At 46.1% G+C, this 144179-nt stretch overlaps 1 protein-coding gene and 2 non-coding genes across 3 annotated transcripts; all 3 read right to left on the bottom strand.

The window, feature by feature from the left end:
• Positions 1-41808: 41808 nt before the first annotated feature.
• Positions 41809-41880, bottom strand: trnaw-cca (transfer RNA tryptophan (anticodon CCA)). The gene has a single exon. It is a non-coding gene; the product is annotated as a tRNA-Trp (tRNA).
• A 2804-nt stretch (positions 41881-44684) lies between these two features.
• Positions 44685-44774, bottom strand: trnap-ugg (transfer RNA proline (anticodon UGG)). The gene is given in 2 exon segments: positions 44685-44720; positions 44739-44774. It is a non-coding gene; the product is annotated as a tRNA-Pro (tRNA).
• A 26273-nt stretch (positions 44775-71047) lies between these two features.
• LOC148144663 (uncharacterized) lies at positions 71048-101247 on the bottom strand (the record flags this gene model as incomplete). Its single annotated transcript, XM_087975433.1, has 4 exons — positions 71048-71053; positions 73804-74047; positions 100217-100692; positions 100777-101247. Coding segments are annotated over 4 exons (1197 nt in total), but the record flags the coding sequence as incomplete, so codon positions are not given.
• Positions 101248-144179: the final 42932 nt, after the last annotated feature.

The raw sequence follows: 144179 nt of genomic DNA, 5'->3' as shown, positions 1-144179 counted from the left end.
AGACCCGGAAGCAGTTAGTGTAAGCTTACCTGGGTAGGTTTTTTCCCCCTTTAAAAGCGCGAAGGAGAGGCAGTGCAATGTTCCTCCTGCAACATGTATGAGGTGAGGGATGCCATCGACGTCCCTGCCGATTACACTTGCAGGAAGTGCACCCATCTCCAGCTCCTCCAAGACCGTGTTAGGGAACTGGAGCTGGAGTTGGATGAACTTCGGATTATTCGGGAGGCAGAGGGGGTCATAGATCAGAGTTATAGGGAGGTAGTAACTCCAAAGATGGCAGATAGATGGGTGACAGTGAGGGGGACTGGGAGGAAGCAGCCAGTGCAGGGACCCCCTGCGGCCGTTCCCCTCAAGAACAAGTATACCGTTTTGGATACTTGTGGGGGGGATGACTTACCAGGGGTAAGTAACGGGGCTCAGGTCTCTGGCACGGAGCCTGTCCCCGTTACTCAGAAGGGAAGGGTGGAGAAGAGCAGAGCAGTAGTAATTGGGGACTCGATAGTTAGGGGCACAGATAGGCGGTTTTGTGGGAACGAGAGAGACTCACGTTTGGTATGTTGCCTCCCAGGTGCAAGGGTACGTGATGTCTCTGATCGTGTTTTCCGGGTCCTGGAGGGGGAGGGGGAGCAGCCCGAAGTCGTGGTCCATATTGGCACCAACGACATAGGTAGGAGGAGTGCCGAGGATGTTAGACAGGCTTTCAGGGAGCTAGGTTGGAAGCTCAGAGTTAGAACGAACAGAGTTGTTGTCTCTGGTTTGTTACCCGTGCCACGTGATAGAGATTCGAGGAATAGGGAAAGAGAACACTTAAATGCGTGGCTACAGGGATGGTGCAGGAGGGAGGGATTCCGGTTTTTGGATAACTGGGGTTCTTTCTGGGGACGGTGGGACCTCTATAAACAGGATGGTCTACACCTGAACCTGAGGGGCACCAGTATCCTTGGGGGGAGGTTTGCTAGTGCTCTTGGGGGGGGTTTAAACTAACTCTGCAGGGGCATGGGAACCCAGATTGTAGCTTCAGGGTGCAGGGCCTGGAGTGTAGGGAGGTTAGGAACATGGCATCAATTTCCAAGGAGGGTGTCTGTAAACAGGAAAGTGGCTTGAAGTGTGTATACTTCAATGCAAGAAGTATACGAAATAAGGTAGGTGAACTTGCAGCGTGGGTTGGTACCTGGGACTTCGATGCTGTGGCTATTACGGAGACATGGCTAGAACAGGGACAGGATTGGCTGTTGCAGGTTCCAGGATTTAAATGTTTTAGTAGGGTCAGAGGTGGGGGTAAAAGAGGGGGAGGTGTGGCATTGCTTGTCAAAGATAGTATTACAGTGGTGGAAAGGACAATGGATGAGGACTTGCCATCTGAGGTAGTTTGGGCTGAGGTTAGGAATAGGAAAGGTGAGGTCACCCTGTTAGGAGTCTTTTACAGGCCTCCTAATAGTCCTAGAATCATTGAAGAAAGGATAGGGAAGGTGATTCAGGAGATGAGTGACAGTAATAGGGTGGTTGTTATGGGGGACTTTAACTTTCCTGATATTAATTGGGAAAGCTATAGCTCAAGTTCGTTAGATGGGTCAGTGTTTGTTCAATGTGTGCAGGAGAGTTTCCTGACACAATATGTAGACAGGCCAACAAGAGGTGAGGCCATACTGGATTTGGTTCTGGGTAACGAACCAGGCCAGGTGTTAGAATTAGAGGTAGGTGAGCACTTTGGGGATAGTGACCATAATTCGGTGATTTTTACACTCGTGATGGAGAGGGATAAGTGTGTACTACAGGGCAAGAGTTATAGCTGGGGTCAGGGAAATTATGATGCGGTGAGGCATGACTTAGGATGTGTGGCTTGGAAAAGTAGACTCCAAGGCAAGAGTGTAAATGATATGTGGAGCTTGTTCAAGGAGCAACTATTGAGTGTCCTTGATAATTATGTACCTGTCAGGCAGGGAGGAAAGGGTCGTGCGAGGGAGCCGTGGTTTAATAAGGAATTGGAATCCCTTGATAAATGGAAGAGGGCGGCCTATCTCAAGATGAGACGTGAAGGTTCAATTGGGGCGATTGAGAGTTATAGGGTAGCCAGGAAGGACCTGAAGAGAGAGCTAAGAGCAGCAAGGAGGGGACATGAAAGGTCCTTAGTCGGTAGGATTAGGGAAAACCCTAAGGCTTTCTATAGGTATGTTAGGAATAAAAGAATGACTAGGGTAGGAATAGGTCCAGTCAAGGATAGTAGTGGGAAGTTGCATGTGGAGGCGGAAGAGATTGGGGAGACACTGAATGAATACTTTTCTTCAGTATTTACTCAGGAACAGGGCATTGTCGTCGATGTGAATACTGAGTCACAAATAAGTAGAATGGATGGCTTTGAGGTATGTAGAGAAGAGGTGTTGGAAATCCTGGAAAAGGTGAAAATAGATAGGTCCCCTGGGCCTGATGGCATTTATCCTAGGATTCTCTGGGAAGCAAGGGAGGAGATTGCAGAGCCATTGGCCTTGATCTTTATGTCCTCTTTGTCTACTGGAGTAGTGCCAGAAGACTGGAGGATAGCAAATGTGGTTCCCTTGTTCAAAAAGGGGAGTAGGGATAACCCTAGTAACTATAGGCCGGTGAGTCTCCCTTCTGTTTGGGCAAAGTCTTAGAGAGAATTGTAAGGGATAGGATTTATGCACATCTGGATAGGAATAATGTGATCAAGGATAGTCAGCATGGTTTTGTGAAGGGCAGGTCGTGCCTCACAAACCTTATTGAATTCTTTGAAAAGGTGACGAAGGAGGTTGATGAGGGGAAAGCGGTAGATGTGGTATATATGGATTTTAGTAAGGCGTTTGATAAGGTTCCCCATGGCAGGCTACTGCAGAAAATACGGAGATATGGCATTGAGGGTGAGTTGGAGGTTTGGATTAGGAATTGGCTGGATGGAAGAAGACAGAGGGTAGTAGTTGATGGCAAAGTTTCTTCATGGAGTGCTGTCACTAACGGTGTTCCGCAAGGATCTGTTTTGGGACCATTGCTGTTTGTCATTTTTATAAATGACCTGGAAGAGGGGTTAGAAGGTTGGGTGAGCAAGTTTGCGGATGATACGAAAGTCGGAGGAGTTGTTGACAGTGAGGAAGGATGTGGCAGGTTACAGCAGGATATAGAGAAGCTGCAGAGCTGGGCAGAAAGGTGGCAAATGGAATTCAATGTAGCTAAGTGTGAGGTGATTCACTTTGGGAAGAATAACAAAAAGATGGGGTACTGGGCTAATGGTCGGATACTTGGTAGTGTGGATGAGCAGAGGGATCTTGGTGTCCATGTACACAGATCTCTGAAAGTTGCCACCCAGGTAAATAGTGCAGTGAGGAAGGCATATGGCGTACTGGCTTTTATTGGTAGAGGAATTGAGTTCCGGAGTCCTGAGGTCATGATGCAGTTGTATAAGACTCTGGTGCGGCCGCATCTGGAATATTGTGTGCAGTTTTGGTCGCCATACTATAGGAAGGATGTGGAGGCACTGGAACGGGTGCAGAGGAGGTTTACCAGGATGTTGCCTGGTATGGAAGGAAGATCGTATGAGGAAAGATTGAGACACTTGGGGCTGTTTTCATTAGAGAAAAGAAGGTTTAGGGGTGACTTGATTGAGGTGTACAAGATGATTAGGGGGCTAGATAGGGTTGACAGTGTGAACCTTTTCCCACGTATGGAGTCGGGTATTACAAGGGGGCATAGCTTTAAATTAAGGGGGGGTAGATATAGGACTGAAGTTAGGGGTAGGTTCTTCACTCAGCGAGTCGTAAGTTCATGGAATGCCCTGCCAGTAGCAGTGGTGGACTCTCCCTCTTTATGGGCATTTAAGCGGGCATTGGATAGGTATATGGAGGATAGTGGGTTAGTATAGGTTTGGTGGGCTTGGATCGGCGCAACATCGAGGGCCAAAGGGCCTGTACTGCGCTGTATTCTTCTATGTTCTATGTTCTATGTTCTATGAAAGACTCAACAGCAATCTAGGTTTCTTCAATATATCATTTATGTTACATGACACTATGATCTTTTATTCTATATTCTGTGTCTTATGATCCTCCTCCACAGCAACTACAGGTCCAAGGAGAACTGTCCCAACTTTCCAATCGACCTTCAGAACTGACACTCCTCAGGCACGGCACCGTTCACGTCAACCTGTTCATACCCTGAGACCAACGAGCCACATACCATGGACGCAGCCAGCTCCAGAAACAGCTGAGACTTGCTCAGTATGAAATACATTGTACATTGCTCCCAGAATTTCAAGCCGCAACGAGTTTCAAGAACAAATGCTTCTCAGTCTGTCTCCTGCTCCCAGAACACTGCTGTTTGTCCCGTCCCCAGGGACCGGGCTCGCTCCACTGGAGGATAATTGAACCATTTTGTTTCTATTTGCAAGCTGTGCTGGTGGAAGGCAGAGCCCATTCGCTCTTCTGCTCTCTCTCACTATCACTTGGGGTAGGAGACGTCATTGACACGAATACATCAAATGGCAACTTTGAACTTGTTCCAAAGGTCTGTTATCGGAGAAATGGCAAGGTGATGTGCTATCGGGACAGACAGAAATGGACACCGGTGACTCTTCCCTCAGGTAAATTGATATGAGTGCCTGCTTGTGCAGCCTGCTTGGTGTTCAGAATTTGCCTTGACACAGCAATCCTGCAGAAAGTCTTTTGTTACACGGGCGTCTGTGTCTTTACCGCAGGAAATGGACAAAAAACAGCAAGTCATGCGTTTCAACTTCACCAGTTCATCACCATCTGAGGGAAGAGGTTTCACACTTGAGATCAGAACACACCGACAGAACAGGACGAGACAACTCAGAGCTCCACAATGGTGCCAGCGCAACTGTGTAAATCTGACCCTAACCACTCTCTGCACGAAAACGTTCTTCATAATGTTATTTTTACTTCCTTTCCTCGAGACTCTGCCTAATTGTTAGCGATCCTTTCAGGCGTGGTACCATTTTCACTATATTATTTTCTCTGTCCAGACCCCTCGTGTCTTGGAAAACGTCAACTGGGCCAGGTTTCAAACTTCTGTTCTCCAAGGAGAGCTGTCCCAACTTTCCAATCTGCCTTCATTATTGACATTCCTCATACACGGCACAATTCACGACAACCTGTTCAGCGCTGTCTCCAATCACAGCAATTCCCCGCTTCCTGAAATTTCACTCTCAGATTTGAGCAATAACGCAGCTGGAGGATTCATTCAGACCCGGATTGTGTGGGCGAACAATCTGCAATACTTGTTCTAACTTTGAACAAGTGTTTCCCTTCGCTGTGTTCGCTGCAATGGTAGCTCAGCCCCATCCCCTACTTCTGGCAGTCCGATCTCGTTTAAAGAAGATGCTTTTGTGGAAAAGTGATCTAGCACTTTTGCTCTTCTGCTGTCTCCATCTCTCTGAATTCCTTGGCTGAGAGGTGTCAGTTTCACTGAGAAAGGCCCTGACCTTGCGGTTGCCTGCCACTTTAACACATCACCCTGTTCCCTGACCAACATCTCTGTCTCAGGCTTGCAGCAGTGTTCCAGCTCCAGATGAAAGAACAACACCTCATCTTCCACTTGCCGAATCGTTGTGGATCCTTTCAGGTGTGGGAGCATTTTCACAACATTATTTCCTGTTTCTAGATCCCTCATGACTTGGAAAAGTTCGGTTCTCCGAGGAGAGCTGTCCCAATTTTCCAATCTCCCTTGATTGCTGACATTCCTCAAACACAGCACCACTCACGTCAACCTGTTGAACACTATCTCCAACCATTTCACTTCCCTGTTTTCTGCCTCATTCGTACTCCAGACAGCCCAACCTCGTTTCACGAAGGCGTTTTTTGAGAAAATTAATCAGGCAGTTTTGCACAAGTCAAGTTAAAAAACGCGGGCTTGTCCGGGATTTGAACCCCGGACCTCTCGCAACTCGGCACAGTCAAGGATACTAAGCGAGAAATCATACGTCTCGACCAACGAGTCAGAGAGCCGGAGCGCTACCAGCCCCCCACATCGCTTGCGCGACCTGAGACTTGCTCAGTATGAAATACATTTGAGATTGCTCTGAGAATTGCAAACGGCAAAGAGTTTCCCGAACAGCTGCTTCTCATTCAGTCTCCCTGCTGCTGTTTGCCCCGTCCCCAGGAACCGGGCTCTCTCCACTGGCAGATAATTCAACCATTTTATTTCGAAACTTTCCTCTGACACCCGAGTGGCCAGTGACAAGCATTGCCCTCCTCAACATAGGATACAGAGAACAGGAGAAGACCACACAAACCTCCACGAGTGTATCAACTCGACTGTGCACATTGGGCCAGTATATCACTGGGAAATATTTATGTCCAAGCTATTTTCGGCAGCAGATGAGAAGGCGAGGTGCAGAACAGAGCGCTGTTATACCGGAAAGCTGCTAAAGACGACATTGAGTGAATAGGAGAGAATGCTTTCTCAGCTGGGTTATGGTCCCAACACGCACCCGTTGTGCCAGGGGTTCCACCTCGATTCCACTCTTCCTTCACTCGCAACACCCCACACCCACCTCCCATAGTGCCAAGGCACTTTCCCCTGCAACCGCCGAATGTGTAACACCTGCCCATTTACCTGCTCCCTCCTGAATATCCAAGGGCTCAAACATACTGCCAGGTGAAGCAGCACTTTTGCCACAACCTAGTCCGCTGCATTCGCTGCTCACAGTGTCGTTTCCCCAATGTAGCATGATGCATAAACTGGGTGACTGCTTCGCAGAACATCTCGGTTCTGCCCGCGGAAAAAAGGCCCTGACCTTGCGGTTGCCTGCCACTTTAACACATCACCCTGTGCCCTGGCCAACATCTCTGTCTCAGGCTTGCAGCAGTGTTCTCGCTCCAGATGAAAGAACAACACCTCATTTTCCACTTGGAGACCTTACAGCCCTCCGGTCTTCAATATCGAGTTCCATAACTTTAGGGCCTGAACTCCCCCATGTCCTTGACCCCTACCACACAAACGACTCCTTGTTATCACCTCGTCTGCTATGACACACTACGTATTGTTAGCCGCTAACAGTCTCCATTAACAGTTATTCGCCCTCTCACGCGGATCGTTATTCACTCCTACGTCCTTCCTATTGTTCTCTCTCTGAGCTGGCGGCAAACACAGCAATGTACATCGGAGACTCTGAGCCAGCTGAAACTTGCTCAGTGTGAAGTACATTCCACATTGCTCCAAGAATTGCAAGCAGCAAAGCGTTTCCAGAACATCTGCTTGTCATTCTGTCCCCGGGGCGCTGATATTTGTCTCATCCCCAGGAACTGGACTACCTCCACTGGTGGATAATTAAACCATTTTATTTCTACTGGCACGTTGTTCTGGGGGGTGGGACGGGTTGTAGGGTGGGGAGCGGGTAGAGTCCATTCGCTCTTCTGCTCTCTCTCTCTCTCTGAAACCCTTGGGGTGAGAGGTGTCAGTTACATTAATGCGGGGAACATGAACAAATTTGATTGTGAACTTTCTCCAAGGGTCTGTTATCGGAGAGATAGAAAGATGCTGTGCTGGCAGGACAGAAAGAAATGGACTCCGAGGACTCTTCGCCCAGGTAAATTCACATTGTTGTGCAGCCTTCTTGGTGTTCAGAAATCGTCTTCACGCAGCAATCTTACAGAAAGTCTATTGCAAAGTGGGCATCGCTTTCTTTGCTGCGATCGCGCAGCAGTTAACATCTGAGCCCCAAGTGTCCCAGATGAAGAGAATCCGAGTGAAACCTTCACTCACTGAGAGTCATCCCCACGGCCCTGAGCTGAGGGACTGCAGGCAGTCCAACACGGAAGGGACGGTTAAAAATGAACCAGTTTTGCTCCCTCAGCCTCTCTGTCCCAGAGACAGGCAGTGGGATGGCATAAACACGTAGCTTCATTCTCGCGCAGACAGAAGCCGTTCAGCCCATCGAGTCCACGGCGACTGTCTGTCACTTGTCTCTCTCTGAGGTTATTCACAATCGGTGGTATCCGTCCTAATAGTAGGGGACTATGTCTGAGTCGTGATGCGGTTTCTGACATGCTTGTCATTCTCGTCTGGACCAGGGTGGCGAATTACTGCAAGGAATGGACGAAACCGCAAGGCATGTGTTTCAACTTTACCAGCTGATTGGCATCGCAGAGAACTGGGTTTGCGATTCAGTTCAGAGGAAACAGACGAAGGACAGAAAACCATTGAGACCTCTAAAATCATGCCACTTGAATTGAGTGGATTTGGCGAGTGCATCGATATGCTAAATGCCATTAAGTAGATGCAAAGGCGGCTTGTAGAAGAGAGCAGCACGAGGCGACATTGAACAATAGCAGAGGATGGTTTCGATCCATCGACCTCTGGGTTATGGGCCCAGCACGCTCCCGCTGCGCCACTCTGCTGCCGCACGCAGCGTCTCTTCTACAGAACACTTCAGGTTTTCGTCTGGCACGCGGCAGGCACGTTCGAGCCTGATGTCAAAGACCTCCACTGCTGTCGTGTAATATGCTGTTTCGCGGACGTATGGAGGCTGTGTAAATATAAACTTATTTCTAAATTCCCACATTCTGTTGGTCGAACTGTGATTTCACACTGAATCACAACGTGTGTCACAGCACAGACGGAGGCCATGCGGCCCACCTTCGCTCTGCTGGTTCTCCACTGAAGTAAACGTGTGTCTCTATTCGTTTCATTCTCTCGCCTTCTCAGCGTAAATCTGCACATCTGAACGTGACCACCGAATTCCCTTTTGTGCCCATTGAAACTTCCTCTTTGTCAATGTCAGACAGGGACTTACTGACCCTAACCACTCCCTGTACGAAACGTTCTTCCTAATGTCACTTTTAATTCTTTTCCTCGTGACTTTAAAATTCTGCCGAATGGTAAACAGCCAAAGATAATCACCGTCACTGCTTCCCTTCCATCGACTCATCTTTGTGAAGCAGTATCTTTCACTGGCAAATAAAACACCTTTTTCCTCAGGTGCCTGCTTCATTTCGACCACGACTTCATGCCCCTCACTGTTCTCGTCTCATTTTCAAACACTTGGCTCATATCCTCAAAAGCAGCTCTGTGGGTATCTGCTTGTTCCACCCTGACAGGCAGTGGGTTGCAGATTCCCGGTCAGTCCCAATGTGATTGAAATATTTCAACCCCTCCCCTCCACTGATTTGCATCTTTAAAAAAGTCGTGGACAATCTCCCTTTCTTTTTAACGACAGTTCTCAACTGTAGTCGGCAGGGTTCACACCTGCGTGGGGAACCCGCAATGGATTTCATGTCCATCGCATTCACCACTCGGCCCACCAATACAGAACCACACTGACAGCTTCATTTCCCAGGTCTCTCTGCCCGTGGAGCTGAGAAAGAGTGAATCATTGCAGAGTTCTCCTCTACATTGGGGAGACTGGAGACTCCTCGCAGAGTCAAGTCACAGCGCTTGAGGGAACATCTCCAGGACACCCGCACCATTCAACCCCATCACCCTCTCAACTCCCCCTCCCTCTCTGCCGAGGACATGCAGGTCCTGGGCCTCCTCCATCGCCGCTCACTCCCCACCCGATGCCTGAAGGAAAAACGCCCCATCTTTCGCCTCGGATAAATTCAACCCCAGGACATCAATGTGGACTTCACCAGTTCCCTCATTTCCCTTCCCCCACCTTACCTCAGTTCCAACCTTCCAGCTCAGCGCTGTCCTCATGACCTGTCCTACCTGCCAGTCTCCCTTCTCAACTGTTCGCTCCACCCTCCTCTCTGACCTGTCACCTCCATCCCCACCCCCATTCACCTATTGTACTCTTTGCTACCTTCGGCCCAGCACCCCCCAATTTATCTCGCCAACCATGGAAGCGTCCTGCCTCTATTCCTGATGAAGGACTTTTGCCCGAAATGTCGATTTTCCTGCTCCTCGGAAGCTGTCTGACCTGCTGTGCTTTTCCAGCACCATTCTGATCTGAACTCTGGTTTCCAGCATCTGCAGTCCTCACTTTTGCCTACCCAATAAACCCAGTGTGACGATTTCACATCAACAAACTGACACTAGCAGACACAAGGTCTGCAGAAACCCTAGCCACATTACTTTACATTAAAGACATCTGTGAAATGATTTCCAGACAACTCAACCCTCTCAGCATTAAACAACGGCTAGTGAACCTTAAATACCCTATACAAACAACCAGCAAACGAATGTTATTTACAAAATACCATACAAGGAAATATATACATGAACTCTGCCGCACAGTTCTCTGTGGCAAGAAATGCTGGGATGAGATAAGGAAGATTTTTTCAGCCAAAACGAATCGGCACTAACTGGACAGCCATTTAAAATCAACGCTGTCAGGCCAGGATGGAAGATCGGAAGGGATAATCAGTTTTCTTATTTCCTGAAGATTTACAAAGCTGAGACTGGGTTTTGGCGTTTTTTCCCTTTCCACTCCCAGAAGCCGCAGTGGTTGGGGCGGTGAGTTGGGGAAAGTGAAATGTGCCCGTGAGCAGCGTGTGGGACTCTTTCAGCTTCCCATCCACTGACAGCGCTGTGACGTGACTCTGATGTTCTCAGGGACACTGACTGACGCGAGACAGTGAAAAGATTCTCATTCCCGCAGATCGGGAATTCAAACCGTATGCCGGCTTCAGGACAATGAGAAAGATTAATTGGGGTGTGTGAAGAAGCTGTGAGCTGCATTTCAAACAGGTAGGTGGAGTCAGATGCGTCATCCATTGCGCCCCTGGCACTGTGCGTACCTGACGCCGCCATGATGCAGAGTTCTGACGTTAAGACGGACATGCGCAGCAATGGGAACATTGACAAGGTGAACAACCAAAGATAATCACCGTCACTGGTTCCCTTCCATAGACCCAACTTTGTGAAGCTCTGGCGATATCTGCTTGTTCCACCCTGACAGGCAGTGGGTTGCAGATTCCCGACAAGTCCCAATGTGATTGAAATATTTCAAACCATCCACTGATTTGAAACTTTAAAAAAAAAGTGGAGCAATCTCCCTTTCTTTCTGACGACAGTTCTCAACTGTAGTCGGCAGGGTTCACACCTGCGTGGGGAAACCGCAATGGATTTCATGTCCATCGCATTCGCCACTCGGCCCATCAATACAGAACCACACTGACAGCTTCATTTCCCAGGTCTCTCTGCCTGTAGAGCTGAAAAAGAGTAAATCATGGCAGAGTTTGTTTGAATCCAATCACTTCACAGATTTCGAAAGGGTTAAATATCTGCAAATGGCGAGTCTGGGTGTTTCATCCCGAAAGATGAAATGGACGTTCAGGTAAAAACAAAACCAGTAATTGCAGGAGCAACTCAGCAGGTCAGGCAGCATCTGAAGAAAGAGAATCAGAGACAACATTTCAGAACTTTTTTTTTCCTCATCCAGGTACTGAGTTGCTCCAGCAGTTTCGCTTTCTGTCTCGGACTGTCAGCATCCGCAGTCCTTTACGTTAGAAATTCAATCAATTCAGAAACCCCTTTGTGCTTCCTCAGTGGAAAAGATTTCCGTTTGGGAAACATTTTCCTGACACCATTAGAAATGCGCATCTTTGCAGTCAAGAAAGCTGTATGAACGTGAACAACAAACGCACCGTCTCTGGGTGATCTCGAACCACCAACCTTCCGGTTAACAGCCGAACGCGCTGACCAATTGCGCCACAGAGACTGGCCCGGGCACCGCTTCCACAGTCTCGTTGAGGAAGCTACTATTCAATTCATAATTCAACCTGCCCCGCCCAGAATTACCATTGTCTTCTATCATTCAAACACAGCGAATACTGCAGAAAGCCAACGGGTCGAGCAGCATCTGTGGAAAGGTAAACAGAGCCGACGTTTTGAGTGTGCTACGGTTTTCGTTCAGAACTCAGTGTTTTGCCTCTTCCCGAAGTTGTTCCAGGTCTGTGTCTCAATTGGCAAACACATGGCAAGTGCAGTGCCGCAATGTGAAGTTATAGCCTTGGCTGTTTAAAAAAAAGCAGTGCATTGTTTAAATGGTGATATATTGGAATGTGGAGAAAGTTAGGACTAGAGGTGAAAGTCAAAAAATGTGGCACTGGAAAAGCAGAACAGGTCAGGCAGCAACTGAGGAGCAGGACAGTGAACGTTTCGGGCACAAGCCCTTCATCAGGAATGATGTATGGATGCCCAAAGGGGTCTCAGAGTCCCTCCACACCAGTCAATGCCAGTTGTCGGGCAGATGCAGCAGGCAATGAGCGAGGCAAGTGGTATATTACGAAGAGGAATTCAGTTCAGAAGTGGGGTCATTGAACATATTCAAGGCTAAATTCATGTGAGTTTTGAACAACAAAGAAGTGGCTGGTTATGGGGGGAGGTAAGAAAATGGTTTTAAGACCAGTACAGGTCAGTCACAGAGTCAGACAGCACTGAACAGACCCTTCATCCAACTCGTCCATGCTGAGTATGTTCTCAAACTAAACTCGTCCCAACTACCAGTGTTTGGCCCATAAACCTTCGAACCTTTCATATTCATGTACTTATCCAAATGTGTTTTAAACGTTGTAACTGTACGTGTATAAAATCATGAGGGGTATGGATAGGATAAATAGACAAAGTCTTTTCCCAGGGGTGGGGGAGTCCAGAACGAGAGGGCATGGGTTGAGCGTTAGAGGGGAAAGATACAAAAGAGATCTCAGGGGCAACGTTTTCACGCAGAGGATTGTACGTTTATTGAATGAACTGCCAGAGGAAGTGGTGAAGTCTAGTACGATTGCAACATTTAAAAGGCATTTGGTTAGGTATAAGAATAGGAAGGGTTTGGAGGGATATGGGGCCGTGCGCTGTCAGGTGGGACTAGATTGGGTTGGGATAGTTGGTCGGCATGGACAAGTTGGACCAAACAGTCTGTTTCTGTGCTGTGCATCTCTATGACTCTATGACTTCTTCTGGACATTCATTCTGCACTCAGACCACTCTCTTAAAACACGATCCCTGTCCTGTCTTTATAAAATCTTTCTCTACTCACCTCAAAATATTTGCTCCCTGATCCTGAAACCCCCAGCTGAGGGAAAGGACACCTGCTGTTCACCTCATCCGTATCCCTCATGATGTTATAATCCTCTATATGCAGTGTGTAGTGGCTCATTGAAATAATGTCCTGATGCAGCTTCGTTTGTGGGTGTTGGGATGATTGCTTCTGTGGTTAAGCACTTGGTTTGCGTGTGTTGTTTTTCTGTAGACGCTAGTTTGAAGTTCCCCATTGACTGTTCGCTCTGCTGTGACATCTAAGAATAGCACTTTGTTGTTGTTCTCCTCTTCAAACCAGTAGCCCCCCTCAGGCCATAGTCTCACTACTTGGAACATCAATATACAGACTAGTCAAAGGCCTCCACTGAAGACTAAAACACCAAGATTCACGCCATTCCATTTACTCCATCCAAGAATTCCTGAACACCAAAGACACTAAGTTAGAAGAGGATGGAATAATGCTGTCCTTTGACATAACAGCCCTGTTCACATACATTAACATCAACGTGGCCAAAGAAAACTGGAGACACTACTCGAAGAACCAAAGACACAAACACAGCACCAACTTCATCAGCAAAGATAGCACTATCCAGCTCGTGGAACTGTGCCTTACCACGCACTTCATATTCAGTAACAAGCCCTAAAAACAAATCAACGAAACACCCATGAAACCACCAGTATCAGGATCCCTAGCAGAAGCAATAATGCAGAGTCTCAAACCAACAGCCCTTCCAACGAGCCAACCCAAACTTTGTGTCCGCCACAGTGATGACACTTTTGTCATCAAAAAATGAAGCAAATTAGAGGAAACCTACAACATCACCAAAAATATCCATACGGGCATAAAATTCACAAAAGAGGAGAATAACAACAAAGTGCCATTTCTCGATGTCACAGTAGAGCGAACAGTCAATGGTAAATTCAAAACAGAGTACAGGAAAACAACACACACGACCAAAGTACTTAGCTACAGAAGCAATGATCCCTACACATACAAACAAGCCTGAATCAGGACACTATTTCAACGAGGCAATACACACTGCAGCAGCCAGTAACGACGAAGACCAATAAGTAACTGTACAGCGCATTTAAGGAGAATGGGTAGGCAAAAGATCCACTGAGAAATATTTCCCTGACCGGGAATCGAACCGGGGCGGCAGTGGTAAAAGCGCCGAAACCTAACCACTCGACCACCAGGGAAACAGCAATGCCACTTCACAGCTGTATCATAAATTGCTTCCCTGCCCGGAAATCGAACGCAGGCCACGATCGTGAGAAAGCTTCCACCAATGTCATTCCTTATATCCATTGCTCCCGATGCGGTCTCCTCTACATTGGGGAGACTGGAGACTCCTCGCAGAGTCAAGTCACAGCGCTTGAGGGAACATCTCCAGGACACCCGCACGAATCAACCCCAACTCCCTCTCAACTCCCCCTCCCACTCTGCCGAGGACATGCAGGTCCTGGGCCTCCTCCATCGCCGCTCACTCCCCACCCGATGCCTGAAGGAAGATCGCCCCATCTTTCGCCTCGGATAAATTCAACCCCAGCACATCAATGTGGACTTCACCAGTTTCCTCATTTCCCCTCCCCCCACCTTACCTCAGTTCCAACCTTTCAGCTCAGCGCTGTCCTCATGGCCTGTCCTACCTGCCAATCTCCCTTCTCAACTGTTCGCTCCACCCTCCTCTCTGACCTGTCACCTCTATCCCCACCCCCATTCACCTATTGTACTCTTTGCTACCTTCGGCCCAGCACCCCCAATTTATCTCGCCATCCCTGGAAGCGTCCTGCCTCTATTCCTGGTGAAGGGCTTTTGCCCGAAATGTCGATTTTCCTGCTCCTCGGAAGGTGTCTGACCTGCTGTGCTTTTCCAGCACCACTCTGATCTAAACTCTGGTTTCCAGCATCTGCAGTCCTCACTTTTGCCTACCCAATAAACCCAGTGTGACGATTTCACATCAACAAACTGACACTAGCAGACACAACGTCTGCAGAAACCCTGGCCACATTACTTTACATTAAAGACATCTGTGAAATGATTTCCAGATAACTCAACCCTCTCAGCATTAAACAACGGCTAGTGAACCTTAAATACCCTATACAAACAACCAGCAAACGAATGTTATTTACAAAATACCATACAAACAAATATATACATGAACTCTGCCGCACAGTTCTTTGTGGCAAGTAATGCTGGGATGAGATAAGGAAGATTTTTTCAGACAAAACGATTCGGCACTAACTGGACAGCCATTTAAAATCAACGCTGTCAGGCCAGGATGGAAGACCGGAAGGGATAATCAGTTTTCTTATTTCCTGAAGATTTACAAAGCTGAGACTGGGTTTTGGCGTTTCTTCCCTTTCCACGCCCAGAAGCCGCAGTGGTTGGGGCGGTGAGTTGGGGAAAGTGAAATGTGCCCGTGAGCAGCGTGTGGGGCTCTTTCAGCTTCCCCTCCTCTGACAGCGCTGTGACATGACTCTGATGTTCTCAGGGACACTTACTGACGCGAGACAGTGAAAAGAGTCTATTTCCTTCAGATCAGGAATTCAAACCGTATGCCGGCTTCAGGACAATGAGAAAGATTAATTGGGGTGTGTGAAGAATCTGTGAGCTGCATTTCAAACAGGTAGGTGGAGTCAGATGCGTCATCCATTGCGCCCCTGGCACTGTGCGTACCTGACGCCGCCATGATGCAGAGTTCTGACGTTAAGACGGACATGCGCAGCAATGGGAACATTGACAAGGTGAACAACGAAAGATAATCACCGTCACTGCTTCCCTTCCATCGTCCCAACTTTGTGAAGCAGTATCTTTCACTGACAAATAAAACACCTTTGTCCTCAGGTGCCTGATTCATTTCGATCACGACTTCACGCCCCTCACTGTTCTCGTCTCATTTCCAAACACTTGGCTCATATCCTCAAAAGCAGCTCTGTGGGTATCTGCTTGTTCCACCCTGACAGGCAGTGGGTTGCAGATTCCCGACAAGTCACAATGTGATTGAAATATTTCAACCCATCCACTGATTTGCATCTTTAACAAAAACGTGGAGCAATCTCCCTTTCTTTTTGACGACAGTTCATGTCCATCGCATTCACCACTCGGTCCACCAATACGGAATCACACTGACAGCTTCATTTCCCAGGTCTCTCTGCCTGTGGAGCTGAGAAAGAGTAAATCATTGCAGAGTTAGTTTGAATCCAATCACTTCACAGGTTTCGAAAGGGTTAAATATCTGCAAATGGCGAGTCTGGGTGTTTCATCCCGAAAGATGAAATGGACGTTCAGTTAAAAACAAAACAAGAAATTGCAGGAGTAACTCAGCAGGTCAGGCAGCATCTGTAGAAAGAGAATCAGAGACAACATTTGAGAACTTTTTTTTTCCTCATCCAGGTACAGCCAAACCTACTGAGTTGCTCCAGCAGTTTCGCTTTCTGTCTCGGACTGTTAGCATCCGCAGTCCTTTACGTTAGAAATTCAATAAATTCAGAAACCCCTTTGTGCTTCCTCAGTGGAAAAGATTTCCGTATGGGAAACATTTTCCAGACACCATGAAAAACGCGCATCTTGGCAGCCAAGAAAGCGGTAGGAGCGAGAACAACAAACGCTCCGTCTCTGGGTGGTCAAAAACCACCAACCATCCGGTTAATAGCCGAACGCGCTGACCAGTTGCGCCACAGAGACAGGCCCTGAGTGGCCTGCACAGTCTCGTTGAGGAAGCTACTATTCAATTCATAATTCAACCTGCCCCGCCCAGAATTACCATTGTCAAAGCACTGATAACATGGTAGTCTGGTGTCAGCTCAGATTTCAGGTCCTGATTTCTCTGTCCTCTGGTCTCCCTGTTCCCACCAACAGACCAAATGTTGTCTGTTCTCAGCTATGCTCGATTTCTGCTGAATATTTGACTCCCTTTTACACCTTCTGGAGCAATAAAATATTCTGAGCCTCCAGGAAATGACACCTTATTTTTTCCCCCTCCTGATTTAAAAAATCTCGATAAAGTTATCTGTCAACTTGCTAGGCTTCGTTGGAAAAATGTCCCAGCTTCTTCTTAACTCAAACCCTCTATTCCCAGCAGCACGCTGGTAAAGTAGGGAATATGGATTTGTATCAAATCACATAAATGTACTGTCTGAAAAAATCTGGCTGTGTTCTTGCCTGAGATATTGAGAGTCCCTGGTGTAAGTAATAACGAATGCAATGATTTTGGTCACAGAATTGAATAATCATTTTGCAACAAAGGGGTCTACTCTGATAAGGATGTAGTGGTCATTTCTAGGGTAAGTCAACAGTTTGTAGATCATGGAGATGAAGTTCCAGACACTTGGGAAAGGCAAGAAATGACTGTGCTAAATAAAACAAAGAACTGTGGATGCTGGAAATCTGAAACAAAAACTGAGAACACTGGAAAAACTCAGCAGGACTGGAAGCATATGTGGCGAAAAAGAAGAGTTAAGGCTTCCAGTCCAACAATTCCTCTTCAGGATTCTGAAATAGTTTGTGAGAACCTCTTAAGACTACTGCTCCGCTTTAAGACCATAATACAGAGGAGCAGGATGAGGCCATTTGGCCCATCGAGTCTACTCCACCAGTCGATCATGGCTGATGTATTTCTCTATCCCATTCTGCTGCCTTCTCCTCATAACCCTTGACCCCTTACTAATCAAGAACCGATCTCTGTCTTAAATGCCCTCAATGACTTGGCATCCTCAACCCTTCTCCTAGTGGAAACATCATCTCCACATCCACACTGTCCGGTCATAGAGTAGCACAGCGCTGCCTGACCCACTGTGATCTTCAGCATTTGTTGTTTTCAGGAAGGATTCCAGCATCTACAACAACACGCTTCTAAATTTGTACCCAGTTGGTTAGCTCTCCCTGGATCCCGTGAGATTTAAACCTTACTCAACAATCCACTGTGCGGTACAATTAACAAAGTTCCCAGTCCCCACCTCTTTTTGCACACATAAGTAGCACAATCAGTGGTGAGCACTGCTGCCTCACAGCACTAAAGACCCGCGTTCGATTCCAGCCTTGGGGCGACTGTCTGTGTGGAGTTTGCACATTCTCCCTGCCGTGTCTGCGTGGGTTTCCTCCGGCTGCTCTGGTTTCCTCCCAAAGTCTAACGATGTGCAGTTTCGGGAGAAGTGGCCATATTAAATGGGCCCAGAGTGTGCAGTAAGTGTAATGGGATAGGGGAAAGTGTCTGCATGGGTTACACTTTGGATGGTCTGTGTGGATGGTCTTGTTGGGCTCAATGGCGTGTTTCCACATTGTAGGAATTCTCCGTGGCGTTCCCCCAACTCCAGAGTGTCAGCACTCTTGGCTTTTTCCATGGACAGTGTTGGGGAGGGAAAAAATGTTTTACACGGGAGGAAGGTGCAGCGAGTGTGAAGCTAAAAGTACACGCAGTGCATTACTTGAGCTGTTTTCCCCGGTATACCAGAGGCTGAGGGGTGACCTTACGAGACGTTTATAGAGTCATGCGAGGCATGGATAGGTTTAATAGACAAAGTCATTTCCCAGGGATGGGAGAAGTCCGGAACAGGAAGGTAGTATGTTTGGGGTGAGAGAGGCAAGTGTAAGGATGATCTGCCGGAGGAAGTAGTGGATGTAGGTCCAATTATAACATTTAAAAGGCGTCTGGATGGGTATATGAATAGGAAGAGTTCAGAGGGATATGGGCCAAGTGCTGGTAAATGAGACGAGATTAATTTAGGCTATCTGGTCGGCACGGATGAGTTGAATCGAAGGACCTGTTTTTGTGTTGTGTATCTCTATGACTCTGGCTTGCCCATAATGTTTGCCATGCCTGTATGTTCAGTTTCTGTCTGGTGTCGGTGCCAATGCCTTGATATCTCATTTCCTCCACCTCCCCAGATGTTAACCATTCCGTGTCTGGTTGTTTCTCAAGAAGCTGCATTGAAGGTTCATCCTGAATTGATACTTTTTTTGCTTCCCAAAATCAGACTTACTCACTCCTAGATGTCGTGAAAGATACTAACTTTCAGGTCGAGGTATCCAAAATTCAGAGGTGTCTATCTTGATATTTTCACTTTTCGGTCTCTGTAAGATCCTGAGTCTGTACCGTCGGGAGAATTAGCTTGAGCGGAGTGAGAATAGAGGGGTGAGAGGGGGTGGGATGGTGCTTTCAATTTTATGGAAAAAAAAGAATGTTCAGCAGAAAGTAGAATTGCTTGTTTGGAATTTCTAACGTGGACTGACAGTGATGATATTTGTAATTTCTTTTTACAGATTATTTGAAGATCTGAAGACGGAAGTTTCAATATCAATAGCTGAAGGGCTTTGCCTGAAACATTGACTCGACTGCTCCTCAGATGCTGCCTGATCTGCTGTGATTTTCCAGCATTGCACTTTGACTCTGACTCTCCAGCATTTGCAGTCCTCAATTTCACGTCAATGTCTGACAGTCACTGAATCCATCGGGACTATAACAATTTTCGACTATGATTCTGTGAGAAGGAACCAAGCTTTTTGGTTCCTGTTTCAGTACGTTTTTAACATCAGTGAGACTGGAAAAGAGACCCTACTGTTGCAGCACTCTGATTGTGGAGCCACTAAATGTTATACAGACTGGGAAGAGGAATTCACGGCAGAGAGGTGCTGTACACGCGTTTGTGTGCAGGTGAAGCTTCGGTCATGGAGAAACCCAAGGAATACTGTCCCGTGGAGAAACCGTGGAAGTGTGACGATTGTGGGAAAGGCTTCCGTTTCCCATCTGACCTGGACCCTCATGGGCGCCGTCACACCGGGGAGAGACTGTTCTCCTGCTCTGAGTGCGGAAAGGGCTTCAGCAATTCCTCCCGCCTGCTGAGCCATCAGCGGGTCCACATTAGGGAGAGACCCTTCAGCTGCCCTGAGTGCGGGAAGACCTTCAGCAATTCCTCTGTACTGCAGAGGCACCAGCGAGTCCACACGGGCGATAGGCCTTTCCCCTGTCCCGAGTGCGGAAAGGGCTTCAGCAATCCCTCCCGCCTGCTGAGGCACCAGGGAGTCTACACCTGGGAGAGGCCCTTCAGATGTCCCAAGTGCGGGAAGACCTTCAGCAGTTCCTACTTTCTGCAGAGGCACCAGCAGGTCCACACAGGCGAGAGGCAATTCGCCTGCCCTGAATGCGGGAAGGCCTTCAGCTATTCCTCTGTCCTTCTGAACCACCGCCGGGTCCACATATTGGAGAAGCCGTACAGCTGCTCCAAGTGTGGGAAGGCCTACAACAGTACCTTTGCCCTACTGAGGCACCAGCGGGTCCTCATCGGGGAGAGGCCGTTCTCCTGCCTCAAGTGCGGGAAGGGTTTTACCCAGGCATCCCACCTTCGGGTCCATACGGGGGAGAGGCCCTTCCCCTGCCCAGCGTGCGGGAAGGCCTTCAGCAATTCCTCCCACCTGCTGAGGCACAGGCGGGGCCATACCGGGGAGAGGCCGTTCACCTGCCCCGAGTGCAGGCGGAGGTTCTCATCATTCTGCTCCTTGCAGAAGCACCAGCGGGCACACCAGTGCTCCCAACAATCTGATTCTGCTGGTGAAACTGCTGTGGGTCACTGCCAGGACTGAACCCCTGCCCATTCTGACAATGCTTATAGTGGGAGAGTCGGTCGGATTTTTTTTATTTTATGCCGTCGTACTCCCTCACCCCCCCCCCCCCCCCCCCCAAGTTTGTTTCCAGTGGGCGCTGCTGCTCATTGACAACAGGAACTGTTCTCTCTAGTTTTTCTCTGTACAGTTAAAGAATTATTGGCTCTGTCTAGGAACGAGCCCCAGTCTGTAAGAAATAGCCGAATACTTCAGGGTGTCCATTCGCATTCAGCAGTGACTTTGAAATTAAATTTAAAGTTATGTGCCTGTGAACAACTCATCATCGAAGGATTGCCCAACTGCTTGGCAATCCATTGTTGGAAACTGTTTGCTTGAATTGATAATTTTAAAAATTCTCTTCCTTAATTTACACCTTACGTTTCTGTCTATGAGATGGTGGAGGTCTTGATCATTGCTATTAACTGGATTATCTTGTTTAACTTTGCCCTTGTAAATTTGCAGTATTCATAATTGTTTGTTTTTGTTTAAATTATAATTCTGGTGTTCAAGATCTGTTCATTAAGTGTGGTTCTCTTGATGAAACTGCTGTCGGTCACTCCCTTGACTGAGCCCCTGTGCATTCTGACAGTGTGTGTGCAGTGGGAGAGTCAGTGGGCTTCTTTGTTTTATGCCCTTGCCCCGCCATGCCCCGCCGCCAACTTTGCTTCCATTGGGCGTTGCTGCTTGTTGAGCCCAGGAGCTGCCCTCTCGAGATTGTACTGTCCAGTTAAAGAATTGTTGGCTCTTTCTGGGAATGAGTCCCAGCCTGTAAGAAATGGCTGAATGCTTTGGGGTGTCCATTCACATTCAGAAGTGACTTTTAAATTAAATTTACAGATACGTGTCTGCGAAAAACTCATACTCCAAATATTGCACAAAGGCTTGGCAATCCATTGTTGGAAACTGTTTGATTGAATTGGTAAGTTTTAAAAAAAAAATTCGTTCTTCATTTGCCGCTTAATTTTTTGCCTCTGAGATAGGGGACTTGATCAAAGCGTTTAAATCATTGCTATTAATTAGATTATCTTCTTTAACTTTGCCCTAGCAAAGTTGCCGTATTTATAATTGTTGGTTTTTCTTTAAATTATAATGTTGACATGCAAGATCTGTTCTTCATCAAGTCTGGTTCAGAACAATTGAGAAATTGAGGGACATTGCATGTTTTAATTTCACTCTGTTGCAAATCTAATGACAGTGACATTCATTTGTATTGGGTTGCTTACCCTTAGTTGTAATGTCATTCACCCCAACTATTCACTATGGTAGTGAGTTCCACAGTCTTACCACACTCTGAGGGTTTTCATGAAATCCTTAGTACAGAATTGTAAGGGAAAGTTTTGACGAGGGCAGAATATCGGGTCTTAACTGCAAAAGCCAGGAAGACATTCGACAAAGTAAAACCATGACAATGTAGGGACAAATAAGGAACTTTGACAGCAATGAAGACGTCAAACGTCAGAGTTCAAGATAATAGTGGAGACAAAAAGAAAAAGTACTCTGCAGATATTGGATATTGTAATTAAGCAAGTTTCGAGATGCTGCAGTTGATTGAATACGATAACGTAAGAGAGGAAATAACCAAACCACGAATGTCATTTGATGCCAGTAAACATATATCAAGTGTATTCTATTGATTGATATCGGTCAATTGTGTGCAAGTAGGCCATTCAGCACATCGAGTCAACATTGACTGACTGTCTCACCCAGACCCAGTTCGTTACCCTATCTCTGTAACCCTGCATCTTCCATGGTCAATCCACTCTCACCTGAACATTCTTTGGACTATGCGAGGAGGCCAGAGCACCAGAGGAAACCCACGCAGACTCAAGGGGAGAATGTGCAAACTCCACACAGACAGTCGGCCCGAGGGTGGGATCAAACCCAGGTCGCTGATGCCGTGAGGCAGCAGAGCTAACCACCGTGCCACCACCACATGCTGCTCTCTAAAGACGTGAATTTCAAAGACTCGAGAACACTTGAGAGAAAAACAAAACTCTCCTATCTTAAATGAGAGGCTAGTCTCTGGCTCGAAATGAGTGGACATTACATTTACATTAAGTCGTCTGCAGATGTTATTCTGCTCCATTAGATCATTTGAGTTTCTAAACTCAAACTGATACAAGCCCAGCCTGACATACCCTTGTCCCCGATTATCAGTTGAGTGAATCAGTGACCCTCACTGGCATGACACAGGATGCCCTCAATCCAAGTTGACCTTAATTGTCTAACTTCTTGACCACCATGCCACATGTGGTCAGCCGCAACTCAGCCCTGAACGAGTGCAGAGGAACTGAATAGACCGCAGTGAGTGGATATTGCATTCCCAGAGAATATTATTCAAGTGAGAAAGTTGTTCAGCTCACATTCGGATCATTGCAGGGACTATGTCTTCTGTTATTCAAATGTCTTTGATCCCAATAACAGTCTGGTTTTGTTGTACATTGTTTGTGTTTTATCAGTGTTTCACTACATGATTTCTTGTTGCTGTCATTCTCCTTAGGATGTGTGAATTCAGTACCAGATAATAGTCTCAGTTCTGAATTTTCCTTGAGGATTGGTGTAGAACGCACTAAGTGTCAGTCATAATGGAAGAAACTCTACTGTTTATGTAACCCTTTGCTGTCATTGTCCTGGGACTGTATGAATGGGGAAGTGGAGAAGGAGTTTTACTCTGTATCTAACACAATGCTGTCTCTATCTTGGCAGTATTTGTTGGGGACACTGTTGAGGTAGCTTCACTTTCAATTTAAGAGTAGACGAAGCTTTATTCTGATTATAATCCCATGCTGTCCTTGTCCTGGGAGTTTTAGATGGCATCTGCAATTGCAAGAATGTAGACTTGGCTGTGGGAGTGGAGGATACTTCTACCTGAGCACGCCCATCTTTGAGATTGCTGTGCTGATTAAGACAATCTCAGACACCTTCAACCAACCACAGGGCGGTTTTCACTTTTCCAACCAACCACAGGGCGGTTAAGGATGCTATAAATGCTGGCATTGCCAGCGATGCCCGCACCCCATGCATGAATAAATACTTTCTGTTTAAATGTTACATTCACGTTCCAAACCCTCTAATGTATGATTACTTCCATGCAAAATTCCTGTCTGTTTGGAATATTAGTTTAAAACATTGGAATGTGTCAAAAATGTAGAAATATAACAAGAATAACAAATGGAGCAGGTAACATGGAATGAGCAGGGCCAGAATGCTGAGTCAGCCTGACCCCCATGGCTGAAAGAGTTCTCCCAGATGGTGAAGTTACACCAGTGCCTTTTACTCTTGCAGATACCCCAAATGTTTGTCCCTGATGTAAAATCATTCAATGACCCGAAGAACTAACTGTTTTTATCTCCATAGCTGCTGCCAGACTTGCTGAGTAATTCCAGCCCTTCTGTTTTACCCTTTTATGGTAATTGAGCTTCCCTTAGTCAGTGTTATGAAGAACTGAGGATGCTGGCGATCTGAAACACAAGAATGTATAAATTGCTGGAGAAACTCAAAAGGACTGGCAGCACATGTGGAGAGAGAAGCAGAGTTAGCATTTCAAGTGCTGTGACCCTTCTTCACAACTGTTCTGGACGCAGGCCAGGATATTGACTCTGTTTTATTCTCTCTCTCTTCACCGGTATTGCCAGACTGGCTGAGTTTCTGCAGCAATTTCCCCAGCACTTTCACAAGGTTGATGCTTGTTATCCATCCCTAAGTGCATGCTGACTTGCTTGTGCCAATTCAGAGGGCAGTTTAAGAGTCAACCACATTGCTGTGGGTCTGGAGTCACATGTAAGCCAGACCAGATAAAGATGGCAATTTCCCCGCTGAAAGGACATTGGTGAACATGGGTTTTTATGACAATTGACGTCAGTGCCATCGATACCATACCGAGACTAACTTTGTGTTCCCCATTTATGATTTGAATTATTCACATCTCACCTCTTGCTGTGGTGGGATTTGAACTCATGTTCCCTGGATTACTCATCCTGTGACATTATGTCTACACTGTTGCTTCCCATCCTTTGCTATTTTGTGTTTGCTCTTTACGTCTTTGTCCTCTGATGTTTGAGAAATTTAACCTGTTTAAAAGATTGCCCTAAACCTGCCCCTTTGACCAAGTCTTTGGTCACCTGTCCTAATCTGTGCTCCACTCTTGTGATTTTTAAAGGAATTCTCATTATGTTCACGTGAAGCACTTTGAGATAGTTAACTGTACCACAGGTATTATCCCTATCTTAATATCAGAAAATAGAGGGTCATATTTTAAAAGTAGAAGACAGAAATGAGAATGATTTCTTTTCTTTCTGAGGGTTGTGTGTCTTCCTCAAAAGACAGTGGATTCAAAATCTTTAAGGCAGATGTAGATAATTTCTTGATAACCAAGTGTTTGAAAGATTGTCGGGGATGTGTAGGAATGTAGAGTTGAGGATGAATTCAGATCACCCATAAGCTTATTGAATGTTGCAGCAGGCTCGATGGGCCGAGTGGCCTCCTCCCGCCCATTGTATATCTGTATCAAGCAGTCTATGTCTCCCTTCTTGTAGCTATTGCCCCTTGTAGTCAATTAATTGAACACTAGATGGCCTCCTATTGGGAGCAGGCACATTGTAGCCATTGCAGTATTTCTTGTGTTAATTTTGTTGTTTCTTACTCAGTGTTGCTGACAATCTTCTAAATGAAAACCAAAACACTTCCATTATTATCGCACCAATGGAAGTGTTGGTTAGAATGTAACATTGTTGAATTAGCCATTGCCATCTTTTTCAGAATGCTGTGTTTAAAGCCCTCGAGTCTGGTTTCTACCCCTGAAACATTTCTTATCAAGGTCAAATTTGACATCCTTTGTCACGGTGTCAGGGATAAACATTCCCTCGTCGACCTGCGGACAGCCTTGATCAGGGTTAATGACAGTACTGACCCTCTCCAATACCGCTGTATCCTCTGGGAAGGTCTGCTTTTAGCGTCTTCCGTTCTTATTTGTTTAACCGTAGCTGCTGGTGTTGGCATCTATACTGATGATCTCCAACTGTGCCTGAACACCACTTCTCTCCCGACTCCTCTGTCATTCAGAATTTACCAATAATTTCATCTGAATGCCTGCCCAATTTCCAGCATTGGATAACCATAAACATTCCCTTAGTTAAATAATGTGAAGTGTGAAGCCATTGTTTTAGTCCCCAAGTTCGACCTGACCCCCCGCCCAGCCCCCACCCCAATAACTCTGTTGACAGCCTTCATGTCACATTTAAACTAGGATCGATAGATTCGTGAACAGTCGGGGGATGAACAGTTACAGGAAAAGGGTAGGAAAGTGGATGTAGGGAATGTCAGATCAGCCACGATCCTACTGAATGGAGGAGCAGGCTCAAGGGGTTGAATGGCATTTTCCTGTTCCTATTTCTTATGGTTCCCGAGCCCTTACCTCTGAAACAGGGTCCTGGCTTCAGTATGTGCCATTACTGAGAGTGCTGATGGTCCCTTGTGTAATAACAACAACTGAGCAGCTGCTCAAACCACTTGCTCCTTTGTTACCTCTGAACACAATAATCCAATGTGTTCAGGGGAGGCGATGGCCGACTTTATTGTCACCAGATTATTCACCCAGTTAATGTTCTGGGGACCTGGGTTCAAAACCTGCCACGGCTGATGGTGGAATCTGAATTCAATATAAATCTGGAATTAAGAGTCTAATGATGAAATCGTTGTGGTTTGTTGTAAAAACGTATCTGGTTTCTGCTGTCCGAGCCTGGTCTGATCTACATGTGATTCAGATGCACTGTCAGCTGGTTGAATCTTCACTGCACTTTCAATCAAATCCTCCAGGCGGAAGTTCAGTGTAACCTCCCCACTTTTATACTCCATTTAAAGGCCAATCTCCCTTTTGCCTTCCCTATTACTCACTGACCTTGGTGAAAAGTTCATGGATGCGAGCATCCAAATCCTCCTATTCAGCAGCTTTCTCCATTTAACATTCAGCACTTTCCCTCCTGGCAAACTGCACAACTTCATTTTCCCACTTTCTATTCCATCGGCCAAGGTTTTGCTCATTTGCTTAACCTGTCGATATCCCTCTCCACGTCATCCTCACCACCTGCATTCCAATCAACTGTCTCTACTGCAGTCTTGGCAATAGTACATTCACTTTACTTATCCAAGTAATTCATATACATATTGTAAATAATTTTACCCCAGCATTGATCCCTATGGCACATTGCTAGTTACAAGTTTCGATCCTGAACATGCCCCTTATCCCGACTGTATCATTGGTTAGCCAATAATCTATCCATACGATTAGACTGTCTCCAACAGCATGTGTATATCATTGGCTCTACCAGCAAGTCTTCCCAAACTGTCCTTGAAAAAGTGGTGTTGAGCTGCCTCATAAATTGCTTCACAAATATGAGGTGGTGAAAATAAAGATGCAGGAGCGAGTTCCAGGATTTTGATCAATAACATCGAAAGAATGCGTATATGTCACAGTTGGAATGTTGTGTTCACACTTATCTCCTCTTGCTGGTTGAAGTGATGGAGTGGAAGTTGCTCTTGAAGAGCTGCCACTCATATAATCAAGCCAGACAGATCGATTGTGGCCAGAGACTCTGCCATTTTGACTTCTCATCAATCGAAATTCTTTCGAACCAAGTTTTAGTCACATCAAACTGCCTCGCAATGCTGTATGGCCACAGTAAACTATAATAACGTTAAGATCGCTGGGATGATTTTCTACATCCGACTGCAATATAAACACAGATCATTGTTTCCAGTTTTGGTGGAACAAAAGACATCATATTGGTGGATAATTACAGTTAGTGCAAACACAGCTAGCCATCGATAAATATTAATCCTGACCACTTCAATGGCCAAATTTCAATTCAGAAACCAAGCTCACTCGGCTGCTTGTAACATAGACAACATGACAAAATGGCTCATAGGAGGAGGAATGGGACATTGAGGAGGACTGAAATGTTTGCTTTTGGTCACCTCCAGAATTGTTAGAAAAACAGGTCGAAAGGATTCTTAAAAGGTGTCTGAAGTAATGGTGTGGCATAACACTTCAGACAGCGGAAAGTGGAAGACCACTTTCTCTTGGAAGAAAAAGACATTTCTTATTTCTGAAAGAACTGGGAAACAGAAGAGGGAATGAAATCTGACTTGGGAGGTATTCCCTATTTGTTGCTTCATCACAGTCTTGGTTTAGAGCATAAGCTCTTCATCAGGAATAAAGGGTGGCCCAAGGGGTCTGAGAGATAAATTGGGAGGAAGTGGGGTTTGAGGGAAGGCAGCTGGGAGTGCAATAGGTAGATGGAGGTACGGATTGATGATGATAGCTCAGAGATGTGGGTGGAGCAAATAGGTGAGAAGCAAGGTGGACAGGTATGACAGGTCAAGAGGTTGGTGTCGAATTGGAAGGTTGGAATTGGGACAAGGTGGGGGAGAGGAAATGAGGAAACTGATGAAATCTACATTGATCCCATGTGGTTGGAGGGTCCCAAGGCAGAAGATGATGTGTTTTTTCAACAAGCGTCGGGTATCAAGAGATTGGCAGTGGAGGAGGCCCAGGACGTGCATGTCCTTGGTGGAATGGGAGGGGGAGTTAAAGTATCCAGCCACATGGCCGTCGGTCGTTCAGTTTCAGTGTCCCAGAGTTGTTCCCTGAAAGGTTCCGCTAGTTGGCGTCCAGTTTCCCCAATGTGGATGAGACCATGTTGCAAGCAATGGACATAATCTTATAAATAGATTGCACAAATCTTAGCCGTTCGGAGTCATTTTTTTAAATTATGTTAAAGAAATTTTTAATGAAATTGGGTGACTGTACGAAACGTTTTGTTGGTCAGATTTGAATCATCACTCCCAAATGAGACAATGCCATGAATATCATTGAACTGCTCTTTTTGTGAAAAACCATAAGTTCTTGATGTATTTTCACAACTTACTGGTATTTACACCTGCACATTCAATGCCAAACTCTGACATCAGAAATGAAATTACAGCATTAATTTTGACTTACAATATTCGAAGAAACAAATTAATAGCACACAGTCAATACCAAGTCTGATTAATATGAAATCAAATTTGACCAAAAAATATAAAATCAAGCTGGGAGATAAGAAATGGGGGAAGGGCAGAAGGCAAGAAATGCAGCATCATAGAAGGTGCTCCCCCAGGGAGTGTATTTTGCCAACTAGCACTGCTAAATATAAACACTCTGATATGATCCTCCAGTTTTAATGTAAACCATAGCCCCAAACAGACGGTGCCATTTAAATGAATTAAAAATAGAAGCCTTGAGGAAACCCAGCCTCCAGTCTTACTCCCCGCTTCTTGGAGCTTGGACCTTCCTCAAGCTCTGGGGGGGTCATTGAACTCCTGGGCTCCAGCTGCCACTCCTCCACTGAAGAAGCTTTGGGACGCAGATGCAAAGGCAAGATACAGAACAGAGCACCATTGTATATGAAAGCAGCTTACGGAGATATTGAGCAATAGCATCTCATCGTTTTGACCCATCGACTTCTGGATTATCTGCCCAGAACACTCACGCAGCACTACTCTGCTTCTGGGATCCCAGTAGCTGGATTGTGGATCAGTTTAAAGTAGGTCCTATATCTCTGACAACATCGGTACACAAGGCAGTGAAGAAAGGTTTCAGCACGCTGGCCTTCATCAATTAGAGAATTGAAAATAGATGTTGGCAAGTTATGTTGTAAGTATACAGGACGTTGATGAGGTTGCACCTGGAATATTGTGATCAGTTTGGTCCCCTTGGTGTTCTGACTTCTGATTTCTTCAACTCTGGGTTTGTGTTGAACTTGATGGGATACTTTGTCCAACTTAGCATGTTTAAACAGTATCGCTCAGAGGGATTCATTTCAAACTTTTCAAGAGGTGAGCTCAACAAGATTGAACTATTCAAAGTTACTTGGACTCTATTTTAAAATTTCATCAGGACCAGTAGTCAGAGACACGTCCAGCATGGAAACAGACCCTTCGGTCCAACTTGTCCATGCTGACCTGATATCCTAAATTAATCTAGTTCCATTTGACAGCACCTGACCCATATACTCTGGCAGCTCATTTCATATATGTGCCACTCCCTGCATGAAGAAGTTGTCCCTTTAATATATTTCGCCTCTCACCCTAAACCTATGCCCTCTAGTTCTGGACTCCCCCACCCCAGGGAAAAGACCTTGTCTATTACCCTGTCCATGCCCCTGATAATTTTGTAACCTCTATTAAGTCACTCCTCTGCCTCCGATGCTCCAGTGAAAACAGCTCCAGTCTATTCAGCCTCTCCCTGGAGCTCAAACCCTCCAACCCCCAGCAACATTCCCATAAATCGTTTCTCATAGAGAAGTTAACGTTTCAGTCCTGAAGAAGGGTTAATACCCAAAACGCTGACTACTCCACATCCTGGTGCTGCCTGGCTTGCTCTTTTCTCACAACCGCCTGCTTGCAGCTTCGGGTTGCAATATGTCGTGTCTCAGTGGTTACCACTGCAGCCTCACAGCGCCAGGGACCCAGGTTTGATTCCAGCCTTGGATGGCTGTCTGTGAGGAGTTTGCACATTCTCCCAGTGTCTGCGTGGGTTTTCTCTGGGTGATTCTGTTTTCTGACATAAACCAAAGATGTGCAGATCATGTGGATGTCACATGCTTAATTGCCCATAGAGTTAGGTACATTAGTCAGAGGGAAATGAGTCTGGATGGGTTACTCTTCGGAAGGTCGGTGTGGACTTGTTGGGACAAATGGCCTGTTTCCACACTGTAGCTAATCTCATGTGCACTACTATCTCTCTAAGGAATGGCAGAGTAGACTCGACGGGCCCAAAGGCCTATCTTCTGCTCCGATGGTCTTGCGGTCTTAGGTTTGTTTGGATCATTTCATTGGCAATGTGCAGTCCCTGGCTCAATGAGCAGCAGTGCCCCCGCTGGTGCTTCCGAAAGTTGCAAGAAAACATGAACCTCTTCCCACACTCGGGCCAGCTGAAGGGCCTCCCTCTGCTGAAGGACACACTGGTGTTTCAGCAGGGCGGAGGAATTCCTGAAGGCATTCCCGCACTCAGGGAAGCAGAATGGCCTTGCCCCCCCCCCCCCCCCCCCGCCCCCGTGTGGATCAGCTGATGTTTCCGCAGTGTGGAGGAGCGGGTAAAGCCCTTCCCACACTCGGGGCAGGAGAACGGCTTCTTCCTGGTGTGAATGAACTCATGCCTCAGCAGGGCTGAGGAATTGCTGAAGGCCTTCCTGCACTTAGGGCAACTGAACGACCTCTCCCCCATGTGGACGCAACAATGGGCTAGCAGGTCGGAGGAAAGAGCAAAGCCCTTCCTGCACTCGGAGCAGAAGAACGGCCTCTCCTCAGTGTGGACCCATTGGTGTCTCAGCAGGTGGGAAGAACTGCTGAAGGCCATCTCGCACTTGGGGCCGGAGAACAGCCTTCCCCGGTGTGGACCAACTGGTGCGGCAGCAGGCAGAGGAATCACTGAAGGCCTTCCCACACTCAGGGCAGCAGAAGGGCCTCTTCTCTTCTGTGGATCCATTGGTGCTTCAGAACCCTTTCAAATTTCACAGTATCCTTCTGATAGGAGGGAGACCAGAATTGCACACAATATTCCAAAATTGTCCTCTACAGCCACAACATAACGTCCTAACTCCAATACTCAGTCAGAGGATTGCGAAAGCTTTCAAAACCGAAAAAACAAACAGGAAAGAATGGAGGGACAAACCGAAGTTTTGAGAGTCAGCTTGGAAGCATCAATGAGAAACCGGCGGACTGGGTTTATTGGGTACCCGTTCTCCTTAAATACACTATATACGAATTTCTCTTGTGCTCTTCGTAGTTTCTCTGTGCTGCAGTGTGTAGTGGCTCGTTGAAATAATGTCCTGATGCAGCTTCGTTTGGGATGATTGCTTCTGTGGTTAAGTATTTGGTTTGTGTGTGTTGTTTTTCTGTAGACGCTAGTTTGAAGTTCGCAATTGCCTGCTCGCTCTATTGTGACATCTAGGAATAGCACTTTGTTGTTGTTCTCCTTTTCACACCAGGCCATAGTCTCACTACTTGGAACACCAATATACAGACTAGTCAAAGGCCTCCAATGAAGACTAAAACACCAAGTCGAAGATTCACTCCACTCCATTTACTCCATCCAAGAATCCCTGAACACCAAAGACACTAAGATAGAAGAGGATGGAATAATGTTGTCCGTTGACATAACAGCTCTGTGCACGTCCATTGACATCAACGTGGCCAAAGAAAACAGAAGACACTACTCGAAGAACCAAAGACACAAACACAGCACCGACTTCATCAGCAAAGATAGCACGATCAACCTCATGGAACTGTGCCTTCCCTCCCACTTCATATTCAGTAACAAGCCCTACAAACAAATCAACGAAATACCCATGAAACCACCAGTATCAGGATTCCTAGCAGAAGCAATAACGCAGAGACTTGAATAAACAGCCCTTCCAACGACTCAACCAAAACTTTGTGTCCGCCACATTGATGACACTTTTGTCCTCACAAAATGAAACAAATTAGAGGAAACCTACAACACCATCAACAATATCTTTCCTAGCATAAAATTCACAAAAGTGGCGAACAACAACAAAGTGCCATTTCCAGATGTCGCAGTAGAGCACGTGAATGGTAAATTCCAAACAGCGTCTACAGGAAAACAACGCACGCGAACCAAGATATTAACTACAGAAGCAATCATCCCTACACATGCAAACCAATCTGAATCAGGACACTATTTCAACGAGCCACTACACACCACAGCACCCAGGAACTAAGATGATCAATAAATAATTGCACAGCGCATTTAAGAAGAATGGGCAGCCTGAACCCCTAAAAATGGCTTCCCTGACCGGGGAACGAACCCGCGCTGTGGCGGTGAGAGCGCCAAATCCTAACCACTAGACCACCAGGGAGATGCGGACGCCAGCTGTCAGCTCGACTGAAAATTACTTTCCTACTCGGAAATCGAACCTGTGCCGCGGTAGTTAGCAGGCTATCACCTGTGCATCCAACAATGTCATTTCTTGTATCCATTGCTCCCGATGGGGTCTCTTCTACATTCGGGAGACTGGAGAGTCCTCGCAGAGTCAAGTCGCAGCGCTTGAGGGAACATCTCCAGGACACCCGCACCAATCAACCCCATCGCTCTATGGCCCACCATTTCAAACCCCTTCCCAATCTGCCGAGGACATGTAGGGTCTGGGCCTCCTCCATCGCAGCTCGCTCCCCACCCGATGCCTGGAGGAAGAACGTCTCATCTTCCGCATCGGATAAATTCAACTCCAGGACATCAATGTGGACTTCACCAGTTTCCTCCTTTCCCCCACCTTACCTCAGTTCCAACCTTCCAGCTCAGCGCTGTCCTCATGACCTGTCCTACCTGCCAATCTCCCTTCCCACCTCTCCGCTCCACCCTCCTCTCTGACCTGTCACCTCCATCCCCACCCCCATTCGCCTATTGTACTCTTTACTACCTTCGGCCCAGCACACCCCCACCCCCAATTTATCTCTCCACCCTGGAGGCGAGCTGCCTCTATTCCCGATAAAGTACTTTTGCCTGAAAAGTCGATTTTCCTGCTACTTAGAAGCTGTCTGACCTGCTTTCTTTTCGAGCACCACTCTGATCTAAATTCTGGTTTCCAGCATCTGCAATCCGCACTTTTGCCGACCCAATAAACCCAGTGTGTCGATTTCACATCAACAAACTGACACCAGTAGACACAACGTCTGCAGAAACCCTAGCCACATTACTTTACATTAAAGACATCTCGGAAATTATGTCCAGACAATCAACCCTCTCAGCATCATGGTAGTCTAAAAACCTACCAACACGCTTAAACAGCGGCTAATGAACTTGAAATACCCTATACAAACAATCAGCAAACGAATGTTATTTACAAAATATCATACAAGGAAATATATACATGAACTGGGCCGCACAGGTCTCTGTGGTAAGAAATGCTTGGATGAGATAAGGAAGATTTTTTCAGCCAAAACGAATCGGCATTGAATGGACAGCCATTTAAATCAACGCTGTCAGCCCAGGATGGAAGATCCAAAGGGATGAACAGTTTTCTTATTTCTTGAAGATTTACAAAGCTGAGACTGGGTTTTGGTGTTTGTTCCCTTTCCACTCCCAAGAGCCGCAGTGGTTGTGGCGGTGAGTTGGGGAAAGTGAAATGTGAGCATGGGCAGCGTGTGGGGCTCCTTTAGCTCCACCCCCCCGCCCGACAGCCTGTGACGTGACTCTGATGTTCTCAGGGACACTCACTGATGCGAGACAGCGAAAAGAGTCTCGTTCCTGCACATCAGGAATTCAAACCGTATCCCGGCTTCAGGACAATGAGAAAGATTAATTGGGGTGTGTGAAGAAGCTGTGAGCTGCATTTCAAACAGGTAGATGGAGTCAGATGCGTCATACATTGCGCCCCTGGCCCTGGGCGGACCTGACGCCGCCATGCTGCAGAATTCTGACGTTAGCACGGACATGCGCAGCAATGGGAACATTCACAATGTGAACAGCCAAAGATAATGATCGTCACTGCTTCCCTTCCATGGTCCCAACTTTGTGAAGCAGTATCTTTCACTGGCAAATAAAACACCTTTGTCCTCAGGTGCCTGCTTCATTTCGATCACGACTTCACGCCCCTCACTGTTCTAGTCTCATTTCCAAACACTTGGCTCATATCCTCAAAAGCAGTTCTGTGGGTATCTGCTTGTTCCACCATGACAGGCAATGGGCTGCAGATTCCCGACAAGTCCCAATGTGATTGAAATATTTCAACTCCTCCACTGATTGGCATTTTTAAAAAGCCGTGGAGCAATCTCCCTTTCTTTTTAACGACAGTTCTCAACTGTAGTCGGCAGGGTTCACACCTGCGTGGGGAAACCGCAATGGATTTCATGTCCATCGCATTACCCACTCGTCCCACAAATAAAGAACCACATTAACAGCTTCATTTCCCAGGTCTCTCTGCCTGTGGAGCTGAGAAAGAGTGAATCATTGCAGAGTTTGTTTGAATCCGATCACTTCACAGGTTTCGAAAGGGTTAAATATCTGCATATGGCGAGTCTGGGTGTTTCATCCCGAAAGATGAAATGAACTTTCAGTTAAAAGTAAAAACAGAAATTGCAGGAGCAACTCAGCAGGTCAGGAACCATCGGTGGAAAGAGAGTCAGAGACAATATTTCTGAACTCTGCTTTCTCCCAAAGGTACTGCCAAACCCGCTGAGTTTCTCCAGCAGTTCCTCTTTCTGTCTCGTATTCTCAGCATCCGCAGTCCTTTACGTTAGAAATTAAATCAATTCAGCCGTACGTGCAGGAATGAGAATCCTTTCAATTTCCCCAAAAAATTGGCAGAGATTTCAAAGCATTTGGAAAAAAAGTAAAAGTGACATTAGGAAGAACATTTTCGCACAGGGTGTGATTCGGATCCGTAAATCCCTGTCTGACCGTGACAAAGAGGCAGATTCACGAACACAAAACGGAATTCGGTGGTCATGTTCAAAGTAACAATATGGAGAATGATACGAATACAGACTCTCATTTACTTGCTGTGTAGAACCAGGTGGGCCTCCAAGTGCGCTGTGACACGTGTTGTGATTCAGAGTGAACTCACAGTTCGACCAACGGAAGGTGGGAATGTAGAAAAGTTAGTATTTACACAATCTCCTCACGTCAGCGCAACAGCAAAATAGTCTAATTATCCACCAGTGGAGAGAGCCCTGTTCCTGGAGATGGCTCAGAGATACCAGTCCACTTTGCTCCCTTTGTTGCCAGTTCAGAGGAGAACATTGGAGGGCCAAAGAAGTGAATAACGATTTGTGTAGGAGGGTGACTAACTGTTAATGGAGACTGTTCCTGGCTAACAATAAGTCGTGTGTAACAGCAGACTATGTGGTAACAAGGCCTCGTGTGGTTGAGGTCGGGGTCAAGGGCATGGGGGAGTTCGGGTCCAACAATATTGAACTCGATGTTGAAAACTGGATGGCTATCGGATCTCCAAGTGGAAAATGAGGCGTTGGTGTTCCATCTGGTGCTTAGCTTTCATGGAACACTGCTACGTGCCTGAGACAGAGATGTTGGCCAGGGAACAGGGTGATGTGTTAAAGTGGCAGGCAACCGCAAGGTCAGGGCCTTTTTTCTGCGGGCAGAACCGTGATGTTCTGCGAAGCAGTCACTCAGTTTATGCTTCATGCTACTTTGGGGAAACCACACTGTGAGCAACGAATGCAGTAGACTAGGTTGTGGCAAATGTGCAGGTAAAGTGCTGCTTTGCCTGGAAGGTATATTCGAGCCCTTGGATATTCAGGAGGGAGCAGGTAAATGGGCAGGTGTTACACATTCGGCGGTTGTAGTGGGGTGTTGTGAGTGAAGGAAGAGTGAACCCGAGGAGTGAGCCCTGCCCATTTACCTCCACTCATATATACATCCGTGAAGTTGAAAGAACTTTCCATAGAATTATTCAGAACCACGTGACTCATGAACTAATTTGTATTCATGTTGCGGGGCCAGCATCATTATTGTGTCACAGCAGCCATCACCGGGGGCTCGCCCTATGACGACATGGTACGGCTGGAAGCCACCGGAACAGTTTATCAAAGAAACCTCCCTGTGGGTCAGGAGAACCCTGCATCGGAAAGCACTGGGATGGTCAACCACTATCAGTTTACATGGGGAACACATCTCCACATTACACAGCCTCGAGGCAAACTTCCCGTACTTCCAATTAAGGTTCAAGAGCAGCCAAACCGAAATTCCCCAGCTCAGTTTGGAAGAATTTCTTCAAGGTGTTCGCTAAATATATCTATGAGAACTTTGTAAAGTTTGAATGTTGCAAGTGTTGATATTTTGTGCTTTTGAGATAAATCACAGTTCGAAAAAACAGAATGTGGGAATTTAGACAGAGTTTATACTTGCACGACGGCGATATGTCTGCGAGTGCGTGATGGGAGCATCACCCAGAAGGGAAACCATCTCTCCTATTCAGACAATGTCGTCTTTACCAGCTTTCTCGTATAACGGCGCACTGTAATGCACCTCGCCTTCTCATCTCTTTCTCAAAAAACTTCGACATAAATATTTCACATTGATATACTGGCCCAATGTGCACAATTGAGATGATACACTCGTGGAGGTCTGAGTGGTCTTATGTTGTTCTCTATATCCTATGTTGAGGAGGGCAATGCTTGTCACTGGCCATTCGGGTGTCAGAGAAAAGTTTCGAAACAAAATGGATGAATTATCTGCCAGTGGAAGGAGCCCGGTTCCTGGGTCCGGGACAAACAGCAGCAGGGAGACTGAATGAGAAGCAATTGTTCTGGAAACTCTTTGCCGCTTGCAATTCTCAGAGCAATGTCAAATGTATTTCACAATGAGCAAGACTCAGTTAGATAAAGAGGTGGAGCGGCGGTGCTTGTGTGCTCTCGGTGTGGCACGTTGGTCTCGGGGTATGATTCTCGCTTTGGGTCTTCTGCTACGTAGACTTGCGCGAAATCCCAGACCAGCCCGCGTTTCCTGACTTATGCAAGAGTGCCCGGTTAACCTTCTCAAAAAGCACCTTCGCTAAAGTCGGGGCTTTTGCCCGAAACGTCGATTTTACTACTCCTCGGATGTCGTCTGAACTGCTGTGCTTTTCCAGCACCACTAATCCAGAATCTGGTTTCCAGCATCTGCAGTCATTGACTTTACCTGCTTGGAGTACGAATGGGGCAGAAAACAACGAAGTGAAATGATGGAATATGGCGTTGACATGAGTCGTGCCGTGTTTAAGGAATCTCAGCAATGAAACAAGACTGGAAAATTAGGATAGCTCTCCTCGGAGAACAGAAGTTTGAAATCTGGCCTGATTGAAGCTTTCCAAATCATGCGAAGTCGAGACAGAGAAAGTAATGTAGTCAAAATGCTCCCACGCCTGAAAGGATCGGCAACGATTCGGCAGTGTTTTAAATTCATGAGGAAAAGAACCAAAAGTGACATTAGGAAGAACGCTTTCGTACAGGGAGTGGTTGGGGTCAGTAAATCCCTAACTGACACTGACAAAGAGGAAGATTCAATCGACGCAAACGGGAATTCGGTGGTCATGTTTAAAGTAACAATGTGCAGAATTACATGGAGAAGGCAAGAGACACGCGTTTACTTACTGTGTCGAACCAACATAGCGAAGGTGGGCCGCATGGCCTCCGTCTGCGCTGTGACACATGTTGTGATTCAGAATGAAATCACAGTTCGACCAACAGAATGTGGGAGTTTAGAAAACAAGTTTATATTTACACAGCCTCCATACGTCTGCGCAACAGCATATGATACGACAGCAGTGGAGATCTTTGACATCAGTCTCGAAGGCACTTTCCACGCGCGGGAGCGAAATGGCGTAGCGGCAGTGTGCTGGGTTTATAACCCAGAAGTCGATGGATCGAAGCCATGCTCCGCTGTTGTGCAATGTCTCCTTGAGTAGCTTCTTCTGTAATGGTGCTGTGCTCTATCCTGTGTCTTGCCTTTGCACCTATTATCTGAATGCCATGTATCATACCGATGCACTCGGGAAACTCACATGGTTCAAGGAACTTGCTTTTGGAGGTCTGAGTGGTCTTCTCTGTTCTTCGTCGGTTTCCTATGAACTGATTCGCAAACCACTTCTCCGAGATGCCATTGAGCTGATAAAGTTGAAACACATGCCTTGCGATTTCATCCATTCCCTGCAGTAGTTCGCCACGCCAGTTCGGACGTGAATGACAAGACGAAAAGCATGTCAGAAACCGTATCACCATTCAGATACAGTACCTTAAAATAGGACGGATATCAATGATTGTGAATCACCTCAGAGAGAGACAAGTGGCAGAATTGCTGTGGACACGATGGGCAGGACCGTCTCGGTCGGCGGGAGAACGATGGTCCGTGTTTATGCCGTCCCGCTGCCTGTCTCTGGGACAGAGAGGCTGAGGGAGCGACAATGGTTCATTTTTAACCGTCCCTTGCGTGTTGGACTGCCTGCAGTCCCTCAGCTCAGGGCCGTGGGGATGACTCTCAGTGAGTGAAGGTTTCACTCGGATTCTCTTCATCTGGGACACTTGGGGCTCAGATGTTAACTGCTGCGCGGTCGCAGCAAAGAAAGCGATGCCCACTTTGCGAGAGACCTTCTGTAAGACTGCTCCGTGAAGACGAATTCTGAACACCAAGCAGGCTGCACAACAATGTACTCATATGAATTTACTTGAGGGAAGAGTCTTCGGTGTCCATTTCTCTCTGCCCCGCCAGCACAGCATCTTTCTATCTCTCCGATAACAGACCTTTGGAGGAAATTCACAATCAAAGTTACTCACTTCCCACGCATTAGAGTAAGTGATACCTCTCACCTCAAGGGATTGAGAGAGAGAGCAGAAGAGCGAATGGGTTCTTCCGTCCCCACAGAACAACTTGCAAGTAGAAACAAAATGGTTTAATTATCGGCCAGTGGAGAGAGTCCAGTTCCTGGGGATGAGACAAACATCAGCGCCCCGGGAACAGAATAACAAGCAGATGTTCTGGAAACGCTTTGCTGCTTGCAATTCTTGGAGCAATGTGAAATGTACTTCACACTGACCAAGTTTCAGCTGGCTCAGAGTCTCGAGTGTACATTGCTCTCTGAGTTTATATTTGCACATCGGCGACATGTCTGCACAACAGCACATGACACTACAGCAGTGAAGGTCTTTTGATGTCATTCTCAAACGTGCAAGTCACACGCCAGATGAAAAGCTGAATACTTTTCACTGAATACTCGGGAAAGCTGCCAAGCAATGCAGGAGAATGGCACAGCGGGTGCATGTTGGGATCAGAACCCAAAGGCGAAACCATTTTCTCCTATTTACTCAGTGTCGTCTTTAGCAGTTTCCTCGTATAACGTCGCTCTGCTCTCTCCCTTACCTTGTCATCTGCTTCCCAAAACTTCGTGTATCTGAGCTCAATATGTCACATCGATACAAAAGTCAAATTTACACAGTTGCTCTGGCACCCTTGTGGAGTTCAGAGTTGTCTTGTCCTGTTCTCTGTTGGTGTGTTCTGATCTCAAGTGTGAAACCTCTTCTCTCAGATGGCAATGAACCGGTGAAGTTGAAACACATACTGTTTTTGTCCAATTCCTGCAGTAAAGAAACCAACAGCCGTGTAACAAAAGACTTTCTGCAGGCTTGTTTTGTCAAGACAAATTCTGAACACCAAGCAGGCTGCACAAAATTGCACTCATACCAATTTACCTGAAGGAAGAGTCTCTGGGTGTCCATTTCTCTCTGTCCCGACAGCACAGCATCTTTCTGTCTCTCCGTTAACAGGACCTTTGGAACAATTTCAAAGTTGCCCATTTCCTACGCATTTCTGTAACTGACTTATCCTGTCTCAGGTACTAGTGAGAGAGAGAGCAGAAGAGCGAGTGGGCTCCTTCTTCCACCAGCACAGCTTGCAAGTAGAAACAAAATGGTTCAATTATCCACCAGTGGAGAGAGCCCGGTCCCTGGGGACGGGACAAACAGCAGCGTCCTGGGAGCAGGGAGACAGATTGAGAAGCAGATGTTCTTGAAACTCTTCCCTGCTTGCAATTCTGGGAGCAATGTACAATGAATTTCGTACTGAGCAAGTCTCAGCTGCTTTAGGAGGTGGCTGCACCAATAGCTGGTGGCTCGTTAGTCTGGGATATGATTCTAGCTTTGGGGATTCTAGCTTTGGGTCTTCTAGCGAATGCAGCCGTGTGAGAGATCCCGAGTTCCAATCCCAGGCGAACCATTCTTTCTTAAATTGACCTGAGTAAAAATGCCCAATGCTTCGTTAAATAAGATCGGACTGCCTGAATTCGGGACGGCGCAGAGCTGCCATTGCAGTGAACACGGTGAACGGAAACACTTGTTCAAAGTGAGAACAAGTATTGCAGATTTTCCGCCCGCGCAATCCGAGTCTGAATGAATCCTCCACCTGTATTACACTCAATTCTGAGGGTGACACTTCAGGAAGCGGGGAAGTGAAGTGATTGCAGACGGCGCTGAACAGGTTAACGTGAATATCACCGCCTTGACGATTGTCAGCAATGAAGGGAGATTTGAAAGTTTGAGGCAGCTCTCTTTGGAGAACAGAGGGCTGAAAGCTGGTCTGATTGAAGTTTTCCACGTCATGAGGGTTTTAGACAGAGGAAATAATGCAGTGAAAATGTTCCCATCCCTGAAAAGATCGAGAACGATTTGACAGAGATTTAAAGTCATCAGGAAAATAAGTAAAAGTGACATTAGGAAGACCGTTTTCGCACAGGGAGTGGGGTCAGTAAGTCACTGTCTGACAGTGGCAAAGAGGCAGATTCAATGGACACAAAAGGGAATTCGGTGGGCATGTTCAATGTGACAATGTGCAGATTTACAGGGAGAAGGCGACAGAATGAGACGCTTATTTACATATTGTGTTGAACCAGCAGAGCTAAGGTGGGCTGCGTAGCCTCAGTCTGCGCTGTCACACATTTTGTGATTCTGAGTGAAATCGGAGTTGGACCAACAGAACGTAGGAAATTTGGCAACGGATATATTCTGCCCAACAGGATACTCCATCACAGCAATGAAGGTGTTTTGACATCATTCTCGAAAGTACATGACACAATGCAGATTCAAAACCGAGTATTCCTTTGAATCACGGAGTAATTTGTTTACAGTTATTCAGTTGAGGTGAGCGGAGTTGCGCATTGGGACCGATCCAGTTGATAGGTCGAAGCCGTTTTCTTCTGTGTGATAGTCCCACCAGCACTCCAATTTGCTGTGCTTCCAGTCAGTAGATGCAGATTACTATCCCGTACTGATACACGGGCCACGATGACCCAGCTGTGGAGACAAGCTTGTGAAGGGCTGAGTGAGAGGAAACGATTTGCTGTTAGTGGGAAACATTTATATCTGAACTCGCTGTCACTCTGCTATAACAGGACGAGCTGGGACCTCCTGATAGATTGAAACACAAAGCTGGTAATCTGTAGGTTACGTTGTAAAAATGTTGGTATAATATTATTCACACCGCGCTGTCACCAACTGAACGAAGCGGCTGTGTTTAAATCGCGTGATGAACAGTTTGTGTTTTACTTCTCACATTGCGGGGAGCTGAGCATTTACCCAAACAATGGGCACACCACCTCCCTGACACAATGTTCACAAATCAAACTGACAGCAAAGCTACACGTGCGATCGAAAGATTCGGCTTAACAGATAGCCGGTGTGAACTGACTCCTGTCTTAGTTTGAAATACAAGAAGCTGCTTTTAGTGACCCTGACGTGATTTGAACACGCAACCTCCTGATTTGGAGTCAGACGCGCTTCCGTTGCGCCACAAGCTCCCGGATGACACGGGGTCTCTATTCATGCTTCAGGGAAGTGATCGCACTACAATGATTTTACGTTATGAGTCACAACGGAGATCAACAGTTCATGTCTGTTCTGTTTCTCCCCCTTCTCTTTCTGTCTCTCGAAACAATTTCCAACTCTCTCAATAAAAATCTGAAAGAATTGCGGATGCTGTATATCAGAGTTGCTGGTGACCCTTCCACAGAACTGATGGTGATTGGGAAAATGTCGGTTTATATGCAAGAGATATTGTGGGAGGAAGGCGGAGATCAGGACGGAGCCCAAAGCGAAGGAAGAACGGTTGGACAGAAAAAGGAGTTGATAACGATCTGCGTGGGAGGGTGAATAACTGTGAATAGAGACTGTTCGTGGCTTAGTAGTGTGGAATGACAGACTATGTGATAACAAGGCTTGGTGTGCGTGATGGGGACGAGGATACTATGGAGTTCAGGCCCTAGAATTATTGAATTCGATATTGGGACCGGAGGGATGTATGCTCCCCAAGTGAAATATTCGTTGCTCTTCGTTCTGCTGGTGCTGAGCTTTGCTGGGACAATACAGCAAACCTGAGACAGAGATGTTAGCCAGGGAACAGGGTGGGGTGTGGAATTGGCAAGCAACTGGAAGCTCAGGGTCTTTTTTGCGGGCAGAGCGTAGATATTCTGTGCAGCAGTCATCCAGTTTATGCTTCGTTTTCCCATTGTAGATGAGACCACATTGTGAGCAGCAAATGCAGTAGACTCGGTTGTGGGTAGTGCGGGAAAAGTGCCGCTTCACCTGGAAGGTAAGTTTGGGCCCTTGGATAATGAGGAGGGAGCAGGTAAATGGGCTGTTGTCACACATTCGGTAGTTGCAGGGGAAAGTGCCGTTGGACTATTGGGGTGGGAATGGGGTTACGGTTGATGGGAATGAAGGAAGAGTGGACCCAAGGTATAACTCCTGCCCATTTACTATCTGCCAAATAGAGGAATTTGTTAAGTGTGAACAAGGACATTTTCTAATTCAGAATGTGTATGTACATACTGGCGAGGGTGCAAAACCTAAGGGTCAGCAACCATAATTCTATTAACATTAGAATAGTGATTGAAAATAATATATCATATCTAAACGTTGAACTTCTAAATTGGAGGAAGAGTCAGGAATTAGGCAAGATCTTTCAAAAGCTGATTGGGGGCAGATGTTCGCAGGTTAAAGGACTGCTGGAAAATGGGAAGCCTTCAAATATGAGATAACAAGAGTCCAGACGCAGTATATTCCGGTTAGTCATGATTTGGAGATGCCGCTGTCGGACTGGGGTGTACAAAGTTAAAAATCACACAACACCAGGTTATAGTCCAACAGGTTTAATTGTAAGTACACTAGCTTTCGGAGCGACTCTCCTTCATCAGGCGATTGCCTCCTGATGAATCACCTGATGAAGGAGCGTCGATCCGAAAGTTAGTGCTTCCAATTAAACCTGTTGGACTATAACCTGGTGTTGCGTGATTTTTAACTATATTCCTGTTAGGGTGAAAGGAAAGGCTGGTAGGTTGGGGAATACTGGATGACTAGAAAAATTGACAGTTTGGTTAAGACAAACAAGAAAGCATATGTCAGGTATAGACAGAGAGATCGAGTGAATCCTTAGAGTATAAAGGCAGTACGAGCATACTTAAGAGAGAAATCATGAGGGCAAAAAGGGGAGATGAGATAGCTTTGGCAAATAGAGTTAAGGAGAATCCAAAGGGTTTTTATAAATACAGAAAGGACAAAAGGATAACAAGGGAGAGAATAGGGCCCCTGGAGCTGCAGTAGATGGGGAGGGGATACTGAACGGATATTGTGCATCAGTGTTTACTGTGGAGAAGGGCATAGAAGATATAGAATGTGAGAAAGTAGATGTTGACATGTTGAAAAAATGTCCATATTACAAATGAGAAATTGCTGGATATCTTGAAATGCACAGAAGTAGATAAATCCCAATGACCTGATCAGGAGTACCCTAGAACTCTGTGGGAAACTAGGGAAGTGATTGCTGGGCCTCTCACTGAGATATTTGTATCATCAATAGTCACAGGTGAGGTGCCAGAAGGCTAGAGGGTGGCTAACGTGGTGCCACTATTTAAGGAAAGTGGTAAGGAAAAGCCAGGGAACCAGAGACCGGTGGGCCTGACATCCGTGATGGGCAAGTTTTTGGAGAGTATCCTGAGAGATAGGATTTACATGTATTTGGAAAGGCAAGAATTGATTAGGCATAGTCAGCATGACACAGTAAGTAAACGTGGGTCTCTATTCGTATCATTCTCTTGCCTTCTCCATGTCATTCTGCACATTTTTACTTTAAACATGACCACCGAATTCCCGTTTGTGTCTATTGAATCTGCCTCGTTGTCAGTGTCAGTTAGGGATTTACTGACCCCAACCACTCCCTGTACGAAAGCGTTCCCCCTAATGTCACTTTTGGTTCTTTACCTTTTGACTTTAAAACTCCGCCGAATCGTTGCCGATCCTTTCAGGCGTGGGAGCATTTTGACGACATTACTTTCTCTGTCTCGACTTCGCGTAACTTGGAAAGCTTCAATGGGGCCAGATTTCAAACTTCGGTTCTCCGAAGAGAGCTGTCCCAAATTTCCAATCCACCCTCATCGCTGACATCCCTCAAACACCGCAACACTCACGTCAACCTATTCAACGCTATTTCCAATCATTTCACTTCGCTGCTTTCTGTCCCATTGGTTCTCCAGGGAGCCCAACCTCGTTTAACGAAGGTGCTTTTTGAGAAAATGGAAGCGGCACTTTTGCACAAGTCATGAAACGCGGGCTCGTCCGGGATTTGAACCCGGGATCTCTCGCAAATCTGCGTCGACGAAGACCCAAGGCGAGAATCATACCCCTAGACCAACGAGCCAGACAGCAACAGTGCCTGCGCCCCATCCCCCGCTTTACCTCTTGAACCAGCTGAGTCTTGCTCAGACTGAAGTATATTTGACATTGAACAGACTGGGCCTGTTTTCTCTGCAACGTCGGAGGCTGAAGGGTGACTTTATGGAGGTTTACAAAATTATGAGGGGCATGGATAGGATAAATAGGCAAATAGGATAAATAGTTTTTCCCTGGGGTCGGGGAGTCAAGAACTAGAGGGCATAGATTTAGAGTGAGAGGAGAAAGATATAAAAGAGACCTAAGGGGCAACATTTTCACGCAGAGGGTGGTGCGTGCATGGAATGAGCTGCCAGAGAAAGTGGCGGAGGCTGGTACAATTGCAACATTTAAGAGGCGTTTGGATGGATATATGAATAGGAAGGGTCTGGAGGGATATGGGCCGGATGCTGGCAGGTGGGACTAGATTGGGGTGGGATATCTGGTCGGCATGGACGGGTTGGACCGAAGGGTCTGTTTCCATGCTGTACATCTCTATGACTCTATGAACAGCTGCTTCTCATTCTGTCTCTCAGCTGCCGTTTGCCAGTCCCCAGGAACCGGGCCCTCTCTACTGGCAGAAAATTAAACCGTTTTCTTTCTAAACTTTTCTCTGACACCGGAGTGACCAGTGACAAGCATTGCCCTCCTCAACATGGGGTACAGAGAACAGGAGAAGACCCCGCAGACCTCCACGAGTGTGTCATCTCAACTGTGCACATTGGGCCAATATATCAATGTGAAATATTTACGTCGAAGTTTTTTGGGAAGCATATGAGAAGGCAAGGTGCAGCACCGTTTTCCACAGGTCCCTTCAGCCTTTCGTCTGACGAGACTGTTGTCAAAGATCTCCACTGCTGTCGTCTTATATGGTGTTGCGCAGACGTATGGAGGCTGTGTAAATATAAACTTTTTCTAACTTCCAACATTCTGTTGGTCGAACTGTGATTTCACTCTGAATAGACGCCATGCGGCCCACCTTCGCTCTGCTGGGTCGACACCATTTCACTTGCCTGTTTTCTGCTCCATTCGTTCTCCAGGCAGCCCAACCTCGTTTCACGACGGTGCTTTTTGAGAAAATAAATGGGGCATTTTGCACAAATCAAGTTCGGAGACTTGATTTTTTGGGAAGCGGATGAGAAGGCAAGGTGCAGAACAGAGCACCGTTATACGGGAAAGCTGCTAAAGACGACATTGAATGAATAGGGGAGAATGGTTTTTCTTTTGGGTTATGGTCCCAACACGCACGCGTTGTGCCATTCTCCTGCATTGCTCGGCAGTTTTTCCAGAGAAGTATTCAGCTTTTCATCTGGCGTGTGGCAGGCACGTTTGAGAATGACGTCAAAAGATCTTCACTGCTGCCGTGTCATATGCTGTTGTGCAGACATATCGTCGATGTGCAAAAATAAACTCTCTCTAAATTCCCACATTCTGTTTTTCGAATTGTGATTTCGCTCAGAATCACTAATTATCAAAACTCGCAATATTCAAACTTTAACAAAGTGCTCATAGAAATGATTAGTGAACACCTGGAAGAAATTCTTCCAAACTTACCTGGGGAATTTCGCTTTGAGGGGTCTTGAACTTTAAGTGGAAGGAAGGGAAGTTTGCCTCGAGGCTATTTAATGTGGAAATGTGTTCTCCATGTAAACTGGTCGTAGTTGACCATCCCAGTGCTTCCCGATGCAGGGCTGCCTGACCCCCAGGGAGGTTTACTTGTAGCAACTGGAGTGAATCCAGAGAGGGAGCAGATTCTGCAAAGGTGCTCAAATACTTTCTATCTCTCTTTTAGGTATTTTCCTTGTGTATTCCCTCAGTTTGGCACGTATGCAGTTTGCACGATGGAAAATGATTGCTTTTTTCCTCATGTTCACAATTAAAAGTGTAGTTTCTCATGGAACTGAGCCGCATTGAAAGGATTGGCATATTGATATATATGTGTACACGTATTTAGTTGAAGATTAGATTAGATTAGATTTGAATGAAGTTTTCCTCTAAACACACCTAAGCCTATCTGGCTGCATGAGGGATTTCAGGTTTCTGTGTGCTGGGTATTATGTGATCAGCAGGCATCTGGCAAACTACGGGAACTGCCACCTATGTTATGTTCGTTTAAGTGTCCCGCCAATGATCACTTATTTTGTGATTTTTTTTTGCAGGAAGACGTGCCGAAAGAAATCTGAAAACAAATGATACATCAACTTCTGACAGAGCCACTTGATTCATTGGGACTTGAATATCAGCAGCCATTCCAATCAAGAAGACATGGTTGCTTTTGTTTGCTTGAAAGATTTTGGACACTGGTGCGGCAGGAAGAATACTGAGACACCGAGTGAGGGAGATTCAGTGCGCTGACTGTGAAAAGTGCTTCACACCATTTACTCAGCTGGGGGAATCAAAGTCTCATCCCTCACGGTGGGGATAGACTATGTCCCCGTTCTGATTGTAATTTCAAACCCAGACCAACACAAGGAAAGCTCCCCCAATGGGGAAACTGTGGAAATGTGGGGGCTGAGGGAAACGATTCCCTTCCCCATCCGTGCTGGAAACCCACAGGCGTATTCACAGCGGGAAGAGGCCATTCACCTGCTCGGTGTGCAGGAAGGGGTTCAGTCGGATCAGCCATCTGGAGACGCACGAGTGGGTCCACAAGGGAGAGAAGCCATTCACGTGCCCCATGTACGGAAGGGAGTTCACTCAGTCAGCTGCACTGCTGACCCACCAGTGGGTCCACACCGGAGAGAGGTCGTTCACCTGCTGTCAGTGCCGGGAGGGCTTCACCTGCTCCTCCCACCTGGCGAGGCACCAGCACGTTCACGTGCCATCGCAGGGGGATGGAAGGAGCGATGGCCGAGCGCCGCTAACAACCCCGCTCTGGGGACTCTCAGGTTCGAATCCCGTCATGGCAGATGGCAGAATTGGGATTCGGTTAGTAATCTGAACTTCAGAATCTAAGGATGAAACCATTTTCAGAGGGCAAAAATCCACCTGATTCACTCATGTCCTTTTCAGTGATGGAAACTGCCGTTGCGGGAAAGGATTCACTCAGTCGTCCCAGCTGCATGCTTTACCCGGCTGTACGAAGGATCCAGTTACAAAGGGACAACTCAACTGACCAATAATAAAGAAAGTGTGGTGGGGGGAGTGGGGGTGAGTGTGTGCACCTTGAGCTTGAGGTGCTTTTTTTTATAAAGAAAAGCTACTTTTTGTACGCCTTGTGATGTGGAGATCTGAAGCTGTGACAAAGTTGGGTCACAGAAAAGGTTACCTGAACTTACCGTCAGGCTTAAACTCTCATTGAAAGCTGTGAGATCCAACAGCTTCTCATTTCTTTCAGCCACCAGCACCGAGTTTCCAATGTCGTGTCTCAGAAGGAGCAGTGAATGAGTAGCTAGTATTGTTCGAAATTGTAAATTTTTCAGGACTGCAGGTTTATTGTTTTATTGGCATTGCAAAGTTTACTGGCAACAGTGGGAGGTGTGGGCTGTATTCACTGGAAACAAAGTTTTAAAATGACACAAACACCAGGGTATAGTCCAACAGGTTTATTTGGAAGCACTAGGTTTTGGAGCGCTGTTCCGTCATCAGGTAGCTGTTGAGTAGGATGGTAAGACACAGAATATATAGTAAAAGATTATAGTGTCATGCAACATAAATGATATATTGAAGAAACCTGTTAAGTCTTTCATCTTCTAAAATGGGTTGCAGATTTCGGTTCATTAATCTGTAAATCCCAGAACTTCTTTTTAGTTACATTCTCCAGGTAACTTAATGTTTTATAAAGGGAGGTGACACCTCAGGTCAGATAATGCATGAGAGCTGTGAGGTTAGAGTCTTTCTGTATCCCAGTCTTGAGTCAGACTGGTTCTACTTCCAAATATATAATCCTGCAAATGCAATTCACCCCAAAGACTTCTATGTGTGAGTGCATGCATGAGACAGAGCGTCTGTGTGTGTGCTTGTGCATGCTGGGTAAAGTGTGCGTGTGATGGAGCATAATTGTGTGAGAAGGTGTGTGCATGGATGTGAGTGTGAGGGGTGTATCAATGTGTGTCTGAGAGAGAGCCTGTCTATCAGAGAGGGTCTGCACGACCGTGTGAATACTTGTGTGTGCGTGTGTGTGTGTGTGTGAGAGAGAGAGAGAGAGAGAGTTTGTGTGTGTATTGTGTAGCTGGGTCTCCTGTAGTGAGACATGAATCCAAAGTCTCAGCTGAGGTCATTCTCGTGTGTTCCAAACTTGTTATCAGCCTCTGCTCGGCCACTAGAAATGATTAAGCAGTTTCACAACACACACTGGAGAGGGCAAGGTGAAGGACTTTTGTTTGAAACGTTGATTCTCCTGCTCCTTGGATGCTGCCTGACCTGCTGTGCTTTTTCAACACCACACTCTCGACTCTGACCTCCAGCATCTGCAGTTCTCACTTTCTCCTCATGGGCGAGGTGGGACTTGCCTTTTATTCACTCATTCACTCTTTCAGCCTGTCCTTGGTTGTGGCCGAACTGTGCATAGATCAATGCAAGTTTCAGAAAGATTTCTGCAGCTTGTTTTTTTTAAAAAAGAACATTCTTCTAGACTTTAACAACGTTTCTGAATATATGATTTTAGCTATTCTCAATTTTAAATATCAGTCATTTCTCGCACACCCTGTTTCCAAGGTAGAATCATCACCACCCATTCTCTCTCTCTCCTTAAAATGGTTTGATACAGCGATCAAAGAGGGTTGATGCACCAGAAAGGACGGGGAGAGGCGCTGGTGGGGGTGGAGAAGGGAGAGAAATGGAGAGGGGGACAGAGGTTGGGAAGTAGAGAAGGACTGGGGTTCAGAGGGTTTTGGGGAGAGAATGGGGGTGCAGTGTGAGGAGAGAGAATGGGAAGGGGGCAGTGGGTGGGGAGAAAATGGACGGGGGGCAGAGTGTGTAGAGAGAGACAGCACAATCCTACCTTCCCCAGAACTGGTATCAGTGTCCCACGAACGAACCCACTCCTCCCACAGCAGACTTGGGGCAATCATTTCTCAATATACGCGTGGCTAAGGCAGTGGAATCACATCATCCCTCCAGGCCATTCACACCGACCTTCCCAGCAGCATCCCATGCAGACCCACTCGATTATGCTACAGCTGTGCAATTCCACATAGCTATTTCCTGATGAAGGATTTTGCCGGAAACGTCGATTCTCCTACTCCTCGCACGCTGCCTGACCTGCTGTGCTTTTTCAGCACACACTCTCGACCCTAATCTCCAGCATCTACAGTCGTCACTTTCGCTCTGTAGGGGGTGAATGTTCTATGCGGAGTCTTTTGAATCTCTTCAAATCTTTCCTCCTCACCCAAAACCTATACCCTCTAGTTTTGGAATACGTCTACCCTAGGGTAAAGGCAGGAACGTTGAGCAGCCAGACAAAATGCAAAAGGAATAAAACGTCGAGGCACAGGCGAAAAAAAACACATTTCGGTAAAAAAATGGTGTTGGCATTTTTCTCTCGTATTCGCATTTGGACACTTGAAATTTGTCATGATCTGGAGGTGCCCGTGTTGGGCTGGGGTGTACAAAGTTAAAAATCACACAACACCAGGTTACAGTCCAATCGGCTTGTTTAGAAACACTTAGCTTTCGGAGCGTGGCTCCTTCATCAGGCGGTTGTGGAGTATAAGATCAGAAGATCATAAATTCTGTGTTACCATGTTATACTCCACAACCGCCTGATAAAGGAGCAGCGCTCCAAAAACCCGTGCTTCCAAATAAGCCTGTTGGACTACAACCAGATGTTTTGTGATTTTTAACTCTAAAATTTGTCAGTAATACCAGCATCGTGACAGAGCATACTGAGCATGCTCCACGGTGTCAGTAAGCACTGCGCATGTCTGCCGGTGTCAGCACTGTATTGCGCATACTCCTGGGTGTCCGCAGAAAACGGGCACGAGCTCCTTTCCATGGACCAATGGAGAACCTTGGAGGATCCGAAGGAGTCTGGTCCTCCTGCCAATCAGAGTCGGCCGTTGTCGAAATGCGGAAGTTGGACCGTGAGCTCTGAAGCCGCTGATGCTGCTCTTTTGTCACTGAATGAAGATTAAACCTCACCCCAGACTATAAATTCCTTCCTCTGTCTAAAATTTGTGAGTATAATAGTGTTTTTGTCACCACGTTTTCCATTTTCTTTTCATTCTGGGGTTCAATTATTGATTTGTAGCAACTGAAAGGAAAGAGTGAATCGAGGGAGGGGACAGACTCTGGAAAAGTTGATCCAGGTATGTGTCTCACTTTGCAAACGGAGTGCCACAATGTAAAGGTATAGCCTTTGATGTATGTAAAAAAATAGCAGAAAGGAGGTGCATTGTTTATGTAGTGATATGTTGAGATCTGGCGAAAGTGAGATGCTGGAGATCAGAGTTGAAAAGTGTGGCGCTGGCAAACCACAGCAGGTAAGGCAGCAACTGAGGAGGAGAGTCGACGTTTCGGGCACGAGCTCTTCATCAGGAAAGATGTGTGGATGGACAAAGGGGCCTCAGCGTCTTTCGAAACCAGTTACTGCCAGTTGTCAGACAGGTACAGCAAGCAATGAGCAAAGCAAGTGATATATTAGCAAGAGGAATTGAGTTCAGAAGTGTGGATGTCTTTCAGCAGTTAGGCCGGTCATAGAATGTATTTAAGGCTGAGTTATTTGACTTTGATGAACAAAGAAGTGGATGGTTTTGGGGGAAGACAAGAAAATGGTTTTAAGACCAATATAGAACAGTTACAGAGTCGTACAGCACAGAAACAGACCCTTCAGTCCAACTAGTCCATGCTGACTATATTCACAAACTAAACTAGTCCCACATGTCAATGTTTGGCCCATACCCTTCTGAAACTTATTCAAATTTATTTTAAATGTTGTTACTGTACCTGCATTCACTACTTCCTCTGGGCATTCATTTGACACACACTCCACGCTCTTAAACAAAAAAATGTGCTCCTCATGTCTTCTTAAAAATTTTCTCCTCTCACCTTAAAAAGATTGCTCCCTATTCTTGAAACAACAGCTGATATTGACCTCATCTATGCCCCTCGTGATTTTATAAACCTCAATAAGGTCACCTCTCAACCTCCTAAGTTCCAGTGAAAAAGTTCCAGCCTATTCACCTAGATGTAAGTAGATCCATATTCAGTTATGATCTGTTCAATGCTTGTGCAAGCTCGAAAGACCAAATGGCCAACTCCTGGTCCCAATTCTCTCACTGTGGCCAGGACAGCAAGAGACCATAAGACATAGGAGCAGAAATTAGGCCATTCAGCCCATCAGATCTGTTCATACCATTCAATCGTGGCTGATAGGTTTCTCAACCCCATTCTCCCGCGCTCTCCCTGGAACTCTCCATCCCCATGATACTCAGGAACCTATCTACCTCAGTCTTAAATATCCTCAGTGACCTGGTCTCTACAACCTTCTGTAGAAATGAATTCCACAGATTCACCACTCTTTCACTGAAGAAGTATCTCCTTACCTGCGTTCTAAAACACCCTCCCTTTTCTCGAAGGCTGTGCCCTCTGGTCCTAGTCTCTCCTACCAATGGAAACATCCTCTGAAAGTCTACTCTGTCCAGGCCATTCAGTATTCTGTATGTTTCCATTAGATCCCCCTGAGTGTGGGCCTGTTAATCAGCATGAAACAGACCCTTCAGGATGAGGTACAGCAGGGATTAGGTTCAGCAATGAGAGAATGGAGGGAGAGTATGTGGGACAGAGATTTTCAGCTTCGAGGGAATAAGAGAGGAAAGAGAGTTTAGCATAAATTAGAATTGATCGGATGGGCCAAGGAGTAGCAGATGGGGTTTAATTCAGAGAAATGTGAGATGTTGCATTTTGGTCCAGCAATCCAGGCAGGACTGACACAGTTAAGGGGAGTGTCGCAGAACAAAGAGACCTTAGAGTGCAGGTTCATAGTTCCTTGAAGGTGGAGTCTTACAAAGACAGTATACTGAACAAGGTATTTGGTATACTTTCCTTTATTGGCCAGAGCATTCAGTATAGGAACTGGGAGATCATTTTGCGACGTACAGGACATTGGTTTTTGGAATACTGCATTCAATTCTGGTCTCTCTGATGTAGGAAAGATGTTATGAAACTTTGAGAGGGGTCAGAAAATATTTAGAAGGCTGTTGCCAGATTTGGAGGGTTTGAGCTGCAGGAAGAGGCTGAATAGGCCAGGGAGATATTTTCTTTGGAGCATCAGAGGCTGAGTGGTAACGTTTAAAGAAGTTTATAAGGGGCATGGATAGGGTGAATACCCAAGGTCTTTTCTCCATGGTAGGGGAGCCCAGAACTAAAGGGGCAGAAATTTAAGGTGAGTCTGGAAAGGGACCTGAGGGGCAACATATTTTCAGACAGAAGGTGGAACGTGCATGGAACGAACTGCCAGAGGAAGTGGGGAGGCTGGTACAATGACAACATTGAAAAGCTACTGGATGGGTACTTGAATAGGAAGGATTTAGAGGGATGAGTCAAATGCTGGCAAATGGGACTAGATTACTTTGTGATATATAGTTGGCATGGTGAGTTGGGCCAAAGGGTCTGTTTCTGTGCTGTATGACTTTAATCATCTTCAGTGAAAGCAGAAGTGTTGTTGTGAAGACTGGACTTTCAGAGCAGCTTTCAAAAATGTTTTCCCTTACTCAGAGCAGAAGAAGTTACAATGAAATCTTTCATTTGTGAGACAGCAACTGAGTGAGTGAGTGAGTACATCTGGGATTTGGTGGAAAGTGGGAATTCATTGCACTGTGGGGATGAAACCCTACCCTATCCAGTCATTTCTGCTGGTAGATGAGACTAGGCTCCAAGATGAGGGGAAGTAGATTTAGGACAGAGATGAGGAGGAACTGCTTTTCCTGGAGAGTAGTGAAACTATGGAAGTCTCTGCCCAAGGAAGCAGAGAAGGCAGCTTCGTTAAGTATATTCAAGACACACTTAGATGGGTTTATGCATAATTGGGGAATTAAGGATAGTTGGGACACTGCAGGGAGGAGGAGCTGAGATGATGGATAGATCAGCCATAATCTTAATGAATGGCAGAGCAGGCAGGACAGGCAAAATGGCTGACTCCTGCTTCTATTACTATGAACCTATAACCCTGCATTTCCCATGGCTAACCCAAATAACCTGCACATCCCTGGACACGATGAGCAATTTAGCCTGGCCAATCCAAATCAAGGCTGATGAGCAATGTCGTGATGTGGAAATCAACATCAGAGAATGATAGAAAGGGACAAGGAGAGTAAATATACCAGCAATCAAAACTGGATTCAGAAGATCACAAAAACTGAAACTTAAAACTGAATGTGAGCTGCATTGTAACAGAAGTGAATGAATTGACTGAATACATTGAAGAGAGTAATTATGATCTGAGACTCCTTACAGGGACATGGCTTCAGGATGGCAAGGACTGGATGCTGAATATTGAGGGGGTAGTCAAATGGGAAGCTCAGTAAAGGTAAAGGGTTGGTGCTGCTCATCAAAGCACTGATCACAGGGTAGTCTGGTGTCAGCTTGGATTTCAGGTCCGGATTTCTTTGTCCTCTGTTGATCTCCCTGTTCCCACAGCGTAAGATGTTGGTCTGTTCTCAGCTCTGCTGGATTTCTGCTGAAGCTTTAACGCCACCTTTTACACGTTCGGGAAAAATAAAACATTTAGTCAATCGAGACCCAATCCATAATCTCCCAGACTGTCAACCAGTCCAAGTAAATCTGAAGTAGGGGTCTCCCAGGATTCTGACAGTGCTCTACTTGAGGAATTCTCTCTCTCCCTTAGATCTAACTATTAATATCCAGCTATGATTTACAACCATACTTGCACCAACAGAAATAAAGCATCTGTTATCAAATAGACATATGGATATACAGCATGGAAACAGGGTTTCTCTATTACACACATAGAACCACACTCTCCATGGGGATGAATTTGAATTTGCAGCATTACATTTGCAGATACATTCTGTTTTGCTCAAAAATTCTAAATTGGAGGAAGGACAAATTTGACAAATTAGGCAAGAACTTTCAAAAGCTGATTGTGCGCCAATGTTTGCAGGTAAAGGGATGGCTGGAAAATGGGAAGCCTTCAGAATTGTGATAACTAGAGTCCAGAGAAAGTATATTCTTATTAGGGTGAAAGGAAAGGCTGGTAGATATAGGGAATCCTGGATGACTGGAGAAATTGAGGGTTTGGTTCAGAAAATGAAGGAAGCATTTGTCAGGTATAGACAGGACAGATCGAGTGAAGCCTTACATTATAAAGGCAGTAGGAGTATACTTAAGAGAGAAATCAGGAGGGGAAAACAGGGGACATGAGATAGCTTTGGCAACTAGAGTTAAGGAGAATCCAAAGGGTTTTTACAAATACATTAAGGACAAAAGAATAAGTAGGGAGAGAATAGGGCCCCTCAAAAATGAGCAAGGTGGCCTTTGTGTGGAACCGCTGGAGATGGGGGAGATACCAAACGGGTATTTTGCATCAGAGTTTACTGTGGAAAAGGACATGGAAGATATAGAATGTAGGGAAATAGATGGTGACATCTTGAAAAATGTCCATATTACAGAGGAGCAAGTGCTGGATGCCTTGAAATGAATAAAAGTGGATAAATCCCCAGGACCTGATCAAGTGTACCCGAGAACTCTGTGGGAATCTAGAGAAGTGATTGCTGGGCCTCTTGCTGAGATATTTGTATCATTGATAGTCACAGGTGAGGTGTCGGAAGACTGGAGGTTAATTAACGTTGTGCCACTGTTAAAGAAAGGTGGTAAAGACAAGCCACGGAACTATAGACCAGTGATCCAGACGTCGGTGTTGTTGGAGGGAATCCAACTGAGGGACAAGATGTACATATATTGGAAAGGCAAGGACCGATTCGGGATAGTCAACATGGCTTTACGTGTGGGAAATCATGTCTCACAAACTTGAATGAGTTTTTTGAAGAACTAACAAAGGGAACTGATGAGGGCAGAAAATAGATGTGATCTATATGGACTTCAGTAAGGTGTTCGACAAGGTTCCCCATGGGAGACTGGTGAGCAAGGTTAGATCTCGTGGAATACAGGGAGAATATGCCATTTGGATACAGAACTGGCTCAAAGGTAGAAGGTGGTGGTGGAGGGTTGTTTTTCAGACTGAAGGCCTATGACCAGTGGAGTGCCACAAGGATCTGTGCTGGGTCCACTACTTTTCATCATTTATATAAATGATTTGGATGTGAGCATAAGAGGTATAGCTATAAGTTTGCTGATGACACTAAAATTGGAGGTGTAGTGGACAGCGAAGAAGGTTACCTCAGATTACAACGAGATCTTGATCAGATGGGCCAATGGGCTGAGAGGTGGCAGATGGAGTTGAATTCAGATAAATGTGAGGTGCTGCATTTTGGGAAAGCAAATCTTAGCAGTACTTATACACTTTATGGTAAGGTCCTAGAGAGTGTTGCTGAACAAAGAGGTCTTGGAGTGCAGTTTCATAGCTCCTTGAAAGTGGAGTCGCAGGTAGTTAAGAAAAGGATAGTGATTGGACAGTGAAGAAGGCATTTGGTCTGCTTTCCTTGAATAGTCAGAGTATTGAGTACAGGAATTGGGAGGTCATGTTGCGGCTGCACAGGACATTGGTTAGGCCACTGTTGGAATATTACGTGCAATTCTGGTCTCCTTCCTATCGGAAAGATGTTGTGAAACTTGAAAGGGTTCAGAAAAGATTTACAAGGATGTTGCTAGGATTGGAAGATTTGAGCTATAGGGAGAGTTGAATAGGCTAGGGCTGTTTTCCCTGGACCGTCAGAGGCTAAGGGGTGATCTTACAGAGATTTATAAAATCATGAGGGGCTTGGATAGGATAAATGGACAAAGTCTTTCCCCAGGGGTGGGGGAGTCCAGAACTAGAAGGCATAGGTTTAGGGTGAAAGGGACCTAAGAGGCAACTTCTTCACTCAGGGGGTGGCATGTGTATGGAATGAGCCACCAGAGGAAGTGGTGGAAGCTAGTCTGGATGGGCATGTGAATAGGAAGGAGTTTTGAGGGATATGGGCAAGTTGCTGGCAGGTGGGACTTGATTGGGTTGGGATATCTGGTCGTCATGGATGAGTTGGACTGAAGGGTCTGTTTCCATGCTGTCCATCTATGACTGTGCATTTAGAGTTATACAATGTGCTGGCAGTCAATGCAGGCAGCCAATACATGTCATATTTTGTAAATTCCACTTTGCAAATCGAAGCGGGCTGACTCAAGATTGGGATACAGACAGACTCTGACCTCACTCCTTTCATGCATTATCTGAGCTGAGATGTCACCTTTTCTTAAAACCTTAAGTTATCTCGAGAAGGAGCCTGACAGGAAGTTCTGGGACTTGCATATTATTGATACCTGCAACCCATTCTAAAAGATGAAAGACTTAACAATCCAGGTTTGTTCAGTATATAATTTCAGTGGCAGGACACTGTAATGTTTTTCCATAAATTCTGTGTCTTATGATCTTGTACTCCACAACCAACTGAATAAGATGCAGCACTCCGAAAGCCGGTGCTTCAAAATAAACTTGTTGGACTGTAACCTGGTATTGTGTTATATGTAACTTTGTCCATGTTGGGGTGGATTCGCCATGTTAAATGACCCATAGTGTTCTGTTTTGGATGGGTTCAGGTGGATTGGCTGTGTTCAGTTACCCATATCGTCGAGGGATGTGCAGGTTAGGGTGGATTGGCTGTGCTAACTTACTCATAGTGCCCAGGGATGTGCAGGTTAGCATGGATTGGCCGTGCTAACTTAACCTACACACCCCTGGGCACTATGGGTAAGATGGATTCACTGTGCTAAATTCACTCTTTCATTAAGAGAGTGGTGCGTGTAAGGAATGAGCTGCCAGAGGAAATGGTGGATGCTTGTACAATTATGACATTTGAAAGGCATCTGGATGGAAATATAAAATGGAAGGGTTTAGAGGGATGTGGGCCAAATGCTGGTAAACGGGTCTAGATTAATTTAGAATATCTGGTTGGCATCGACGAGTTGGACTGTTTCCATGCTGTATATCTCTGACTCTGGCTTGCCACATCTGTATGTTCAGTTTCTCCCTGGTGTCGGTGTTAGTGCCTTTGATGTCACATTTTGCTCTCTCCTTTCCAGGGATGTTAACCACTTCATGTTTGGTTGTTCCTCAAGAACTTGCATTGCAGGTTCACCCTGAACTGACACTATTTTTTGTGCTTTCCAAAATCAGACCTGCTCACTCTCAGCAGTGGAGTTATCCAAAATTCAGAGAGATGTCACTCTTGAGGTTTTTGCTGTTCTGCCCCTGTAAGATCCTGAATCCACACCTTCAGGAGAATTAGTTAGAGCGGTGTGAGAACAGAGGGGGAGAGAGAGAGAGAGTGGGATGGTGCTTTCAATTTTCAGTGTGGAATAACAAAAGAAAAGAATGTTCTGCAGAAAGTCGAATTGCTTGTTCTGAATTTCTACCTTGCACTGACAGTCATGACTTTTGTAATCTCTTTTTACAAAGCATTTGATGATCTGAAGACGGAAGTTTCAAAATCAACAGATGAAGGGCTGATGCCCGAAACATCAACTTTCCTGCTCCTCGGATGCTGCCGGACCTGTTGTACTTTTCCAGCGCCGCACTGTTCAACTCTGACTCTCCAGCTTCTGCAGTCCTCACTTCGACAATGAACGACAGTCACTCAATCCATCAGGACTGCAACAATTTTTGACTGAGATTCTGTGAGAAGGAGCAAAGCCTTTTGGTTCCTGTTGGAGCACGTCTTCAGCATCAATGGGACTGGATGAGAGATCCTACTGTTGCAGCGCACTGATTGTGGAACCTGAAGCAGTTATACGGCTTGGAAAGAGGAATTCATGGCAGGGAGGGGCTGTACATGCGTTTGTGTGCAGCTGAAGCTTCGGCGATGGAGAAACCCAATGGATCCCGCCCCATGCAGAAACCGTGGAAGTGTGGCGACTGCAGAAAAGGCTTCCGTGTCCCTTCTATATTGGAGACTCCTTAGCGCAGTCATACTGGGGAGAAGCCATTCACCTGCCCCGAGTGCGGAAAGGGCTTCAGCTATGCCTCCGACCTGGTGAGGCACCAGCAGGTCCACACCAGGGAGAGGCCCTTCAGCTGCCCCGAATGCAGGAAGGCCTTCAGCAATTCCTCTGAACTGGTGTGGCACCAGCGGGTCCACACAGAGGAGAGGCCCTTCAGCTGCCCCGAGTGTGGGAAGGGCTTTACCAGGCCTCCACCCTGCTGGCGCACAGGCAGGGGCACACCGGAGAGAGGCCGTTCTTCTGCACTGAGTGTGGGAAGGCCTTCAGCAATTCCTCCATCCTGCTGACTCACCGGCAGGCGCACACTGGGGAGAGGCAGTTCACCTGCTCTCAGTGTGAGAAGGGCTTTACCCGCGCTTCCCATCTGCGGAGGCACCAGCGAGTTCATGTGCCACCGCAGGGGGATTAAAGGAGGGATAGCCAATTGCCTTATTGACTGGACTATCAACCCAGTTCCAGGTACTGCCAGGTTTGAATCCCGCCGTGGCGGATGGTGGAATTGGATTTCGGTCAGAAATCTGGAGTTCAGAACCTAATGAAGAAATGATTGTTTGGGGGACATCACCCATCTGATTCACTCTCATCCCTTTTTAGGGAAGGACACTGCTGTTGTGGGGAAGGATTCACTCAGTCGTCCCAGCTACATCCTTTACCCGGTCTGGCCTACACATAACTCTAGACCCACAACAGCATGGTTGACTCTTCATTGCCCACCACTGCCACTGGTCATTGAGTGGGGAAAGACTTACTTGTTTACAGGGTATGGGTTGAAATTGCTGAGTGAGGCAATACTCCTACAGTTAAGGCTGTACCAAGGATCCAATTACAAACTGACAACTCGGTGGTGACCATAGTAAAGAAGGTGAGGTGCTGTGGGGTGGGGGTGCACGCTTTGACCTTAAGCTATTTAAAAAGCAGCTACTTTTTCTACACCTTTATGCTGGGAGGGGGGGGGATCTGAAGCTGTAACAACGTTGGGTCACAATAAAGGTTACCTGAACTTATCGCCGGGCTCAGACTCTCATTGAAGGCTTTGAGCTCCAAGAGGTTTTTGGTTTAAAGCTGCTCATTTCATTTCAGCCTCCTGCACTAAGTTTCCAATGCCATGTATCAGATGGAGCAGTGAATGAGTAGCTAGTATCGTTAGAAGTTGTAAATTTTTCAGAAGTGCAGGTACTGCACCGTTTCATCAGCATTGTATAGTTTACTGGCAGCAGCGGGAGATGTGGGCTGCATTCACTGAAAACAGTGTGGAGGTGCCGGTGTTGGACTGGGGTAGATAAAGTTAAAAATCACACAACACCAGGTTACACTCCAACAGGTTTATTTGGAAGCACTAGCTTTCAGAGTGCTGCTCCTTCGGTAGCTGTTGGCCGAGGAATAATACACCGATTGTATAGCAAAAGATCACAGTGTCATGCGACTGATAGGATATATTGAACAAACCTAAATTGTTGTTCTGTCTTTCATCTTTTAGGATGGGTTGCAGGTTTTGGTTCATTAATATGTAAATCCCAGAACATCTTTAAAGTCACGTTCTTGAGATGACTTAACGTTTTATTAAAAAAAAGTGACATCTCAGCTCAAACAATGCATTAAAGATGTGAGGTTCGAGTCTGTCAGTATTCCAATCTTGAATCAGACTGGTTCTATTTCGAAAGTAGGAATTTATAAAATATTGCATGGATTGACTGTCTGCAGATTGCGTGCTTTTTGAGCAAAATTGAAAGTATCTGCAAATATAATTCTACCAATACAAATTCACTCCATAGAGTTTTGTGTGTGTGTATATATGTGAGTTTGTGTTTGAGTGCGTGCATAAGAGTGAAGTGTGAGTGTGATGGAGTTTAAGCCTGTGAGTGTGTTGTGGGGTGTATGTGTGTGTGTGTCTATGAGAGAGGTATGAATAAAAGTGAGAGGTTGCATTTTGCTAAACAAGGAAGGGCTGGACATAGTGAGTTTTGAGAAGATTTGTAGCTCAGGTTGAGGTTTTGGATGTAGGTTTGCTTGCTGAGCTGCAAGTTTCATTTCCAGACGTTTCGTTACCTACTGGGTAACGTCTTCAGTGGGCTTCAGGCGAAGAATGCCGGAATTTTCAGCATTGTTATGTACAGATAATGGTAGGTCCCTGGGTCGTGTTGTAGAACAGAGACACTTTGGCAGTGACGGCGGTGGGGCGGGGGGGAGTTAGGGGGTAGAGGTATATAGTTCTTTGAAAGTTGCATCACTGGATGACAGGTGGTAAAGACGTCATTTCGCACCATTGCCTTCACTGTCCACTCCATTGAGTACAGAAGTTGGGACATCATGTTGAGGTTGTACAGGATGTTGGTGAGGCCACTTTCTGGGTACTGAGTACAGTTTTGGTGGCTCTGTAATAGGAAGAATACGATTAGAGAGGGTTTCATAAAGATTTACCAGGATGTTGCCAGGACTGGAGGGTTTGAGTTATAAGGAAAGGTTGGGACTGTCTTCATTGGAGTGTAGGGGGTTGAGGGGTGACCTTACTAAGATCTATAAAATCATTGGGAGTGGAGGTAAAGTGAATAGCAAAGAGCTCTTCCTTAAAACCATAAGACACAGGAGTGGAAGTAAGGCCAGAAGTCCACTCCACCATTTAATCATGGCTGACGGGCATTTCAACTCCACTTACCATACTCTCCCCATTGAGATACCAAGGATTTATCAATCTCTGCCTTGAAGACACTTAATGTCTCGGTCTCCACTGCGCTCCATGGCAATGAATTCCACAGGCCCACCACTCTCTGGCTGAAGAAATGTCTCCTCATTTCCATTCTAAATTGACCCCCTCTAATTATCAGGCTGTGCCCATGGGTCCTAGTCTCCCTGCCTAATGGAAAAAAACTTACCAGCATCCACGCTTTTTAAGCCATGCACTATCTTGGAAGTTTCTATTAGATCTCCCCTCAACCTTCTAAATTCTAATGAATATAATTCCAGGATCCTCAGCTGTTCATCGTCTGTTAGGCCTATGATACCAGCGATCATTGTGTGATTCTCCACTGGACATGCTCCAGTGCCACTATGTCCTTACTGAGGTGTGCGGCCCAAAATTGGACACAGTATTCTAAATGGAGCCTAACCAGAGCTTTATAAAGTTTCAGTAGCACATCGCTGCTTTTACATTCCAACTCTCTTGAGATAAATGACAACATTATATTTGCTTTCTAAAGCACAGACTCAACCCGCAAGTCAACCTTTAGAGAATCCTGGACTAGCAGTCCCAGATCCCTTTGTACTTTGGCTTTATGAATTTTCTCACTGTTTAGAAAATAGTCCATGCTGTATTCTTTTTTCCGAAGTGTAAGACCTCTCATTTGCTTACATTGAATTTCATCAGCCATTTCCTGGACCACACTCCTAAATTGTCCAAATCTTTCTGCAGCCTCTCCACCTCCTCAGAACTACCTGCCTGTCTGCTTAACTTTGTATCATCAGCGAACTTCGTGGGAGTGCCCCCAGTCCCTTTATCCAGATCATTAATATATAAAGTGAACAGCTGCAGCCCCAACTGAGCCCTGCGGGACACCACTTGTCACCAGCTGCCATTCCGAAAAAGAACCTTTTATCCCAACTCTCAGCCTTCTCTCAGGCAGCCTATCCTCAATCCATGCCAGTAGCTCAACTCGAATACCATGGACCCTCACTTTACTCAACAGCCTCCTAGGAGGCACCTTATCAAATGCCTTTTGGAAATCGAGGTAGATAATATCCTCTGGGTTTCCCAAGTCTAACCGACTTGTGAACACTTCAAGTTTGTCAGGCACGACCTCCCCTTACCACATCCATACTGATTTATTTTAATCCAACCATGCACTTCCAAGAATTTAGAAATCTAATCCTTAACGATAGATTTTAGAATTTTATCTACAATTGAGGTTAGGCTAATCGGTGTATAATTTTCCATCTTTTGTTTTGATCTTTTCTTGAACAAAGGACTTACAACAGTGATTTTCCAATCATCTGGGACTTTCCCTGACTGCAGTGATTTTTGAAAGATTACAACCAACATCTCTGCTAATTCTTCAACCACCTCCATCAGAACGCTAGGCTGTAGCCATCAGGGCCAGAAGATTTCTCAATTTTTAGACCTATTATCTTTTCTAGCACTTTCTTTTTTGTAATGGCTACCATACTCAACTCTGTCCCTTAACTCTCCTTAATTGTTAGGATATTACTCATGTCTTCCACTGTGAAAACTGACACAAAGTATTTATTAAGTTCTTCAGTTATTTTCTTATCTCCCATCACTAACCTTCCTGCATCAATTTGGAGCAGCCCAATTTCTACTTTTGCCTCTTGTTTGTTTCTTATGTATTGCAAAAAACTTTTACTATAATTTCTAACATTACTGGTCCGCTTACCTTCATATTTGATCCTCTCCTTCCTTATTTCTCTCTTTGTTATCTTCTGTTTGTTTTTGTAGTCTTCCCAAGCTTCTGATTTCCCAGTGGTCTTGGCCACTTTATAGGCTCTCTTTTTCATTCATACATTTCCTGACTTCCTTTGTCAGCCATGGCAGTCTTCTTCCCCCCACCCTGCCCGATAATCTTTCTTTTTTGGGGGATGAACCTCTGTACTGTGTCCTCAATTACACCCAGAAATTCCTGCCATTGTTGCTCTACTATCTTCCCCACTAGGCTCTGCTTCCAGTCAATTTTTGACAGTTCCACTCTTATTGCCCTTTATTTAACTGTAACAACATTATATCTAATTTTTGCCTTCTCTCTTTCAAACTGCACACTGATCTCTACCATATTATAATCGCTGCCTCCTAAGGGTTCATTTGCTTTAAGATTTTTAATAAAGTCTGGCTCATTACATAGCACTAAGAATTGAAATATGCTCAGTTAGGCCACAGTTGAGGACAGTGTGTAAGGGGCGAATGGCCTATTCCTAGCCTTTTGAAATTGCTTCTGGCTGTGTGGAAATAGAACCATTGAGTTGTAGAGCACAAAAAACAATCCTTCGGTATGTGCCTACCAGATTGCCTAAATTAATCTCATCCCATTTGCCAGCACTTTGTCCATATCCCTCTAAAACTCCCTATTCATGTGCCTATCCAAATGCCTTTTAAATGTTGTATTTGTACCAGCCTCCACCATTTTTCCTGGCAGCTCATTCAGTTCACACACCAACCGATATGTGAAAACGTTGCCCCTTGGGGCCGTTTTAAATCTTTCCCCTTTCACCCAAAAACTAATGCCCTCTTGTACTGGACTCCCCCGCCCCAGGGAAAACCTTATCTTTTTCTCATATCCATACCTGTCAAGATCTTATAAACCTCCATAAGGTCACCTCTTTTAAGTTTCACAACATCCTTCTTGTTTAGTGAGTAATAGGCTGTGAACAAACTATTTTATTCAGGTCGTAAGAGGAGGCTTTTCTTGAGGCGAATTAACTTTCACACTTTTTTAATCCTCGGGTTCCTTTTAAATTTTTCCCCTCTCACCCTAAACCTGTGCCCTCTAATTTGGGATTCCCCCTCCCCTGCGGAAGAGACAGGCAAAAGGAATGAGATGTGCAGTCACAGGGGAAAAAATTGTGACTCCCGCCTTTTTTGTCCCAAATTGGCAATTGGACACAAACTCTGTCAGTAACAACCGGCGCCGGTCGCCATTGGTCAGGTGGAGTAAGGTGCGCTCTGATTGGGCGGAGCGTGGATGACGCGCGTCACAGAAGGAGGAGACGGAAAGAAGAAAAACAAAGATGGCGGCGCGAGGCTGCGGTTTTCTCATCGACTCAGCGGGCGGTTTCTGACGGAGGGAGGGGGGCAGACAGGCATCGTTTACCTCAGAAAATACCTTTAAAATACATTTCACATTAAAGCCGAAACTTTTCAAACAAAAGTTGTGAAGAAAAGGAGACAGTCCCCGGTGGGGTTTATTGTTTATTTGTGTATAATTCCCGGGGCCCGGGAAGGGGGAGGTGACGGTTACCGGGTGAACGAGGAAACAAATTAAAAATGTCGGCGGTGGAGGAGAGAGAGCCGGCGCCCGCGGCTTCTTCGGCGGCGGGAGGTGGAGGAGCGGCGGCGGGAGGTGGAGGAGCGGCGGCGGGGGGTAAAGTCCGGCGGAACACAAGCTGGAGGAGAGGCTGCACTCGGTGCTGTGCTGGACCGTGAGCCTGGAGCTACCCGCGGCTTCACTCAACCAGGTACCGGGCTGGGCTGAGTGGGAACCCGGGGGATAAGGCGGATCGCCATTAGCCTGGAGCCACAATCACTCCCATTCCTAAAACAAACATAATTTCTATTAGAATCACCATCTAATCCTCCATACACCTTCTATAATCCATGTAGGAGGGCAGGCTGTACCATCTGACTGAACTGTTCCGATGTTAAATTGTGTATAATGTATAGATACCTTTTTTTTTATAAAATATACAATGTTATTTAACACATTAGATATGAAATACTGTCATCATGGGATTTGCAGCACTTTACAGCGCTGTAGAAGGTCACAGGCAATATTGTGTACGAGAGCCTGTGTAAACCTTTATGGTTATGTTTTATAAATGTGATTTGAGGTAATTGTACGTAAAATGGGTAGGATTGTGTGTGTGTGTGTGGATGTAGGTATGTTATTTAGATCCTGGGGTTTTGTCTTACCCAGTGATGTGATGGAGGGAGGGGAGTGGGGGTACTAATTAATCATTCTACCAAATCCAGCATTTTGTTGAAGAGCTTCATTTCTTTGCGATTGTCATCTTCCAAAGAATCAACCTACCCAGTATTTAAATGGACATGTGCACATGTATAGTTGTGTATGAATGCTGGAAATCTCTTTTTTTTTTAAAAAATCTTTATTTCCTGTTCATGCATGGCGAATTGGACGTGTTTGATTTCTTTTTCTTGCAAATGTTGTGAAAAGTAGTCTGATCATGTAAAAGTCGACCCTAGTTCTTCATAGACAACAGACCCATGTTTGTGAGACAGTGTGATGGCCGTCATGTTCCACTCCAGCTCTGCAGTCTGTCGGTTGTTCGGCTCTGTTCCTGTCTTCCAGTCCGTTGTCTGTATGCTCCACTCAGTTTTCAGAATTACCATAAATTGTTTTGCTTTATTCATCAGTTGAGCTTCTGCTTATGATACGGTATGAATCTTGACAGGCATGAATTTCAGCCACTCAAGTAGTATCCAAGTAACAGTCGACCCCCTAAATTTAACCTTAAAAAGTAGTCAAAAATTTGACTATTACTTGAGTATATACGATATAAATGAATTAATGTTCATTGCTTCTTCGCTTTACGCTATTTTGCCTTATGAAAGGTTTCATAGGAACGCTCCACTTTTGGATCATGGGGAAAACCTGTATCAGTACAACACAGTCACAAGCCATTCTTATTTGGTTTAGGCACCCCTGTCAAGCCTGTGCCAATTCTTAATTCTCACTTGGACCTGCTATTTATTGCCCATGTGCGGTTTCTATCCTTCTGTTCATCTCGCGTTCATGTGTCTATCAAGATACACCTGAAACGTTGCTAAGATGCCTCCTTCCACCACCCATCACCCCTCTGTGTGAAAAACCTTCCCCTCCACTTCTCCTGTAGACTGCCCTCCTCTTGCCTTGAACCTGTGCCCTTTTGTTGTTGTTCTTTTCACTCTGGGGAATAAAAAAACCTCTGAGTAACATAGAATCCCTCGTGTGAAAAAGACCATTCGGCGCAACATGTGCACACTGACCCTCTGAAGAGTAACTGACACAGACGTATTCACCTACTCCTATTACGCAACATTAGCCCTTGACTAAAGCACCCTCTCCCAGAGCATCCATGTCCTTCTGATAGCGTGGTGACCAGAACTGCATACAATATTCCGAATGTGGTTGAAATAAATAGTTGTTATGTAACTTGCCAACTCTCACACCCAGGAAAGGCAAGCGTCCTAGGTGCCTTCTTGACCACCATACCCACCTCTGTTTCCACTTCCAGATCCCTCTGCATGCCAGGGCTCCTAAGAGTTCTGTCATTTATTGTACAGTTCTTGTATTTCTTTCTTCCTTGTGTCTGTATCCAGCTTCCCCCTAATTCTACTCCCTCTTCATCTCTTTGCCCACTCATCACCCCTCCACACATCAGCATATCATAAGACCATAGGAGCTGAAATTAGGCCATTCATCCCATTGAGTCAACTCCACCATTCAATCGTGGCTGTTAACTTTCTCAAGCCCATTCGTCCTGGAACCCTTGACCCCCTTGATACTCAAGAACATTTATGTCTCCATCTTAAATCTGCTCAATGACCTGGCCTCCACAGCCTTCTGTGGCTGTGAATTCCATAGATACACCACTCTCTGGCTGAAGAAGGCTTTCCTTATCTCCCAACTAAAGGGTCTTCCTTTTCTTCTTAAGGCTGTACTCTCAGGTCCTACTTTGTCCTAACAATGGAAACATCTTCCCAACATCCACTCTGTCCAGGCCGTTCAATATCCTGTAGGTTTCAATTGTAACCCCCCTCATCTTTCTAAACTCCATATAGTCCCAGAGTCCTCAAAAGTTCCTCATATGTTAAACGTTTCATTCCTGGGACCATTCTCGTGAACCTCCTCTGAACACCCTCCTGGGCCAATACATCCTTGCTAATAGGAGGTCAAAACTGCTCACAATGCTGCAAATGTTGCCTGACCAGAGCCTTATAGAGTCTCAGAAGTACATCCCTGCTTTTGTATTCATGTCCTGTCAAAATAAATGCCATTATTGCATTTGCCTTCCTAACTACTGACTCAACCTGCAAGTTTACTTTGAGAAAATCCTGGACTTGAACTCCCAACTCTCTTTGCACTTCGGATTTCTGTATTTTCTTCCCATAATCCTTCTGTTCCAACAGTGACTGTCTGGTGTCAGGGCAGCACTAGTGATTTCCTGACATGTGGATTGTACTTGGGGATACCAAGGAATGTCAGGAACTGCGAGTATCTCAGGAGCAGTCGTTATTCCTGGAAGAGGCAGACAGGAATGTGGTGTGGTCCTGTAAACTCCAGAACTTTGATAACTTCATGAGTCAGCAATAACGCTTTCTGGACCAAGAAACGAAAGGGCCAATGAGAAACTGCTACAAGGGAGTTAACAAATAACATACATTAACTATCGCTGGGAAGAAGGAGGCAAAACAATGAGCTGTTTCTTTGGACAGATGAGATAATGGTGTTTAATAACTGTGTGACAAAAGAACAATTAATTCTGCTTATAGAAGGAAGGCCTTGGTGTAGAGGGCATACAAGGAGCAGGAAAATCAACATTTCGGGCAAAAGCCATTCATCAGGAATCCTGTATTCCTGATGAATGGCTTTTGCTCGAAACGTCAATTTTTCCTGCTCCTTGAATGCTGTCTGAACTGCTGTGCTTTTCCAGCAACACTCTAATCTCGACTCTGGTTTCCAGCATCTGCAGTCATTGTTTTTACCTTGGCGTAAAGGGGTTAATTGCAGGACAGGCTGTTTCAAACAGGTGGAAAACCCTCAAGGATAAGAAGGTAAGCTACAGACCTGAGGTCTCCAGAAGTGTGGGGAGATGGTGTTAGAATCTAAAGAAACGTTACACCACAAATCTGAAAGTGACGGAACTCCACCAGAATTCAACTCCAGAACGTTTCAGCTGCAGTTCTTGGAAGAACAACCCTGCATCAAACCTCTGTAAACTTCCAGAGATGGGCACTGTTGGTAGAAACAATGTTAAATTCCGCCATCATTTGGGTGATAGCCAAGATTTGGGGGGTGAGGGTGAACTTGCTTACTTGAGGGGTTTTATATTTTGGTTCCTACCTACAATAAAGTGTAAATTATGATTCAACAGTTGGTTGTCTGTACAGTTTCTGAGTCAGTATTCAAATTAAAGCGATTCACCCACAATCAGAGTGAGAGGCTAGGATTAATAATGACTCCTTTGCATTCAGCAGGACGGCACGTCAATACTGTTATAAAGCGAATGCTGAATCCCCTCCCCTCTGAGATCTCAAACCGAAACACCAAAAGAGGAGCGCATTGCCCTATAATCAGAAAATTAGTGTGAAAAGTGGTGTCATCTGCTCTAGTCTTAAAAACAAAAATAAATCTCTGACTCTTTAAAAATCAACAAAAAGCAATTTACATATCCAACTTGAATGGTGAACATGGATTCTGGATCAGTGGTGCTGGAAGAGCACAGCAATTAAGGCAGCATCCGAGGACAGGCAAAATCGACGTTTCGGGCAAAAGCCCTTCATCAGGAATAAAGGCAGAGAGCCTGAAGCATGGAGAGATAAGCTAGAGGAGGGTGGGGGTGGGAGAGAGTGGCATAGAGTACAATAGGTCAGTGGGGAAGGAGATGAAGGTGATAGGTCAGGGAGGAGAGGGTGGAGTGGATAGGTGGAAAAGGAGCTGGGCAGGTCGGACAAGTCCGGACAGGTCAGGGGATCGAGTTTCTGGAGGTTAGCTAGGATGAGGTGGGGGAAGGGGAAATGAGGAAACTGTTAAAATCCACATTGATGCCCTGGGGTTGAAGTGTTCCAAGGCGGAAGATGAGGCGTTCTTCCTCCAGGCGTCTGGTGGTGAGGGAGCGGCGGTGGAGGAGGCCCAGCACCTCCATATCCTCGGCAGAGTGGGAGGGGGAGTTGAAATGTTGAGCCACTGGGCGATGTGGTTGATTGGTGCGGGTGTCTCGGAGATGTTCCCTAAAGCGCTCTGCTAGGAGGCGTCCAGTCTCCCCAATGTAGAGGAGACCGCATCGGGAGCAACGGATACAATAGATGATATTAGTGGATGTGCAGGTAAAACTTTGATGGATGTGGAAAGCTCCTTTGGGGCCTTGGATGGAGGTGAGGGAGGAGGTGTGGGCGCAGGTTTTACAGTTCCTGCGGTGGCAGGGGAAAGTGCCAGGATGGGAGGGTGGGTCGTAGGGGGGCGTGGACCTGACCAGGTAGTCACGGAGGGAACGGTCTTTGCGGAAGGCGGAGAGGGGTGGGGAGGGAAATATATCCCTGGTGGTGGGGTCTGTTTGGAGGTGGCGGAAATGTCGGCGGATGATTTGGTTTATGCGAAGGTTGGTAGGGTGGAAGGTGAGCACCAGGGGCGTTCTGTCCTTGTTGCGGTTGGAGGGGTTGGGTCTGAGGGCGGAGGTGCGGGATGTGGATGAGATGCGTTGGAGGGCATCTTTAACCACGTGGGAAGGGAAATTGCGGTCTCTAAAGAAGGAGGCCATCTGGTGTGTTCTATGGTGGAACCGCTCCTCCTGGGAGCAGATACGGCGGAGGCGGAGGAATTGGGAATACGGGATGGCATTTTTGCAAGAGGTAGGGTGGGAAGAGGTGTAATCCAGGTAGCTGTGGGAATAAATCCCTTCGAACTACTGACGATTCTGGCATGAAACAGGATTTTTGTCATATGCTGTTCCAGTAAATACAAGACCCACTAAAACAAGAAGAAATAGAATTTAGTCTCTCAGATTACATCTTCCAGAATATTCTAAGCATCCTTCTATTGAATCTTTTGTCAGGAATGCCTCCTGCAATTCCTGCTCTTCTGGTTTTTTTGTAAATGATGCTGTCTCATTCACAGCTGACTGTCAGAGCTGATGTCTCTCTCTAGTGCTGAGGACTCTTAGCTCTAGCAATGGGGAGTTAGCTCTGGGGTTCTGTCCAACTGTCCCCTTCTTTTATACCCTTGATGCCATATTGAGTTTTTACAATAGGATTGGTCCTCTGTTGTCAAAACCATCAGATTTAAATTTAATAGATAGTGGTAGCCAAAGGACCGGATTTAAATTGATTGGCTAAATTGAAAAGTCATTATCTTGGCCTGTTAACTGTACAACCTTGTGATAGAAATGTTTCTGTTTGTGTGCTCTCTGTTGTGATGATGTTACTCCTTTAAGAAGATTATGTCATCTTGATTTTTTTTCCCAAGAGGGGTTGTAAAAGGCAGAGGGTCCGATTCGACTGGGCTAAGGGACTTCACTAATGGCCAACAGATGTTGGCAAAGGCAACAATCGGAAAAAGGTTTGAGATTTTTTTTTCTGAAACACTTCTACAGCGAAACAGTCTGTAAGGTCACCCCCCAGCCTCTGACCCTCCAAGGAAAATAGACTGGGGCTATTTCAGCCTCTTGCAACAGCTCAAACCCTCCAACCCTGGCAGTATCTTTGTAAATCTTTTCAGAACCCTTTCAGGTTTCACAACTTGTTACAAACATGTCGACTAATTCAGAGAAGCCTCTCAATTACAGCTGTAAATAGAGAAAGTGTGTTTAATCATGAGTCATGAATAAAGGCTGTATTAATCTTTTATTGTGAAGTTTTACTCCTACATCTCCAAACAGAGCATACAAACCTGGTCAGAAGGGAGTGATTGAAAAAATATGTGGGGCAAAAATTTTAGAGTGTGGCTTGTGTATGGAATGAGCTGCCAGTGGAAGTGGTTGAGGTAGGTACATTAACAACATTTAAAAGACATTTGGTCAAACACATGGAGAGGAAAGGCTTAGAAGGATAGTGGCCATGTGCAGGGAAATGGGGTTACTGTTGATGGACATTTTGGTCGGCATGGACCAGTTTGGGCCGATGGGCCTGTCTCCGTGGAGTAGCACTGACTCGTGTCTCTTTGTCTCTCCAACAGTTTTCAGTTTTCAGATGAGCATCTCACTTAGTCACACAGAATAAAATCCGATCTCATTAGTCAACTCTGATGTGGAAGTGCTGGTGTTGTATTGGGCTGGACAAGGTCAGAAGTCAAATGGCACCAGATTAGAGTCCAACAGGTTTATTTGAACTCAAGATTTCAGAGCACTGCTCCTTTGTCAGTGAAGTGACGAAGAAGCAGCATTGAAGAAGGAGCAATGCTCCTAAAGCTTGTAATTTCAAATAAACCGGTTGGTCTGTAACCTGGTGTTGTGTGATTTCTGATATCTTCAGCTGTGGGTTTGTGTCGACCTTAATGGGATATTTTGTCCAACTTGGCATTTTTAAACAGTATCACTTGGAGGGATTCATTTGAAACCTTTCAAGAGGTGAGTTCAACAAGACTGAACTATTTAAAGTTACTTGGACTCAATTTTAAAACTTACATCAGGACCGGTAGACAGAGGTGCACAGCACAGAAACAGACCCTTCGGTCCAACTCATCGACGCTGACAAGACATCCTAAATTAATTTGGTTCCATTTGTCAGTATTTGGCCCATTATCTTTCTGAACCCTTCCTGTTCATGTCCGAAACCAGATGCCTTCTCAGTGGTATAATTGTACCAGCCTCCACTTTCTCTGGAAACTCATTCCATACATGCACTACCCTCTGCGTGAAAACATTGCCCCTTACGTCCCTTATAAATCTCTCACCCAGCCAAATAGCCTCTCCCTGCAGCTCAAACCCTCCAACCCCCGGCAACATCCTGGTAAATTGTTTCTGATACAGAAGTCAATGTTTTGGGAAGAACCCTTCTTCAGTCCTGAAGGAGGGTTAATACCCAAAATGCTAACTTCACCTCCTAATGCTACCTGGCTTGCTGCGTTCTCCCAGCCTCCTGCTTGCCTACTTTGGATTCCAGCAACCGCAATTATTTTTTGTTTCTAACAAATGGTGGAGCAGACACAATGGGCTGAATGGCCTCATGTCTGCTCCAGTGGTCTTAGGTTTCTGCGGATTCTTAGGAACGTGCAGTCCCAGACTCCGAGTAATGTCGCCCACTGGAAGCAAAGTTTATGGAATCACAGAATCCCTACAGAATGTAAACAGGCCTTTTGGACCAACAAGGCAACACCAACCCTCCGTACAGTTACCCACCCAGACCTATTCTCTTAACCCTATTACTTTACATTTACTTGGAGAAAGTGAGGACTGCAGATGCTGGAGATCAGAGTCAAGAATGTGGTGCTGGAAAAGCACAGCTGATCAGGCAGCATCCGAAGTCCAGGAGAATCCTGATGAAGGACTTATGCCCAAAACGTCGATTCTCCTGCGCCTCAGATGCTGCCTGACCTGCTATGCTTTTCCAGCACCACACTTTTGACCAGTCTACATTTACCCCTGACTACTGCACCACACTTACACATCCCTGAACACTATGGACAATTTAGCTCGGCTAACTCACCCTAACATGTACATCTTTGTACTGTGGGAGCAAAAGCAGAACACCCAAGGAAACCCATGCAGACACGGGAGAATCAAACAGTAGATTCAAACCCGAATCCATGGCTCTATGAGGCAGCTGTGCTAACCACTGAGCCACCATGTCGCCCCGAGCCACTTTAGAGTTGCACTTGGGGGTGTGAGGCAGTGTGCAGTCCAGAAATTTTTTTAAAAGCCCACCAACTTTCCCACTGCACCCATTGTCAGAGTGGGGCACAAGGTTTAATCCACAGTAGCGTCACTGGCAGTATCCGATTGTTGGGAGTACTGGTGCCCCCGCTGGTGTCTTCACAAGTTGCTGGAAAATGTGAACATCTTGCCACACTCACGGCAGCTGAATGGCCTCTCCCCTCTATGGACTCGCTGGTGGGTCAGCAGAGCAGGAGAATTGCTGAAGCCCTTCCTGCACTCAGGACAGTAGAACGGCCACTCTCCCATGTGGACCCACTGGTGGGTCAGTAGGTGGGAGGACCGGTTAAAGCGTTTCTCGCACTCTGGGCAGGAGAACGGCTTCTCCCCGGTGTGGACCCGCTGATGCCTCAGCAGGTGGGAGGAATTGCTGAAAGCCTTCCCGCACTCGCGACAGCTGAAGGGCCTCTCCCCCGTGTGGACCCACTGGTGGGCCACGAGGTTAGAGGAGACCGCAAAGCCCTTCCCGCACACTGAGCAGGAGAATGGCTTCTCCCCGGTATGGACCCGCCGGTGGGTCAGCAGTTGGGAGGGCTGGGGAAAATTCTTCCCACACTCAGGGCAGGCAAATGGCCTCTCCCCAGTGTGGACCCGCTGGTGTGTCAGCAGGGAGGAGGAACTGCTGAAGCCCTTCCCACATTCAGGGCAGGGGAACGGCTTCTTGCCTGTGTGGACCACTGGTGCCTCAGCAGGGCAGAGGAATCGCTAAAGGCCTTCCCGCACTCGGGGCAACTGAATGGCCGCTCCCCCGTGTGGACCCGCTGGTGCTTCAGCAGGTCAGAGGATTTGCTGAAGGCCTTCCCACAATCAGAGCAGGGGAAGGGCCTCTCCCCGGTGTGGACACGCTGATGCGCCAGCAAGTGGGAGGAGTGGGTGAAGGTGTTCCCGCACTCGGGGCAGGTGAATGGTCTCTCCCCAGTGTGGACTCGGCGGTGGTCCAGCAGGTGGCAAGAGCGGATAAATCCCTTCCCACACTCTGGGCAGGAGAACGGCCTCTCCCTGGTGTGACTGCGCTGATGAATTTCCAGGGCAAATGGGACACTGAAGCCTTTCCCGCAGTCACCACACTTCCACGGTTTCTCCATGGGGCGAGATTCCTCTGGTTTCTCCATGGCCAAAGCTTCAGCTGCATGTACAAATGCATGTACAAACCCTCCCTGCCGTGAATTCCTCTTTCCAGGCTGTATAATTGTGACAGGCTGCACATTCAATGCGCTGCCACAGTAGCGTCTCTCATCCAGCTCCACTGATGCTGAAAGTGTACTGAAACAGAAACCAAAGAATTTTGCTCCTTCTCACAGAATCATAGTCAAAAATCGTTACAGTCCCAATGGATTGATTGACTGTCTGTCATTGACATGAAAATGAGGACTGCAGACGCTGGAGAGTCAGTCAAAATGTGTGGTGCTGGAAATACACAGCAGGTCAGGCACCATCCAAGGAGCAGGAGAGTTGCTGTTTCGGGCATAAGCCCTTCAACTACTGAATTTGAAACTTCAGTCTTCAAATCTTCAAATGCACTGGAAAAACAGATTATGAAAGTCATCACTGTCAGTCAGGGTAGAAATTCAGAACAAACAATTCTACTTTATGCGGAACATTCTTTTCTTTTGTAATTCCATGAAATTGAAAGCACCATTACCCTACTCTGATTGCTCTACATTTACACCTGATTAATGCATCTAACCTACACATCCTGGACACTATGGACAATTTAACATGGTGTGGTGAAAATTATGTCCCAATACATGTGTGAATCATAATGTAACACATGTATTGGGCCAAGCAGTGGAATGTGGTGAAACGGTTAAAAATTATGTCCCAATACATGTGTGAATCTAACCGGAATGGAGGTGTTGCTTAGTCCCGTGTGAATCTTATTACACACCTCCCCGTGTGAATCTTCTTATCTGTATGTAACCAGAATGGAATGTGTTTTTTAGCCTTGCTCTGCTGTTCACATGAATGTTTATATCTGGAAAAGAGTATATCAGCTGGAAAAGTCTCCAGTTCGGTGAGTCTGCTCCGGGGTTACGTTTAACCGCCGAGCGTGGGTTGTTGGCAACCGCTCTACGAGAACTGACGGCTCCCAGTTCCGGTAACATGTAGAGTGAGTATAAGCCAGACCCGGGAGTCTGCTCCGGGGTTACGTTTAACCGCCGAGCGTGGGTTGTTGGCAACCGCTCTACGAGAACTGACGGCTCCCAGTTCCGGTAACATGTAGAGTGAGTATAAGCCAGACCCGTTGTAAGATGAGACCTGGTTTTGGCGACGCTGCGGGGAATAAAATGCTCATATTCTAGCAGACCCGCCTCTTGGTCGTTTGTTCTGTGTCAGACTACTCTCCTACGAACCTGACCTTGAGAATTTTTTAAAACACATGGCTAATTCACCCAAACCTGCACATCTTTGGATAGTGGGAAGAAACAGGTGCACTGGAAGAAATCCGCCACAAACACCATTCGGAGAATGTCAATACCCACACAGACAACGGCTCTGAGGCTGGAATTGCATCTGGCTCTCTGGTGCCATGAGGCAGCATCACTAACCACAGACACTGCGTACCTTCCTTTTCCAGTCCGCCACCAAGTCACTCAGCTTGAGCTCAAGCAAAGCACTACGTTTAATTTTCGCTTCGCACACACTGAACTTTCGGCCCATCCCCACTTCCCCTACAGGAAATGCAAACAGCTGGGGGGTTGCCACATCGAATCCCTACAGTGCGGAATGAGGCCATTTGGCCCAACAACTCTCCATTTACCTCCGACTAATATACCTAACCCACACATCCCTGAACACTATGGGGCAATTTAGCATGGCCAATTCATCCTAACCTGTACATCTTTGGACTGTGGGAGGAAACCGGAGCCTCTCGATGAAACCCACACAGCCACGGGGAGGACAATGTCTGTGTGGAGTTTGCACAGTCACCTGAAGCTGGAGTCAAATCCTTGTCCCTGGTGCTGTGAGGCAGCAGTGCTAACCACTGAGCCACGTGCTGCCCGTGTGTGCTGAAAGAGATGCAATGTGGAACTTTATTGACTGTACCGCACAGTGGATTGTTGAGTAAGGTTGAGTCTCAAAGGATCTGGAAAGAGGTAGCCAGCATTTAGGAGCGCATTGCGACAGATGCTGGAATCATTCCTGAAAACAACAAATGCTGAAGATCACAGCTGGTCAGGCAGCGTCCACATAGAGAGAACAAGCTAACATTTCAGGTCTTCTTTGAGATTTATAAAATCTTGCTGGATACAGAGAAGGTGAATGTCAGGAGTCATTTCCCTGGAATGAGGGATTTCAAGACTAGCGGACATATTTTTAAGGTGAGAACAGAAAGATTTCAAAAGAAAATAAGGGGCAACATTTTTACACAGAGTGCTTCACGTGTGGAATGAATTTCCAGAGGAAGTGGTAGATGCGCTGACAGTCACAACATTTAAATGACATTTGGATAAGTACATGAATAAGAAATATTTAGAGGGATATTGGGCCAAGCACATGTAGGTGGGACTAGTTTAGTATGGGATTATGGTCAACATGGACTGGTTGGACCGAAGGATCTGTTTCCGTGCTGCGTGACTCTGACTGGATACAGTGGATGTGGGGAAGATGTTTCCACCAGTAGGAGAAACGAGGACCAGAGGACACAGGCTCAGAGTGAAGGAATGCCCTTCAGAACTGGGATGAGGAGGAATTTCTGCAGCCAGAGGATGGTGAATCTGTGGATCTCATTGCTGCAGAGCGCTGTGGAGGCCAAGTCATTGAGGGCATTTAAGACAGGGATAGATAGGTCTTTGATAAGTAAGGGGATCAAGGGTTACGAGGAGAAGGCAACAGAATGGGGTTGAGAAACATATCGGCCATGATCATACGGAGCATACTCAATGGGCCAAATGGCCTCATTCTGCTCCTGTATATTGTAGTCTTAAAACTGGGCAGATGACTGAAGTGGTTTTCATGAACAATTTCAGAGTCCTGAAGTAAAGTCGTAGAGGTGTACAGCACGGAAACAGACCCTTTAGTCCAACTCGTCCATGCCGACCAGTTATCCTAACCTAATCTCGTCCCATTTGCCAGGACTTGGCCACTATCGCTCTAAACCCTTCCTATTCATATACCCACCCAGATGCCTTTTAAATACCGTAATTGTACCATCCTCCATCACTTACTCTGACACTCGTTCCATACATGCACCACCCTCTGCATGAAACACTTATCCCTGAGGTGCCTTTTAAAATCTTTCCGCTCTCACTCTAAACCTATGCCCTCCAGTTCTGGACTCCACAACCCAGGGAAAAGACCTTGTCTGTTTATAAAATCATGAGGATTATGGATAGAATAAACGTGTGGAAGCTCACACCTCCCCCCCCCCCCCCCCACCCAACCTCAAAAGCTTCCTCACTGTTCTATCTACCTGCGACTCTACTGTCAAGAAGCTATGAACCTGCACTCCAAGGTTTCTTTGATCAGCAACACTCCCTCGGACCTTACCTGATTTGCTTTTCCAAATGTAGTACCTCACATTTATCTAAATTAAACTCCATCTGCCATTCCTTAGCCCATTGGCCCATCGGATCAAGATCCCATTGTCATCTGAGGTAACCTTACTCGCTGTCCACTACACCTCCAATTTTGGTGTCATCTGCAAACTTACTAACTTTCCCTCTTATGCTCACATCCAAATCATTCATATGAATGATGAAAAGTAGTGGGACCAGCACCAATCCTTGTGGCACAACACTGGTCACAGGCCTCCAGTCTGAAAATCAACCCTTCACCACCACCCTCTGTCTTCTACCTTCAAGCCAGATTTGTATCCAAATGGCTAGTTCTCCCTGTATTTCTCGAGATCTAACCTTGCTAACCAGTCTCTCATGAGAAACCTTGTTGAATGCCTTTCTGAAGTTCATGGAGGTCATGTCGACTGCTCTGCCCTCGTCAATCCCTTGTTGCTTCTTCACAAAATTCAATCAAGTTCGTGAGACATGATTTCTCACGCACAAAGCCATGCTGACTATCCCTAAATCAGTCCTTGCCTTTCCAAATACATGAAAATCCTGTCCCTCAGGATTCCCTCCAACAACTTGCCCTCCGGCAATGTCAGGCTCACTGGTTGATAGTTCCCTGGCTTTTCCTTGCAATCTTTCCTAAATATTGGTACCACATTAGACAACCTCCAGTCTTTCATCACCTCACTTGTGACTATCGATGGTACAAATACCTCAGCAAGGGACCCAGCAATCACTTCTCTAGCTTCCCACAGAGTTCTAGGGTACAACTGATCATGTTCTGGGGATTTATCCACTTGCATGCATTTCAAGACATCCAGCACCACCTCCTTTGTAGTATGGACATTTTTACATTTTTCAAGATATCATCATCTGTTTCCACACGTTCTATTTCTTCCATGTCCTTCCCTACAGTAAACACTGATGCAAAATACTTGTTTATTATTTCCCCCAACTCCTGCAGCTCCACACATAGACTGTCTTGCTGATCTTTGAGGGGCCCTGTTCTCTCCCTAGTTACCCTTTTCTCCTTAATGTATTTATAAAAACCCTTTGGATTTTCCTTAACTCTACTTGTCGAAGCTATCTCATGTTTCCTTTTTGCCCTCCTGAGTTTACTCTTAAGTATACTCCAACTGCTTTTATACTGTCAGGATTCACTCGATCTCTCCTGTCTTTACTTGTCATATGCTTCCCTCTTTTTCTGAACCAAAAGCTCAATTCCTCTAGTCATTCAGCATTCACTACACCTACCAGCCTCCCCTTTCACCCTAGGTTCTAGATGAGAGTGGTGCTGGAAAAACAGCAGTTCAGGCAGCATCCGAGGAGCAGGAAAATCGATGTTTTGGGCAAAAGCCCTTCATCTAATCTAGAATCTGGTTTCCAGCATCTGCAGTCCTTGTTTTTACCTAGTTTTTCCCCTTTCACCCTAACAGGAATATACTGTCTCTGGACTCTCAGTTTCTTATTTTTGAAGGCTTCCCATTTTATAGCCATCCCTTTACCTGCAAACATCTGCTCCCAGTTAGCTTTTGGAAGATCTTGCCTAATACGAAGTTAGCCATCCTCCAATTTGGATCTGGTCTATACTTTATCATCACTCTTTTATAGCTCATAGAATTATGGTCACTGTCCCCAAAGTGCTCCTCCACTGACAGCTCAGTCACCTTCCCTGCCTTATTTCCCAAGAGTAGGTCACGGTTTGCACCTTCACGAGTCAGAACATCCACTTACTGAATCAGAAAATTTTCTTGTACACATTTAAATTCCTCCTTAACTCTACTTGTCGAAGCTATCTCATGTTCCCTTTTTGCCCTCCTGAGTTTACTCTTCAGTATACTCCAACTGCCTTTGTACTGCCTTTAAACACTATGGCAGTCCCAGTCTATGTTGGGAAAGTTAAAATCCCTGACCATAACCACCCTATTATTATTACAGATAACTGAAATCTCCTTACATTTTTTTTCTCAATTTCCCTCTGACTATTAGGGAGTCTGTAATAAAATCCCAATAAGGTGATCATCCCTTTTCTTATTTCTCAGTTCCACCCAAATTAGCTTCCTGCATGTATTCCCAGGAATATCCTCCCTAAGCACAGTAATATATCCCTTATCATAAAAGCCACTCTTCCTCCTCTCCTGCCCCCTTTTCTATCCTTCCAATACCATGTGTGTTCTAGAACATTAAGCTGCCAGTGCTGTCCATCCTTGAGCCATGTTTCTGTAACTGCCATGATATCTCAGTCCCAAGTTCCTAACCATCATCTGCCTTCCCTGTTTGGCCTCTTGCAATTGAAATAAATGCAGTTTAATTTACCAGTCCTACCTTGTTCTCTGCTTTGTTACTTCCTGCTCTGATTGTTTAACTCAGTCCCTTTCCCAACTGGACCAGTCACAGACTGATCTCTTTCCTCACTATTTCTCTGGGTCCCAGCAATCCGTGCCCCCCACCCACCCCTACCTTACTAGTTTAAATCCTCCTGAGCAGCTCTCGCAAATCTCCCAGCAATATATTAGTCCCCTTCCAATTCGGGTGCGATCCATCCTTCTTGTACAGGTCTTTTCTACCCCAGAAGAGATTCCAATAGTCACATTTTTGGATCCTTTCTCCCATGCACTAGTTCCTCAGCCTCGCATTCATCTGCCCTGTCCACCTATTCTCACCCTCACTAGCAACATTCCCCATTAAATGGTTAAGTCCTGGATTGCTTTCCTAAAATGCAACACCTCACGTTCGTCTAAATTAAACTCCATCTGCCAATCCTCGGTCCATTATCCCATCCAATCGATTATAATTTATAGCAAACTCTCTTTCCTCTCTTATTCCCTAAAAGCTGAAAATTTCCATCCCACACACACTCCTTTTATTCTCATTTTACTGAACCTAATCCCTGCTCTGCCTCATCCTGAAAAGTCTGGTTCATGCTGATTAACAGGCCTACACTCAGGGGGGGGAATTTAATCGAAACATAAGAATGCTGAATGGCTTGGACAGAGTGCATGTTGGGGGAGATGTTTTCAGTGGTAGGAGAGATGGGGACTTGAGGGCACAGCCTTCGAGTAAACGGAAGATCTTTTCGAACGGAGATAAGGAGAAACTTCTTCAGCCAGACAGTGGCGAATCTATGAAATTTACTGCCACAGAAAGCTGCGGTAGCCAAGTCACTGAGTATATTTAAGACTGAAACAGATGATGGGTTCTTGAGTATCAAGGGGAGAAAGCTGGAGAATGGGGTTGAGAAATTTATCAGCCATGATTGAATGGTGGAGCAAACCCAGTGGACTGATTGGCCTAATTTCTGCTCCTGTGTCTTATAGGCTCTTGCTGTTCTGGACACAGTGAGAGAAACTTGGGAGCAGGAGTAGGCCATTTGGTCTTTCAAGCCTGCACCAGCATTCAACAGATCATGACTGGATATTAATCTACCTACATCTAGGTCGATAAACTGGGATTTTTTTTTCCCACTGGAGCATAGAGGTGACCTCACAGAGGATTATAAAATCACGAAGGATAGAGGTGTCCTTTCGCTCAGATGTGAGCTTCAAGATTAGGGAGCACATTTTTAAAACGAGAGGAGAAAGATTTTAAAAACACATCAGAAGCACCCTTTTTTAAGAGAGTAGTTTGTGTGTGGAATGAATGTCCAGAGAAAGTCCAGAGGTCAGATCAGTTTTCCTTCGTGTGAATCAAGGAAAGCGATGGGATCAGACGTAGGACCAGGCTGTGCACTCAGAGCATGTGCAGACCAACTGGCAGAGGTCTTCCCGTACACCTTCAACCTCTCCCTGCAGCAGGCCACTGTCCCTGCCTGTTTCAAGAGGGCCAACATCATCCCTGTGCCTCAGAAGACTCATGCAGCACGTCTCAATGACTACCGCCCAGTCGCCCTAACTCCGGTGGTCATGAATTGCTTTGAAAAGCTGGTCATGGCATTAATCAACTCCAGCCTTCCCACTACTCTTGCCCCACTCCAATTTGCCCATCGGCAAATTGGGATCCACGTCAGATGCCATATCATTTGCCCTTCCCTCCTCCCTGGAACATCTTGACACCAAGAACAGGTACGTAAGAATCCTACTTGACTACAGTTCAGCCTTTAACACTATTATCCCCTCGACACTGATTACTAAACTTAGTGATCTCGGACTAAGCCCCACTCTCTGCAACTGGATCCTCAGTTTCCTGACCCACAGGCCACAATCAGTGAAGACTGGGGACAATATTTGATCCTCACTAACACTCAACACTGGAGCCCTCCAGGGGTGCATACTCAACCCCCTACTGTACTCACTGTATACCCATGACTGCGTCACCAAATACAAGACTAATGCCATTTACCAGTTCACTGTCACCACTATAGTCCGTCAAATCTCAGATGGCAACAAAACAGACTGCAGACAGGAGGTGGAAGACCTGGAAAAATGATGCACTGAAAACAAACTAGATCTCAATGCTTGCAAAACCAAGAAACTCGTTATTGACTTTTGGTGGGATGTTACTCATGCACCCATACACATTAACAGCACAGAGGTGGAATGAGAGGAGAGTGTCAAGCTCCTGGGAGTGGTCATCCACAACAAGCTGTCTTGGATGTATCACTACCTGGTATGGCAACTGTACCATTCGAGATTGGAGACGGTTACAGAGAGTGGTGAACTCAGCCCGGACAATCACAAAGGCCAACCTCCCATCTATAGAATCCATCTACCAGACCTGCTGTCAAGGGAAGCCGCCAGCATTCTGAAAGATCCATCCCACTCTGGCAATGTTTGTCTACAACCTCTACCATCGGGGACAAGGTACAGAAGCCTGAACAAACGCACCAGCCAGTTTTGTAACAGTTTCTACCCTACTATTGTTAGAATACTGAATGGACTCTCAAACTCTCAGGATGTGTCTGAACCTTTGTTTTTGTTTTTGCCACTCTTTACTTATTATTTACTATGCGACTTAACTATGTGATCGCAAGACAACGCTTTTCACTGTGCCTCAGTACATGTGACAATAAATAAATTCAATTCAGTTCAAGTGGTGGATGTAGTCCAGTTAAAAGGGTTAAAAAGCACATGATCACATGGATCAGCACATGAATAGGAATGGTTCAGAGGGATATGGGCCAAGCACTGGCAGGTGCAACTAGTTTAGTTTGAGAACATAGTCAGCATGGACTAGATGGACAGAACAGTCTGTTTCTGCACTGTCTGACTGTCTAACTGTTCTATACTGGTCTTAAACCCATTTTCTTGCCTCCCCCCACAACCATCCACTTCCTTGTTGTCGAAAATTCAAATGAACTCAGCCTTGAATATATTCAATGAACCCCACCCCCAACTGCAGGAAGACATCGCCACCTCTGAACTCAATTCCTCTTGCTAACGTACCACTTGCCTTGCTCATTGCTTGCTGATATAGAAGGACGCTGAGGCGTGTTTGTACATCCACACATCATTCCTGATGAAGGCCTCGTGCCTGAAATGTCGAATCTCCTGCTTCTCAGATGCTGCCTGAACCTGCTATGCTTTTCCAGCCCTACACTTTTCGACTCTGATCTCCAGCATATGCAGTCCTCACTTTCTTCACATTCCAATATATCACTATTTAAGGAATGCGTCTCCTTTCTGCTTTTTTTTAAAACAGCAAATGCGATAACTTCACATTGTGCTACTACATTTGCCATGTGTTTGCTAACTGAGACACAATCTTGGACCAACTTTTCCAGACTCTCTCCCCTCGCCGGGATTCACTCCCTTTCCTTTCAATTACTGCAAAACAAAACTTGAACCCTAGAATGAAAACAAATGGAAAAGGGGGTGAGAAAAGAAAGTGCTGTACTCACAGATGTTGGACAGAGGAAAGAAGTTGCAGTCTGGGGTGAAGCTTAATCTTCATTCAGAGAGGAACAACAGCAGTAGCAGCTTCAGAAGCTCATGGTCAAACTTCCGTATTCAGACAATAGCAAGGCTCTGATTGACAAAGGAATCAGGCTCCTTCCGGTCATCCCGAGCTCCCCATTGGCCCATCAAAAGAAGGTCGCGGTCCATAATTGCGGCCAGCGTGGGGCATGCGCAGTTCTTGTTAAGTACTGAACAGGCGCAGTACTTACTGACACCGAGGAGTATGCGCAGTGTGGTCTGTGGCGATGCTGGTGTTGTTGACAAGATTTTGTACCCGAATGTCAAATGTCAACAGGAGTTTAAAAAAAAAGCTGAAGCCACATTTTTTTAAACCTGTAGCTCGACATTTTATTGCGTTTGCATTTTGTGTGACTCCTCAACTTTTGAATGTCTTTTCCCCAGGGGAGGGGAGTCCCCTAGAGGCATAGATTTCGGTTGAGAGGGAAAAGATTTAAAGGGACCTCAGGGTCAGAAAAAAACAGTTTGAAAGTTAATTCCCCATAACAAATGCCCCATCTTATGCCCTGAACAAGATAGATTGTTCACAGCCTATTAATCATGAGTAGCAATGATGTTGTGAAACTTAGAAGGGTTTAAAAAAGATTTACAAATATGTTGCAAAGGTTGGAGGGGTTCAGCTACAGGGAGAAGCTGAATAGGCTGGGGCTGTTTTTCATACAGCGTTGGATGCTGAGGGTTTATAAAACCTTATAGAGATTTATAAAATCATGAGGGGCTTTGATAGGTTAAATAAACAAGATCTTTTCGCTGGGGTGGGAGAGTCCAGAACTAGAGGGCATTCATTTTGGGTGAGAGGGGAAAGATATAAAAAGGACCTGAGGGGCAAATTTTTCACGCAAAGGGTGGTGCATGTATTGAATTAGCTGCCAGAAGAAGTGGTGGAGGCTGGTACAATTACAAAATTTAAAAGACATTTGGATGGGTATATGGGCCAAAATTAATTTAGGATACCTGGTCAGCATAGACCGACGGGTTTGTACAACTCTATGGTTCTATTTCTGCATAGTCAGAATCAATTTCACAAGACTAGGAATGGGCCATCCACAAATTACACCCTGTCCTCAACTGTGGACTAACTGGACATATTTGAATGCAAGTTTCAGAAAGATGTCTGCAGCTTTTCTATAAAGTTGAACATGCTTTCATAATATTTCTGAATATATCATTTTAGCTATTCTCAATTTTAAAGATCAGTAATTTTTCGTGCAGCCGTGTCTTCCAGGTAGAGTCATCAACATCCATTCTCTTTCTCTCTTCCTAGAAGGGTTTGATACAGCGATCAAAGAGGGTTTGAGGCATCCGCAAGGACAGGGAGTGGGTGGAAGAGAAGGAGAGAGAATGGACGGAGGGGCAGAGTGACAGGGGGTGAGAGAGATAATTGACAGGGGGACAGAGGGTGGGAGGATGAGAACACTGGGGGGAACAGAGGGTGATGGGAATGGAGAAGATTGTGGGGACCGATGGTGAGGGAAAGAGAAAGGCTGGTGGGCAGAGGTGGGGAGGAAGAGAATGCAGGGCAGAGGGAGGGGGTTGAGAGAGAATGGACGGGGACAGTGGGTGGGGAGAGATTGGACAGGGGGGCAGAGGGTGGGGGGGAGAGACTGCCCAAATCCCACCTTCCCCAGGACCGGTGTTGATATCTCACGAACTGGAACCCACTCCTCCCACAGCAGACTTGTGTCAATCATTTCTCAATATTTACGTGGCGAAAGCAGTAGAATCATAATTCTGACAGGCCATTCGGCCCATCAAATTCACACTGACATTCCAAATAGCATCCCATCCAGACCCATCCACTGACCCTACAGCCCTGCAGTTCCTCATGGCTAACCCACTCTAATCTGCACACTTCACATGGCCAAACCACCCTAAACTGCAGATGTTTGGACTGTGGGAGGAAACCAGAGCACTTGCAGGTAACCTACACAGACACAAGGAGGAGGACGTGCCAAAGTCCACACAGACAGTTGCCCAAGGATGGAATCAAACATGATCCCCTGGCACTGTGAGGCAGTGGTACTAACCACTGAGCCACTGTGCCGTCCAGAGTTAGCTTCTAACTTTTCACGCACCCTCAGCAGAGGCTCTCTCCTGACATTTGTGGACCACACCTGCTGTAACCTCCATTTCCCACATCTTCAGCCCTGAGCACATTGGTTCCCGAATCCTGGCACCAGATAGACACCAATGTCATCTGGCCTCCTGCTAACAACTGCGGAGACCGGAGACAATCCCTGTCACTATTCTGTCCCTTACCACCACCTCCCCAATGTTGTTCGTACTCCCAGCACCCAGCCAGTTCGCTCCTCCACTCCCTTGCAGCCTTCTCTCAGATCCCCTTTACCTGCCTCATCCACGCTCATACTTCCTGACCCTGTCCACTGACTCAATCAGAAGGGTCTGTCCGGAGAGGAATGACCAACTCCTGGAATAAAATGACTGGTTATCTTTTTCATCAAAGGTCTGCAGCCTGGCTTTCAGCTCCATCTCTCTGAGCCGAATTTCCACCAGCATGTGTTTGCCCTGGATCACAGCATCCAGAGCCTCCCACCTTCTGCAAATCAAAAGACAAGTCCCACCCTACACTCTCCAATGTGTGTTGTGTAACTGCTTAATCATTTCTGCTGGCCGAGCAGAGGCTAAGTTCTACTTGGATTCCAAACTTGGGTATCAATAGCCATGAGGATGGCTTCAAATGGACCTTGGGTTGATGTCACACGACATGTGACTCCACTACACTATACAGTCTCTCTCTCTCTCACACACACACACACACACACACACACACACACACACACACATGCATGTACGTCAATAGGGTGAATTTGCGGAATTATATTTGCAAATACATTGTATTTTGCTCAAAAAGTGCACAATCTGCAGGCAGTCAATGCATGTAATAATTTTATAAATTCCTACTTTGGAAATAGAACCAGTCTGACTCAAGATTGGGATACTGACAGACTTGAACCTCACACCTTCCATGCATTGTCTGAGCTGTCACTTCTTTTTATAAAATAGAGTCATAGAGTCTTAGAGATGTACAGCATGGAAACAGACCCTTCGGTCCAATCCGTCTACGCCAACCAGACATCCCAACCCAATCTAATCCCACTTGCCAGCACCCAGCCCATATCCCTCCAAACCCTTCCTATTCATATACCCATCCAAATGCCTCTTAAATGTTACAATTGTACCAGCCTCCACGACATCCTCTGGCAGCTCATTCCATACACGTACCACCCTCTGCGTGAAAAAGTTGCCCCTCAGGTCTCTTTTATATCTTTCCCCTCTCACCCAAATGGAATGCCCTCTAGTTCTGGACTCCCCGATCCCAGGGAAAATACTTTGTCTATTTATCGTATCCATGCCCCTCATAATTTTGTAAACCTCTATAAGGTCACCCCTCAGCCTCCGACGCTCCAGGGAAAACAGCCCCAGCCTGTTCAGCCTCTCCCTATAACTCAAATCCTCCAACCCTGGCAACATCCTTGTAAATCTTTTCTGAACCCTTTCAAGTTTCACAACATCTTATGGGTGGCACGGTGGCACAGTGGTTAGCACTGCTGCCTCACAGCGCCAGAGACCCGGGTTCAATTCCCGTCTCAGGCGACTGACTATGTGAAGTTTGCACGTTCTCCCCGTGTCTGCGTGGGTTTCCTCCGGTTGCTCTGGTTTCCTCCCACAGTCCAAAGATGTGCAGGTCAGGTGAATTGGCTATGCTAAATTGCCCGTAGTGTTAGGTAAGGGGTAAATGTAAATGTAGGGGTATGGGTGGGTTGTGCTTTGACGGGTCGGTTTGGATTTGTTGGGCCGAAGGGCCTGTTTCCACATTGCAATGTAATCTGTAATCTTTCCGATAGGAAGGAGATCAGAATTGCATGCAATATTCCAACAGTGGCCTAACCAATGTCCTGAACAGCTGCAGCATGATCTCCCAATTCCTGTACTCAATACTCTGACCAATAAAGGAAAGCATACCAAACGCCTTCTTCACTATCCTATCTACCTTAAGTTATCTCGAGTATATGACTTAAAAGAAGTTCTAGGATTTGCATATTAATGAACTGAAACCTGCAACCCATTCTAAAAGGTGAAAGACTTAACAGCAATCTTGGTTTGTTCAATATATCATTTCAGTTGCATGACACTGACCTTTTGCCATAAATTCTGTGTCTTATGATCCTGCTCCACAGCTACCTGATGAAGGAGCAGCGCTCCGAAAGCTCGTGCTCCCAAATAAACCTGTTGGACTATATCCTGGTGTTATGTGATTTTTAACATTGTTTCTCATGAACACAGCCACAACACTTCCTGCTGCTGCCAGTAAACATTACAATGCTGATGAAACTATGCAGTGCCTGCAGAGATGAAAATCTTAACAGTTTCTAACGATACTCGCTACTGATTCACTGCTCCTTCTGATACATGACTTTGGTAACGTAGTGCTGGAAGCTGAGTGAGCAGCTTTAAAACAGAAACCTGTTGGATTTTAAATCTTTCAATGTCTGAGTCCGAATTTAGGTAACCATTATTGCGACCCAACTTTGTTACAGTTTCATGATCTCCCCAGCAAAAAAATTACAAAAAGTAGCTTTCCTTTTCTTCAACAGCTGAATCTCAAAGCACACACACACACACCCCTGACCTCCCCTGACACCCCAGTTGCTTTATTATTGGTAAGCACTGAGGTGTCCCTTTGTAACTGAATCCTTGATACAGTCTTAACCCGGAGGAAGTAATGCCTCACTCAACAATTTCAACCCATATACTGTATCCAAGTAAGTTTCTCCCCACTCATTTTCCGGGGGCAGGGGTGGGGACAGGGGTTTAAAGTCGACCATATTGCTGAGAGTCTGGAGTCATGTGTAGGCCAGACTGGGTAAAGGATGCATCTGGGACGACTGAGTGAATCCTTTCCCACAACAGCAGTTTCCTTCCCTAAAAAAACATGAGTGAATCAGATGAGGATGTTTTCCCCCTGAAAATGGTTTCACCATTAGATTCTGAACTCCAGATTTCTGACCAAATTCCAATCTGCCATGGCGGGATTCAAAACCGGGAATTCCCAGAGTTGAGGTAGTAATCCAGTTGATAATACCACTCGGCCATTGCTCCTTCGATCCCAGTGATGGCACATGAACTCACTAATGCCTCTGGAAGTTGTCCACCCAACCAAATCCCTTCCTGCACTCAGGGCAGGAGAACAGCCTCTCCCAGTGTGGACCCACTGGTATGTCTGCAGGGTAGATGAACTCATGAACCTCTTCCTGCAGTGACAGTAGGTGAACGGCCTCTCCCCAGTGCGGACCCAAGGATGTTTCAGCAGGCCAGGAGAATTGACGAATGTATTCCTGTACTTGGAGCAAGTGAATGGCTTCTCCGCAGTGTGAACATGCCAGTGCATCAGCTGGTTGCACAGCCAACTGAATCCCTTCCCACACACAGAGCAGGAGAATAGCCTCTCCCCTTTGTGAATGCTTCTATGAGTCACCAGCACTGACAGGGAAGGGAACCCTTTCCCACAGTCCCCACATTTCCACAGTTTCCCCATGGGAAGAGCTTTCCTTGTGTCGCTCTGGGTTTGAAATTACCAACAGAATGGGTACACAGTCTCTCTCCACCGTGAGGGGTGAGACTTTGATTCCCCAAACTGAGTAACTGGTTTCATGCACTTTTCACAGTCAGTGCACTGAATCTCCCTCACTTGGGTGTCTCCGTATTCTTCCTGCCAAAGTGTTCAAAATCTCTCAAGCAGACAAAAGCAAACATTTCTTCTCAATTGGAAAGGTTGCTGATATTCAAGTCCCAATGATTCAAGTGGCTCTGTCAGAAGTTGATGTATCATTTGCTTTCAGATTTCTTTCTACATGTCTTCCTGCAAAAATAAATTCACAAAATACGTGATCACAGTCAATACTGTTAAATGAACATAACATAGGTGACAATTCCTGTAGTTTGCCAGATGCCTGATCACATATTATCCAGGACACAGAAACCTGAAAACCCTCATGCAGCCAGATAGCCTTAAGTGTGTATGGAGGAAATCTTCATTTCGGTGACAATAACCTGGAACAAGCTGCCGACAAAGACACTGGAAATGGAGCTGAATCAAGGACAATGAAAATGAAATGTCAAGGCTACTTGAGAAAAACAAACCAGTAAAGTTGCTGAATGACTTTCTGCTGTCCTATTCAATAAAAAAGATGACAAGAAATACAGAATATAACTTCAGTGCTAGATTAGAATGTGAAAAATAATAGCCACAAGGCTTTTATAACAGCGAATAATATCAGATATACACCATATGAAGCAACATATGTCTACATTTTATATCAACGTGCCAATCCCTTAGATTCTGCTCCATCCCATGAGTAACTACCCTTTTAATTCTAAACATGAGGAAAGAAACGATCTTTTTCCACAATGCAAATTGTATATAAATAAACGTATCAAACTGAGGGGAAAAAAATTAATATACCGTTAAGAAGGACAGAGAGCATCTGACACCTTTGCAGAGTCTGCTCCCTCCCTGGATTCACTTCAGTTGCTACAAGTGAATAGTGTTTCCTCCCTCTCTCTCTCCCTCCCAGGATGAGGAATGGAAAGGGCAAAGATATTGGCTCTCACGATTTCTCCATGATGTGGGAATCATTGTCTCTCTCCAGCTTTAACAATTGGTTGAAAGACCACTCATGTATGGAACGTGTTCCATCTATTGCTGCTGCGAATGGAGTGTTGCTATTTCAGGCTGTGTACCCGCTTAAAGCTCTTCCCACGGTCAGTTCATTGGAACACTCTCACTCAGGTATGCATACCTCAGTCTCACTGATGTTTGAAACCTTGTGAAGCAGACAGGACAGGAGAGAAATTAAAAAAATCTACTAGATTCAAAGGCCGATGATATTCCCGTGCCAATGAATTGATTGTCTCTATCAGATCTTGTTTTGAGATTTCTGGCTGTAAATCCTCCCTTTCTCGTATCCTGTAAAAGGAGATTACAGAAGACATTGCTGTCTACACAGTATAGAAATTCAAAACAGACAATTCTGGTTTCTGTGGAACATTCTTTCTTTTCTCCTTCCCTCAAAAATGTGAATCGTAATGCTACAGTCTCCCTCCATTCTTACTCTACTGTGGCTATTATCACCCTCGCTCCCGTTCTCCTAAAAATGCTGAAAAATGTTGACTGACAGATCCTGTGGAACCCTAGGTCTGAATATCATACATAAGTTGAAGCATTTTATCCATATCTCCCCTGTCAAGGTCCCACAGGATGTTTATAAGCCCTTTGGCCAAAATAATCCATTCACCCCATCGAATCTGCTCCACCATTTATTACCATAATGATTAATATAATAATCCAAAAATCCACATTCATGCCTTATTATTGATTCCCCATTGATTAAAATTCTGCCCAACATCTGCCTTGACTATACTTAGTGATAGAACTTCAATAGCCCTGTCATTCATTACCCTCTGAGAGAAGAAATCCACCTCATCTCCATCATAAATATGCAAACACTTTAGAGGCTATTCCTTCTGGTCTGAAACTCTCCCACAAATGAACACTACCTTTTTGGCAACTAACCTTTCAGGCCCACTAAAATTCTGATATTTATTCATTCAGATCTCCTCTCATTCTTCCAAACTCGAACGAATGCTCAGCTAAGCTACGCAACATTGCAAAATTAGCAAACACGTCAATTCCCGGGATTAATTTTGTGAACGCTCTCTCACCAGCTTCCAATGTTTCTGTCATCTCCTCTCCTTCGAGGGACCAGAGTGCAAACCACGCAAGTTACAGCATAATAAAAGAATGATAAATAATAGACATTTTTCTAGCAGAAATTCGAAAATGTGCAAAAATAGTCAGACGGAAAAGAGTCCAATCATGTAGTGGTAAGGAGCCTGATGGCTTGGGAGAAGAAACTGTTGCCTAGTCTGGTCATGATAGATTGAATTGGGAGGTGGGTGTGAGGATCTAAAGTTGGAATTTAGGCAACAAAATATGTACATTTTTATTTCAACAAAATGGCTTCTCGATTTAAAAGAATACAAGATGATTAGGGGGTTAGATAGGGTTGACAGTGTGAACCTTTTCCCGCGTATGGAGTCGGGTATTACAAAGGGGCATAGCTTTAAATTAAGGGGGGGTAGATATAGGACTGAAGTTAGGGGTAGGTTCTTCACTCAGCGAGTCGTAAGTTCATGGAATGCCCTGCCAGTAGCAGTGGTGGACTCTCCCTCTTTATGGGCATTTAAGCGGGCATTGGATAGGTATATGGAGGATAGTGGGTTAGTATAGGTTAGGTGGGCTTGGATCGGTGCAACATCGAGGGCCAAAGGGCCTGTACTGCGCTGTATTCTTCTATGTTCTATGTTCTAATACTACAAAATGGCCTGTGAACCATACTGCTGAACATACTGCTGATTCGCAGAATTAACTTGCAGTTCAAAGATAAGAGGACAATAGAATTTTCATAAGATGAATACTGACACATTATTTGACCATTTGAACTAATCTTGAACTAATACATGGCATGACAATTTATGTAAATTAGATATCCTTCTTAAAGAAAATATCATTGGATTAACTTGCTGTAAATCATGTCACCTTATTATATGTGATTGGTCTTTCTCGTAATTAAGACTATTATTTCTTAAAAACCTTATAAATAATGTGCAATTTTCAAATGTAATTGCGCAACTTCATCACGGAACACAGAAGCTTCAATCTCAGTGTTACTGGATAGAATTGCGTTAAGATACCTTAATTCAATAAACTACTGAACCTTGCTTTTCGAATACACCGTATTTGTCGATTCCTTTGACCGATCTCGAACCAAGAGGCCCCTCTTGAGGAGACGCAGATCATCATTTTGGTGCTCGGACACGTTTCGGCTCGGACAGATTGTGAACAGCAGTGTACGAGTTAAATGTCCTTCACTATTGAGTGTTGAGGAATTCGGCCTGCCAGACGTGATTATTTTTAGAACGTTTGGTTTTCCTGTCAGTCAAGTCGTGTCTAACGTGACCAGTCCAGCCCGAAAGGATCGGTCTTAGCAATGGTTGAGTCTGGGGGACTTGTTAAATGTTTAAAAAGGGGGGAGAGATTAATTGGAGTTGAGGGTGCTTTGGTACTTACGGACAGTGGTCTTCGAAAATTGCTGAACTCTGAGGGGAGGGTTGAAACCTGAATTCCCAAGCTTTATTAATTTTTGGTTTTTTTAAAAAAATTATTTCTCCCGAGCTTCGTTGCTTTCAGAAGTAAAACAAAATCAATCTCCAGAGATTGGTTATTTTCTGGTGTTATCTTTTTAATAGAAAAAAAATCGATCGCTTAAAATTCATTTATTTTCGGTTCGGGTTGTGTTAACTTTGTTAGTTTTCGGTTTAAAAAAACTCCGATTGCCTAAACTTTGTTTATTTTCGGGTTCGTTTCATTTGAACTTCGTTATTTTTCGGGTTGTTGCTTCGTTTATTTTGGGGTCGCGACATTTAAACGTCGTTACTTTTCGGTTTAAAGAAACTCCGATTACCTTCGTTAATTTTCGAGTTCGCGTCGTTAAACTTCGTTACTTTTCGGGTTTTAAAAAAACTCCGATTGCCTTGATTTAGAGATGCCGCTGTCGGACTGGGGTGTACAAAGTTAAAAATCACACAACACCAGGTTGTAGTCCAACAGGTTTAATTGGAAGCACACTAGCTTTCGGAGCGACGCTCCTTCATCAGGTGATAGTGGAGGGCTCGATCGTAACACAGAACTTATAGCAAAAATTTGCAGTGTGATGTAACTGAAATTATACATTGAAAAATTGATTGTCTGTTAAGCCTTTCATCTGTCAGAATACAGTGATAGTTTCACTTCTTTCATGTGTAAATCACAAAACCCTTTTTTTAAAGTTGCATTCTCGGGTTAGCTGTTAACAGTGGTGATAGCTAGACAATATTTTGAAGGAGTTAGCCCCTTGTGTTCTCTGTCTATGACCTGATGTTTAGATTGATTCTAATCTAAAAAGTGATATAACAGAGTTTTACATAAATTCATGCAGTTTTTGAGCTCAGAGTTCTACATGAATGTATGCAGTTTTTGAGTAAAGTGCAATGTATTCTGCAAGTACAAATTCACCACACAAAATATATGTGTGCATGTGGGTCGTTGTCTGTCCGTGTGTGTCTGTCTGTCTGGGTTGGGAGTTGTGAGTGTGAGAATGTTGTGTGTGTGTGCATGTAGTGAGTGCAGAGTGTCTTAAGTCTGTGAGGAGGTGCATGTGAGAGTGTGGGAGTGTGTGTGTCCATATGAGTGTGTGTGGGCATCTGTGTGCGCCTCTGTGTGTACCTGTGTCCGTGTGTGTTTGTGTAGGAATATATGTGTGTGTGTGTGTAGTGCAATGGTGATCACCTGTAATGTGACATGAACCCAAGGTCCCGGTTGAGGCCCTCCCTATGGGTACCGAACTTAGCAATCAGCCTCTGCTCGGCCACTTTCCTCTGCTGCCTTTCCCGAAGTCCACCTTGGAGGATGGTCACCCGAAGGTCCGAGGCTGAATGTCCTGGACCACTGAAGTGTTCCCCAACTGGGAGGGAACCCTCCTGTCTGTTGATTGTTGTGCGGTGCCCATTCATCCGTTGTCGTAGCCTTTGCTCGGTTTCCCCAATGTACCATGCCTCCGGGCATCCTTGCCTGCAACATATAAGATAGACAACGTTTGCTGAGTCACATGAGTACCTGCCATGTACAAGGTGGGAGGTGTTCCAACGCGTAATAGTGGTATCTATGTCCACAATCTGACACGTCTTGCAGTGTCCACCGTGACAGGGTTGCATGGAGTTGTCCTGAGAGCCGGGCAGTTTGCTACGAATAATGATCTGTTTGAGGTTTAGCAGTTGTTTAAAGGCAAGTAGTGGAGGTGTGGGGAAGGTCTTGGTGAGGTGCTCATCCTCATTGATAATGTGTTGCAGGTCATGAAGAACATGGTGTAATTTTTCAGCCCCTGGGAAGTACAGAACAACGAAGGGTACCCTGTCAGTTGCAGCATGTGTCTGTCTCCTGAGGAGGTCATTACGGTTCCTTGCTGTGCCACAGACTCTCCTACCCTGGGGAAAAGACTTTAAGTACTCACCCTATCCATGCCCAGGGTAAATATTCTCAGCCTATTCAGCCTCTCCATGTAGCTGAAACCCTCAAAATCTGGCAACAGCCTTGTCAATCTTTCGAAGTATCACACATATTTCCTACAGCAGGGAGACCAGAACTGAACACAGTATTCCACAACTTATCCTCCCAACTCCTGTACTCTCTGCTCTGACCAATAAAGGCCAGCATACCAAACGCCTTCTTCACTATCCTGCCTACCTGCGACTCCAATTTCAAGGAACTATGAACCTGCAGTCCAAGGTCTCTTTGCTCTACAACACTCGCCTTAACTGTCAGTCCTGTCTGGATTCACTTCTCCTTATCAACAGCTCAAGGCCAGGAGCCTGGAACATTTGAGGTCCTTTTCATGTATGGAGTTGTTTTTCTTATTCCTTGACTGTTGATATGGTAGTTTACTGGCCTTGTAAGTCTGCTGTTAGGTCGGTTTAACTTTACATTTTTTTCTGCCTGTCTGCAAAGTCAGGCCCTTACTTCTTTGTTTCCCTGTGCTTTTATAGATTTCACAATAAATGTTAATTTTCCATTACACCAGCTGGGTACCTTTTAAATGCTGTAATTGTACCAGCCGCCACCACTTCCTCTGGCAGCTCATTCCTTACACACACCATCCTCTGAATATAGGAGTTGCCCCTTAGGTTCATTTTAAATCTCACCCTCACCCTGAAGCTATGACCCATCCAGGGAAAAGATCTTGTCTATTTACCCTATCCATGTCCCTCCTGATTTTATAAAAGTTTGTAGGGTCACCTCTCAGCCTCTGGCGCTCGAGAGAAAACGGCCCCAGCCTGTTCAGCTCAAACCCTGACAACATCCCTGTCAATCTTTTCCGAACACTTTCAAGTTTCACAACATCCTTCCTCTAGCAGAGAGACCAGAACTGCATACAATATTCCAAAAGTGGCCTAACCAATGTCTGGTGCAGCTACAACATAAATTCAACTCCTATAATCAGAGGATTGGGAAAGTTTTCAAAACCCACAAAAGACAACTGGGAAAGAACGGAGGGGCAAACCAAAGTTTTGCGGGTCAGCTTGGCCATCAGGGCGGGGGGATGGGAATGAGGGAAGGAAGCTGAATGTGCTGGAGCCAAGGCGCAGGAAAAACAGAGGATGCAAAACCGGCGTGAAGCTGCAATGAGGAATATTGCATGTGATGTACTTGCACCTGTTGCAGTTACTTGTGGGAATCAGCTGCATTTTAAAAATAAAAACAGAAAACCTAGCTACCCCTGACACAAAACTACGTGGAAGCCATTTTGTCACGAAGCAATGTTTGCAGTAAAATGTAGCCTGTTAACATAATGCTGTCTGAGCCCTGGCTAAGGAATTCTGTTTTGATAGCCTGACCTTGCAGCTGCAGGCTGTCTCTGCCCCTCGGGCCATTAGACTGTGCTGCTTCATAGAATGATGGATTGGTTCTCTCTGTCCATTATCGGTAATTCGAGCCTAGCTGAACCTGCAGCATAAGATAACATTCAGATTTGTAGACATTAAGAAACGTAGGTCTGGACAACGTATGTGAAACTTACGACTGCCCCTCAGTTGCGTAATTAATGGAGATTGTGCTTGTGATTTACCATAAAACTTGTAACATTCTGTATTACATTAGAATACGTCAGACTTTGTTTGACTCCCCATGGCAATGAATAAAGCTAGTTAATTGCTCAAGGTCTCCTCTCCTGACTACTTTGCTTTAAACGATTTGACACACGAGTTACTTTGCCCCAACAGTACTAATACATCGAAGGGAGAGAGAATTCCTCAAGTAGGGCACTCTCAGAATCTGGGACAGCCCTATTTCTGGTTTACTTCTTAATGAACAAACATTAAGCATTTATTTATTTCTGATTTTGTTTCATTTTTCTTGTTTGATTCCCTGCTGTGACTACACTCCGTGTCTGGATGGGTGACAGGCTGAGATTGTAGGTTTGCTTTCGATTGACTGAATGTTTACTTGTTCTGGAAGCTGTAAAAGAGGCGTGAAAGCTTCAGCAGAAGTCCAGCAAAGCTGAGGACAGACCGACATCTTACTCTGTGGGAACAGCGAGTTCAGAGGACAGCGAAATCAGGCCCTGAAACCCGAGCTGACACCAGACTACCATGTGCTCAGTGCTTTGATGAGCAATGCCAACCCTCTGCCTTTACCTCGCTTCCCATCTGACTCCCCCCTCAATATTCAGGATCCAATCCTTACCATCTTGAAGCCATGTCTCTGTAAGGAGTCTCAGACCATAATTATTCACTTCCAATGTGTGCAGTTAATTCATTCCCTTTTGTTACAATGCGGCACACATTCAGACACACCATGTATCGTTTCAGTTTTTGTGACATTAGTATCCAGTTTCGATTGTTGGTCCATTGGTGACGCTGTTGCTTGGTGACGGTGAGGCTCCCCCGGCCCCGCCCATCCCCCCGTGCAGACGTCACGCGGGGGCGAAGGCGGTTGGGAGGAGAAGTCGCTCGAGCGGGGAAGCGGCGGGAGGGCGGCCGTTAGGAAAATGGCGCCGCGCGGCCCGAGGCAGACACCCGTCACTAACCTTGTACTTGTGCTTTTTACCGTCACTGATTTTTTCACCCTTGCGGACTAATCTAATTTATAGATTAAGGTGTAGGTTGTAGTGGATTGGCCATGCTAAATTACCCATAGTGCCCCGGGATGGGCAGGTTGTGGTGGATTGGCCTTACTAAATTACCCATAGTGCCCCGGGATGGGCAGGTTGTGGTGGATAATTTAGCATGACCAATCCATAGTGCCCTGGGATGTGCAGGTTAGGGTGGATGACCATGGGAAATACAGGGTAAAAACAAGGACTGCAGATGCTGGAAACCAGATTCTTGATTAGAGTGGTGCTGGAAAAGCACAGCAGTGCAGGCAGCATCCAAGGAGCAGGAAAATGGACGTTTCAGGCAAATGCCCTTCATCAGGAATAGAGGCAGAGTGCCTGCAGGGTGGAGAGACAATTGAGAGGAGGGTGGGGTGGGGAGAAAGTAGCATAGAGTACAAGGTGAATGGGGGTGGGGATGGAGGGGATAGGTCAGGGAGGATGTGGGGGGAAGGTAGCAAAGAGTATGATGGGTGAATGGGGGTGGGGATGAAGGTGATAGGTCAGAGAGAAGGGTGGAGTGCATAGGTGGAAAGGAAGATAGGCAGGTAGGACAAGTCATGGGGACAGTGCTGAGCTGGAAGTTTGGAGCTGGGGTGAGGTGGGGGAAGGGGAAATACAGAGTGAGGGGATGGATATGGGTGGGACACTCTTCAGAGGGCCAGTGTGGAATAGATAGGCTGAATGGCCTGTTTCCACATTGTTGGGATTCTATTGACTCTCCCCAAAAAGGAGCATTTTATCGGCATCTATCTTATCAAGCCCTTTTCAGAATTCTATTGGTTTCAATAAGATCACCTCCAGTTCATAGAGGTATACAGCACAGAAACAGACCCTTCGGTCCAACGCGTCCATGCCGACCAGGATTCCCAAACTAAACCAGTCCCACTTGCCTGCATTTGGCCCATATTCCTCTAAACGTTTCTATTCATGTACCCATCTGAATGTCGTAACTGTAATGTTGTAAATGTTGTAATGTCGTTTAAATGTTGTAACTGTACCTGCATCTCCCACTTCCTCAGCAAGTTCATTCCACACACAAACCACCCTCTGTCAAAACAGTGCCCCTCCGGTTCCTTTTAAATCTCTCTCCTCTCACCTTGAAAGAATATGCCCCCTAGTTTTGAGCTCCCCTGCACGAAGGGAGAGCCCTTTGCTATTCACCGAACTTCACTCCTCATGATTTTATAAATCTCGATGAGGTCACCCCTCAACCTCCTTGTGCTCAGTGAAAGATGTCCCACCCTCTCCTTATAACTCAAACCTTCCAGTTCTGGCAACGTCCTAGTAAATCTTTACCGAACCCTCTCTAATAGTCTTCTTCGTATTACAGGGCCACCCGAACTGTACCCAGTACTCTAAACCACCCTGTCTACCAGTGATACAACTTTCAAAGAACTACGTACCTAAACCCCACCTCCCCATATCTCGGGTTTGGAGAGATACGGGCCGGGTGCTGGCAGGTGGGACTAGATTGGGTTGGGATATCTGGTCGGCGTGGATAGGTTGGACCGAAGGGTCTGTTTCCATGCTGTATATCTCTATGACTCTATGTCTCTCTCTTTTACAACATGACCCATGGTCCTACAATTAACTGTACACATCCTGCCCTTTCTTGTTTTAGTAAAACGTAAAGCACACATACTCCCACACTCTCACAGACTTATACTCCAACACACTTTCACTTTACTAAGCATGCACACACTCTTACACGCACACTCACGCACAAACTCACATGCACACAATCACAGCAATCTAGGTTTGTTCAATATATCCTATCAGTTGCATGACACGGTGATCTTTTGCTATAAAATGTAATGTCTTTGATCCTGCTTCACAGCTATCCAATGAAGGAGCAGCACTCCAAAAGCTGGTGCTTTCAAATAAACCTGGTGTTGTGTGAGTTTTTAAATTTTATCCACCCCAGTCCAAAACTGGCACCTCCACATCGAGTGAACACAGCCCAAACGTCCCAGTGCTGCCAGGAAACTTTACAATGCTGATGAAATGGCGCAGTACCTGCACTCCTGAAAAATTTACAATTTCTAACGATACTAGCTACTCATTCACTGCTCGATCTGAAACACAACATTGGAAACTCAGTAAGTTCAGGTAACCTTTATTGCGATCCAGCTCTGTTACAGCTTCAGATCCCCCCAGCAAAAAAGGCAGAGAAAATGTAGCTACTTTTCAAACAGCTCAAGACCGAAGTACGCACACATCCCCCCACAACTACACTTTCCTTACTATTGGTCACCACCAAGTTGTCCCTTTGTAATTGGATCCTTGGTACAGCCTTAACCTGTGGGAAGTATTGCCTCACTCAGTAATTTCAACCCGTATCCTGTATTCCAAGTAAGTTGGATGGGCAGTGTCGAGTCAACCACACTGCTGTGGGTCTGCAGTCACATGTAGGCCAGCCTGGGTAAAGAATGCAGCTGGAACAACTGAGTGAATCCTTTCCCACAACAGCAGTTTCTTCCCCTAAAAAGGATGTGAGTGAATCAGATGGGGGTTTTCTCCACCCACCCCCACCCCAACAAAAAATGGTTTCATCGTTAGATTCTGAACTCCAGTTTCTGACCAAATTCCAATCCCGCCATCTGCCGCGGTCGGATTCGAACCCAGCAGCCCCGAAACTGGTTTGACAGTCCAGTCGATAATGACACTCGGCCGTCGCCGCTTCAGTACGTCCACAGTTGGGAGGAGCAGGTGAACGGCCTCTCCCTGGTGTGGAGACACTGGTGGGTCAGCAGCTTAAATCGAGCAGGTGAACCCCGTCCTGCACTCGGGGCCCCTGAAGGGCCTCTTCCCCCTAGTGGAGCCGCTAGTGCCTCTGCAGGTGGCTCACCTGACTGAACCCCTCCCCAACACTCTGAGCAGCTGAAAGGCTTCTCCCCCGTGTGGATCTGCCGGTGGGTTAGCAGGGTGGAGGCCTGGGTAAAGGTCTTCCCGCACTCGGGGCAGCTGAAGGGCCTCTCCCCCGTGTGGATCTGCCGGTGCCTCAGCAGGGCAGAGGCCTGGGTAAAGGCCTTCCTGCACTGGGGGCAGCTGAATGGCCTCTCCCCCGTGTGGACCCGCCGGTGCGTCAGTAGGTTGGAGGAATTGCTAAAGGCCTTCCCGCACTCTGTGCAGGGGAACGGCCTCTCCCCCAAGTGGATCCGCCGGTGCCTCAGTAGGGTGGAGGCCTGGGTAAAGGCCTTCCTGCACTGGGGGCAGCTGAACGGCCTCTCCCCCATGTGGACCTGCTGGTGGGTCAGTAGGTTGGAGGAATTGCTGAAGGCCTTCCCGCACTCGGAGCAGCTGAAGGGCCTCTCCCCCGTGTGGACCCGCTGGTGGGTCAGCAGGTTGGAGGAATTACTGAAGGCCTTCTTGCACTCTGGGCAGCTGAAGGGCCTCTCCCCGGTGTGGACTCGCCGGTGGGTCAGCAGGGCTGAGGAATCACGAAAAGCCTTCCCACACACGGGGCAGTTGAAGGGCCTCTCCCCCGTGTGGATCCGCCGGTGGGTCAGCAGGGCTGAGGAATCACGAAAAGCCTTCCCGCACAGAGGGCAGATGAAGGGCCTCTCCCCCGTGTGAATCCGCCGGTGGGTCTGAAGGTTGGAGGAATTGCTGAAGGCCTTCTCGCAGTCGGGGCAGTTGAAGGGCCTCTCCCCCGTGTGGATCCGCCGGTGCCTCAGCAGGGTGGAGGAATTACTGAAGGCCTTCCTGCACTCGGGGCAGCTGAAGGGCCTCTCCCCTGTGTGGATCCGCCGGTGGGTCAGCAGGGCAGAGGAATCACGAAAAGCCTTCCTGCAATCGGGACAGCTGAAGGGCCTCTCACCCGTGTGGACTCGCTGGTGGGTCAGCAGGTTGGAGGAATCGCTGAAGCCTTTCCCGCAGACATAGCAGAAGAACGGCTTCTCCCCGGTGTGGCTGCGCCGATGAGTCTCCAGGACAGACGGGACATGGAAACCTTTTCCACAGTCGCCACACTTCCACGGTTTCTCTACGAGGCAGGATTCCTCGGGTTTCTCCATGGCCAACGCTTCAGCCACACACAAACACGTGTGGAGCCCCTCCCCACCGTGAATTTCTTTTTCCAGGCCGTATAACTGCTTCAGGCTCCACACTCAGTGCACTGCAACAGTAGGGTCTCTCATCCAGTCCCACTGATGCTGAAAACGTACTCAAACCGGAACCAAAAAGCTTTGCTCCTTCTCACAGAATCATAGTTGGAAAATTGTTGTCGTCCCGATGGAGTCAGTGACTGTCAGACATTGATGTCAAAGTGAGGATTGCAGACAATGGAGAGCCCTTCATCTGTTGATTTTGAAACTTCTGTCTTCAGATCGTGCAATACTCTGTTAAAAAGAGATTACAAAAGTCATCATTGTCAGTGCAGGGTAGAAATTCAGAACAAGGAATTCTACTTTCTGTGGAATATTCTTTTCCTTTGTTATTCCACAAAATTGAAAGCACCATCCCACTCTCTCTCTCCCCGTCTGTTCTCACTCCGCTCTAACTAATTCCCCTGAAGATGCTGATTCAGGATCTTACAGGGGCAGAAAAGCAAAAATGTCAAGACTAACGTCAAGATAAATCCACCTGAAAGTGAATATCTTTCACAACACTGGGATACTGCTGAGAGCGAGCAGGTCTGCCCCTCAGGTCCCTATTAAATCATTCCCCTCTCAGCTCAAATTTAGATTTAGATTAGATTACAGTGTGGAAACAGGCCCTTCGGCCCAACAAGTCCACACCGACCTGCCCAAGCGAAACCCACCCATACCCCTACATTTACCCCTTACCTAACACTACAGGCAATTTAGCATGGCCAATTCACCTGACCTGCACATCTTTGGACTGTGGGAGGAAACCGGAGCACCCGGAGGAAACCCACGCAGACACGGGAAGAACGTGCAAACTCCACACAGTCAGTCGCCTGAGGCGGGAATTGAACCCGGGTCTCTGTCGCTGTGAGGCAGCAGTGCTAACCACTGTGCCACCATGCCGCCCACAAATATATGCCCTCTAGTTCTGGACTCCCAAACACAGGGGAAAAGACCTTGGATATTCACCCAATCCATGCCCCTTATGAACATCCATCAGACAATAGACAATAGGTGCAGAAGTAGGCCATTCTGCCCTTCGAGCCAGCACCATCATGGCTGATCATCCGCAATCCGTATCCTGTTCCTGCCTTATCCCCATAACCTTGGATTCCACTATCCTTAAGAGCTCTATCCAACTCTTTCTTGAAAGTATCCAGAGACTTGGCCTCCACAGCCTTCTGGGGCAGAGCATTCCATACACCCACCACTCTCTGGGTGAAGAAGTTTCTCTTCAACTCCGTTCTAAGTGGTCTACCCCTTGTTTTTAAACTGTGTCCTCTGGTTCAGGACTCACCCATCAGCGGAAACATGCTTCCTATCTCCAGAGTGTCCAATCCTTTAATAATCTTGTACATCTCAATCAGATCCCCTCTCAGCCTTCCAAACTCAAGCGTACACAAGCCCAGTCGCTACAATCTTTCAGCGTAAGATAGTCCCGCCATTCTGGGAATTGACCTCGTGAACCTATGCTGCATTCCCTCAATAGCCAAAATGTCTTTCCTCAAATTTGGAGACCAAAACTGCGCACAATATTCCAGGTGCAGTCTCACCAGGGCCCTGTACAGCTGCAGAAGGACCTCTTTGTTTCTATACTCAATTCCTCTTGTTATGAAGGCCAGCATGCTATTAGCTTACTTCACTGCCTGCTGTACCTGCATGCTTACTTTCATTGACTGATGTACAAGTACACCTAGATCTCCTTTACCTAACTTGACTCCATTTAGGTAGTAATCTGCCTTCCTGTACTTGCCACCACAGTGGATAACTACACATTTATCCACATTAAACACCATCTGCCATGCATCCGTCCACCCACCTAGCCTATCCAGGTCACCCTGTATTCTCCTAACATCCTCCTCATATTTCACCCTGACACCCAGCTTTGTGTCATCAGCAAATTTGCTAATATTACTTTTAATACCTTCATCTATATCATTAATGTACATTGTAAAAAGCTGCAGTCCCAGCACTGATCCCTGCGGCACACCACTGGTCACTGCCTGCCATTATTCTTACTTTCATTATCACTATTCTTTGTTTCCTGTCAGCCAACCAATTTTCAATCCATGTCAGTATTTTGCCCTTAATACCATGTGCCCTAATTTTGCTCACTAACCTCCTATGTGGGACTTTGTCAAAGACTTTCTGAAAGTCCAGGTATACTACATCCACTCGATCTCCCTTGTCCGTCTTCAGAGTTACATCCTCAAAAAATTCCAGAAGATTAGTCAAGCATGATTTCTCCTTCATAAATCCACACCAACTCTGACCTATCCTGTTACTGCTATCCAGATGTGTTGTAATTTCATCCTTTATAATTGACTTCAGCATTTTTCCCACCACTGAGGTCAGACTAACTGGTCTATAATTCTGTTTTCTCTCTCCCTCCCTTCTTAAAAAGTGGGACAACATTAGCCACCCTCCAATCTGCAGGAACTGATCCTGAATTTATAGAACATTGGAAAATGATCACTAATGCATCCACGATTTCTCCCAGTCTACCTGCATGTTGAAATCCCCCATAACAACTGTACTAATATCTTTGCGACAGGCCAATTTCAGCTCCTTATTCAACTTACACACTACATCCAGGCTACTGTTTGGGGGCCTGTAGATAACTCCCATTAGGGTCTTTCTCCCCTTAGAATTTCTCAGTTCTCGCCATACTGACTCTACATCCCCTGATTCTAGGTCCCCCCATGCAAGGAACTGAATATCATTCCTTACCAACAGGGCTACCCCACCCCCTCTGCCAGTTAGTCTGTCCTTATGATAGCACGTATACTCTTGAATATTCATTTCCCAGGCTCTGTCCACTTGAAGCCACATCTCAGTTATCCCCACATCATCGTAACTGCCAATTTCCAAATGAGCCTGAAGCTCATCCACTTTATTTCTAATGCTTCGTGCATTCATATTTAATATTTTTAATTTGTTACTCCCCTCACCCTTCCTATCAATCCCTATTTCACTTGACCTTACGGCATGATCCTTTTCTTTTGAGTTTTCTGCTCCATTGATTCCATTGTCTTTCTTGACTTCTCTTGTTCTAACTTTCTTCTTAAACTTCCAGTTTGTCCCCTCTACCCTCCCCCCCGCTAATTTAAACGCAGCTGTGTTGCAGTGGCAAACCTACCTGCCAGAATGCTGGTCCCCCACCTATTAAGTTGCAACCCATCCCTCTTGTATAATTTATCCTTACCACTAAACATCAGCCTCTCATGCTCCAGGGAAAATATCTCTGGCCTATTCAGCCTCCCCCTGTAGCTCAAACCCTCCAACCTGGCAACAGCCTTGTAAATCTTTTCCAACTCCTGTCAAAGTTTCACAACATCTTTCCTCTAGCAGAGAGACCAGAACTGAATGCAGTATTCCAAAAGTGGTCTCACCAATGTCCTCTACAGCTGCAACATGACCTCCCAACCCCTGTACTCAATGCCCTGATCAATAAAGAAAAGCATCCCAAACGCTTTCTTCACTATGTTCCTGAGACTCTGCTCTCAAGGAAGTATGAATCTACACTCCAAGATCTCTTCGTTCTACAACTTAACATTTGTATAAGTACGTGAATAGGAAAGGTTCGGAGGGATATGGCCCAATCTAGGTGGGACTAGCTTAGTTTCTGAATATAGTCAGCATGGACTAGTTGGACTGAAGGGTCTGTTTCTGTGCTGTCTGACTAACTATTCTGGACTGGTGTTGAAACCATTTTCTTGCCTTCCCCCACAAACATCCACTTCTTCGTTGTTCCAAAATCAGATGAGTTCAGCCTTGAATATATTCAATGACCCTCTAACTGCAGGGAGACATTCCTACTTCTGAACTCAATTCCTCTTGCTGATATACCACTTGCCTTGCTGATTGCTTGCTGCACCTGTCTGACAACTGGCAGTGACTGGTGTAGGAGGACGCTGAGGCCCCTTTGCACATCCACACATCATTCCTGATGAAGGGCTGGTACCTGAAACATCAACTCTCCTGCTCCTCGGATGCTGTCTGACCTGCGGTGCTTTTCCAGCACCACACTTTTCGACTCTGATCTACAGCATCGGAAATTCACCTCCTTTCTGCTTTTTTTTCCATAGCAAAGGCTGTAACTTTACATTGTGGCACTCCATTTGCCATGTGTTTGCCAACTGTGATCTTCTCTACATCGTGGAGACTGAGCATAAACTTGGGGAATGGTTCGCCGAGCATCACAGCTGGGTCCGCAGAAGCCGACTGAACCTCCCAGTCACCACCCATTTTAATTCCCCTTCCCAATATGATCATCTTTGGCCTCTTCCATTGCCACAACAAAGCAAACTGCAAATTGGAGGAACAACACCTCATCTTGTGCCTGGGCAGCCTGCAGCCCTGAGGATCAACATTGAGTTCTCCAATTTCAAATCACCTCCCTTCACCACTCTGGAAAAAGGGGGTGAGAAAAGTGAGTAGCGTGCTCAGAGATGTTGGACAGGGGAAGGGCATTGCAGTGTGGGGTGAAGCTCAATCTTCATTCAGAGAGAGAGAGGGGAGCAATAGCAGCTTCAGAAGCTCATGGTCCAACTTCTGCATTTAGACAATGGAGGGGGGGGGTCTGACAGGCAGGAGGACAATTCCAACTCTGGACTCCTCCCGTGGGTTAAACTTGTATGTCTGATGATCTTGCTCTATGGGTTATTGACTGTGTACATTATACAACTCACGGTGGTGCCTGTTCAGTCGCCGACTTTCTCCTGATGGCTTGGTGGCATCCCCGCCTCCAACAACGAGGTCAAAGGGTTAGCGGCCGGTGTCTTATTTGTCAGGAATAAAACCCTGGAAAAGGCTTGCCTTGCACTCCGGGTAGAACTCCCTTGGCGGAGGGTCCCTTTGAGACACTTCAACTGGACTTCATTGAGTTGCAGAAATGTCAGTGCTATAAATATGTTTAGCTTATTGTTGATGTTTTTTCTAAGTGGATTGAAGCCTACCCTTCCCCTAACACTGCTGCTGAGACTATGGTGAAGATTTTGCTGAAGGAAATTATTCCCTGCTTTGGTATACCTGCGTGCATTAGCTTGGACAATGGATCGCACTTTGTTGGTAATAGTAATGAAGAACTCTTGATGAAGTACAGATTTGAGACGGCCCAAGGAATTCCTTATGAACTCAACTTGTAAGCCTCTCTTAGTTCATCCCGGAGATCGTACCTTTTAGTTTAATTTTAATCATCCCCTTCATGTAACAGTGATGCTATTAGTACAACTTAACACTGATACCTATAAGCCAGGCTCACTGGATTCTAATAACCCAGGAGAGTAGGACATTGTTCTCCCTTCAAGAGCCCTGGCAGGCTACTCTGTTGTACTATCACAAACAGACTACCTTTATAGCTGAAAAAGTGTTGCTGGAAAAGCGCAGCAGGTTAGGCAGCATCCAAGGAGCAGGAGAATCGATGTTTCGGGCATGAGCTCCTGCTCCTTGGATGCAGCCTGACATCCTGCGCTTTTCCAGCAACACATTTTCAGCTCTGATCTCCAGTCCTCACTTTCTCCTCGAAGACTACCTTTATACACAAGTTTACAAAGGCTATACTGTCACAAACACAAAAAGTTAACAAAAGCACTGCATGTTCTGAACTAGACAGATAATAGTCAAGGACAATAATTCAAGGGAGAAGTCAATTTGTAGCGAGTTTCATTTTGAGGTCAGAATCAAACATTGTTATTAATTTCACAAAGGAACAGCCATGAATGTTATCACTTGGTGTCCTGTTTATACAGATTCACCGATGTTCAGGCAAATGTTCTTAATTGTCTTACTCTCCCTGTCTATTTTCTATTGTGCAGCAAATGTGTTATATAATTCAAAATTAAACATTTTAGTCAAAATGTTTAAGGATAGGTTTTCCTCCTGCCACCTGTTTGCTGAAGTCCTGAACTGCAGGGTCGTATGAGAATTGCTTTAATGGAACCAGCTATGGGTGTGCATGTTCCACATAACATCTCCTGCCTATTTGAGACTTGTCTCACCCACTCCTGTAAGACAAAGGGGCCATATACCTCCTGCAGGTTTGGTGGGTTAGCCATGGGAAATGCAGGGTTATAGTTTCATAGTAATAGAAGCAGGAATAGGCCATTTGGCCCTTCCAGCCTGCTCCACCATTCATTAAGATCAGGGCTGATCTATCCATTATCTGAGCTCCTCCTCCCTGCATTGTCCCAGCTACCCTTAATTCCCAGACTCAACAGAGACACTCGGCCTTGCAGCTGTACTGCTACCTGATAAACAAATTCTTTCCTTGCATGGGAATATCCTTCTCTTTGCAAGGACCTATTGTACACATCAGCTACTGACCAACACTGTCCAGACACTACGTCGCTGGGCAAAGTGACTTCGTTGCTCAATATCCTGCAATTACCAGTTTGCTAAGTGTTAAATGACTGTACCCTATATAATCACATAACTCTCTGTTTCTCATCGGAGTGACTTGTGAGTATTAGGTCGACTTGGCTCTCCCCGTGAGCTCCCGAATAAACAGTCAATAACTCAAGGTTTGTGTGTCATGATTACTTATCCAATACTTATTGGACTACTACGAGCAAGTCACCCACAGCATAATCCACTTCCATCCCCAACATGGATCAAGACACCATCCTTTTTTGCCAGACAAGTAAATGTGTCAAGCTCAGGAAACAAAGCCTGACAAACATTAATAGACACAGATCTAAACCAACCTTTTCCAGAGTCTGTCCCTTCACCTCGATTGACTTTCTTTTTCCCTCAGCTCCTACAAACCAACAGCTGAACCCAAGGATGAGAAAAGAAAGGGGACGAGAAAAGAGAGTGCGGTACTCCCAGATGTTAAACAGAGGAAAGAAGTTGCAGTCTGGACTGAAGCTCAATCTTCATTCAGAGAGAGAGGAGCAACAACAACTTCAGAAGCTCATGGTCGAACTTCCACATTCAGCCAATGGCGGGGGTTTTAATTGGCAGGAGGACCAGACTCCTTCCGGTCCTCCTGGGATTCCCAAAGGTTGGTCGCACCGTCCATCAGAACGACGAGGAGCGGGGCCCCATTCCGATCTCACACATGCGCACCATGAACATTGCCCACAGCCGTTAGAACAGTATCTGGGTCGCATGGGATTTTGGGTAGTACATCAGCCATGAAAGAGATGAAATCAAGAGTCCCACATGCCTTCTTAACCGTCCTTTTTCATGTGTTCCTGACGTACACGCCAGGAGCCAATCTTTAATCGATTTTCAATTGATCCACTGAGTGAAACACTACAGGTGTTTAACTCGAAACTCTATTTCCAATTCAGTGTCAGTGTATCGCTCTTTATCCGTCCTCAAGTAAGGACCAAATCAAAGCCCGACGTCTGTTCCACCTGAACGTCGATTTTTTTTTAGTTTGCAGATTCCAACCATTTATTAAAAGTTATTCATAGTACATGAGCATTGCTGGCTGGCCAGCATTTAGTTCCGCTTGAAAAGGTAATGCTGACCTGCCTTCTTCAACTGCTGTGGTCCACACGCTGTACGGTGACACATAATGTCCTTACGGAGGGTATTCCAGGATTTAGACCCAGAAACACTGAAGGAACAGCAATATATTTACAAGTCAAGATGATGAGTGGCTTGGAGGGGTACTTGCAAGAAGTTGTGTTCCCAAGTATCTGTTGCCTGATCCTTCTAGATGGAAGTGGTTGTTGGTTTGGAAGGTATTTTTTAAGGATCTTTGGTGAATTTCAGTGTTGTGTCTTGTAGATCATACACACTACTGCTTCTGAACAGTGGGGCAGAGGGAGTGGATGTATGTGGAGATGGTGCCAATCAAGCAGGCGACTTTGTCCTGGATGGTATCAAGCTTTTTGAATGTTGTTGAAGCTGCCCCCATCCAAGCTGGTGGGAGAGTATTCCATTACACTGCTGACTTGTGCCTTGTAGAAGATGGGCAGGGTTTGGGGAGTTTCTCGCCTCAATATTCCTGACCTGTTGCCTGCTCTTTGTTGCCATTGTGTCTGTTGTTAGTCAAGTTGAGTTTCTGGTCAATGGTAAACCCCAAAAATGTTGATAGTGGGGTGTTTAGTGACAGTAACACTGTTGAATATCACGGGCCGTGGTCAGGTTATCTCTTTTGGGGATGAGTCATTGTTTGGCATTGGCATGGCAGACATGTTACTTGCCACTCATCAGCCCATTGAATATTGTTAAGATCTTGTTGCATTTCAAACTGAACTGCTTCAGTTTGTGAGGAGTTGTGAACCGTGCTGAACATTGTGCAATTATTGGCGAATATTTCCACCTCTGACCTTATGATGGAGGAAGGTCATTGATGAAGATGGTTGAGCCTAAGACACTACCCTATGAATTCCTGCAGAGACGTCCTGGAACTGAGATGACTGACCTCCAACAACCACAGCCATCTCTCTATGTGCCAGGTATACCTTAACAATTAAGATACACAACAATTATTTTAAAACAAATTGAAGGAATACATACGAGACACCCCTCTTCCAGGAGACTCCAGTGAAAGGTTGTTTCTGGAACAGAAAAACTAAGTGTTGACTGTCATCAACCTTTTTGATGTTGGCCAGCCACAGCTCCCCCTGTCTATTCCCCCCCATCACCCACAGCTCCCACTGTCTATTCTCCCCCGCCATCCACAGCGCCCCTTGTCCATTCTCTCTCCATCTGCAGCTTCTTGTCCATTCTCCCTGTATACTCCAAACACCCTGTCCATTCTCTCTCACGTAACTCTCTGCAACCCTGTCATTTCATTCCTCACCCTCTGCCTTCTGACCAGTCTTTCTACACACCCTCTGCCCCCATCTATTCTCTCTCACCACACCCTCTGTCCCATTTCTATTCTTCCAGGCCCCCACCATCTCCTCTCCATCCATTCTCTCTCCCTCCCCCCACCATCTGCCACCCCCGCCCCTTCTCTCTCCCCTGTTGTGGGGAAAAACACCAGGCTCGGATTCAGAATTGAGGTTCAATGACAGAGTTTATTGCACGAGGAAATACCGGGGCTCCGGGGAGAGAAAGACACCCAACAGCACAGTGTCAGCTGCAAGACTTCTCTCGACCCGGAGCACAGGTCAAGAAACTTTTATACATCTTGTGATACAATCGGTCAGGGATGAGATTATTGTCTTTGCAACATGATTTGTTTATGGTAATCATTGTAGAATCGTTGATAGTTTCGGTACAGTCTTTGTCAGTTCAGGCACAGCCTTTGTTAATTTCCGCACAGTCGTTGTCAGTTTCAGTGCAGACATTGTCCATTTCAATGTCTGCATGGAAATCCATTGTTGTAGGAATGGGCGCTAATTGCTCTTCCTGAGAAGGAGGATTCTTGCAGCCCTGGCTATTAGCATTTGGTATTGAGTCTGTATCAAGCTGTTAGCACTTCTATAATGGGTGTTGGCCGGACCCACACACTTCGGCGGGCAGTGTTCATTACTCATGAATATTCTCTCCCCCACCCGCCTTAAACTAATCACCTGGGTTGTGAGTCCATTGTGCTGGCATTCTGGTGGCCCCAGGCAGTGTCTGTATCAGCTCTGCTGTTTCTCTCCGTATTGTGATCCGGTGGCCATCTTATGTGTCAAGTTGACCAACTGATGGCTCAGTGGTCATCTTGTGTATCCGTGTGCCTAGTATCACCCTGCCCTGTGCCATCTCCCACTTCTCCGCCACGCCCAAACTCTCTCCCCCGCCCAATCTCTCTATCAACCCCACTTATTCTCTCTCTCTCTGTTCCCCTCCCCACAGTTTCTCTCTATCCCCTCCATTTTCTCCCTCTCTGTCCTCCATCCATTCTGTCTCTTTTCTCCACAGCCCCCACCACACCCGTCCTTTCTCATGCCTCGAACCAGCTTTGACCGCTGTATTAAGCCCTTCAAAAGGACACACACACACACACACACACACAGAAAATGGATGGTGATGACTCTACCTGGGAGTTGGGAGTGGTGAGAAATGGCTGATCTTCAAAATTGAGAATACCTAAAATGATATCTTCAGAAACATCGTTAAAGTCCGAAAGCACGTTTAAGTTTTTCAAAGAGCTGCTGAAATCTTTCTAAAACTTTCACTGAAATAAGCACAGTCAGGCCACAGCTCAGGAGAGGCTGGGAGGTGTGAATGGGCGAAAGTGAGGACTGCAGGTGCTGGAGATTAGAGTGGTGCTGGAAAAGCACAGCAGGTCAGGCAGCATTCAAGGCTTTTGTCTGAAACGTCGATTTTCCTGCTCCCTTGGATGCTGCCTGACCTGCTGTGCATTTCCAGCACCACTCTGATCTTGACTGTAAAGGGTGAATGGTTAAGTTGTTCCAACTATCTAGAAATAGCGTCACAGAGCACAGAAACATACCCTTTGGTCTATGCCGACCAGATATCCTGAATTAATCTCGTGACCCATTTGCCAGTATTTGCCCCTTATCCCTCTGAATCTGTCCGATTCATATCCCCATCCAGATGCATTTTAAATACTATCATTGTACTAGCCTCCACCGCTTCCTGTGGCTGATACGCACCACCGTCTGTTCAAAAAGGTTACCCCTCAGAAACCTTTCCCCTCTCACCCTAAATCCATGCCCTCCAGTTCTGGACTCACCCCCCAACGTGGTGAAAAGACATACAAAAGTTGAGCATCCAGATAGAATGCAAAAGCAATGAAGTGTCGAACCACAGCGAAAAAACAAATTGTAGCTCAACCCCTTTTTTGTCCTATTGGCATTTTGACTCTTAAAATCTGACAGGAACAGCAGCATCTCCAATGATCATACTGCGCATGTTTTCCAGTGTCAGTAACGCAGTGCACATGCCCACCGGTGTCAGCCAAATTCACGGCATGCTCATCGCTTTCCGCAAAAAAAGGCCCGCGACCTTCCTTTGATGGCCCAACAGGAAACCCTGGAGGACCGGGAGGATACTGGTCCTCCTGCCAGTCAGAGTCACTGCATTGTCTGAATGCGAAAGTTGGACCATGAGTTTTTGAAGCTGCTACTCCTGCTCCTCTCTTTCTGAATCAACATTGAGCTTCACCCAGACTGCAAATTCCTTCCTCTGTCTAAGATCTGTGAGTACGGCACTCTCTTTTCTCGCCCCTTTTCCATTTCTATTTCTTTCCGGAATTCAATTGTTGGCTTGCAGCAACTGAAAGGAAAGGGGGTAAACCCAGGGAGGGAACAGGCTCTGGAAACGTGGTTCAGGTCTGTGTCTCAATTGGCAAAATAGACAGGCAGGAGGATGGAAGGACACAGCAAACAAGGCAGCATCAGGAAGTGGAGAAGTCGATGTTTCGGGTGTAACCCTTCCTCAGGACTGGGGATGGGTGCTGGGGCCCGGGCCGGGGGCTAAAGTGGGGATAAGTGAAGACAGGGAGAGGGTACGGCCTGATGAGTCAATGGGTGGAAGAAATCGGGTTAGTGAAAGGGAGAAGTGGAAATGAGGGGCACGGGGCTGAGAAGGGAGTCGGGGGATGGAAAGGGAGGTTATTTGAAATTGGAGAACTTGATGTTGAGTCCTACAGGCTGTAGGCTGCCCGGACGGAAGATGGGGTGTTGTTCCCCCAATTTGCAGGTTGGTTCGTTGTGGCAATAGAGGAAGGCTAAGATGTTCTTGTCAGAAAGGGAGTGGCAAGGGGAATTAAAATGAGTGGTGACTGGGAGGTCTGGTCAGCCTCTGCAGACCCAGCTGTGATGCTCGCCAATCTGTTCCCCAAGTTTACGCTCAGTCTTCCCAATGTAGAGAAGACCACAATTTACAAACATGTGGCAAATGCAGTATCTCAATGTGATGTTGTAGCCATTGCTGTGAAAAAAAAGCAGAAAGGAGATGTATTGTTTAAATGGTGATATATTGGGATGTGGAACAAGTGAGAACTGCAGATGCTGGAGATTAGAGTCAAAGTGTGGGGCTGGAAAAAGGCAGTAGGTCAGGCAGCATCCGAGGACCAGGAGAGTCGACATTTCGATCCCGAGTCCTTCATCAGGAATGATGTGTGGATGTGTAAAGGGGCCTCTGCATCCTTCTACACCAGTCACTGCCAGTTGTCAGACAGGTGCAGGTGAAGAGCTTTTGCCTGAAATGTCGATTTTTCCTGTTCCTCAGATGCTGCCTGATCGGCTGTGCTTTTCCAGCATCACTCTAATCTCGACTCTGATTTCCAGCATCTACAGTCCTCACTTTTGCCTGGACAGGTGCAGCAAGCAATCAGCAAGGCAAGGGGTATATTAACAAGAGGAATTGAGTTCAGAAGTGGGGATGTCTTCCTGCGTTAGGGGGTCATTGAACATTATTCAAGGCTGAGTTCATCTGATTTTTGAACATCAAAGAAGGGGATGTTTCTGGGGGAAGGCAAGTAAATGATTTAACACCAGTATAGAACAGTTACAGAGTCAGACACCAACAGAACCAGACCCTTTAGTCAAACTAGTCTAAGGCCGACTATATTCACAAACTAAACTAATTCCACCTACCTGTGATTGGCACATATTCCTCCGAACCTTTCCTATTCATATACTTATCCAAATGTCTTTTCAATGTTGTTACTCAACCTGCATCCACATTCATTCCACGTACAAACCACTCTGTGTAAAAAGAAAAGTGCCCCCCACTGCCTTTTTAAAATCTTTTCTCCACTCACCTTCAAATTTACTGCCTAATCTTGAAACCCCCACCCCCACCTTAGGGAAAGGATACCCAGCGGTCACCTCATCTCTGCCCCACTTGATTTTATAAACCTCTGTCAGGTCACCTCAAGAACGTCTCCATCTCAATCTTAAATATCCTCAGTGACCTGGCCTCCACAGCCTTCTGTGGCAGTGAATTCCATAGATTCACCACTCTCTGGCTGAAGAGGTTTCTCCTTACCTCCATTCTGAAAGGTCTTCCCTTTACTCTAAGGCTGTGCCCACTGGTTCTAATCCCTCCAACCAATGGAAACACCTTTTCCAAATTCCACTCTGTCCAGGCTGTTCAGTATTCCTTGTTTCAATTAGGTTCCTCCCCCCCACACACCAAAGGGCCTGTTTCCGTGCTGTATGACTCTAATCTTCTTCGATGAAAGCAGAAGTGTGATTGTGAAGGCTGGAGTTTCAGAGCAGCTTTCAAAGATGTTTTGCCCTTAATGGGAGCAGAAGTTACAATGAAATCTTGCATTTGTGAGACAGCAACTGAGTGAGTGAGTACATCTGAGGTTTTGGTAGAAAATGGGAATTCATTGCACTGTGGGGATGAAACTTTACCCTATCCAGTCATTTCTGCTGGTGAATGAAACCAGGCTCAAGATTAGGAGGAGTAAATTTAGGACAGAGATGAGGAGGAACTGCTTTTCCTGGAATGTTGTGAATCTATGGAATTCTCTGTCCAAGGAAGCAGTAGAGGCAGCCTCATTAAGTATATTCAAGACACAGTTGGATGGGTTTTTGCATGATAGGGGAATGAAGGGTAGTTGGGACAATGCAGGGAGGAGGAGCTGAGACAATGGATAGATCAGCCATAATCTTAATGCATGGTGGAGCAGGCTGGATGGGCCAAATAGCCTACTCCTGCTTCTATTACTCCGAAACTTTAACCCTGCATTTCCCATGGCTAACCCACCTAACCTGCACATCCCTGGACATTCTGGGCAATTTAGCATGGCCAATCCAAATCAAGGCCAGTGAGTAATGTCGTGATGTGGAAAATGAACATAAGAGAATGATAGAGAGGGACAAGGAGAGTAAATGTACTAGCGATCAAAACTGGATACCAAACGTCACAAAAATTGAAACTAAAAATGGTGTGTCTGTATGTGTGCTGCGTTGTGACAAAAGTGAATGAATTGACTACACATATTGAAGTGAATAATTGCGATCTGACACTCCCTACAGAGACATGGCTTCAGGATGACAAGGATTGGATCCTGAATATTGAGGGTGTCCTCAAATGGGAAGCTAGGTAAAGGTGGAGGGTTGGCACTGCTAATCAAAGCACTGATCACAGGGTAGTCTGGTGTCAGCTCAGATTTCAGGTCCTGATTTCTCTCTCCTCTGTTGATCTCCCTGTTCCCTTCTGCACCTTCTGGAACAATAAAACATTCAGTCAATCAAGTCCCAGCTCACAATCTCCCAGCCTGTCAACCATCCAGGCACAGTGTAGTCACAGCAGGGAATCACACAAGAAAAATGATACCAAATTTGAAATAAATAGGTGCTTGTGTTTAATGTTTGTTCATTAGGAAGTAAACCAGAAATAGGGCTCTCCCAGGATTCTTATACTGCCCTATTTGAGGAATTCTCTTCCCCCTTATATCTAACTATTAGTACCCAGCTATGATTTACAACAATACTTACCCCAACAGAAGTAAGGCATCTGTTCTCAAATAGACAGAGACATACAGGATGGATATAGACATTTTCTCTCTCTCATGCGCGCACACACCACACACACACATTCACTCCCGTGGACTTGTTTGTGTATGTTTGCAGAATTATATTTTCAGAGCTGGGCTGAAATGTCACTTTTTGTTATAAAACTTTAAATTCTCTTGAGAAGGTGCCTTACAGGTAGTTCTGGGATTTGCATGTTAATGACCCAATCGAAAAGATGAAAGACTGAACAATCCAGGTTAGTTCAACATGTCATTTCAATGACATGGACACTGTCATTTCAGTGGCAGATCATTGTCATGTTTTTCCATAAATTCTATGTCTTATGACCTTATTCTCCACAACCACCTAATGAAGGAGCAGTGCTCCAAATGCTAGTGTTTTAAAAGAAACCTATTGGTCTCCAACCTGGTGTTGTATGATTTGTAACTTTATCCATTTTAGGGGGGATTTGCTATGCTAAATTATCCATAGTGTATAGGGATGTGCAGGTTAGGGTGGATTGGCGGTTCTAAATTACCCATAGTGCCCGGGGAGGGGGGTGGGCGTGGGGGAGATGTAAAAGAGATCTCAGGGGCAACGTTTTTGATGGAGAGGGTGGTGCAGTTATGGAATGAGCTGCCAGACGAGGTGGTGGGGTCTGGTACAATTCCAACAGTTAAAAGGCATGAAAGCACCATCCCACTCTCCCTTCCCCTCTGTTCACCTATTCATAGGTGTATGAATACGAAGGGTTCAGTGGATCGGGACCAAGTGATGGCAAATGCGACTGGAGTCACAGAGATGTACAGCACGGAAACAGACCCTTTTGTCCAACTCATTCTTGCCGAACAGATAGCCAACCCAATGTAGTCCCAGCTGCCAGCACCCGGCCCATATAGGGGCCAAGTGATGGCAAATGTGACTAGATTAATTTACGATACCTGGTCAGCTCGGACAAGTTGGGCCTAAGGGTCTGTTTCCGTGCTGTATGACTCTAATTATCTTTGGTGAAAGCAGAAGTGTGGTTGTGAAGGCTGTACTTTCAGAGCAGCTTTCAAAGATGTTTTGCCCTGACTGGGAGCAGAAGAGTTTCACTGACGTATGTCGGTGTTAATGCCTTGATGTCTCAATTTGCTCCCACTTTCCTGGGGACGTTAACCGTTTTGTTCCACAAATAGCTGCATTGCAGGTTACCCCATGAATTGACACACTTATGTTTGCTTCCCAGAATCAGACCTGCTCACTGCCAACTGTATCCCAGTGTTGTGGAGTTATCCAAAATGCAGAGAGATGTCAGTCTTTAGGTTTTTGCTTTTCTGCCCCTTTAAGATCCTGAATCAGCACCTTCAGGGAATTAGTTAGAGCAGAGTGAGAACAGAGGGGAAGGGAGAGTGGGATGGTGCTTTCAATTTTGTGGAATAACAAAAGAAAAGAATATTCCACAGAAAGTAGAATTCCTTGTTCAGAATTTCTACCCTGCACTGACAGTGATGGCTTTTGTAATCTCTCTTTACAGAGTATTTGAAGATCTGAAGACGGAAGTTTCAAAACCAACAGATGAAGGCCTTATGCCCAAACTGTTGACTCTCCTGCTCCTCAGATGCTGCCTGACCTGCTGTGCTTTTCCAGCACTGCACTTTTCAAATCTGACTCTCCAGTGTCTGCAGTCCTCACTTTGACAGTCACTCAATCCATCGGGATTGCAACAGTTTTCAACTATGATTCTGTGAGAAGGAGCAAAGCGTTTTGGTTCCTGTTTGGGGACGTTTTCAGCATCAGTGGGACTGGATGAGAGACCCTACCGTTGCAGTGCACTGAGTGTGGAGCCTGAAGCAGTTATATGGCCTGGAAAGAGGAATTCACAGTGGGGATAGGCTCTGCACACGTTTGTGTGTGGCTGACGCTCCGGCCATGGAGAAACCAGAGGAATCCCATCCTGTGGTGAAACCGTGGAAGTGTGGCAACTGCAAAAAAGGCTTCCATTTCCCATCTGCCCTGGAGACTCATCGGCACAGCCACACTTTGGAGAGGCGATTCCCCTGCCCTGTCTGTGGGAAGGGCTTCAGTGATTCCACCAACCTCCACACCCACCAGCGGGTCCACATGGGGGAGAGGCCCTTCAGCTGCCACTAGTGTGGAAAGGCCTTTTCCCAGGCCTCCAACCTCCAGACCCACCGGCGGGTCCACACGGGGGAGAGGCCCTTCAGCTGCCTCGAGTGCGGGAACGCCTTCACCCGCTCCTCCTACCTGGGGAGCCACCAGCGAGTTCGTGTGCCATCGCAGGGGTATTGAAGGAATGATGGCCGAGTGCCATTATCGACTGGACTATCAACTCGGTTCCGGGGACTCCCGGGTTCGATTCCCATCGCGGTAGATGGTGGAATTGGAATTTAGTCAGAAATCTGGAGTTCAGAATCTAACGGTGAAACCATTGTCGGTGAGGTCGGGGTGGAAGAAAACCCCCACCTGATTCACTCAGTTCTTTTTTAGGGAAATAAACTGTCGTTGTGGGAGAGGATTCACTCAGTCGTCCCAGCTGCATCCTTTACCCGGTCTGGCCTACACGTGACTCCAGACCCACAGCAGTATGGTTGACTCTGAACTGCCCATCCAACTTACTTGGATACAGGATAAGGGTTGAAAAAGCTGAGTGAGGCAATACTTTCTCCGGGTTAAGGATGTACCAAGGATCCAATTACAAAGGGCAACTTGGTGGTGACCAATAATGAAGAAAGTGAGGGGTTGGAGGGAGTGTGTGCACTTTGACTGTGGGCTGTTTTTAAAACATTGCTACTTTTTCTATGCCTTTCTGCTGGGAGATTCTGAAGCTGTAACAAAGTTGGGTTGCAATAAAGATTACCTGAACTTCACGCCGAGCTCAGACTCTCATTGAGAGCTTTGAATTGCAACAGATTTTTGTTTTAAAACTGCACGTTTCGTACAGGTGAAAGTGAGAACTGCTGATGCTGGAGATCAGAGTCAAGATGAGTGATGCTGGCAAAGCACAGCAGGTCAGGCAGCATCCGAGGAGCAGGAAAATCGACATTTCGGGCAATGTTGATTTTCCTGCTCCTCAGATGCTGCCTGACCTGTTGTGCTCATTTCTGACAGCTTCCTGGACGATGTTTCCAATGTTGTGTATCAGTTGCAGCAGTGAATGAGTAGCCAGTATTGTTAGAAATTGTGAATTTTTCAGGAGTGCAGGTACTACATCATCCCATTGTCATTGTACAGTTTCCTGGCAGCACTGGGAGGTGTGGTTGTGTCCACTGGAAATGATGTGGAGGTGCCGGTGTTGGACTGGGGTGGATAAAGTTAAAAATCACACAACACCAGGTTATCTTCCAAATGGTTTATTTGGAAGCACTGGCTTTTGGAGCGCTGCTCCTTCATCAGGTAGCTGTGGAGCAGAATCATAAGACACAGAATTTATAGCAAAAGCTGACGATGTCATGCAACTGATAAGATATTGAATAAATCTAGATTGCGGATTAGTCTTTCATCTTTTACCATTGGTTGCAGGTTTTAGTTTATTAATATGTAAACCCCAGAATTACTTTTAATTCACCTTGTCGAGATGGTTTAAGGTTTTATAAAAATAGGTGACATCTCAGCTCAGATACTGCATAAAAGGTGTGATGTTCGAGTCTGTATCCCAATCTTGAATCCGATTTGTTCTATTAACCAAAGTGGGAATTTATAAAATATTACATGGATTATAAAATATTACATGCAGTGTGTGTGGCTTTTGAGCAAAATTGAATATATCTGCAAATATAATTCTGCAAATGCAAATTCACCCCATAGACTTATGTGAGACTGTGTGCGCACGAGAGTGTGCGTGCATGCGAGTTTGTGCATGCATGCTAATGAAGTGTGTGTTTGATGGAGTATAAGCTTGTGAGACGGTGTGAGTGTTAGGGTGTGTGTGAGAGTGTCCGAGAGAGCGTGACAGATGAAGGGAAGACGTTGCATTTTGCTAAAACAAGGGCAGAACTTGTCCAGTTAATGGTTGGGCCCTGCTTTATGTTGGAGAACAGAGAGACATGGTGGGGGAGGGGTTCAGGTACATAAAGTTAAACATTTCTCAACACCAGGTTATCGTCCAACTGGTTTATTTGGAAGCACAAGCTGCTCCTTCATGGGGTGTTTGTGGAGCAGGAACGTAAGACACAATCACCTGATGAAGGAGCAGCGCTCCAAAAGCTGTGCTTACAAATGAGCCTGTTGGAGTATCACCTGGTGTGGTGTGAATTTTAACTTTGTACACCCCAGTCCAACATTGGCATCTCCAAATCGGGGACATAGTTCTTTGGAAGTTGCATCATTGGTAGACAGGGTTGTGAAAGAGGCGTTTAGCACACTTGCCTTCATTGTTCACCCCGTTCAGTGCAGGAGTTGGGACATCACGTTGAGGTTGTACAGGATATTGGTGAGACCACGTGGAGAGGACTGAGTACACTTCTGTTCGCCCTATCGACGACCACAAGTTGTCGGGTGACCTTATTTCGATTTATAAAGTCATGGAGCGTGTAGGAAAGGTAGGAATCACAGGGGGAAGAAAGGGTGGATCTCCCTTTTTTAACTTCTCTTGGCATTCAGACACTTCAATTCTGTCAGTAACAGCAGCATCGCCAGAGAGCAGACTGCGCATGCTCGCCAGTGTCTGGATGAAACTGCGCATGCTCCTCACTGCACGCAAAGCCCGCCTCGCGACTTTCTTTTGGTGGGCCAATCGGAAGTCTTGGAGGACCGGAAGGTGACTGGTCCTCCTGCCAATCAGTGCCTTCCTATTGTTTGACTGCAGAAGTTGGAATACGAGCTTCGGAAGCTGCTGCTGCTATGTCTCTGAATGGAGAGTGAGTTTGTTCCAGACTGCAACCTCCTTACTCTGTCAACCATCTGTGAGTACGGCATTCTCTTCTCAACTCCTTTTCCTTTTTTTTCATTCTTGGATTCAATCTTTTTTCTTCCCTTTCCTTTCGGTTGCTGCAAATGAATGCACGGCGTGGACCAATTCGGGAAAAGGTTTTCATAAACAGAGAGTGGTTCATATATGGAATGAATGTCCAATGGTAGTGGTGGATGCACTGCTCCAACAAGACCTCACCAACCCTCAGAAGAGCAACCCACCCAGATCCACTCCCCTACACCTGACACTACTAGCATGGCCAATTCACCTAACCCGCACATCTTTGGACTGTGGGAAGAAACCAGAGCACCCGGAGGAAACCCACACAGACAGTTGCCCGAGGCAGGAATTGAACCCGGGTCTCTGGCGCTGTGAGGCAGCAGTGCTACTCATTGTGCCACCGTGCCATTTAGGACAGATGAGGAGGAACTGCTTTTCCTTGAGAGTAGTCAATCTATGGAGTTCTCTGCCAAAGGAATCAGTAGAGGCATCTTCATTAAGTATATTCAAGACACAATTGGATGGGTTTTCATGGTCAGGGAATTAAGGGTAGTTGGGATAATGCAGGGAGGAAGAGCTGAGCCAATGGATATATCAGCCACGATCAGCTCGGATTTCAGTTTCCCACAGAGTAAGATATTGGTCTGTTCTCTGCTCTGCTGGATTTCTGCTGAAGCCTTGATCCCCACCCCCACACCTTCTGGAACAATAAAACATTCAGTTATTCAAGACTCAAGCCACAATCTCTCAGCCTGTCAACCATCCAGACACAGAGTGTAGTCCTAGCTGGGAATCAAACAAGAGAAACAGAACAAAATTAGAAATAAATAAATGCTCATGCTTAATGTTTGTTCATGAGGAAGTAAACCAGAAATAGGGCTCTCCCAGGATTCTTATAGTGCCCCTCTTGAGGCATTCTCTCACCCTAACATCTAACTATTCATACCCCGCTATGATTTACAACAATATTTACACCAACAGAAATAAAGCATCTGTTATCAAGTAGACATAGGGATATACAGCACAAAATAGACTTTTCTCTGTCTCATTCACACACATACATCCATGGGGGTGAATTTGTATTTGCAGAATTATATTTGCAGAGACATTCTATTTTTCTCAAAAATGCACAATCTGCAGGCTGTTCAATCCATGTAATATTTTGTAAGTTCCACTTTGGAAATAGAACCAGTCTGACTCAAGATTGGGATACAGACAGACTCTGAATTCACACCTTTAATGCATTGTCAGATCTGAGATGTCACGTTTTGTTATAAAACCTTGAGTTATCTCAAGAAGATGTCTTTCAGGAAATTCTGGGATTTACAAATGAATGATATGAGCAGCCCATACTAAACGATGAAAGACTTAACAATCCAGTGTTTTTCTACCTATCATTTCTGTGCACTGTAATGTTTTTCCATCCATTCTGTGCCTTATGATTTTATTCTCCACAATTACCTGATGAAGGAGCCATGCTCCGAGTGCTAGTCATAGAGTCATAAAGCTGTACAGCACGGAAACAGACCCTTCGGCCCAACTCATCCATGCTGACCAGATATTCCAACCCAATCTTATCCCCCCTGGCTGCACCCGGCCCATATCCCTCCAAACCCTTCCTATTCATATACCCAACCAAATGCCTCGAAAACATTGCAATTGTACCCACCTCCACCACTTCCTCTGGCAGTTCATTCCATACATGCACAACCCTCTGCATGAAAAGTTGTCCCTTAGGCTCCTTTTAAATCTTTCCCTTCTCACCTTAAACCTATGCCTTCTGGTTTTTAACTCCCCCACACTGGCGGGTAAAGACCTAGGCTATTTGCCCTATCTATGCCCCTCACGATTTTATAAACCTCTCTAAGGTCACCCCACAGGCTCTGATGCTCCAGGGTAAAATAAATGCCCCAGCCCCCCTCTCAGTCTGTGTAACTGGTTAAAGCTCTTTTCCAAAGTCAGTTCACTGGGACACATACACTCATTCTGTGTAAACAGTTAAAGCTCAGTTCACTGGTGTGTTCCTCTCTGAATGCTCCTCTGCTCACACTGATGTCCAGTACCTTTTGAAGCAGGTCGAATGGATTTCTCTTTCCAGACTCAACCCCCCCCAATGATATTGAGTGACCCTGTCAGATCTTGTTATGGAATTTCTTCCAAGATTTCTGTCTGCAGATCCTCCCCTTCTGATACCCTGTTAGCAAAGTTGAAACAAGTCATCCCTGTCTGTACCGAATAGAAATTCTGATTATATTGTATGTGTCTGTGTTTAAAGTACTAACCCAGTAACGTACAAATGGTACTATTGATTTAAAATACACCGGAGACGTGAGGAAGGAGATGTCAGGACCTGGCACTCTCTGAACCCTAACAGGGTGTTCCAAGTGGTAGTGCAAAAATTTCAAAATGAAGTAGATGGCCATAGAGCTGTACAGTACAGAAACAGTCCATCTCGTCCATGCTGACTAGATATCTGAAATTAATCTATCCTATTTACCAGCACTTTGCCCATATCCCTCTAAACCCTACCCATTCGTGTACCCATCCAGCTGCCTTTTGAATGTTGTATTTGGACCAGCCTCCACCACTTCCTCCTGCAGCTCATTCTATACATTTACTACCCTCTGTGTGAAAAGGTTGCCCCTCAGATCTCTTTTGGGTTTTTTTCCGCCCTCACCTTAAACCTGTGCTCTCTTGTTCTGGACCTCCCCCTCCCCCCACAGCAGGGAAAAGATTTTGCCTATTTATCCTATCCATGCGCTTCATGATTTTATAAACCTCTATAAGGTCACCCCTTAGCCTCCAACGCTCCAGGGAAAACAGCCCTAGCCTCCCTTTAGCTCAAATCCTCCAACCCTGGCAATATCCTTGTAAATGTTTCTGAGCCCTTTCAAGTTTCACAACATCTTACTGATAGGAAGGAAACCAGAATTGTGCGCAATGTTCCAAATGTGGCCTAACCAATGTCCTGTACTGCGACAACACAACTTCCCAAATCCTATACTCAGAGGATTGGGAAAGTTTTCAAAACTTACAAAAGACAACCGGGAAAGAATGGAGGGAAAAACCAAACCTTTGAAGGTCAGCTTGGAGGCATCAAGGTCTCAGGACAGGGGGGTGGGGATGACCCCAGCTATGGGCCACGTATGAGCAAACGGTTCCAGATTGATTTACGATATCTGATCGGTACAGACGAGTTGGACCGAAGGGTCTGTTTCTGTACTGTATACCTCTATGACTCTGGCTTTCCACTAATGTTTGCCATGTCAGTATATTCAATTTCTCTCTGGTGTCATTTTGCTTCCCCTTCCCGGGGATGTTAACCATTTTGTGTCTGGTTGTTCCTAAAGAAGCTGCGTGGCAGGTTCACCCTGAATTGACACACATTGTGTTTGCTTCCCAAAATCAGACCTGCTCACTCTCGGCAGGATCCCAGTGTTGTGAAAGATATTAACTTTCAGGTGGTGGTATCCAAAATTCAGAGAGATGTCAGTCTTGATGTTTTTGCTTTTCTGCCCCTGTAAGATCCTGAATCAGCACCTTCAGGGGAATTGGTTAGAGCGGAGTGAGAACAGAGGGGGAGAGAGAGTGGGATGGTGCTTTCAATTTTGTGGAATAATAAAAGAAAAGAATATTCGGCAGAAAGTAGAATTGCTTGTTCAGAATTTCTACCCTGCACTGGCAGTGATGACTTTTGTAATCTCTTTTTACAGCGTATTTGAAGATCTGATGGCGGAAGTTTCTCAATCAACAGATGAAGGGCTTATGCCCAAAACATTGACCCTCCTGCTCCTCGGATGCTGTCTGACATCCCTGTGCTTTTCCAGTGCCACATTTTTCGACTGACTCTCCAGCATTTGCGATCCTCACTTCGCCGTGAATGTCTGACAGTCTTTCAGTCCACCAGGACCGCAACGATTTTCGACTGATTTCTGTGAGAGGGATCAAAGCTTTTTGGTTCCTGACTGAGTGAGTATGTTTTCAGCATCACTGGGACTGGACGAGAGACCCCACTGTTGCAGCGCACTGTGCGTGGAGTGTGTAGCAGCTATACGACCTGGAAAGAGGAATTCACGACAGGAAGGGGCTGGAAATTTGATTGTGTGCGGCTGAAGCATCATCCATGGAGAAACCTGAGGAATCCCGCCCCGTGGAGAAACCGTGGAAGTGTGGCGACTGTGGGAAAGGCTTCCGTTTCCCGTCTGCCCTGGAGACTCATCGGCGCAGTCACACCGGGGAGATGCCATTCCCCTGCCCTGTCTGCGGGAAGGCCTTCAGACATTCCTCCCACCTGCTGGCCCACCAGCAGGACCACACAGGGGAAAGGCCCTTCAGCTGTCCCGATTGTGGGAAGGCCTTCATGTTTTTCTCTGCCCTGTTGGCCCACCAGCGGGTCCACACGGGGAGAGGCCCTTCAGCTGCTCTGAGTGCTGGAAGGCCTTCAGCAATTACTCCAGCCTCCAGACCCACCAGCGGATCCACACGGGGGAGAGGCTCTTCAACTGCCCTGAGTGCGGGAAGGCCTTTACTCGGGTCTCCTCCCTGCTGACCCACCAGCGGGTCCACACGGGGGAGAGGCCCTTCAGCTGCCCCGAGTGCGGGAAGGCCTTTACTCAGGTCTCCACCCTGCTGACCCACCAGTGGGTCCACACGGGGGAAAGGCCCTTCAGCTGCCCCGAGTGTGGGAAGGCCTTCAGCACATCTTCCACCCTGCTGAGGCACCAGCGGGTCCACACCGGGGAGAGCCCGTTCACCTGCTCTCAGTGCGGGAAGGGCTTCACCCGCTCCTCCCACCTGCGGAAGCACCAGCGAGTTCACGTGCCATCACAGGGGGATTGAAGGAGTAACGGTCAAGTGCCATTATCGATTGGACTATCAATCCGGTTCCGGCGACACCCGGGTTTGAATCCCACCACGACAGATGGCAGGGGGAGTGGGTGGTGTGGGGGAGAAAGCCCCCATCTGATTCACTCTCTCCCTTGTTAGGAAAGGGAACCGCCATTGTGGGAGAATATTCATTCAGTCGTTCCATCTGCATCCTTCACTCGGTCTGGCCTACACATGACTCCAGACCCACAGCAGTTTGGTTGACTCTACACTGCCCTCTCCCCACTGGCAAATGAGCAGGGAGAAACTTACCAGGATACAGGGTATGGGTTGAAATTGCTGAGTGAGGCAATACTTCCTCCGGATTACGGCTGTAACAAGGATTCAATTACAACCTGGTGCTGCCCAATAGTAAAGACAGTGGGGTGTGTGTGGGCTTTGATCTTGAGCTGTTTAAAAAGCAGCTACTTTGTCTATGCCTTTTTGCAGGGGGGAATCTGAAGATGTAACTAAGTTGAGTCACAATAAAGGTTACCTGAACTTACCGCCGGGCTCAGACTCTTATTGAAAGCTTTGAGCTCCAAGAGTTTTTTAGTTTAAAGCTGCTCCTTCGTTTCAGCCTCCTGCATTGAGTTTCCAATGTCATGTATCAGATGGAGCAGTGAATGAGAAGCTAGTAACGTGAGAAATTGTAAATCTTTCAGGTACTGCGTTGTTTCATCAGCATTGTAAAGTTTACTGACAGCACCAGGAGGTGTATGTTGTGTTCACTAGAAATGATGTGGAGGTGTCGGTATTAGTCTGGGTTGATAAAGTTAAAAAGAAATCACCCAATACCAGGTTGTTGTCCAACAGGTTTATTTGGAAGCACTAGCTTTCTGAGTGCTGCTCCTTCATCGGGTAGCTGTGGAGCAGCATTGTAAGACACAGAACGTATATCAAAAGATCAGTATCATGCAACTGATGGAATATATTGAACAAGCCTAGATTGCTGTCAAGTCTTTCATCTCTTAGAATGGGTGTAGGTTTTGGTTCATTAATGTGTAACTGCCAGAACATCTCTTAAGTCACATTCTTGAGATGACTTAAGGTTTATAAAAAAGATGACATCTCCGCTCAGACAATGCATTTAAAGGTGTGAGAATTGAGTCTGAAAATGTGTTGCTGGAAAAGCACAGCAGGTCAGGCAGCATCCAAGGAGCAGGAGAATCGACGTTTCGGGCATGAGCCCTTCTTCAGGAAAGGTCTGAAGAAGGGCTCATGCCCGAAACGTCGATTCTACTGCTACTTGGATGCTGCCTGACCTGCTGCGCTTTTACAGCAACACCTTTTCAGCTCTGATCTCCAGCATCTGCAGTCCTCACTTTCTTCCTGAGAATTGAGTCTGACAGTATTCTAATCTTGAGTCAGACTAGTTCTATTTCCAAATTCATAAAATATTACATGGATTGACTGTCTGGAAATTGTGTGCTTTTTGAGCAAAATTGAATACATCTGCAAATATAATTCTGCCAATACAAATTCACCCCATAGAATTGTGTGTGGGTGCATGTGAATTTGTGCGTGAGAGTGTGTACATGCTTGGTAAAGTGTGAGTGTGATGGAGTATAAGCCTGAGAGAGTATTGGGGTGTGTGTGTGTGAGGGGGAGCATGTGTGAGAGAGGTATTAATACAAGCAAGGGGTTGCATTTTGCTAAAACAAGAAAGGGCAGGACTTGTACAGATAATGGTAGGGCCCTGGGTCATGGTATAGAACAGACAGACATGGGGGAGTGGTGTTCAGGTACATAGTTCGTTAGAAGTTGCATCACTGATAGACAGGGCAGTTAAGAAGGTATTTAGCAGCAGAGCATTCATTGTTCACACCATTGAGTACAGGGGTTGGGACATCATGTTGAGGTTGTATAGGATGTTGGTGAGGCCACTTTCAGAGTACTGAGTACAGTTCTGATGGCCCTGTAATCTGAAGTATTCTTATCACAGAGGGTTCGGTAAAGATTTACCAGGAAGTTCCAGGACAGGAGGGTTTGAGTTATAGGGAGAGGCTGGGACTTTATTCACTGGAGGAGAGGAGATGAGGGGGTGACATCATTAAGATTGATAAAATAAGGTGTGGAGGTAAGCTGAATAGCAAAGGGTTCTTGCTGAGCATCGGGGAGCTCAAAACTTGGGGGCATATTACTTAAGGTGGGGAGAGAGATTTAAAAGGAACCGGAGGGGCATCATTTTGAAAGAGGGTGGCTTTGTATGTGGAATGAACTTACTGACGATGTGGTAGTTGCCGGCACATTTACAACGTTTAAACAGCATTTGGATAGGTACATGAACAGAAAGGTTTAGAGGGATATGGGCCAAATGCAGGCAAGTGGGACTGGTTTAGTTTGGAATCCTGGTCGGCATGGACGAATTGGACCGAAGGGTCTGTTTCTGTGCTGCATACCTTTATTGAAACCAGTAGAATTCTGAAAGGGGCTTGACAGGATAGATGTAGATAAAATGGATACTATATGAGGAGGGTCATACAATCCCAACAATGTGGATGCAGGCCATTCAGCCCATCTATTCCTCTCTGGCCCTCTGAACAGTATCCCAGCCATATCCAACCCCTTACTCCATATTTCCATGGCCAAGCCACCCTAACCTGTACATCCCTGGTCACTATGGGTAACTTAGCACGGCCAATCCTCCCTAACCTACACCCGAATCTATAAATTACCTTCTCAAGAATGTAATTTAAATGAAGAGCTTTTCTAAGAAAAATGTCAGTCTGACTCAACGTTGCGACACAGACAGAATTCACACCTATTGTCTCTACTTATAAATAGGGCAACGTCTCTTCGAAATGTAGATTCATTTAGATATAACTGCGTGACTTTACATATGAAGATATCCCTTTGAATGTGCCCACATCCCTTTGAAATATAATCTCGTCCATTTACATCTCTTCATTTTAACGGGGTATTTCCGAAAATATTCATGTCCCTTTAAAATGCAGATTGCCCCCTTTAGATATGACGCCGTTCCGTTAGATGTCGGAATATCTGTTTAAATTGAGCCGTGAGCTTTCCCAATGTAGACAGGGCTCCTGGAAACGTGGCAGTGTCCCCCCTGCAGCTGCAGAGCGAGACAGGAGAGTTTGTTTTTGTGAATGAGCAGTTGTAGCGCGAGGTGGCTGTTGCTTGGTGACGGTGAGGCTCCCCGGCCCCGCCCATCCCCCCGTGCAGACGTCACGCGGGGGCGAAGGCGGTTGGGAGGAGAAGTCGCTCGAGCGGGGAAGCGGCGGGAGGGCGGCCGTTAGGAAAATGGCGCCGTGCGGCCCGGGGCAGACACCCGTCACTGGGCACCGTCGCCTTCCTGGTGCAGCTGCTGTGTCACGGCCACACCGGCCGGCTGTACAGCAGGCAGGAGCCGGTGAGCATTCTGGAGGCGGATGGGGTTAAGGGCCTGCTTGGGAACTCGTCGGCCGCCTGGGTGGTGGAGTTCTACTGGTCGTGGGGCGGCCCCTGTGTCAACTATGGGGCCACCTGGAAGGTACTGGGCCCGGGAGGTGAAAGGTGAGGCAGGTTGTGGGGGAACGGAGGGGAAGGAATGTGGGGCCTGTCCTGTCATAGTGACATTTTACACTCACTTTCCATCTGCTTTTACTGGCGCTTGTGCTGTTTCCCCCTCACTGTGTGTTTAATCCTTGTGCTGTTTACCCCTCACTGTGTGTTTAATCCTTGTGCTGTTTACCCCCTCACTGTGTGTTTAATCCTTGTGCTGTTTACCCCTCACTGTGTGTTTAATCCTTGTGCTGTTTACCCCCTCACTGTGTGTTTAATCCTTGTGCTGTTTACCCCCTCACTGTGTGTTTAATCCTTGTGCTGTTTACCCTTTGCTGTTACTTGTGCAATTGCTGAGGGTAGTGTGTAAATACTAGTGAAGGAGATTATGCACCAGCATGTATATGTTCCTCAGTCATTGAAGGGGCAGGACCTGTTGAGAATGGTTAGTAAAGCATGTGGTGCACTAAGCCTTGTTAACATGGATATAGTTTGTTATTTGGAGAAGTAGACTTTATTATTTAGAGTCACAGAGATGTACAGCACGGAAACAGACCCATTCGGTCCAACCTGTCCATGCCAACCAGATATCCTAAATTAATCTAGTCCCATTTGCCAGCACTTTGCTCATATCTCTCTAATCCCTTCCTATTCATATACCCATCTAGATGTGTTTTAAATGCTGTAATTATACCGGCTACCACTACTTCCTCCAGCAGTTCATTCCATACATGCACCACCCTCTGCATGGAAAAGTTGCCACTCAGGTACCTTTAATATCTTTCTGCTCTCACCCTAAACCTAAACCTATGCCCTCTAGTTGTGAACCTCACCCCTACACTGATGAAAAGACATTTAAAAAAAAGTTGAGCAGCCAGAGAAAATGCAATAGCTATAAGAGCCACATGGGGAAAAAGAACTGTGGCTCTACCCTTTAGTTCTCCTCTTGGCATTTGAACACTTAAAATCTGTCAATAACACCAGCATCGCCACAGCGTATTGTGTCTGTTCCGCGCACCTGCTCGCTGGTGTCACCCAACACATTGTCCATGCTCCTCGTTGTCGGCAGAAAAGGTGACATCGCTTGTCTCTGTTCCTAAAGGTCTTCCTTTTATTTTTAAAGCTGTGTCCTCTGGTCCTAGTCTCTCCTACCAATGGAAACATCTTCCAATTTCATTGCATTGTGGGGATGAAGCCCTACCCTGTCCGGTAATTTCTGCTGGTGTGAGAGACTAGGCCTCAAGTTTAGAGGGAGGAGCTTTCAGACAGATGAGGAAGTGCTTTTCCCACAGGGTTGTGAATCTATGGAATAGTCTAGATTAGAGTGGTGCTGGAAAAGCACAGCAAGTCAGGCAGCATCTGAGGAGCAGGAAAATCGATGTTTTGGGCAAAATGCCTTTGTATGTGAGTTTGTGTATAAGACTGTGCATCAGTGAGTGTGTATTTGCATGTGTGCATGCTTGATAAAGTGTGATTGTGATGGAGAATGAGCCTGCGAGAGGGTGTGTGTGTTGAGAGGGTGCTGTATGTGTATGTCTGAGAGAGAGCGTGTGTATGAGAGAGGTATGGATATAAGTGAGGGGTTGCATTTTACTAAAATAAAGGAGGGCAGGACTTGTACAGGTAATGTTAGGGCCTGGGTTGTGTTGTAGAACAGAGACCCGGGGGTGTTCGGGTTCATTGATCTTGAAAGTTCCATCATTGGTAGACGGGGGTGAAGAAGGTGTTCCGCACACTTAGACCATAAGAATAGGAGTGGAAGTAAGGCCATTCGGCCCATCGAGTCCACTCCGCCATTCAATCATGGCTGATGCGCATTTCACCTCCACTTACCAGCGCTCTCCCCGTAGCCCTTAATTCCTCTAGACAACAAGAATCTATCAATCTCGGCCTTGAAGACATTTAGCGTCCCGGCTTCCACTGCACTCCGTGGCAATGAATTCCACAGGCCCACCACTCTCTGGCTGAAGAAATGTCTCCGCATTTCTGTTCTGAAATGACCCCCTCTAATTCTAAGGCTGTGTCCACGGGTCCTAGTCTCCTCGTCTAACTGAAACAATTTCCTAGCATCCACCTTTTCCAAGCCATGTATTATTTTGTACGTCTCTATTAAGTCTCCCCTCAATCTTCTAAACTCCAACGAATACAATCCCAGTATCCTCAGCCGTTCCTCATATGTTAGACCTGTCATTCCAGGGATCATCCGTGTGAATCTCCGCTGGACACGTTCCAGTGCCAGTATGTCCTTCCTGGGGTGTGGGGACCAAAACTGGACACAGTACTCCAAATGGGGCCTAACCAGAGCTTTATAAAGTCTTAGTAGTACATCTCTGCTTTTGTATTCCAACCCTCTTGAGATAAGAGACAACATTGCATTCGCTTTCTTAATCACGGACTCAACCTGCATGTTTACCTTTAGAGAATCCTCGACTAGCACTCCCAGATCCCTTTGTGCTTTGGCTTTATTAATTTTCTCACCATTTAGAAAGTAGTCTATGCTTTTATTCTTTTTGCCAAAGTGCAAGACCTCGCACTTGCTCACGTTAAATTCCATCAGCCATTTCCTGGACCACTCTCCCAACCTGTCTAGATCCTTCTGTAGCCTCCCCACTTCCTCAGTACTACCTGCCTGTCCACCTAACTTCGTATCATCGGCAAACTTCGCTAGAATGCCCCCGGTTCCCTCATCCAAATCATTAATATATAATGCGAACAGCTGTGGCCCCAGCACCGAACCCTGCGGGACACCGCTCGTCACCGGTTGCCATTCTTAAAAAGAACCTTTTATCCCAACTCTCTGCCTTCTGTTAGACAGCCAATCCTCAATCCATCCCAGCAGCTCACCTCGAACACCATGGGCCCTCACCTTGCTCAGCAGCCTCCCGTGTGGCACCTTATCAAAGGCCTTTTGAAAGTCTAGATAGACCACATCCACTGGGTTTCCCTGGTCTAACCTACTTGTTACCTCTTCAAAAAATTCCAACAGGTTTGTCAGGCATGACCTCCCTTTACTAAATCTATGTTGACTTGTTCTAATCAGACTCTGCTCTTCCAAGAATTTAGAAACCCCATCCTTCATGATGGATTCTAGAATTTTACCAACAACCAAGGTTAAGCTGATTGGCCTATAATTTTCCATCTTTTGCCTTGATCCTTTCTTGAACAAGGGGATTACAACAGCCATCTTCCAATCATCCGGGACCTTTCCTGACTCCAGTGACTCTTGAAAGATCTCAACCAATGCCTCTGCTATTTCCTCAGCCACCTCTCTCAGAACTCTAGGGGTATCCCATCGGGGCCAGGAGATTTATCAATTTTAAGACTTTTTAACTTTTCTAGCACTATCTCTTTCGTAATGGCAACCATACTCAACTCAGCCCCGTGACACCCTTTAATTTTTGGGATATTACTCATGTCTTCCACTGTGAATACTGACGCAAAGTACTTGTTAAGTTCTCCTGCTATTTCCTTATCTCCCATCACTAGGCTTCCTGCATCAGTTTGAAGTGGCCCAATGTCTACTTTTGCCTGTCAGTTTGTTTCTTATGTACTGAAAGAAACTTTTACTATTATTTCTAATATTACTGGCTAGCCTACCTTCATATTTGATCGGCTCATTTCTTATTACACTCTTTGTTATCCTCTGTTTGCTTTTGTATCCTTCCCAATCTTCTGATTTCCCACTGTTCTTAGCCACTTTATAGGATCTCTCTTTTTCTTTAATACATTTCCTGACTTCCTTTGTCAGCCAAGGTTGTCTAATCCCTCCCCGGTTAATCTTTCTTTTCTTGGGAATGAACCTCTGTACAGTGTCCTCAATTATACCTACAAACTCCTGCCATTTTTGCTCTACTGAGCCTTCATTGTTCACATAGGTAAAACCTACCTCTTGCAAAAATGCCATCCCTTATTCCCAATTCCTCCGCCTCCGCCGTATCTGCTCCCAGGAGGACCAGTTCCACCACAGAACACACCAGACGGCCTCCTTCTTTAGAAACCGCAATTTCCCTTCCCACATGGTTAAAGATGCCCTCCAACGCATCTCGTCCACATCCCGCACCTCCGCCCCCACCCCTCCAACCGTAACAAGGACAGAACGCCCCTGGTGCTCACCTTCCACCCTACCAACCTTTGCATAAACCAAATCATCCGCCGACATTTCCGCCACCTCCAAAAAGACCCCACCACCAGGGATATATTTCCCTCCCCACCCCTTTCGGCCTTCCGCAAAGTTCGTTCCCTCCGTGACTACCTGGTCAGGTCCACGCGCCCCCTACAACCCACCCTCCGATCCTGGCACCTCCTTCTGCCACCGCAGGAACTGCAAAACCTGTGCCCACACCACCTCCCTCACCTCCATTCAAGGCCCTAAAGGAGCCTTCCACATCCATCAAAGTTTTACCTGCACATCCCCTAATATCACTTATTGTATCCGTTGCTCCCGATGCAGTCCCCTCTACATTAGGGAGACTGGACGCCTCCTAGCAGAGTGCTTTAGGGAACATCTCCGGGACACCCGTACCAATTACCCTCACCGCCCAGTGGCCCAACATTTCAACTCCCCCTCCCACTCTGCCGAGGACATGGAGGTCCTGGGCGTCTTTCACCGCCGCTCCCTCACCACCAGACGCCTGGAGGAAGAACGCCTCATCTTCTGCCTTGGAACACTTCCACCCCAGGGCATCAATGTGGACTTCAACAGTTTCCTCATTTCCCCTTCCCCCACCTCACCCGAGTTCCAAACTTCCAGCTCAGCACAGTCTCCATGACTTGTCCTACCTGCCTATCTTCTTTTCCACCTATCCACTCCACACCCCCCCCCCCCCCCCCCCCCCCCCCCCCCCCCGCCCCCGACCTATCGGCTTCATCCCCTTTCCCACTCACCTATTGTACTCTATGCTACTTTCTCCCCACCCCCACCCTCCTCTAGCTTATCTCTCCATGCTTCAGGCTCTCTGCCTTTATTCCTGATGAAGAGCTTTTGCCCGAAACGTCGATTTTACTGCTCCTCGGATGCTGGCTGAACTGCTGTGCTCTTCCAGCACCACTAATCCAGAATTCATTGTTCACATGTTGAGTACAGGAGTTGGGACATTATGTTGGAGATGCACACAGAAAGTACTTTACTCAGAGGGTGATAGATGTCTGGAATGCATTGCCAACAGAAGTAGAGGCAGGGACGGTAGATTCATTTAAGGTGCATCTGGGCAGGGGAGATCCAAGATGGTGGCGACCCAGCAAGTCTGAGTCTGTCGTGCTCTGCCCAAGACTCAAGCAAAGTGGGCTGCCTGCCTCCACCACACCTGCCAAATCATTTAAATAGCTTTTATTTGAATACAGCTAGTTATTTTGCACCAAACTTGAGCAATTTAGTGCCTCATTAAAATGACTAAAGGAAAGAATGCTCGCAGCACATAGGAACCCCACCCCAGCTGCAGCAGAGGCGTCCGCAGCTGCCCCCGGGGACTTAACCATGGTGGTGAGCCTCGTTACAGTGATTTCTAAGCTTGAAGAGGAGATCGCCATCTTCATAGAGTCCAGGAGCAGGTGGGAGTCGCTCTCGGTCACGCTGCAGAAGCACAAGCGAGATATTGCAAGAATCGAACATCGAGTCGGAGGGTCGGAGCTAAAGGTTGCGACCTCCGAGGCTGCTGCAGAATCAGCCGTGGGTCGGGTCTGGACTCTCGAACAGCGAATCCGGGCCTTAGAAGATCACATCAACAACCTCAAAAATCGAGGTCGTCGAGAAAATATTTGTTTGCTGGGCCTTCCCAAACGGGAAGAGGAAGGCCAGTTTACGACGTTTCTGGAGCAGTGGCTTCCACAGTTATTGAATCTGGAGGCTGGATCAGGCCAGGTCAGGGTAGAATGGGCCCACCGGGTTGCAATACACAGGCCAGGCTTGGACCAGCGCCCCCACCCGGTCCTGTTCTGGCTGCAGTGCTTTTTGGAGAAGCCGATGCTCCTGGAAGCTTCCAGAAATCTTGGGAAAGATCCCCAAGCCATGATTTACAAAGGATCCAAGATTATGCTGTTTCAGGACTTTCCCCCAGCTCTGGTCCAAAAGAGGAGGGCGTTTAAGGGATTTAAACATTCAGTGCTACCCAGCAGCGCTATGTTTTAGCCACGAAGGGTCCGTGTATAACTTTGGATCGCCGGAGAAGGCCAAGGAATGTTTGGACTCTCTTAGATAAATTGTAAGAGTTCACTCGTGTGATGAATGATGTTGTTCTGCCCTCCCCCTTCTCTGGTTCACCTTTTTTTTTCTCTTTTATTACTTTATTGCTTAATATTATCTCCAGGGAGTAGGGAGGGGCGGGCTGATCTGTTCTCCACTCTGCGATTTTCTCCTCTCTTTTTTGTAAATATATATAGACTGGGTGGTCTAGTAGATTTAGGTGAGGAGGGGTCTCTGCTTTGTCTTATTTTTTTTCTTTCTTTTAAAGCTGGGTTGTTTTCCCCCTGTTATTTTGTATTACCCTAATTAATTATTATCTGCTGAGACTGTAATTTTATAGTTTTATGTTTATACGTGGTATTAACATCACCAAATATATGTAGGTGTTGATGTGGGTGTGTGGGGAGGGGGAGGAGGGTAGGGTACTCATTGTTAACTTTAGCTTGGTCATACACTTGAATTTTCTTCACTTTATTATGGAGTGCCTGGGTCGAGGGTGGGGCACTGGTCGGGAGAGGATATGATGGGTTTTCGGAAAGGAAGTGATTCCCCCGGAAACGTGGGGAAAAATCTCTGTTTAAACATGTTATTTTTTTTATTTAGAAATCGTTTTTTATTATATTAGTGTGAGTGTTATAAAGAATCTCTCTCTTTGTGAATTTTCTATGGTCCAAGCTCAGGGTGTTTTGGATGGGGTTTCTCCTCCCAGGGGTCTCGGACTTGCCTGGACGATTATGGTGTGTCATTCGCTTAAATGGTGCACCTGGAATGTCAAGGGGAGTAATTCTCCAGTCAAAAGGAAGAAAATATTACCAAACCTCAAAAAAGAAAGGGTTGATATAGCTCTTCTACAGGAGACCCATTTATTGGATAAAGAACACTTGAAATTACAACAGGGTGGATTTGATCAGGCCTTCTTTTCTTCCTTCAGCTCAAAATGTAGGGGAGTAGTCATTCTTATTTGGAAGAATCTCCCTTTCGAAATCCTAAGTCAGATAAAAGATGAATCTGGACGATAAATACTAATTAAAGCCCTTATAAATGGAGAGGAATATGGGATTTTAAACCAGTTTTGTCCCCCGGCACATCCTTTCAAATTTATAACGGAAGCCTTCTCCAAACTGATGGTTCTTGGTGCTCGTCATACAATTATAGGGGGAGACTTGAATTGCATTATGGAGCTGGAAATAGACAGGATACCCAAGAGTACTGCGGGTGTATCCCCCAGATCTAGACAATTGGCGGATTTGAATCAAGAATTAGGATTAATAGATTTGTGGAGGTGCCTCCACCCGCACGGCAGAGATTTCTCTTTTAACTCTAATCGACATAAATGTCACACTAGAATTGACATGTTTTTTGCCCCCTTGACTTTTTTAAATTCCATATCATCCTGTAAAATAGGTGATATGATAATTTCTGATCACGCTGCTGTGTACATGGAAATCAAGGCTAGGAACAATGAGGCATCCCCCTGACATTGGCGTATGGATTATAGTAAATTTGCAAAATATTTTTCTCAAGAATTTAAAGCTTTCTTGGAAATTAATTCAGGTACGGCTAGTAACCCGTCAATGATGTGGGAGACTATTGAAGCTTATGCGCGAGGTCTGATCATTTCATACTCGGTGACCCAGAAAAAATTAAAGGGAGAACAACAGCATCTACTTGCTGCTCGCTTAAAAGCAGCTGAAACAGCATACGCTGACAGACCTTCTATTGCCAAATTACAAAGGGTTATGACCCTTAGGACAGCTCTGAATACCGACTTCACCCAAATGGCAAAGAGGGAAATATTATTTGCAAAACAAAGATTATATGAATTTAGCGATAAACCTGGTAGATACTTCACATTTCTTGCAAGGAAAAAAAAGGGCCCCTCAAGCTATCACAGCTATCAGGGAAGTGCTGGTACTCTGACTCACATCATAAAGGGATCAACACAATCTTCAGAAAGTTTTATTCTGATCGCAGGATTGTGAAGATAGAGCCAGGAGGAAGCAGTCCTTTTTTAAAAGCCTGGCCTTTCCGGACTTAATCCCGGAACAGGTATCGGTCCTGAATGCTCCCCCAACAACCCAGGAAATACTTGACACAATCAGGCAACTTCAGAGCAGTAAGGCACCTGGCCCAGAGGGCATTCAGGTTGAATTTTACAAAGAGTTCACAGGAGTATTAGCTGGCCCACTTATGGACATGTATAACTACTCATATAAGTCAGGGCTGCCTCCTGCCTTTACTAAAAAAGATGAATATCTCCCTTATTCTCAAAAAAGGAAAGGATCCAGAAGATTGTGCATGATACAGACCAATATCCTTGCTAACTGTAGATTTTAAAATTCTCTCTAAAACATTAGCATTGAGGCTAGAGAGGGCCAGAAAAGAGGAGCAGACTGGGTTTATTAAGGGCCGTAGATCATCTAATATTAGAAGGGTCTTGAATGTGAATCAAGTCTGTCATCAGGAAAAAATACCAGGAATAGTAGTCTCATTGGACGCGGAGAAGGCATTCGACAGGGTTGAATGGTCATACCTGTTCTATACATTGGAAAGGTTTGGCATTGGAAATGTATTTGCCAAATGGGTCTCAACACTGTACAATGATCCCAAAGCAGTTGTGATCACCAATGGATTAGGCTCAGGTAGCTTCAGTGTGGGTAGGGGCTGCTGTCCGGGATGTCCTCTCTCTCCGTTGCTATTCACGCTAATAATTGAACCACTGGCGGAAGCGATAGGGGCTGACTCTAATATAACGGCCCCGAGGGTTGGTACAGGTAAACATAAAATTACCCTATATGTAAATGATCTCCTTTTTCTTAGTAATCCTCTGATGTCCGAGCCCCTCTCCATCCAAGTTATTAATGCATTTTCAGGCTACAAAATTAATTTTTCAAAATCAGAGGCATGCCTCACTAGTATGTCCCACTTATTGGACCGATCCCACTTCCCCTTTCGTTGGTTTCTGGAGGGTTTCTTATACTTGGGCATTTTTATTACCCCAGTATTTGGCCAGCTATCCAAGGCCAATTTTGTGCATCTATTGGAAAGGGTAAGACAGGACCTTTAACGTTGGGGAGACCTTCCAATTTCCTGGCTAGGTAGAATAGCCCTAATTAAAAAGAATGTCTTGCCCCGTCTCTTATACCCTATGAGAATGCTTCCGGTGATGCTGCCGAGGACGGCACTCCGCAAATTGTATGGTTGGCTGGGTTCTTTCATCTGGAATCCTAGACGGCCCCTCATTAAGTTAAGGAAGCTACAACTTCCACAGGCAAGGGGGGAGGGCTGGATTTTTCAGACTTTAGGAAGTCTCAGTTAAGCTACATAGCTGATTGATTGCGGGTCAGACATGACCCAATCTGGGTGGACATCGAGGCTTCTCAAGTACAGTGCCCTCTTATTAACCTCTTATTTTTAGATCAGATGAAAATCATTACGAGCCACTGTAGAAACCCTACAATACTCAACACAATTAAAGCTTGGAATATAATGCAGCAAAACGAGGGTAATTCACAAAAAACATCCCCCTATACTCCTATAGTGGGGGCATGGGGTTTTCAATCGGGGCTTATAGATGCCACATTCAAATCCTGGAGATCCAGCAGTATCTCCTGTTTAGGGGATCTGTTTGAGAAGGGGGTCCTGATGTCTTTTGAACAGCTGCATCAGAAATTTGGATTACCTAACGGAGACCTCTTTCGATACTTCTACATTCGAGACTACATACAGAAGATGACTGCGTTATTAGATGTTCTTTATAAATCAGATAGACAACGTAGATTGTTGTGGCCAATGGGTGTACCCTCGGTCAGCACTCTTTATCATTTATTACGTGATGATGTGTCGGAAGACATGGACCGTCTGCTTAGAACATGGGATCAGGATTTGGGGCTGGAAATTTCTACAGAAATGTGGAATGACATCTGGGAAAATGCCAAAACAAAATCTCCGTTTGTAACAGAACCCAGGCCATTCAGTTAATGATACTTCATAGGGCCCATATGGCCCCGGAACGATTGGCAAAATTTAGGAGCATCTGCAATGCGTCCCAAATGTAAAATAGAGGTCGGCATTCTTACACAACGCTTATAGACATGCCATAAGATCCTCAAATACTGGACCGAAGTAGTAAACGCCCTGACAGAAATCTTGGGAATGGAAATTACAGTAGATCCAGTATCTCCTCTTCTGGGCTTCTCAAGCTTACCTTCTGTGGATGTGCACGGGAGGAAATTATTTTCCATTCTCTCCTTCTATGAAAGGAAAAATATCTTGGTAAACTGGGTGGCTGAGGGCCCTCTAGGACTTCCAAATTGGCACAGATTAATCATGGAATGTATTCCTCTTGACTTCCTTACAAATATGGTGCACCAAAAAACTGAATTATTGTATAAAATGTGGCAGCCCTTTTTGAATTACGTAGATACAGATATTTCGGCCATTCTTTCAAGGGCTTTCATTTAGTTGAGGTAACAGTTCTGGCTGGTCCCTTGGGAGAGGAATCCCGCATGAATATGGGTTTTATTACAACTTATGTTAACTCATTACGAGCATGTATTTCACTACTTCATTACCATGTTATCCTTCTTTCTTTTGACTAATGTAAGATATTTGATCATACACTCTGGTTAGTTATAGGTTAGATTCGTAGTTAGTTGAGTTTTGTCTTTCTTTTTTATATCTCTTTTTGTTTCACAAGTTTTGGCTATTTATTTAAGATTTAATTGTATATTAGTGTTCGTACTTGTGCTTTTTTACTTGTAAACTGGTAAAAACATGTTAAATTTTCAATAAAAATATCTTTTTTTTTTAAAAACGTGCATCTGTACAGATGCATGAGTAGGGGGAGAGCAGAGGGATACAGATTCAGGAATTGTGCAATAGGTTTAGACAGGGGATTTGGATCGGCTTAGGCTTGAAGGGCTGAAGGGCCTGTTCCTGGGTAGTAAATTTTCTTTGTTCTATGTTGAGGTTGTGCAGGATGTTGGTGAGGCCATTTTGTTTAGAGTACGGAGTACAGTTCTGGTCACCCTGTAATAGGAAGAATATTATTAGAGACGGTTCGGTAAAGATTTACTTTGACGTTGCCAGGAATGGAGGGTTTGAGTTATAGGGAGAGGCTGGGATTTTTTCACTGGAATGGAGGAGGTTGAGGGATGACCTTAGTGAGATTTAAAAAATCATGAGGGGTGAGGGTAAGGAGAATAGCGAGGAACATGCGCGGTTATGTAGAGTCAGGGGTGGGGAAGTGAAACAAAATTGTGGCTCTCCCCTTTTTTCCTCCTTTTGGCTTTCGCCAGTTGAATCTGTCCGGAAGGGGCCTGGTCCTCCTGCCAATCAGAACCCCAGCCATTGTCTGAATGCGGAAGTTCAACCATGAGCTTCTGAAGTTGCTGTTGCTCCTCTCTCTCTGAATGAAGATTGAGCTTCAGTCCAGACTGCAACTTCCTTTCTCTGTTTAACATCTGGGAGTACCGCACTCTCTTTTCTCGCCCTCTTTCCCATTTCTTTTCTCATCCTTGGGTTCAGCTGTTGGTTTGTAGGAGCTGAGGGAAAAAGAAAGTCAATTGAGGTGAAGGGACAGACTCTGGAAAAGGTTGGTCTAGATCTGTGCCTGTTAATGTTTGACAGGCTTTGTTTCCTGAGCATGACACATTTACTTGTCTGGCAAAAAAGGATGGCCTCTTAATCCATGTTGGGGATGGAAGTGGATTATGCTGTGGGTGACTTGCTCGTAGTAGTCCAATAAGTAATCATGACACACAAACCGTGAGTTATTGACTGTTTATTTGGAACTCACGGGGAGAGCCAAGTCGACCTAATAGTCTCAAGTCACTCTGACGAGAAACAGAGTTGTGTGATTCTATAGGTTACAATCATTTAACAATTAGCAAACTGTTAATTGCAGGAAATTGAGCAAACTGAGACACTTTACCCAGCGATGTAGTGTCTGGACAGTGTTGGTTAGTAGCTGATGTGTACAATAGGTCCTTGCAAAGAGAAAGATATTCCCATGCAAGGAAAGAATTTGTTTATCAGGTAGCAGTACAGCTGCAAGGCAGACTGTCTCTGTTGAGTCTGGGAATTAAGGGGAGCTGGGACAATGGATAGATCAGCCCTGATCTTAATGAATGGCAGAGCAGGCTGGATTGGTCAAATGGCCTACTCCTGCTTCTATTACTATGAAACTGTAACCCTGCATTTCCCATGGCTAACCCACCAAACCTGCACATCCCTGGACACTGTGGCCAATTTCGTATGGCCAATCCAAATCGAGGCCAGTGAGCAATGTAGTGATGTGGAAAATGAACATCAGAGAACAATAGAAAGGGACAAGGAGAGTAAATGTATCAGCAATCGAACCTGGATACTAATGTCACAAAAACTGAAACGATACATGGTGAGTCTGAATGTGTGCTGCATTGTAACAAAAGTGAATGAATTAACTGCACACATTGAAGTGAATAATTATGGTCTGAGACTCCTCACAGAGACATGGCTTCAGGATGGCAAGGATTGGATCCTGAATATTGAGGTGTAGTCAGATAGGAAGCGAGGTAAAGGCAGAGGGTTGGCACTGCTCATCAAAGCACTGATCACACGGTAGTCTGGTGTCAGCTCGGGTTTCAGGGCCTGATTTCTCTGATCTCCCTGTTCCCACAGAGTAAGATGTCGGTCTGTTCTCAGCTTTGCTGGACTTCTGCAGAAGCTTTCACGCCTCTTTTACAGCTTCCAGAACAAGAAAACATTCAGTTAATCGAAAGCCACACCACAATCTACCAGAAATAGGGCTCACCCAGGATTCTGATAGGGTCCTACTTGAGGAATTCTCTCTCCCTTCAATGTAACTATTAGTATTGGGGCAAAGTAACTCGTGTGTCAAATCGTTTAAAGCAAAGTAGTCAGGAGAGGAGACCTTGAGCAATTAACTAGCTTTATTCATTGCCATTGGGGAATACCTCTTAGTTTAAAACAAAGTCCGACGTGTTCCAATAAAATACAGAATGTTACAAGTTTTATGGTAAAACACAAGCCCCACTCTCCATTAATTATGCAACTGAGGGGCAGTCGTAAGGTTCACATACATTGTCGAGACCTACATTTCTTAATGTCTACAAAACTGAATGTTATCTTATGCTGCAGGTTCAGCGAGGCTCGAATTACCGATAAGGGACAGAGAGAACCAATCCATCATTCTATGAAGCAGCACAGTCTAATGGCTTGAAGAGCAGAGACAGCCTGCAGCTGCAAGGTCAGGCTATCAAACCAGAATTCCTTAGCCAGGGCTCAGACAGCATTATGTTAACAGGCTACATTTTACTGCAAACATTGCTTTGTGACAAAATGGCTTCCATGCAGTTTTGTCAATTTTGATCAAATTCTCCCACAATCCCTCCTTTTTATTAAAAAGAAGAGATTGTGGGTGTCAGCAAAAAGGGGGATTATACCCAGAGCCAGGGGGATTGTCAGGGGTTGGTGCTTGAAGATCGGACTGATAGTCCTCGGGTTCAGTAAGGACAGGGGCAGAAGGCTCCAGGGATTGGGAATCATCATCAGGAATGGGAAATCTCAGCAATTGGGAGATCGCTGGAGAGGAGGGCCACATCAGAGACGAGCACAGGATTGTCTGCGGGGTGACTTTGATTTCCAGTCGAGGAGTTCCAAAGGCAGGGGAAAAGAAAGCTGCAAGTTGCTCAAACTCCATAAGGGCTCGCTTGGTACGAGTTCAGGATGGATAGGGATATGGGCACATACCTAGCAGCTAGAGTGGTTGACCTAAAAAAAAGCATTATAAAAAAGTATTAAACTGTAATTCCTGTTTACTAGAGGTTATCAGGCCCAATCAAACATAGTTAGTGAAAGAAAGATAAGGAATAGTGCAGTGAAAGGCAGAATGATCAGGCTGAGCCATTAACGGATGAAGGCTGAAGATGTGTCTCTGACGGGGGTCTTCTGGTGTTCCTCCAGGAGGTGGCGCTCGTTTGCATTGTGTTGTGTGTGTCCATGCGGCCTCCCCTTGACCTTGATATCTGACCGGGAACCAGCAGGACGAGGAACGGGCCTTTCCATCTCAGCTCCGATATGCCCCAGTCCTAATGCTGAGGCTTGGCGTACCCATGAATGTAAACTCTGAAGAGTTTTGGTTAACTGATGCAAATATTTACCACTTGTCCAATATTAGAGTGTCAGCTGTTTCAGTCATTGGGATGGTTAGATTAATCTACTAAATACATCTACTCTTATTAGACAATATTCATAACAATGTACGTGAGGTGATTCTATGAAAGCAAGTTGTAGACAGGGAAAAAGGCTGACCAGGCAAGGAGGTGGTTAACAAACACACTCTCTCTGCCTGCCTACGGCTCTCTGTCTCTTTTTTTTCTGTGTCTATTTCCATGCCTGCGCCTCTCTCTGCCTGCCTGGCCTCTCTCTCTCTCTCTGCCTGCCTGCGCCTCTTCTCTCTGCCTGCCTGTGCCTCTCTCTCTGCCTGCCTGCGCCTCTCTCTGTCTCTGCCTGCCTGCACCTCTCTCTGTCTCTGCCTGCCTGCACCTCTCTCTGTTTCTGCCTGCCTGCACCTCTCTCTGTTTCTGCCTGCCTGCACCTCTCTCTGTCTCTGCCTGCCTGCACCTCTCTCTGTCTCTGCCTGCCTGCGCCTCTCTCTCTCTCTCTGCCTGCCTGCGCCCCTCTCTCTCTCTCTCTGCCTGCCTGCGCCCCTCTCTCTCTCTCTGCCTGCCTGCGCCCCTCTCTCTCTCTCTCTCTGCCTGCCTGCGCCCCTCTCTCTCTCTCTCTGCCTGCCTGCGCCCCTCTCTCTCTCTCTCTCTGCCTGCCTGCGCCCCTCTCTCTCTCTCTCTCTGCCTGCCTGCGCCTCTCTCTCTCTCTCTGCCTGCCTGCGCCTCTCTCTCTCTCTCTCTGCCTGCCTGCGCCTCTCTCTCTCTCTCTCTGCCTGCCTGCGCCTCTCTCTCTCTCT

The sequence above is a fragment of the Chiloscyllium plagiosum genome, unplaced genomic scaffold (genome assembly GCF_037043375.1).
Source record: "Chiloscyllium plagiosum isolate Xiang-an unplaced genomic scaffold, Cpla_swu_hap1 HiC_scaffold_27, whole genome shotgun sequence".
Lineage (NCBI taxonomy): Eukaryota > Metazoa > Chordata > Chondrichthyes > Orectolobiformes > Hemiscylliidae > Chiloscyllium > Chiloscyllium plagiosum.
The sequence above is the reverse complement of the archived record's forward strand: the minus strand, read 5'-3'. Positions and strand labels throughout refer to the sequence as shown.